The sequence below is a fragment of the Mytilus edulis genome, chromosome 8 (genome assembly GCF_963676685.1).
Source record: "Mytilus edulis chromosome 8, xbMytEdul2.2, whole genome shotgun sequence".
NCBI classification, from domain to species: Eukaryota; Metazoa; Mollusca; class Bivalvia; order Mytilida; family Mytilidae; genus Mytilus; species Mytilus edulis.
The window spans coordinates 40,960,659-41,104,837 of record NC_092351.1 but is presented as its reverse complement, the minus strand read 5'-3'; the positions used below and the strand labels follow the sequence as shown (position 1 = coordinate 41,104,837).

General features: G+C 31.5%; 3 protein-coding genes and 2 long non-coding RNA genes across 5 annotated transcripts; 2 read left to right on the top strand and 3 right to left on the bottom strand.

Annotated features, from left to right (window-relative positions):
• Positions 1-40,976: 40,976 nt before the first annotated feature.
• On the bottom strand, positions 40,977-42,782 carry LOC139487007 (uncharacterized). Its single transcript, XR_011655713.1, has 3 exons — positions 42,619-42,782; positions 41,435-41,473; positions 40,977-41,062 (listed from the first exon to the last, which is right to left on the bottom strand). It is a non-coding gene; the product is annotated as an uncharacterized lncRNA (long non-coding RNA).
• Positions 42,783-44,272: 1,490 nt separating this feature from the next.
• LOC139484088 (uromodulin-like) lies at positions 44,273-60,466 on the bottom strand. The gene is made up of 8 exons (XM_071267814.1): positions 60,324-60,466; positions 59,054-59,257; positions 56,404-56,568; positions 54,615-54,677; positions 50,752-50,952; positions 49,967-50,131; positions 49,460-49,522; positions 44,273-44,529 (listed from the first exon to the last, which is right to left on the bottom strand). The coding sequence occupies exons 1-8, from the start codon at positions 60,382-60,384 to the stop codon at positions 44,273-44,275; spliced, it is 1,179 nt and encodes a 392-aa protein (XP_071123915.1). The 5' UTR covers positions 60,385-60,466.
• A 7,729-nt stretch (positions 60,467-68,195) lies between these two features.
• LOC139485581 (von Willebrand factor D and EGF domain-containing protein-like) lies at positions 68,196-119,778 on the top strand. Its single transcript, XM_071270173.1, has 16 exons — positions 68,196-68,253; positions 69,959-70,156; positions 79,718-79,906; positions 86,380-86,442; positions 98,616-98,984; positions 103,238-103,344; positions 107,555-107,855; positions 108,813-108,898; positions 109,478-109,556; positions 110,957-111,160; positions 112,334-112,545; positions 113,499-113,838; positions 115,156-115,314; positions 117,042-117,237; positions 118,085-118,272; positions 119,288-119,778. The coding sequence occupies exons 5-16, from the start codon at positions 98,646-98,648 to the stop codon at positions 119,591-119,593; spliced, it is 2,517 nt and encodes an 838-aa protein (XP_071126274.1). The 5' UTR covers positions 68,196-68,253; positions 69,959-70,156; positions 79,718-79,906; positions 86,380-86,442; positions 98,616-98,645; the 3' UTR covers positions 119,594-119,778.
• Positions 93,830-95,772, bottom strand: LOC139484087 (jerky protein homolog-like). The gene is made up of 2 exons (XM_071267812.1): positions 95,766-95,772; positions 93,830-94,560 (listed from the first exon to the last, which is right to left on the bottom strand). The coding sequence occupies exons 1-2, from the start codon at positions 95,770-95,772 to the stop codon at positions 93,830-93,832; spliced, it is 738 nt and encodes a 245-aa protein (XP_071123913.1).
• A 2,495-nt stretch (positions 119,779-122,273) lies between the features above and the next one.
• Positions 122,274-124,472, top strand: LOC139485580 (uncharacterized). The gene is made up of 2 exons (XR_011655344.1): positions 122,274-122,780; positions 123,713-124,472. It is a non-coding gene; the product is annotated as an uncharacterized lncRNA (long non-coding RNA).
• The last annotated feature ends 19,707 nt before the right edge of the window (positions 124,473-144,179 follow it).

Genomic DNA, 144,179 nt, shown 5'->3' with positions numbered 1-144,179 from the left:
ATAAATAAATCAATCAATCAATCAATCTATGTATTTCATACTAGTATCAATTAGCATTTTTGTAAATTTTATATAATGAAGTGCAGGATGTTTATCAAACGTCTTAGACTGGGTTCCTGTTATGTATGTGTACCTTGTTGATATATGAAAATATATCTAGACAGGAAACGTCTAAGCTACTTTTATCATTGCATCTAATTCTTTGACTTGAGTTTTTAAGTTTATGTCAGTTTTTCAGCAGTAAACGATGTTCGTGTGAAAATGATATCATAATTTACTTGATTATGTAAAACAATTTCCCGGCGAAATTGTACATATTTACACTTGAATTGTGACAGTAAAAATAAAGTGATATCAACAGTATTATATACTTAAATAAACTTCTAATATCCGTTTATAGATTAAGAAATAATTAAGTAAGTATAGTTCCGACTTTCTCTAGCAAAGTTGACATACTATGCATTTGGCGATTCTTTTTATGTCATACATCTCATCACGTAATCAAGTATACATACACTATTGGCTTTAGTATGTTTGAGTTTGGTCGTTCCTGATGAGGGTTTATCAAGATAAGCGCGACCGACGAGCGAAAAAAAATGAAAACAGTACGTTATATAAATTTCATGCGTCCGAGGCGCTTTTTTTTTTTTTAATTAACATCAATCAGGAACGATATAATTGAAAGCGAAGTATTTGTAGGAACCGAAATAATTAAAGAGCTATATTACCAAAAATAATATTAATTTACCAAATCCTTCAAAAACCTTAGTTTCTTTATAATGAAATTTGACAAATTAGACGATCTGTTTTTGATTAAAATTGTTTGATTTCTGAATTTCTGAATTACACATCTATGTCACAAAAAACTTTCTAAGACAGTTTTAACTACAATTCTGTTCTCAATTCCTAGAATGTAACGCCACCAGATAAGACGAATCAACTAATGTGAACTTACATGGGCAACAGCAAGGGCGCCATGCATATGCAGAGCTGCAGGGTCTGGTGATCCTTTTGGCTGAGATCAACCACGGTTTTGGTAAGGGTTTGTGTTTCTCGTCTTTAGTTTGTTATGTGGTGGTTAGTAGATTGTTGCTTGACTCTTGTTTTTCACCATGTCGTTGTCAGTGATCTGTCTTTGATCTATGAGTCTGAATATCCCTTTGTAATTGTTCACCTCTTTTTCATAAAGATTACCATTACAATTCCTCGCTTCGTGTAAAAGTCTCTTGGAAAGTTGCATCATACAGGTAAAACACCGTCGACAATGGAGTGAAACAGTACATAAATTATATAAAGAACATCTCCATAAATATTGTGTAGGGCTTTTACGGAACAGTTTGCAGACCGTGCAAGGCTGTATTGCCAGTCAAGGTCGTTAAAAAATTCGATTTGTTAAAGGAACAGTTTTGATAGTGTAAGTAAACGCTTTTGCGAAAAAAATCGTTCAAAGGAATTAAGTATAAACATTGATAAATGAGTAACGTTATTTTACTTATTATCATTATACTCTTTTCCTAGTGTTAAACATGGTATCTGTATTTTTTTCTGTTTTGTTTTTGTTTATCTATTCCGTCTTGGCACTTCTGGTAACAAATCTAGAATGATTATAAAAATCCAAATAAGGATAATGACAATACTTCCAATACATCCCAAGCTTACGGATGATACCCTAGAATCATCAGCACAATTCTGTCTCCTTTTATATGCAGATAGCACTGTCTTGTCTTGGATACGAATGTCATGTTTCAATTGTTGAATAGTAGTTGTTACATTTGATGGTAAATGTTGTCGACGGTTATCACATTGTGTCATCTTTTCTAAATCCTGTCACACATGACAATTTGAAATTAATATAGCAAAACAAACATTTATTAAATGACCAATATATATAACTTTTAAGAAGGTGTTAATTCAGGTTTTTTTCTAAATGCAACACCTTAAACTTTTAGTAGGTACTAGTATGCACAGAAGAAGTACCTTGAGAAGGACACTTTATCTGTTAATTGCATGTTGAGAGTTTTATCTATCTGTTGTGAGAGTACATTTGAATTGCATTAATATGACAGTTATTTTTCATTCGTTCAGTGTGTTAGAGCATTTGATATTGTCATTTAATACTGGACTTTTCGATATGTATTTTCATTGGAGTACGGTATGTTTTGTTGTTTTACTTTTTAAAATAACTAGAAAATACTAACTCTGACCACCAATGAATATCCATTCCCCATCACAACCATTCCTAGTCATTATCCGAATTTCTCTAGTTGTCAACGTTATTTTTGGGAAATGTGAGTTTAAAGCGCTGAATAATATATAATATTTTTTAGACGAAACGACCGTGTGGTATATTAGATTACATTCCTGGTATATCGTACAAGAATAATTTAGTCTGTTAAGTGAAATCTAAAATAACAAATAATAATTGAATAACAGTTGTATTTCTTTGCTTTCTGTGACTTTATTGTGTTTTCTTTGTTTACTGTTATCATTGTCATTATATATTATGTTATTTTGATATTGCACTATGTTAGCTTCAAATATTCATTCATTCCTTCGATCGTTAAATTCGTCGCTCAATGATGGCTATGATTTGTTTTATATTCAGTTCTCCTGAACTCCTCATTTGATTTCACCTTCCACCTTCTCTTCTTGGCTTATGGTTTCTGTTTCAAGAATCGACGATTCTTCATTGGATCTATACTACTTATTTATCGTTAACAACACATCAGTACCATACTGTCTTTAAATTTACTCTTTCATAGCGAAACCAAATTACTTTTTTTTCTTTCCGAAGAGAACTTTGATGTAAAAGTGACATTTGACATCTTTTATAAATCAATGGTCTTTGACTAAAAAAATAATTTGTTAGTAATACAAAATATATTTCAGATAATCAGACATGGAAATTATTTTAATTACCAAAGACAAACAAATCCTTTAACTAGAGTAAGTTTAGGAAACACTTTAACAAATTATTTACCAACTGTGCCATTTTGTAATTTAAAAAAAAAAATTCATTTGCGGACAACAGTTTTGTTCATTAATGAATTGAATGTTAGTGCTCTTTGGTGATGGATTCATCATGCATTGTGATATATTCTCGCATACTTGAATTTGAGGATGATAATGTGCATGAAAGCACTTTTCTATGTAAAAGACCGAAACATTATATCGGATTTAATGTGTTTTCTCAAATGGAAACATCTAAATAGGAACTTTTAAATGTGTGCTATTGCGCAATATTGTGCAATTAAAGATTTCTTGCTATTGTACAAAAGAAGACATTTGTTGTTTACATCTATGTAACTTTGGGAAACAAGCTTGCTTAATGCGGTCATACGATAACTTAAAATATTATTGCTCTCATTTGTAAATGCTGCTTGCTTGATAAAAAATAACAACATCATTACTAGCTTTAAAATCCTTGTTCTGCCTTGGACAGAGATACAAATAAAAAAATACTTCTTTCAAGGCGAATCCATAAGACCACCGAATTGGTTCATTATTAGGTTTTTAATTTTGATAGAATGATACAAATACTGACGGACTTTAAAAAACGCAATACACTTTTTGCGATTTTCAAACCATAAGTGATCATCATACAAGTACTATGCATGCTTTCCATACATTTACTTTGTTTTGAAAAATTCGATACCTAACTAACCTGAGGTAATTAAACGTACCGGATTTTTTAAGTCGCACGTATTTCTCAAAGCGATATTTTAAACCAATGTAAGATACCAGGCTTACAATTTAATACGCCCGACGCGCGTTTCGTCTACATAAGACTTATCAGTGACGTTATAATGCCGGCGTCACACATTGGCGTATAGACCGACGTGCACCAAACGTACATAGCAAATTGACAAAGTCGGTATACGTTAGTTGCACGCTAGAGGAACTCTAAGCAATCGTTAAACGCGCGTTGCATAAGTTTGAAGTACGTCGAAATACAAAGGTATACGCTTGGTGAACGCTATAACTCGAGGAAATTTTTATGCAGCTTAAAATTTTTCATCAAGCTCAAGCGTGTGTCTAGCGTATACCTGCACTCTACACGCACGTAATACATACACTACAAGCGCGTTTAACAAGCTAGAGATAAGTTTGAGACACGTTTAGGGCACGTTGCATACGCTTCAAGATCGTTCGACTTTTACTAAAACGTATGCGGGTGTGTTTGTAACAAACACCCCATAATAGAACGTCCAAGATACGACCGGGACGCGTCTCAAATACGTTCAAGAAACTTTTTTCCTTCGTAGCGTGCGTTTCATCTACGTTAGACAAACGCCAGGCATACGCCAACATACGTTTCTTGAACGCCCGATAAACGCTTAGGTACGCTTCTCGTACGCCCAATACACGCTTAAAGCTCGTTGTGCACACGTTACAGATATGATTGACAGGTTGAATGCATCCAAAATTACTTGCGTATTGGCTGCGTATATGATTTTTTTAACACGCCCGGTGTACGTCGGAGCTGTATGCTGATGTGTGACGCCGGTATTAGATCAAAATGAGTATAAAGCCAAACAATTTTTAATGGGTTTTTTTGTGAAATAATTTCTTTCACTTCATATCCTCACTTACATCAGTTAAAAATGTTGTCTTTCCATATTGCCGAGACTGATCAATGAATATCTGAATCATTCCATTACAATATTGTAGGCAGGAATACGTAAACGTATTATTGCAAGAAAATGACCTATTACTGTCCTTACAACAACGGTTCAGGCAGATGGAATTGTTGATGACCACATAAATAGGTCGTGACAACACACTATCAATTTGATAATTCAACATCATTTGCGAGATATGTTTACGCCACCACAATATGAACTTGTTATCACGTCATCAAATATAATAGCAGACAGATTCAAGCCACACATGTACATATTTAATGCTTCAAATGTACTAAAAATGCCAAAAATATCAAAAGTAAATTTTCGAAAACATTCGTAAATAAAACCCTTCTTTACCGATGGAATACTGTTAAAACTTTGATAATATGACATAATGCATTAAAACGATACTTATCTGATGCATCTTATTCGTTTACCTGATATTTGAACAATAGTGCCATAAACATGATACAAGGCGACTTTGATTGTCTGCAACTGCCATAAAACCATCACCGTTGTATACGTTGTTTAGTCGTATTCTCATAACAATGATTATTTCATACTCGAATTGTATTTATTACATGTATTTAAAATACTAAGAACCAACTGTAATTGAAAAATACATTTCAACGTAGATACATTTCTATCAAAAATCAGAAAGACGGAATGAATGAATGATTTTATTCTCATAAACTAGTACATAGCTACAGAGAAAATAGCAGTTCATATATAATACATATTTTGTTGCGCATGTGTGAAAATAAATAACAATATAATAGTATTACAGTTCCTTTAACCAGGAGGACAGACTTTCAATAATATGTATCGTATAAATCTACACAATTTTTCTAGTTCTACAACATTTTCAGATGAGAATACATTTTTAAATTTAATAATGTTAGCATTTTTTTTACACTAATGTGGTAAATATTTTTCTCTTTCTATGAAATTGCTGCTGATAAAACTCATTTCATAGTAACATTAGCAATGGTGTCAAGAATGTAATTATTTCATAATTAAGATATTGTTGTAGTAAGTTTAATTATTTACATTGTATTAGTGATATTGCATATATAGTATTTAAAATGCCATAAATTTAGTTTTATAATTGTGACGAAAATTAATTAAAAATTTGATATTATTCCATAAATACATTAGAGAAATCGTTTACTTGATAAGAACAGTTGGCCATATACCCCAATAAGTTCTTTGTAAGGTTATGTCAGTTTTTTCAGATTGAAAAAAATATCACACCTGTTTTGTTTTGCAAATTGTTTTGCATGTTTAAGGTACAGTCCCCAAATATATACAACATTAACAAAAATTGATTGCAAAGAGTTTGGAAACTATAATATTACATTTTCGCGCCTTATTTAATCACACTTTCGAGAAAGCGGGAAATTTTTTAAAGAAAAATACATTATAATGAGTTAACTATATTCGTGGACAAGAATATTGTCATTAAATATTATCATTGGCCAGTAGACGTATATAATTCCAATTTCATGACTATTAAAATGAATAAGATGTCTCTGCAGCTTTTCAGATGACAAATTACTTCTCTTACTTCCATTTAGCAATACAAAAAATTTAAGTTATGAAAGTTTTCATTTTAAAGGCCAGGGCTGACCTAGATGGAAATCCGGTTGGAAAGCAATTAAGCCAATAAGGAAATGGGAGGGGCCTAAATATCTTATCAATTATTTATAGAAGTCAGCATGGTTAAAGAAAACAAACACATGTGGAATTTACCTTTGTGTAGAAATTTATAATCCAGACTAAAATTAATAACTAAGAAATACCAAGATTATGATGATCAAAAATATTTGCATGATAATAGTTAACACTTGTAAATTTAATGCATTAGTGTAAGTATTCTGTTTTTAATAGAAACTAGAAATGTAGCGGTTCCAAATGTTTATCCTGTAATTATATGTTAGTTTTTTGTAAATTTTCTTTCCTTTCTGTGAAGCTGGTGCATTAAGATTCCTTGATTTCCACACTGATGTAAAGCCTCTGTCCACATTCTCATTCCAATGACATACTGCCAAATGTGATCTCAATTTATATTGATCATCACCAAAGCAAATTCTTTTGTCTTGAAATATGTTCACAACATTATTGAAACTTTCAACATAAAATGTGTCTTTAGCAAGAATGTAATCTTGAGGATATTTATAAATAGTTGAACTTTTTATAGCAATCTCTAACATTTGTCTGGCTTTTAAATTTGTAAGTACAATCCTAGATGGCTCATAGTTCGAATCATACCTGCACCTTGATGAATGATGACAATTTTCATGGTTATCACAATAGTGGTTAACAATGTTATCCAAACTTTCCTTCAGTTTTAGAGAATTTTGCTCACAGTTACGGACAGCCCAGTTAATGTGTGTTGCTATGGGTTCAACTTAATCTCCTAGCTGTACACTCCAACTTATACCCTCTGAACGTTTGGTACCTTTGGAAATCTTGGTGACAGCTTTTTTACAGCCTTGACAGCATGCCATAAGTCATTCTGATTGACAGGAAATTGAGTGTCCCTCACATATTTATTTACAGCCAAATTTCTATCATGTGCATGAATTTTTATGGACACATTTTTATTCTCCAAATTTTCATAAATTATTTGTGTTCCAAGTCTTTCATGTCGTTGGGCAACTTTATCCTGTGACTTTCTAATATGTTCACAGTGCATTACTTTGTAAGTTTTTTCTCCTAATGCTACAACTGTAGTATCTTTCGGATTTTTTCCCCAACCGTGTCTAGCATCTGTCATGATGTTGATGCCATCTAGGTCGTCATATGAAGAAATTTCATCATTTACGGCATTGTCAACTGATTAAACACTTTCATTTTCAGCATGTTCTTTATATGTTCTAAAGAATTTTGATCTTCTCTCTTTAGTGATGCATGACAAATCCAAAAGTCTAAAAGTTCCTCTATAATTAAACTATTGTTAACTGGCTTATTCAAAGTTGAAGTCAAATTACCCTTTACTTTTTGAAGTTTTTCCAAAATTCGACTTTTGACAGTTTCGTCACCAGGAATTTCTATTCTAAAATTGGGTGGACGTTTTCGTGAAGAATCTTGTTTTTCAGTAGCCATGACTGACCATGAAAGAAACTGAAGGAATGAGCAGAAATTGGATATGAAATAATCAGGAGATTATGTTTCATGATATTCAGTTTCAACATAGAAAAAAGTGTCTCAAGGTTTCATGATAGTTGATTTTAATATAAAATTAAAGTGATCTATGCAAATTTCTTTGATCATTACATGGCTTTTTCAATAAATTAATTTTTTATTTTTTTTAAATTTTTTTCTGTGATTTGTTGTAAAAAAATAGTATTTCATTTCTTGCTAAATGAATAACTACATGTAATCCTCTAATTGCCTCTGGAATTGACATGCAACCCTCTAATTGTCTCTGGACCTGTTTACATCTATTGAACAAATTTATGAGGTCACCTGCAGAGTCAGCAACTTTCTGTACACATAACCTGGTGATAAAATCCAGACCAGATTATTCTTGAAGTCAGTATAAATATTTTGTTTGTGTGCTTTCTAAATAATCCTAAAAATGAGTGATAAGAAAGTTACTATGGAATTAAGTGATCTTCAATTAGAAACTATAAAACATTTGTTTGGGCATAATGATTGGGAAATTAAAATTCTTGATGACTCTGCTGTTGCTATTGAAAATGGCGGGAATGCACAAAATCTACAGATGACTACAGAACAGAGTACTCAAACAGACGATAATGAAGAAGATGAAGACGAGGATCAGCCTGGATTTGTTATACAGCAAGACCCGTCAAAAGAAGAATGCAGATATTGCTTTTGTAAGCCATGCATTACTGATGATCAAAACAGACAAATGTGGTGGCATGGTCAGTCAAAAGTAGCTCATCAAAGAAACTCAAGTTTCAGAAAGGAACACTACAAAAGATTTTGGACTATGCGTCTCCATCGTGGTGCCTGGAATGATGATAGATATATGCTTATGAAAGTAGATGCCATGACCAGGGACCACAGAACCCAAAGATTTGACTGGCACAAGAGAGACATTATGCCAAAATGTGTTGTGACACTTGTGTGTTGTTGGTTTCCCAATCCTGGTGGGTTTCCATATATGGGACACATGTGGGAATAGTTTTTTGTATTCTCCTGCAGGATTTTTATTTATTATATTGAAATCCTTTGTTTTGTATATAACACAGTTTTGGAGGGAAAATGAAATTGACTTGATAAAATTCAATATTATGACTGTAATTACATTTTTGGGCAAATTAGCTGCATATTTATTTAGTTCTTTGAATTATGAAAGAAATATAAAATGGATATGAGGATTAAATAGGAATGGAATGATTTTATCACAACAGGTAAGGTGTTTGTTGATATTTTACATGGAAGCATGGCTGCATGCATGGCAACATCTACTTCCTGTGTAAACAAAAACAATGTATATATCCGCCCATCTATCAATCAAAATATATTTCAAATGAAAAGTACCCCTGCTTCATGATTTGTTTTAGGAATATAACAAAATAAAATTAGTTAATAATTTTTATTTTTCTTGCAACAGATTATATAGTTCAGTTCTAGGTTCTGTGACAATTGTTTTTTTTTTTAAATCACTCTTTGAACAAGGTTATTCTAAAAAATATGTCCCTGATATGAATGTGGCAAAGAAATTTGAATTTACCACTATTTCATTCATTGGCTGCTATTTATACTCTTTCCCTGGCCTTTAAATAGCCTGTGTAGAAGTGTTACTTTTCCCTCTGTACACATTTGGCTAAAATTATTTTAAGCTCATATTAAAGTAAGAAGACTATGTCACAGATTTTTAGCTATAGTTCAGCGAGCCACTTTTCTAAATCTTAGCACAATATTTGACATAGGCATTTACTGTTTCGTGACCTTAAATTTTATAACTGGTTAATATTTAGATGAACAACACAACGAGTGCCACACGTAGAGCAGGGTCTGCATATCCTTCCAGAGCACATGAGACCACACAGGGTTAAGGTGTGATTCCTGTTGCTCAGCCTTGTGTGTTTTTATGTAGTGTCTTGTTTACTTCTGCTTGTCTTTTTGACTTTGTTCAATTCCTTATTTTTGATAATTGGGTATGACTGGCGGATTTTTGATTGATCATATCTAAGTTATTTACTTTTATAGACCTTGTATGTTTTAGAACTTGATATTGAAAAAAAATCAGTTGTTGAAGACTGTTATTTACCCTCTAAATATCATTTATTTAATAGTGTCGTTAGGTTGCTGTTTCATCTACATACATCTAACCCAACCCATTATTAAAAATCAGATATATCAATGTTTCATCAACACTAAAATTTTGAAGTTGATACCCTAAATGTAATGTACTGCCACTGGTAATATTACACTTGTGGATAGATTGTTTTGCATGAAAACATTAGAAAAAAATTCTGGTAAATTAAGTGTTGCTGTACATAATTACACGCATCATATACATTACGAAATCTCCGAATTTTGTCGACCGAACAGTCATACATCCAGAATAATACATTGTGTTTTTTTAGGCTTTTCTATGTTGATTTTCTCTATAATTTGGGTACCAAAATTATGCAACATCATTAGATAATATTGGAAAATATGTAATGGATATATACAGTTAACTCTCGTTGTCTCGAACTCGGTTGACTCGAAATTTCGGATGAGTCGAAGTTTTCACGTGGTCCCGAACTTTGTTCCATATAAATGTATGTTATTCGACTCCTGATGAGTCAAAAGTTCGGTTGAGTCGAACTAAATTTACGATCCCAAGGTTAACAAAAGCATTACAAATTCATTATGTATCTCGAACTAATACACATATGTCAAAATATGACCTCCGGCATTTAAATGGATTGAAGAGTTAATCTGACAATACACGTGTAATTAAATTTCCAGTCACTGACCATTGTATTGATTTATGACATGCTATTTCCACGAGTGTTTACCTAAGATTATCTTTAACAGAATTTTTATAAATAATTAGTGATACATTGTTAATGTTCATGAAAAGTATTTTTAAAAAATGTTTACAAAACAATTAACTGTGATTTACACTAATGAGCTTGGGTGTGTATACAGTAAGGATTATCACTTCCGTTGATGATCACCTAAAAACTACTCAATCGGCGTTTTTAATCTTGTTGTATTTTCTTTTGAAAAGAAAAAGCGAGATAAAACAAAAAGAAGAGAAATCAAAATTTTCTAAAATCTCTTGTATCCGAGAATTACTAATTTTGTCAACTATAAACGACCTGAATAACGAAACTATCGATTGGAAATTACTCTCTCGGATAAAAGCCATAGGAAAATTTGTAACTGAAACAATTGAATAAGTAAAAATAATGTTATTATAATAATGAAAGACCATGACACACAAATACATCGATCTGATACCAGAATATCGATCCCCTTCCCATATTCACTCGGATTTATTTTAGCTTTACCAAGCTAAGCAAGAGTTGTGTCCCTTGTTCTGTCAAACTTCCGGTTTTCGTATGAGTCCAACTACGTGTATCTCGAAATATTTCTCTGGTCCGGCTGACTTCGAGATAACGAGAGTCGACTGTATATTAAGTTTTGGTTCGCCTATTGTGAAAAAAGATGTCAACTAGTGTGATTAGTTTTCTGCTTCCTTTAAAAAAAAATTAAAAAAAAAAAAAATACAACAACAACAAACAAGCAAACGGACAGTGCTAAATAAAACAAATCATTCAAATCAAAAATAAAGAAACCCCCACCCCCAATTTTGTTTAACAAACACAATATCAAAATGTGTTCCTTTATTCCAGAGGTTTCTCTAACACAAAAATATATGTAATTTCTTATGTTTAACAATATCGTGCAGTAATGAGATACCATATATTATTTAATAGATAATCTTAAGTATCAAAATCAACTTTTTCTAATTTACATGCTTTTTTTCTCATTTCTCGATCGATTTGAGAAAAAAATCTCATCTCTAGTTATAACTTGTTTTCGGCAAATGATTGGTCGAAATGCAATAATGACGTCAAATTTTTTTGATTTCTTCTGAATTTCTAATGTGACGTCATGCAAAACAATTTTCTGAAAACATCTTTGAAAAGAGAAGATAATCTTTGTTAAGATATCGTCTAAAATTCATTAGATATAAAGATTTCATCCTTATATCTCGTGTAACGCGAAATTTCCTAACTCTCAACAGTTTAAATTTTAAATATCCAAAAATGTTGTCACGCCTCGCGAATTTAATTTTAAAATGTGAATGTCTTGAGTGGACATATACCGTAACCCACTTGCCATGCTTGATGCAGTGATGAAATCTATATTTCTTATTTTCTCCGTAACTATAAACAGTCAAGACCACAAACGAAAATTACTATCAATGTTAGAACAATTGCTCCTATGTAACCCATGTGTTTTGATGGATCACGGAAATCGTCTGCACATATATTTCTTCTTTCAAATTTAGATAGACTCTCTTTGTTTACCATTAGTTCTTTTTTCAATCGTTTCGCTTTTGTACTTGCATCTTCAGAACTAATATTAGTCTGTGTGTGTTCCCTTCAAGAACAACTGCAGCATTTAGCTTCTTCAACTTAAAATATAAATTTTTGATGTGCTACTTATTTAAAACAACAATTCATTTCGGATCCAAAACAATGTTTATATCTATATATAATTTTTTTATAGCAACACAGCTTCATATGTGTTTTATAGATGATTCCAAGGTTACATGGATTAAAGATAATTTTAGGATGACATGTTTATTTGGTACCATTTAAACGTTTAAACCCGCTGCGATTGTTTGCACCTGTCATAAGTCAGGAATATGATGTTTAGTAGTTGTTTTTAGTTGATGTGGTTTTTAAGTGTTTCTCGTTTCTTGCTTTTATATAGATAGAACCTTTGGTTTTCACGTTTGAATGATTTATCACTCAGTCTAGAATTTTTTTGGGGCCCTTTTTAGCTTGCTTTCGGTGTTAGCCAATGCTCTGTGTTAAATACCGTGAGGAGGAACGAAAGATACCAGAGGGACAGTCAAACTCAACGATCGAAAATAAATTGTGACTTGGATGGAGAGTTGTCTCATTGGCACTCATACCATATCGTCTTGTACCTACATAATACCATAATTGGATCAAAGTTTCACCAGGAATTATCTTTTGTCAATTTACCAACCAAAAAAAAAAAAAGAAGTAAAACACCGTCTTGAATATCAGAGTTTCTGTCGAAAATGACTTCCATTTTGGTCAATGTTGTTGTTGATTGTTTGTGATCACGATTTGCACAAAATAATATAATGTAATGCGAGAACGATGCTTCCGGCGCCATTTTAATGACACCACTGATATAAATGATAAAACATAACAATGTATAATTCAAGGTTCTTTAGTGAAGATGTATTCTGCAGTTAGGTCCTTAATAATAGCAAAACTGCGTTGTAAGTTTCTTAAACATATTTGTTAACCAACCGTCTTAACTTACCTGTATAAGGATAGATTATCCAATCCCCATCCTGTCCCCATCCTGTCATTATTCCTGCATAAGGAATATTCAATGGATTTGGGTCTGACCAGCTTTTTCTTGTGTCGTTGTTAAGTTCCGATGAGGTTCCAATTTCTATAACTCCCTTTTCCCAACTTATCCAGAAAGGCATGAATTGCGTATCGCTCATCTATTTATCATTCACAAAATGATCTAAATATATAGAATTCTTATTTCAACGAAGTGCAATGGCAGTGTGTCCAGCTCCCAATGCTATTTCATAAAACATAGCGTTTGAAATATTAGCAGAGGTCCATAGGGCCACAAATGCTGACTCTTTCGCTTTCACAAGAAACAGTATGTATGTCCTGCTTGATACATCAATCCCGTACAGCGACAATGGTGTATAGTAGCTTAGTGTCTTCGGTTTACTGTCATCTATATTTCCCGTGTTATTTGTGTAAATTATATTTATCACTGTACCTTCAAAACAATAATAATAAAATTAAACTAGCGATGTGATTTTCTTATCACATATTACACGGCCACTGTAACTGAGAGATGTTGATGTTGTCTGTAATTGGTTTAAAATATTCCATTTATATTTAAACAAATTTCAAAAAAGATATCTTGATTAATCGCCCCAAAACACAACATTTTGAGTATTTCAATCAATCAAGTAACACAACTTTGGAATGATCAAAATGATAACAACAAAATACCAACTTATCTTCACGAAACTCCATATACCAAATGAGAGCCGCGAATCTTGATTTCTTCAATAAAAAAATCAAATATCATCATCCTAGACAGGTTAAATGGAAAACAACTAAAATTGAACCTTTGCTGTCTTAACCGGCCCAAGACATTCCATTTAAATCTGAATTAATTTTAAAACACAGTTGTCAAAATATGTATCTGGAAACCAAAGTGTAACATACGTTCGAACATTCTTATAAACATGTAGTATTGCCACTGTCGAGCGAGATTATAAACGTCAAAGATCAAAATAAAAAGTATGATCACAAAAATACTGAACTCTGAGGAAAATTCAAAACGGAAAGTCCCAAATCAAATGACAAAATTAAAAGATAAAACACACCAAACAAACAACTGTCATATTCCTGACTTGGTACAGGCATTTTCAAATGTAGAAAATGGTGGATTGAACCTGGTTTTATAGCGCTTAACCTGTCACTTGTACGACAGTCGCATCAAATTTAAGAATATTGATATCCCGCGCTTAAATTTTTTGAATATTTCCAACATTTAAGAACTTTAACTCTTAGACAATAAAACTGATCTCGACAGCAATCGACTTTAACATGTCTTTATTGGTCCAAATAAACATTTGTAAACGAACGAAAACAAAAGATCTGTGTTCGACACCAAATAATATAAAGGAAACAATATCAAGTTATAACTGAGGACAATTACTGGGAATCTAATTAATATGTATCTAGTCAAATGTTTTAGCTTTTTCAACTTAAACTATTAGCCCGAAAGAAGGGATAAGTTTAGAGAAACATAATCATTTAATATGTTAAATAGCATCACATATCCATTTGTTTTGTAGCATTTTCTTTTCATTATTTCAAATGTAAAACACATATGTGTCATAATTTTAAATAAAACGATAAATAAACAACCTTTATAAAAATAAAAATAATAACAGATGAACACAAAAACCTAACAAGTTACTATGGTTTGAGATACACAATCAGTCGTTCTAAAACAGTATTTATTGCATTATGATAAGGTTAAATAAAAATGAAAACTATATAAATATTCGTCTTCATGAACCAATTCCAGCAAAAGTTACTTATACCATTGTTATGGTTGGGTTTATTTCTTGTCCGTATATAATTTCTATAAATAATTTCCAAGTCTAGATGTGTATACGTTATATGCATTAAAATATTTGCCTTCAATTACATCTTTCATTGTTGTGTTAATGCACGATTTTTTTTTATCCATATATGTAGCTTGTTTCGCTTAAGTATGTATATTCTCTTACATATACCTACTTCAACTGTTGATATATCAACTCAAATACTTAACAACCACCTCGGTGGTTTTTGGGAATAATGGACAACACCAGTACGGGGAGTAATGTTTTCGATTCAATCAAGCCAAGTTAAAGATACAAAAAAATGTTTTTGTCGCTTCTTCTTCCAAGAATGTTGAATTGAATAGAATGCATCTTAGAATCCGGGCTGATTCACATGTCTTTTTTTGAACTATTACCAATAGTATATCAATATCACAATTCTCGCCCGCAATGTTATACTAATGATGTTGGACACAGGACATAAAACACGTATACTCCTTTCTTTGGAACACATTGTAATGTATGAATAAACTCATCATAGTAACAAAATCGTGTACGCCAGACACACATTTTGTCTACAAAAGACTCATCAGTAACACTCGATTTAAAATGCAAAAAAGGATACGAAGTTAAAGAGCACTGAGGACCAAATATTCCGAAAAGTATTGTCAAATACAGGTAACAAGATAAGAAATATATCCCACCTTACCTTTAGCTAATTTTAAGAATATTGCACAATACAGAATAAAATACATTTTCCACATTTAAATTGAAACACAGTGAGATTATTTCTGGTCGACTTCTTTTTTATTACAATATTTTGAAAATGATAAAAAGTAAAACAATTTATCATAGCTTACAATGTAGTTTTGAAGAATATTTTAATATGAAAACAATTAATATTGCTTTTTATAAACCAATAAATCCGACTGTTACTATTTAAATTACAAAGTGGCAATTTCCGGATACAGATGATACTGTAAAGTGGTCGATGTAACACTTATCAATTCTAAATTTAAAGAATGTGTCCAAAGTACACGGATGACCACTATCATTTTCCATGTTCAATGGACCGTTCAAGTTGATTGGACTGCAGCTTCATCAAAAACTACCTTGACCAAAAACTTTAACCTGAAACTGGCACTTCCACTTTCTATTTTCAGTGGACCGCGGAATTGGGGTCAACAGTCTAATTTGGCTTTTGAAATATCATATCATAAGGAACATGTGTACTAAATTTCAAGTTGATTGTAATGCAGCTTCATCAAAAACTACCTTGATCAAACATTTTAACCTGAAGCGGGACAGACGAACGAACGAACGGATGGACGATAGAACGAACGGACAGACGAACGAACGAACCAGAAAACATAATGCCCCTCTACTATCGTAGTCGGGGCAAAAAAAACAATTTTGAAATTTTAGATTTTTGGCATTTTTATCAAAGTTTTAAAATATCATTATTCCAAATTTTGGAAAAGTTTTTCAATTTTTCAATTTTGACTTAACAATTATTTTTTTAAAGTCTTAATATCGTTTTAAATTTGATAGTTTAAAAGATATTTGATCAAACTTTGAAAGTACTAAAATTAAAGTGCAGTTTTGAAATGGAATGAAAGAGTAATGTTGTAATGAATTTGTGTTTGTTTTATTTAATTTGATTTCAGATCTTTAAGGAAGCAGTATTAAACGAAAAATGCACTTATTCAACAAACAAAACTCAGCTAACTAATTATCAAAAAGGAACTTATAGATTCTTCATTCAAGCATTTAGTTTGTAGAAAAGTGTCTGCTATTATATTTGTCAAAACTTAGTTACAGAGAAGTTTGGAGTAGTTCAAGTTCATCAAAAAGCATTCGACACATTCAAATTTTTATGACTTATAATTGAAAACAAATTGATTTGATTTAATGGATCTAAAAGATTAGAGTTGTCATTCTTAGTATGTGTTTTGTCATATAACATGTTTTGTTCTATATGTGGTAGATTACCATTCACAAACATTGGAAAACTACAGATGGCTTAAACTGGTGAGTCTACAATAACATCTGTATTTAGTGTAAACAGTTGTTTACTAATGCGTTGATCAAATTTAAACAATTTAAGAGAGCATCAACTTTTACATTCTTTGCCTTGTCAACTTACTCCATTAAAATGTGAATTGTACTATTTCATCCTTTCTCCTGATTGTACAATCGTTGCCCAGTATTATTCTCCAAACATTTTGCAAAATTTGTACGAACAATGTAGATGTCCGAACATATCATTGTTTGAAAAAGTGACACTCGTGGTCATAAAGGCAAGTTATTTTAATAACTTATTTTATGCAAACGACGAAAACCATTAATTCATTTCTTTTTGATTATTTTCATAATCCTTTGGGGAACCCCTGCATTACGCTCTTTTGACTGGATGCCCATTGGTTAGTTTCTTCACTATGTATCTTATTACACTTTCTTGCTTATCTACAGATCGATAGTTTTGTAAACAAGATTTTTATTTTGAGATTTTATAAACTTTTTATTTAGAGTCTGACCATGTATTTGGCACATATCATACTTGTTCATACATGTACATGTTTGTATGTACATGTACACAAAAGAACATCTGAACCATGCATAGATAAATTTATTCCATGTATTTGGTAAATGTTATTTACATTTAAAATACAATGTAGATCATGTATTTGGACAAAAAAAAGGTACAATTTAACTATACAAAATGTATATACATGTACATGTATTGTCATACAATATATTTGGTTAAAAGAATGAATAAAACTACAGGGACACTTACTGTATATTTTGGTTATTTTATTGAAGAAGCATCAATGGTTCATACATATGTTTTTATGTTAAACATGTTAAATGTATTTGTTTAATAAGGTTTATATATTTGAATTTAAAAAAAAAAAAAAAAAAAAAACTAAAAAAACATATTTTTTTAAAAAACAAGATATTTAGTTAATCAGTTGATGTTTAATTAAACACTGTATCTATTTAGACCATGTTCATCATGTTCATATATTCCTTATAGAACATAAATTGGCATATATATTTAATTTAGTTAAACATTGTATATTAATTAAAGCTCATGTACATGCACTTGTTCAATATTTGTTGGTTAAATATTATATACTCATGATACTTGTTCCATAGACATAATAGATTTATATAGCGTATGTACACTGTATTTGTAAATTGATGTTCATAAAAGATTGATTGATAGGTGTTTCATCCCACTGTTGGTAATATACATGTACATGTACATATCGCTAGATGGAATAGAATTTTTAGATATAATCATTTTATATTTACATGTACTACAATGTCAATAGAATATTCTAGTTTTGCATGTTAGATGTATATCATGTATATACATTGTAGATTAGGTTGAACATGTTTATTTTCAATAGAATGTGATTTTTATATTTATACATTTTATTCAACTTAATTTAATGTATTTATTCTCAAAAACATCTTTTATAGATACAATATGTATATACTTTTTATTTAGATCATTTATTCATTCAATAGAATATGAATTTTATTTATTATTAGAGATATATATATTTGATGTACACATTATACATGTATTTGTTCATTAAAATTTGATTTTTAGATACATACAATTTATGTAAACTAAATACAATGTTGCATGTTGGTAAAAGACCAATTTATATTACTTTTAAACCATGTATTTGGTCAATAGATGTTAGTAACAGACCACGGTTTTGGTCAATACATGTATATGTATATTATAATATATTAACCATGTATTAGGTCCATGAGGTTGGTAACCAACTATGTTTTGTTTAATAGAATAAGATTGTTATGTATGATATGTATTTGTTCAAAAGAATATGAATTGATTTATAAAGATATATGTACTTTTTATGAACAGAATCTATTTTTATTAAATAGAATTAAATTTTTTATTTTTTTTTTATACATACATTTTTGGTCAATAGATATTAGTAAACGACCATAGTTTTTATCATTATATGTTACATAGACATAGTTTTGGTCGTTTGATATTATTATAGTAACAGACCATGTAATTGGTCATTATATGTTTACGTAGAGACCATGGTTTTGGTCGTTTGATATTATACATGTATATTATAGTAACAGACCATGTATTTGGTCATTATATGTTACGTGAGACCATGGTTTTTGGTCGTTTGATATTATATTATAGAAACAGACCATGTATTTGGTCATTATATATTACGTAGACCATGGTTTTGGTCAATAGATATTAGTAACAGACCATGTATTTAGTCATTATATGTGACGTAGACCATGGTTTTGGTCGTTTGGTATTATATATTATAGTAACAGACCATGCATGTATTTGGTCATTATATGTTACGTAGACCATGGTTTTGGTCATTTGATATTATTATAGTAACAGACCATGTATTTGGTCATTATATGTTATGTAGAGACCATGGTTTTGGTCGTTTGATATTATATATTATTGTAACAGACCATGTATTTGGTCATTATATGTTACGTAGAGACCATGGTTTTTGGTCGTTTGATATTATTATAGTAACAGACCATGTTTTTTTGGTCATTATATGTTACGTAGACCATGGTTTTGGTCGTTTGGTATTATATATAGTAACAGACCATGTATTTGGTCATTATATGTTACGTAGACCATGGTTTTGGTCATTTGATATTATTATAGTAACAGACCATGTATTTGGTCATTATATGTTACGTAGGCCATGGTTTTGGTCATTTGATATTATTGTAGTAACAGACCATGTATTTGGTCATTATATGTTACGTAGAGACCATGGTTTTGGTCGTTTGATATTATTATAGTAACAGACCATGTATTTGGTCATTATATGTTACGTAGACCATGGTTTTGGTCAATAGATATTACTTTTAGACCATGTATTTGGTCAATAGACATTACTTTTAGACCATGTATTTGGTCAATAAATATTAGTAACAGACCATGGTTTTGGTCATTAATTGTTTAGTTTAGACCATGGTTTTTGGTCGTTTTATATAATATATTATAGAAACAGACAATGGTTTTGGTCATTATATGTTAAGTAGAACATGGTTTTGGTCAATAAATTTTAGTAACAGACAATGTATTTGGTCATTATACTGTTTTGGTCATTATATGTTATGTATAGACCATGCTTTTGGTCATTTGAATGATGTAACAAACCATGATTTAGGTCATTATATGTCACATACGACCATGGTTTTGGTCATAAGATATTTGTAACAGACCATGTATTTGGTCTTTAAGTATGTGTTACAGAGATCATGTATTTGGTTAATAGATGTTGACAACAGATCATGTATTTGGTTTATATATTATTTACAGACCATGTATTTGGTCAAAAGTTGTTGGTAACAAACCATGATTTTGGTCAATATATATCATGTATATTACTTTAAGACCATGTATTTGGTCAATAGATGTTAATAACAGACCCTTAATTTGGTCAATATATATAACTTTTAGACCTTATTTTGGTCAATAGAATATAATTTTAAGTTATATAACTTCTGTGTATGTATTTTTTGTTCAATAAAATATGATTAAATGTATATTAAGTTTATGTAGACCTAACATTTGTGTATAGAATATGATTTTTAAAATCAAACATGACCAGTTTACTTTAACCTGGTATTTGTTCATTAGAATATGATTTTTAGATATATACATTTTAGATAGACATTGCATTTGTTCAATATATTATGATGTTTACATGTAGATACAAGCATGACCTTTTTATGTGAATCATGTTTTGTTTAATAGAAAATGAATTTAAGATATCTATACATTTTATGTAAACCATATTTTTATTTAGAGAGTGTACAATTTATGTAGACAATGTATTTGTTAAATAGTATTTATATTTTATATGTAAACATCAATACAATATGATTTTTAGATATATAGTAATAATATACATTGTACATATACATTTGATGTAAACCATGTATTTGTTGATTTTGTTCAATAGATGTTGCTTTTAGACCATGTATTTAGTTAATATAGATGAACTACAATAAAATACCATATATTTATTGATAGACTTTACTTTTCATAGAACATGTATTTGGTCAAATAAAGTTGATGCTCAGTTATGCATTCAATATAAACCCTGTATTTGGTCAACAGAATTTGATGTTTGCATACATTTTTTAAAATGAACCTTTTCTTATAAACCATATTTTTGGTTAGTAGAATTTCATTATCAGATATACATAACACATAGAAACATATATTTGATCTTAAATGTTTCATATGGACAATTGATCAAAATATAAGGAATATAGCTTTAAAAATTTGTACAGCTGAGGGATGCTAGTCTGAGTTACAGTTATGCTGCAATGATAAAATGCTTTAAAAGAGACCCCAATAGACAATGTTTTGACATTTCTAATATAATTACCTGCATGGGCCGGTAGTTAGTTTTAGAACCTTTTTGTTTTTGTTTTCAAAAGTTCTACATAAAGTAAGCCTTTCATAAAAATTATTTTTATGCACAAAATATGAATGTGTCATAGCAGTAGGATATCATGCTAGTTTAACTAAACTTAACTGCTTGGGTCGTTAAGTCATTATTACAAAATGAATGCTTGATTTAATCTCTCATTCAGATATTTGCTTATATGTCTTGCTCGTTTAGTTGTTTTGTTTAGGTGTAAACAGTCTTTTATTGAAGTTTGATATTGTAATATATATATAATCACTGAAAAGATTGTTGACAAGGACATTGTCTCATTGTTATTTTGCAGAATTTGCTTGGGCTGGTACTGTATTGCAACTTATTTATAGGTTTTTCAAATATTCTTAATCACATTCAGTATTTTCACTGTTAGTTACAAACATAGATTGAGCTTGAACTAATATAGCTAATATGAGAAATTGAACATCTTGTGAAGGCATAAATAACTTGTTAAACATCAAATATGACGAACAGTTCTGAATTTTGCCAAGTGCTTGGCCTTTGTGGGGTAGGAAAGATTTATTTTATTGCATCTTTCCTGGTGGCTTAGTTGACCCCTTTCTAGGCCAAGCTATTGTATTCTGTATTATTTTATTATCGTTTTATGTTTTGCATTCATTATTATCAGAGACATATAATACATTATATGTCTCTGTTATTATCTTGTTGGAAAATGTATATGTATATATTATATATTGTTTATTTTTGTATGAGAAACATTTTTACTCTGAATAAGTAAAAATATTGCAATCCAACTTCTTGTTTCTCTTTTCATTTATGCATTGCCCAAATGGTCCAATAAATGTTAAATACATGAGATACTCGCCGATTCATTCAAGTGAAAGGTAAACCTCTCGTTGTTTGTTTGGGTTGAAGGAGGTGGTCATAAAAGAATAAAACTGTGCTGTTGTTTAAGTAAAGATTAAAAAGAGGTGTTTCAAAAGCATTAACAGTAGCATTTTGTTCTGATCTCACATGCATTTCGCATTTCGACATTCAATGTCTCTTCATTGATAGTTATATTCTAAGGATTGAGTGCAACCTGAGAAAACATATACATTCACTAGGCCACTCGCTTTGTTTTATTTTCGACTGGCCTAGTGAATGAACATATTTCTTTAGAATGCGTTTTTATAAATCATTAATTAAATCATGAATGGAACCGTATTAATTTGACAAGACTTTAATACTTTATTTTGTTATTATTAGAAAAATATATTCTAACTCTAACAAGAAATCATCAGTTAAATTGAAAGTATTTTTTGTATAATAAAAAAAAAAGAAAATGATGTTCGAACCAAAAATATTGGTTTTCCAAACATCACAGTTCTACGTTTTACTTAAGAATTGAATGCTCTTTTTTGTAAATTTATTGGGGTGTAAAAGCGTTGACCGAATTACATTTTGTATGAAGCGCGGAATACTAAAAATGTGCGCACGGTCAACGCTTTTACAACCCTATAAAGTTACAAAAAAAAGCATTCAATACTTATAATTACATTTTTACCTATAGCATCATGAAAACACGTCTTTTAACAAGTTTTTATTTCATTTACCTGTGCACTTTATTGTGGGACCTCGTGTCATCATGAATGAAAAGTTTTATTGTGTGATACAACTGCTTAAGGAATAACACGTGATGTACAGTTAGCCAATCAGAATAACGTATTATAGTGAAACATACATTTAATGTAATTATTTGAAGCTATGGCCGATTGAATGTTGGAAAATTTTAAGCGCATCTCGTTTCTTTATTCACAAGCGTCAGTGTCTCCCACTAATAGATTGAGTAGTGTACCTCTATAAACGTATTGCATTCCTTTTAAACGCAATTTTTAGTCTCGACCTAGTTTATAAGAGAATATATAAATATTTTTCGTTTTACTTGATTCTATGTCCTACTGATAGAATAATTTTGAGTGCATCTTTTCTAAAGTCGCAAACGAGTATTACCCACAAAACAATTGTGATGGAGTTGTGCCGCTTCGTTCACATGTATTGCATTCCGTCAGATTATCATAGCTATGATTTAAAGCTTTAATCTCGACCTATTACGCGTAAGTTGTATGCATTAGAAACATGGAATGTTTATCTCAAATAGTATTTTAAATGGTGAAATTATCAACAGCGTCCTAGATTCATAAACAAAATCTAGAACTGCACCTTTATAAATTTGACGCGTCCGTGGCGCTTTCCTAGGTCAACATTCACTAGGAACGCTGAAAGACGAATATTGGAAAGCCAATGATGTATGAACCGTGACAGTTGAAGAAGTATATGATCAAAGAGACCTTAAACCAATAGCCAAACACATCTAAGGTCCTTTTTGGCTGAGGTAGTGGAGGCAACTTAATATATATAGTTATAAACGGACAATTTAAACAAATTTGTTATGAATAATCTCTGTACCGAAATACAGACTACTAAAGCCGATGATACTATAAGGTACTGATAGTCCATCAGTAGCACTATTGACACAGTGCTCTGAACAATTAAAACAACAATGTATATATATAGATATAAATTGCATACGTCCGAAGTCTCTGGATTAACCATTTCAGTAACTCTCAAAGCCGAATATTTGAACACATGAGGTCATAAAAGACACTATTTTAATAATTCAAGTCACCCACTCAATAAGCCTGCTACCTCCAGAGTTTTATACAGAAATTACTAATTGTGTGTCAATGATAGAAAGACAAATTTCCAGTGAAATTTAAACGCATCATGAATAAATCTTTGGGTGAATGGTTTCTGTAGTTACTGAACAGAAAATAAATTTGATGAGTTTTCTAGTCAAACTTAAGACGACATTTTTTCAGAAGCGACTTTTAAATTGATATTTATCCACAGGACATTATAATGTAAAATAATCACAAGAATCAATCTGTTTATTGGCCATGAAGAGGATTTATATGGACAATGATGCTTTAACACCACAGTTATAATGACTTTTAATCTTGTCAACAATTCCTTGACTACATTATTTTTTCAATATGATTAACAACATAATCAGGTACATTTATATGATACACATTTTGACTGTTTTATTTTGTCATTGTGTTCAAAATACAAATGAGCAAAAAAAAAAAAAAGGACCGCCACGAAGTTAATTAAAGAAAACTAATTATATTCAACCCACTGATATGATATGAAAGCTTGTCGTCACACACTGTGCTAACGGTGTTTGTGATTGACTGGTTATATTTGTAATGTCTCGTTACATTGACTGCGGGCAAATATGAAAACAAAAATACCATTAATATTGGAAACTCAATTCGAAAACAAAATGCATGACAGTCAACATAAATGTTCAAAGTCACAACCATTAAAAGTGTAATTAATAAATAATATAAAGATGTGGATGATGATATAAACAATTATACGGCATAAACTATGAAAAACAACTGATACCGTAAATTAAGCTTTAAGAGGACCTACCATGACAAAATTCAAAAATTGAAAAACCAAGGGCTTATTTGTTCTAAAAACTAAAACAAAATTTGTTGACACATTTAACGTGAAACATTTTATTGTGTTTGCTTAGGTATAATTAAATCTGATAAAGGACCGCAGGACGCTAAGACATATATTCATATATCATATATGTGTACTTTGAAGATTAAAATCAGTTTCTCCTTATTTTATTAATTTCATTTGACAAGTTAAGTTTATGTTGAATACAAACATGTCGTGAACAACATCACACGACTTAATAAAGCATAAATTAAGACCCAAATGTTTATCTTTTAACATGATAATTGCAAGCTTTGTTATACATCATGCTGATAAAAGTTTTCAGTCGTCACGTTGCGAAGTTTTTGATCAATTTGTAGCAGGTTTGTGTAAACAAAATGTATAATATTGCTATGCAAACGTTATGTTCAGTATCAGGTATACTTATATTTCGACTTCAATGCTGCATATGTCATAGAACATCATTAATACTCTTTATAAGTAAACAGCTATATCAGAGAAATTCGGGAAATACTGTAGAAACTGATATGCAACACAGACATTTAGTCAAAAATATAATCAAATGAACTTAATTTGAATAGTGAAAAAAAAAGCTTTCTGTAGAGCCCCTGAAAGAGTTTGATAAACTCATTATAGATACAAGACTGAACAGTGATGTCCAAATAAAACAAAAAATAAGCAAATAAAGTACGAAATTGAAGAGTATTGAGGACCTAACATTTCGAGAGGATTTGCTAAATAAGCAAAGATTATCTTTTCCTGGGGAAAAAAGTATTTCGACAAAAAGTAAAGAAACTAAACTGTTTTATGACTTACTGTACAAAATCATGACATCATCACTGCATATACTAAACACTCTGCTATATGGAGACGTTACTGTAGACAATGGATAATGAAATATATTACTTGGAGAAGATGAAATCAAAATCAGGATTTTTCATAAATGTACCAATGCAAAAACAAAAGGATTTTAATTCTATGTAAGACATTTTTGTCAAAATATGCATTCGTAATAGCCAAACTAGGCTTGCAGAGGTACAATACTTTGCATTTTGGCATTTTGATTCAATTCACTTTGTATCATATTATAATGTAGGGCTTTTCTTAAAATATTATTTACTTTTTCTTTGAGTTTTTGTTTTATTCAAAGAGACAAGGAATTGATAAATTTCCCTTTTTATTATTTATCTAATATAAATTGGCATGCTTGTTTGCTTTTCTGTGCATGCCTCTGTAGTATATCATCTATAGATTAAATGTTTTGATCCAAATGTCTCCTACTGATAATTCTCCGAAAAATACACAATTGGAATATTTAAAAGATATTTTAACACACACGTGTCACTGCGATGACTAATCACGGATACTTCATCTGAAATGTATTTATAATAAGTAACAGGAATTTTATTGAAATCTTTCTCAGAATGATCCGCAGGAAAATGTCTCCTACTGATAATTCTCCGAAAAATACGCAATTGGAATATTTAAAAGATATTTTAACACACACGTGTCACTGCGATGACTAATCATGGGAACTTCATCAGAAATATATTTATAATATGTAACAGGAATTTTATTGAAATCTTTCTCAGACTGATCCGCAGGAAGTAGCTGTTCTCTTTTAGAACAAAACGGTTTTATACCGATAAGATACCGAAGAGGCATACATGGAAAACCCATAAACGCTATATGAAGGTCATCCCAAGATGTAAAAGTTTTGAGGGGGAATTTGTCAAAATGTAACAGGTTTTTTTCTAACACCAAGGAAAGTTAATAAGAATACATCATTAAAGATCATAACCACTTTTATTAAAAAAAAGTAAATTAGATTTAATACACAATTCCAAGGAAAATAAAAAATGGAAAGTCCTTTATAAAATGGCAAAATCATAAGCTCAAACGCATCTATCGAAAGCAAAGCAACAGCAATATTCCTGACTTTGTACAGGTATATCCACATGTAGAAAAAGGTATATATTAAACCTTGTTTATGGGTAAACTTGTCATATGTATTACAGTCGTATCAAAATCCAATTCTATTGACAACAATGGGTGAGCAAAACACAGATATAAAAGGTAAGAAGAATGTGTCCACGAATACCTTACTATCATTTTCTATGTTCAGTGGACCGTGAAATCTGGGTCAAAACTCTAATTTGGCATTAAAATTATAAAGATCATATCACAAAAAACATGCGTTCTACATTTTTTTTAAGTGCCAAGTTGAAAAACAACAGAAAAAGTAGGATGTACAGATTTGTTTTATCCCAACCAATACGATCATTTCATTCCATTTAGTATTTTGATCTTCGTCGTGCAAGTCTTCATATAAACAACGTTACTAATTTTCTTTGTTGCTTTCAAAGAAATTCTTTAATGACCGAACAGCTCAATTTATAAGGGTCGAGAATGGTGAGGCTATCCTGTTTACAAAACTTTAAATTTTTCAAAAAAACTAAGGAGTTTCTTGTTCCATGAATAGACTACCTTAGCCGTATTTAGCACAACTTTTTGGAATTTTGGATCCTCAATGCTCTTCAACTTTGTACTTGTTTGGCTTTATAACTATTTTGCTAACTCAATAAACGAATTTTATTTTTATTTAATTAAATTCTATTAAAGCTCTCTACCGGATTGCGTGAAACAATTGATTAAATATATGACCACTGAATATATCGAAATAGGGAATTAATTTTTTAAAAGCAATTGAAGGGACGCATACAATAATGTTTTTTTTATGAGATGACAGGATAAAAATCATAGATAATATATTCTACCAAAATGACTACCTTCGTTATTCAACAACTCAAATTAGAGAAAGACATACATATTATATTAGAGTCTCAAAATTTAAACTACCTATAGTTGTTATAGTTTTGTAAACAAAAAATATGTGTTTGCATCAAATTTTAAATGGTAAATTTTCTTTGACCGGTCATGTTGCTGATATTTATAAGATATGGCTCAGTAAACTAAACACTAGCATGAGGATATGACACTTATTTCCTATCTAATGCATTGAAAAGTAATATAAATCAGTTGTTTGTTCATTGCTAGACTTTGCAGATGTCATCTATGAAAACTGCTCTAGCGTTGATTGTTCAAACATTTAATATGTACAGAGACGTGCCTGCAATATATTTACTAGGGTAATCAGAGTAACTTTATTGAAAGAGGTTGGCCTTGAGCTTCTTAAAACACGCCATAAGGTTCATAGTCCATTATCACTGAACTAGTATACATTTTTGTTTAGGGACCAGATGAAGTACGCCTCCGGGTGCGGGATTTTCTTGCTGCATTGAAGACCAATTAATGGCTTTCGGCTGTTTCCTGCTCTTTGGTCATGTTGCTGTCTCTTTGACACATTCCCCATTTCCATTCTCAGTTTTACACATATGTATTAAATGAAAAATCATCTTGTCCCAGGTCATTTCTGTAATTTCATCAATTATTCCATTATAATACTGAAAACTATAACTTGAAACGACATGCCAACTTGATACCTATCAGGTCAAGCACTGTTGCATACTATAATTCTTTTCTTCTAGCTTCGATTAGAGACTGGAGTAGCTTGTCATCTGAAATAATTTCAGTAACATCTTTCAGTTTCATAGGATTATTAAAGAAGAATCTCAATTTGTGTAGTTATTCACGAGGGCATGTTTATGAGAAAAAGATTTGTACTGGACTACGCTTAGGGCTTCTGTCCTTAATTACCACTTATATAAATATAATCTGTCATCAAATAGGTTTTGCGATTTCTGCCCAGGTAACCGTTTTGAATGCATTAAGCATTATTTAATTCATTGTGTCTGTTACACAAACTATCGGATTACTCTTCTACTTGGTATTAAGAAGCTGATTTGTCAATATTTAAATATAGGAATGTTTTGGGATCTATGTCCCAACTATCTGAGCAAAATTTTAATAGAAGGAAGTGACGAATTCTCTTATGATACTAATTTAGATCTGTTTGAGTGTGTTTTTCGATGTATTAAATCTTCAAAAAGATTTTCTCAATACTAGTCGCTCAAAATCTTATTTGTATACTTTCTTTTTCCTTGTAATAAACCATGTTAGGGGTGAAACACATACATACACTTATGATATTATTTTATATTTATTCATAATTCTTTTTTTTTTCTTTCTTCCATTTGACCTGATTGAACTCAACATCGTCTTTTCACAATTATTATTATATAATTTAATTTTGGATGTAACGCGACTTCTGATTGGCTGACGTTATTTTGTTATGAGCCCATAGACATAATTTAGTCATGTGACCGTGACGTCATCAACGTTTTTCGTGGTTTTCTACGGTTTAAAATGGAATTTAGAATTAAATTATAAGAAATGACTGTAATATTTGTTCTGTCTATTCGAAATAACATAAAAAATGTGGTGCACACTGTTAAATAACCCGCTACGCGCGTTATTCAGTGTGCACCAAATTTCCCCGACCATCATCCCAGATGGCCTCTATTATTTCAAGACCTACCTATAGTATTTATTGTGAACTTGTTCTCGTCCTGAATATGCATGAAATATTTGCCACTGGACGTTAAGCAACCAACAATCAAACAATCAATCTGTCTATTCGAAATAACATAAAAAATGTGGTGCACACTGTTAAATAACCCGCTACGCGCGTTATTCAGTGTGCACCAAATTTTTTATGTTATTTCTTCATAGACAGAAAAAATATTACAGTCATTCCTTAAATATATCTGAATCATGCATGTTTGTAAAGTCGGGTGGATGTGAGTAAGAAAGAGCGAGTGATTGAATATGTGTGTAGTCAAATTACATTCGTATGTCCTGTTTTGTACATATTGTGTTGTCTTCTGTTAAACATGTTTGTGAACTAAAAAAACAAACTTTGTTGAATGTGAATCTGTATGTTTCTATGTTGAGGAGACCCACACGTAGCCTTAGGCTTTTGGCAATCCTCTTAAAATAAATAAAGAATAAAAAAAAAAAATTAAAAAAAAAACAGGATTAAAGACACTTTGCTTTTCTTTTCTTTTTATCTTTAAAGAACTGAATCAAGATAAAGCGCACCAAGAGTGTCAAAGTTTGAAAAGAGCTGTAACCAGCAAGTTTTTTTTTTATTACATATAAAAAATCGAACAGGAAAAAGAAGTCCAAAGATAACTAAATTTGTTTTGTCGATATTGACAATTAATCCTTGAACAAAGAAATAATCAATAGTTTCTCACCGGGTTTTTGTTTGTTTTCACCTTATGTAAAGATAATTCTGAAATTTGATATCATATTTGACGGTGTTGAAATGCATTTATTAAATATCTACGTGATAAGAAATTAAATTTAAATATTAAATACCTTTTCTGTCTTTCAATATTGCAACTTCATTATCTTATATTATTTCATCAATGATTGTACAATTGATTTTTTTTAAATATACCGAAAAGTATTGTTTTACGAAGGACAAATATACTGATTTTAATTTTATTAGTTTATTGTTCATTATTGGCAAACGTTAAAAGTACACGTCCTTTTTGTTCTCTGGTGATACCCATTACGTAATGATCGACATGGGAAACATTTCGTTCGTATTGAGTCATGCGTGCTATCGTGCTAGGCAGCCGTCATCTGTTGACCTTTAAAAAAATGTCTTCTGAATGTATTGGGCGAACTGGCCCACAAAGTTACAAAGCAAACACGATTTGGCTAAAAGGTTAAAAGGTTAAAAACAGATCTGATGATCGTGTCCACTACACATCATGGTCGACATGGCTAAAATTGAACATATGATAGGTTTATAGTTTAGTTTTGTCTGTTATCTTGAAAATCGCTATAAATCGAGAGAAAATCTTGTCCATCTTCTTATTATAATGCATAATATGCTACAGTTCGGATGATGTATTTTTTCTAACACGTCCGACACGAGTCTTATCAACCTATTGATAGTATAAAAAAGGCACAGACATTACCAATGTTGCATCCAACGTCCAAGAGGTGTTATCTTTTAAATGTTTCTAATGTTTCATTAATAAATTACATTATATATATATATATATATGATTCATTAAAAACTTTGGTTTACTTCTGTATTAAGCGAGATCCAAATCAGTAGTCTTAATCGCTTTTTGTACCTAACGTAGTCAGGAGCATCTGGCCTTAGTTAGTCTTGTTTTTTTTTTGTAGGACGTTCATTTTTCTGAGCTAGTACATATGTTAAGATTCAGCTGAAGCCCGACCCCAGGTTCGGAATTTTTCTCGCTATGTTGAAGACTCATTGGTGGTTTTTTGCTGTTTTCTACTATTGTGTCGGGTTGTTGTCGCTTTGACACATTCCCAATTTCCAATTTTATTTAATTGTAATCGACAAATATCGTATCATCAGTTAAAGCGAACACAAGAAAAGAATAAATTGAATAAGAAAGACAAACAAAAAATCCCTGGAAAACCGAATTCCCTAATGTTGAAAACATCATTTGATGTAATGGACAATAACAATCAAAACAAAGGAGTAAACAAAGACTCAAAAAACCAAAGGACATTTACATCAACAGTTATAATATTTTACTGTATATAGTTATCAAAAGTACCAGGATTGTAATTTTATACGCCAGACGCGCGTTTCGTCTACATAAGACTCATCAGTGACGCTCAGATTAAAATAGTTCAGAAAGCCAAATAAATACAAAGTTGAAGAGCATTGAGGACCCAAAATTCCAAAAAGTTGTGCCAAATACGGCTAAGGTAATCTACTCCTGGGGTAAGAAAATCCTTAGTTTATATTATTGACGGTGTGTGGAAAATGATTTTCTTTGGCAGGTATTAATTATAAATATAAGAAAATATTTTTATGTCGTGCATGAACGATTAACACCAACTAATTATTAGTATTAATCCAAAATGTACCTTCATTTCGTACCAGTAAGTAATGTGTATGTTAAAGACCAGTCTGTACCAATCATTTCTTATACCTATACCACACCTATTGCAACTAAAATTTTCAATTACAAACACGTTTTGCAAGATCTCGATATTGACGACTTCAAGCCTAAACCTCCTGATTGCACTTGCGCTAGTTCCCAATTCACATACAATCCGGCTGGCAACGTTATTACCGGTGACCTCAACATTGTTAATATCACTTCTCTACGAAATGTGTTATCGAAAGGCCCGAAATATCGTGAGCCTAAATCCGTCAATTGGAAATACTACTTTGAGATTTTGATGGATTCAGTCGAGGATTATGCCAGGCAATGGGCTAAGCGCGAGAAGGAAGATATAGACACTCTTTCCGAATGGATTAAGGCAGTGAGGTCGTTGATACAAATCAGAATTAAGAAACTGAATGGGTCTATCAATGCCCATGCTACGTCAATCTTTAAAAACCCAAATGTTGCAAAACATTTATCCTACCTCCATGACAAATATGTTGCTGTCCCCGCAGATAAACCCCCAAACAACATCGTTTTTGTGTGTAAAACTCATTACATTAACAATGGAATTTCAACCAAAGACGAAGAACTGGATCTTCCTTCACTGTATTGGATACCTAAACTACATAAGTGTCCTTACAAACAACGGTATATTGCTGGGTCTTCCAAGTGCTCCATAAAACCTCTTTCTAAATTATTAACATCTATTTTATCAGCAATCAAAGACGGGCTTCAAAGTTATTGTGAAACTGCTTATTCTACATGTTCTAGAGGTGGCGTGAATCAGATGTGGATACTTAAAAATTCCAAAGATCTTTTAGAGTACATACAACTCTCTTTCATCTTGTAATAGTATTAAAACATTTGACTTTTCTACTCTTTACACAAGTATTCCACATTCCAAACTAAAAGACAAATTGAAAGGTATTGCTTTGCTTCATAAAAAAGAATGGCCAACGAAGATACAAGTATCTTGTCTTGGTGAGGGATAAATCCTACTTTGTAAAGGATCATTCTGATTCAAACAAAAAATTCTCTGAAACTGATATTATCAAGATGCTTGATTGACAACATATTTGTTACGTTCGGAGGACGTGTTTTTCAGCAGACTGTCGGCATTCCAATGGGAACAAATTGTGCCCCTCTACTTGCTGACTTGTTTCTTTATTATTATGAGGCTGGCTTCATACAGGAACTTCTTAGGATAAAAAATAAGAAGTTAGCGATATCCTTTAAATCTACTTTCAGCTATATAGATGATGTTCTTTCACTAAATAATTCAAAATTTGGTGACTATGTGAAACGCATCTATCCCATCGAACTGGAGATAAAGGATACTACAGATACAGTTAAGTCGGCCTCATATCTTGACTTACATCTAGAAATTGACAATGAGGGTCGGTTGAAAACAAAACTTTACGACAAAAAGGATGATTTCAGCTTTCCAATTGTGAACTTTCCATTTCTGAGTAGCAACATTCCAGCAGCACCTGCATACGGGGTATATATCTCCCAATTGATATGATATTCCCATGCTTGCATTTCCTATCATGATTTTCTTGATAGAGGGTTGCTGCTCACAAGGAAGCTATTAAACCAAGAGTTCTAAATGGTGAAGTTGAAATAATCCCTTCGTAAATTTTACGGACGCCATCACGAGTTGGTTGACCGTTATGGAATAACCGTTTCACAAATGATATCGGATATGTTCCTTATGTCGTAACTAAAATCCCATTCCCTTTCATGAATGTGACCTACCGAATTAGACAATTTACCGGATTTGTTATCACATAAGCAACACGACAGGTGCCACATGTGGAGCAGGATCTGCTTACCCTTCCGGAGCACCTGAGATCACCCCTAGTTTTTGGTGGGGTTCGTGTTATTTATTCTTTAGTTTTCTATGTTGTGTCATGTGTACTATTGTTTGTCTGTTTGTCTTTTTCATTTTTAGCCATGGCGTTGTCAGTTTATTTTCGATTTGTGAGTTTGACTGTCCTTTTGGTATCTTTCGTCCCTCTTTTAAAAACATTTTACAAGAACTTTTATTATATGTGTATGAACGATTAACACCAATATATGGATTTTACATCTCTCAGCTTAAAACAATTGTATAATATATTGGTTAAATAATCCGGGTTTTCAAAAAAGTTCTCTTGTGATGATAGTACTTGGCAAATGCAATTTAATTAAGTAGAATGCATTTATCATTTATACTTTGACATTTAATGATCTCAATTTTCACTCTCGCGATAACAACGTGTTATGATCTTGTTTTTCCTGTTGATAAACGATTGATTTTCCCACTGTGGGTAAATAGTAAAACAAGAACTCAATCGTGATCGCCATATCTTTTAAATGATTAACAGCATGATATTGAAATAGACTTGAAAGTTTAATTGTTCGTAAAATTAATTGTTTGAAGTTTTTGGAAACTTTCATTTTGATTTTTTGCGATGTGCATTAAGGTGATTAAGAACGGAGGTACCACTTTAATTTAGAATTTTAAATATATTTAAGCTGTATTAGGACTTGAGGTATGTGTATATGCAAATTTATTTTTTGATGAATCATCCATGTAAAGATTTAAAGAAGCCACTTTCGAAGTACCAGGCATAACTAGCATAGAATAATTTCCTTGTACTTTTTGAAGCTAAAATCATTTGCTATATTAGAAAACTTTACAAATGCTCGAACACAGTCAGCAACATTGAAGTTTTTTTTTTAAACAACGTCTGTAACAGACTCTTACGAAGTTAAGTAATAAAACCAAAAATAAATAAATTATAATATCAATTAACAAATGTTATGAAATCAACTGAATTATATTATTAATACTGGATACACATATGAATATTATATTCAAATAAATATTTTATTTCTGAATGATACACGAAATCATAAACACTTTGGGGTTGAGCTAGTTATAATTGTTATCGCAATTTTGTGAAGCAAAGTGCAACAATATAGCCCAAACAGGTTTTTCTGTCTTATAGCAACACCAATTTGATGTGTTTGATTTTTGATTTCGTCATTTGTTTAAGGATTTTCCGATTTGAATTTTTCTTGGAGTTTGGTGTTTTTGTTATTCTACTTTCCATATCAATGTCAACTTTTTTTTTTATAGTTGTGTACTACCTAAGTTTAAATGTATATGTATATGTATATGTCAAGAATTAGATGAAGAACCCGCTCTTTTAACTGAGGAGTATATTATAAGTATTGTTTATATCAATAAGCAACGGCTTCACAATATATATGATATCTCAAAAACAATGTATTCATATTCAAAAACAGTTATTTTAAATGTCTACCTGAATACCTTGAAATTCATAAAAGTTGAAATCCCTAATATGTCCTGATCTTCCTCACAACAAGAGATACTTGAGAACAGATTAGACTAAAGTCGTTTTGTATGCCATAATTCTAAATAGGTAAAAAATGGCCTTCATACATATTATGAACAGGGAAATTCTAGGATTGTTGTCCTTTTGATGTTGTTTTTAAAACCTTCAAAGATCTTAAAAATATCGTCAATTACATTTCATATAAGGGATTACAACATTTAGGATTTCTCTGCGCTTGAAATTATGTTTCCAACACGCAATTAGAAGTCCTATTACATCGCCACATTGAACGAAGCCTAGTCTACACAATAGATATAAATGCATCGTTTAAGACCAATGCTGATTCCAACAATTAATGCAGCAAAGCTTATATCATCAAAACTGTATACTCATATAAAGCTGAAGTCGAATAGATAGTCAAAATGGAGAAAAAAAGTGTAACACTAAAATTTAATTTCAATTTCAGACTACTTACTCTTATAGTTGTTGTGTTCCCCTGGGTTTTTAGTTTGTAACCCGGATTTGTTTTCTCTCAATCGATTGATGACTTTTGAACAGTGTTCTACTATTGTTGGCTTTATTTTTCTTAATGATGCCAATTCACTAAATAGCCGATATTTTCAGCTAGTGGTGTATGACATTGCCCAATGAACTCAGAAAAGGTTCTGCGTATCTTGATTTTTTAACATAGGTGGACGACTATAAACTATATGACAGACGTGATGATTTCAAATTTGAAACTGTTAACACGTGCACCAAGTTCTAAACAGCAATTTTTCATTTTCCCATCTTATAATGTATACATGTCTCGTGTGATACGTAACGTTTGTGTATGTTACCCCAAAACGGCATAGCAAGGTTGTGCTCTTGACACAAAACTGCGCCTTCTGAGCTATGTCGAATAACAACTGAAGCCAAACTTACATAAGTTTATGTTCATTCATCACAATTTGGCTGTACATACCAAGTGTCTGTGTGACTGTCTAAATTTATTATGGGCATGTCGTCTGTTGTCTTAAGATGCGAGAATAGTGGTCTGAATTGTTAATTTACGTATCGAATTGAAATGTGAATACGAATGAATGTTTCGCATCCCCTTTAATAACATATTAGCTGATAGGAAATTTGTATGGTGAATGATGCATATATAATAGGATACGCTGATTCTGTTTACACACCCAGTCACACTCATTTGTGTAGTACATGCAATTCCAGAAGGTTGGTTTGTTTGCATTGATTGTACAGCATGTTTTCTTGACAATTGTTCATACTGTTAGATAAACTGCTTATTAAAAGTATATATAATTGTCAATACAAAACCTCTTTTCCCAAAGCATAATTAACCTATTTTGGCTCATTGTTTTTAAGAAGGTTTGATTTTTGATGCTCTGTATCAGTTTTATTTAATTGACTTTTAAACTGATTTATTTCGAGCACCCGGAATAGCTCTTCTTTAAATAAAATGCGAGTTAAGCAGACCAATGTTTATCATGGTATATTTGATGAGGCGTTGAAACATCTAGTTCGATGCAACTGGTGTTTCAATAGTCCATACATGAGCTCTTCTGTGTTGACATTAAATATTAATGATACGATCATATTTGTAAAATAACTGGTTAAACAATGTGCAGCATTCGAAACAATTAAGAATGTTTTAACCACAGGAATTAAATTAAATGAAATTATCCGGATAAAGCATAATATTTTGTAAGCTTGGTCTTTCAATGCTTTTAATTAAGGTCAAAATTGGCCTTTTTATTATTTTTATTCAGAGATGAGCTTGAAAGAGTAAAAAAAAGCGTGTAGTGTACATAATTTAAGGTCTGGTATCTTTTAGAAAATAAAATCTGTTACGGTTTTTGGTGATTGTTCATCCGTTTTTTTTTATTTTCGTCGTTTATCATTTTCGGTGATAGTGTTGTCCGTATGACTTTTAAGTTCTCCTTTCGTATCTTCTTCCTCGCTAATATCTAAAAGCCATCACGAAAATATGAATTCATGTATATATAAAATAAAACAAGTAAAACTAGCAACAACAAAACAGTTATGACAAACCATACTTTTATTCAAAAAATTTTGCGAAAATATTATCAATATATAAATTACAATAATTTGTTCAGAGATCAATTAAAGGTTTTCCCATCCTATTCAAATTCATATCAGATACGCAAAAATGATGGAAATGGGTAGCTATGGTGACAGTGTGTATTTTATCTCACACTGATTCCAAAAAATGACACGTTTTAGGATATTTTTAGTGAAAAAAAGAGAATAAGCTACTCCCTAAAATCAAAAAACACTGTTACCTTTATATGACATCTTTCTAAAGCACAAATACGAGATATATATACTTTTTGCAAATATGATTATTTCCAGTTTTCAATACGTCACTTTCGGCTGACGTATTTGACAGTCATAATGCTGCAATTTAACGCAAAAGACCATATGAATGTATCTTGTACCAGAATTTAGTTACAGCAACGTCCGAATTCTAGAACATCAAATTTTACGTTGACATTGAACTTAAATTTCAAGTTCAATACAAGGGCCTCAAATCAAAATATCCTAGGTATTTATAGAATGAAATTCAAAACAGTGTGGCTGTGGCCATTGATTGACACATTAAATTCATCCATTGACTGGGACAATTTAGGTGAACGTTTGTATGTAACGACCACTGCTCACTATGTACTTTTAAAAGACACTTAAACTATGGGGTCACCAAAGGTTCTCAACACCTTAATAAAGTAATTCGAAAAATTAATCAGAAATAACACGATGTTTTGATTTATATTAATTATATAAATCAAAACATAAAGGTTATTCCTGATTAATTTTTCGAATTATTTTATAATTAAAGGCGTTAAGAAACCTTTGGTGACCCTACAGTTTAAATGTCTATCGTAGGTACGTCGTGAACAGTGGTCGTTACAGACAAACGTTCACGTAAATTGTGCCACAGCCACACTGTTTTGAATTTCATTCTATTATATGGCTGAAACTTAATTAGGAGAAACATGTTTTAAATTTCAACGTACTATTCTAATCCAAATGTATTTTGTACATACACGGTAGTAGTGAGTAGATTTAGTAGAACAAGATATTGAACTTTGACCTTGACCCCACTTTCCTTTTAAGTGACCAATGATCTTAAGAGTTAAGACCCTTAGTCTCGACGACTTACACTTCACGTGTTACGATCACAAGGGGTCTCCAGTTCGAATAGGTCAAAATTGTTGTTGCGACTAGCAGTTAGCATAATAATTTTGACGGTTTAGATAGGGTTGTAAAGGACATAAACACTCTGTCAAGGAAGGTGTGTTCTGTTAAACAGTATCAGTTACAAACGTGTATAAAATTTTGGATATCATAAATCAAATATCTAAGTTACATCTTGTGAAACAAAAGCAAGCCATAAAAACATTAAATATGAAAGAAGAAACAAAAACAAAATTATAACAAAATTATGTGAAATTTTTTTAACAGTGAGGTCGACACATTGAGATTAGACTGTAAATGATAACATGTTCAGTTAAATATAAAAAATAAATAAAAATCGATGGAAAAACATTTGAAAGAAATAGAACATAGCTATGCAAAACAATGTTTGTCATGACTGGCACTTGTTTCTTTATATATTGGCTTCAATCATAGTTTGACTAAAAAGATGTTCCAATACAAAAAAATGTTTTGTTTTTAATGTTTTGCTGCACTGGATATCACAATAACTATCAGGTTAGAATCAACCTGCAATTAATGATTTGCATAAAACTAATTAATAGATACATGGGACGCAACAAAGTACGTTCAAATAATTTACATAGATGTATAACTAACTGTTTGACCCTCAGAACACTGATACAAAATGTAGACGAACGTGGTGGGTTCCATCTGCACTCCTTTCTCGAGTGGTATATATAAAAAAGAAGATGTGGTATGATTACCAATGAGAGAACTGTCCACAAGAGACCAAAATGACACAGACATTAACAACTGTAGGTCACCGTACGGCCTTCAACAATGAGCAAAGCCCATACCGCATAGTCATCTATAAAAGGCCCCGATATGACAATGTGAAACAATTCAAACGAGAAAACTAACGGACTTATTTGTATAAAAAAATGAACGAAAAACAAATATGTAACACATAAACAAACGACAACCACTGAATTACAGGCTCCTGACTTGGGACAGGCACATACATAAATAATGTGGCGGGGTTAAACATGTTATATACATATGTTTTTTACTCAGGTTTAATACATTTGATGAATAACTTAAGCCTTAAGGAAAAGTACAAATTGATAGTAATCTCTTAAACGACAGGACATATGATTCAACAAGTTGAAGTTTACAAAAGGCAGGCAAAACAAGACTACGAACTGATAAAACACTCACACTATTTCATTATATTGAAGATAGGTAAAATACACTATTTTTAAAAGCATGCTGAAAATGAACTTCAGCAATAAAACGTTTAAGTAGACGTTAACAATAATTTCGATAATCTTCGAAAATTATGAACATACGACATTCAATACATCTGTCAATTTTTTTCATTAATATATCATATATATCACCACACATATGTATAATAAGATACACTGGTGATATATGATTAATGACTAAAATGAAACTTACAGCATCTTAAGTTTATGAGATTGAAGAGTTATTTGGGATTAATCATCAAAGGGAACATTCCCCGCAGTATTTAAAGCCAGAAATGTAAAATGGCGATGTGACAAAAACGATATAAAAGACTTATAACAAATATAAGTTTAGAAATAATACAGTTTCAAATCTTTGAGCTACTTCAAGCAGAAAGAAGTTCGAAACTCGAAAATGAACTTGAAACATGTAACAAGTTTTATTCTTATAGCAAATTTGAACAAGATAGTTTATTCAGTTAGACAGGTTAATTTCGTCTTACAGAATAAAGTAGTCTTGTAAAATGTATCTTACCTGCCAACTAAATTTAAACATTTTTTTTCATTAAAAAAAAAAACTTCTATTCAGTATATTCGTTAGATTAATAAGATATAAACTATATAGAAAATGAACAAAATTGGTTAAGGTTCTGTTTTAAAATCCATAGGTTACGTTTATTTGTTTTTGACAGCTGAGCTTTTAATCTCCTTATTTTTCATGGCTTCATCGTAGGTTGGAGGTTCTGTGTGTACTGATGAACAAATCTTTGACCCCTTAATTGGTGTACATTTCCAAAATCTGCAAAAACAAATTATAAAGCATAAAAGCCGTTTTTAATGTTTCAAACTAAAACACGTTATAAAAGATAAAACAACAGTATTGTATTGTCTTTACTGGCATATGTTTGATTCAGAAAACTGTACGGTCATCAAATGTAAATACCTTATTTTCTGTTATACTAATTTCAACATGGAGATGTTTTTCATGAACTATTTTTTTGTAATATCTTTTAGATACTTGTCTTTGTAACAAAATGTGTTTATTATTATGTGTTTTTTAAAAGTTGGTGTCAATGGGTTAAATGCTTGTACCATTTATTCCGTTGACTTTTATAGTCTATCGTTTGATTGAGACGGTTTTTGTGGACTTATATATATATTTTGTAATTTTTAAAACAACACTGTATGAATTTCATGCGTCCATATCTGTTCTGGATTTATAAGTAGTAAAACGGTTGCAAACATGTTAGTTTAAATATGTTATTCAGTAGTGTTAACATGATTTTACAGGCAAAAAAAAAATCAGCAATTAAGCTGTCATATTCAAATTAAATACAAAAATGAGTATACAAACCTTCTAATTAAAATAACTCCAATCAAAATCAAAATAACCGATGACAAACCAATTATTATCCATATGTAGAACTCAATCGTTTCTGAAATTATATAAAAAGAGACTTTATTGTCTTTTCAAAAAGGGGAGCAATATGTATGTACAATCGTATTATGATTATATTATCTTTGTTGTTGATTTAAGTCGAGTCTGTTGTTAAGTTATTATTTTTTTTAAATGAAATAGTTAGTGTTACATTGTTTACCAGACAATTCAAACATTATATAGAATAGAAAATAAAATAATCAAGTTGTTTTCTGTGCATTTGTTATTGTCGTGATTCTTCACGCAGATTAAGTTTAAATGGGAATCAAAAGGTAATTAATGTTGAGGAAAACAAGACCATGTGTTTTTGCATTTTATTCATAGATAACTTATGGATTTTGAGACTTACATCTGGGGAATACGGCCTTACCTTGTACGGGATTCAATGAAGTTGGAACAGCTAATGTACCTGAAAAATGTAAAATACTACCATTTTAATATATACACATTTAATTAAAAGCAAATTCATAGATAAATCAGACATGAATAACATAAACACATTTCATGGATAAGGTCTGGATTGATTGATGAATTGCAGGTGCTTAATGCCACTTGGTGTTGGTGTCATTTTGTTTTGGTGTATGAACCGGAGTGCCCGGAGAGAAACATCGACCTGCCTCAGAAAAACTGATAGTCCTAGTCAATAAGGATTAGAATTGAACGCACACGTTATGTGCGAAGTTCAAACCCTTTTTACTCTATTCATCATTTTTTTTTTTTTATTTAGTTTTTCATTTATTGAGTCACAGTAAACATGAAGTAATGTTCTTGTGTTGTGCAATTACACCACTGTTCCAGGTTGAGGAATGGATGGTTGACTGCAATTATGTTTACATCACGATATCCTATATGTGCATGTCCAAGACAGGAGCCCGTAATTCAGTTGTTGTCGTTTGTTGCTACATACCATATTTGTTTTTGTCTATTGTTTTGTACATAGATCAGGCCGTTTATTTTTTTTCGTTTCAATTGATTCACATCTATCAATTCCCTGTCTTTTATATTTAGCTATACGGTATTTGTTTTGCTCATTGTTGAAGGTCTTACACTGACCTATTTCATTTGTTTTCTTTTGGGGTTATGTCTAATTTACTATATTTTTATTAATTTATATGAATTACATGTTCTAATTAGTCACTAAATCGTAGGTTACGTAATAACTACTCCCTTAAAATGACATATATAGAGAATCAGATACCTAAGAATATAAACAATCCCCCATCATAATCGTCCGATTGGTTATATATGCCAAGCCATTTCACCATATATAAGGCGTATAGCTAATACAGCATAAACGATAAACCAGATAATTATCAGTAATAAAATTATAAGCATAACATATCATAATCATTTGAAAAGTGCAGTTTTAAGAAAAACAATAACTAGCCCTTTGTTTCTTTCGGTACATCCATATATAGCCTTCAAGTATGTGGCTTTGAGCAATCCCAAATGAAAGTAAATCTTGAAATGTGATTGGGATGTTTACAAATTAGTAATCATTATTCCTATTCGCTAAAAAAAGAAACGAGCATAAGATTGTTTACTTATTCTTACCAAAACAATAAGCAGATTTAGATAGTCTAACTTGAGGTAAAAAGTATGTCCTGAAAGCACCGCAATTTCGAACTTTGATGTCATATTCTTCGACACATGTATTACCATTTAGTCCAGATCTACAAACTTTCCTGTCAATGGTTTTATCACTTACGACAGGAAGATTTCCTGAGATAACAATAAAAAAAAACAGAGAAAAACAATAGCATATTTCAATTATAGCTAGTATGTTTCAGCAGAAGAAAGAACTATGAAAAAACTGAATAAATTGGTTTGTCTAATTTCTTTTCATTAAAATTAAAAAAAAACCGCTTGTTGTGACACAAATGTGATATCATTACACGAAATCTAATGTTATTCATAAAATCTCATTATCTGACGAATCTTAATTCTTATGAGCAAATTTAAATATAGATATTAGAAACTTCATTCTCTTGAACATAAACGAAATTTCTCCTTTTCTCCTCTATTGTCTTCTTCAGTTTTGGGTCAAGAGTGTTCACTTTTTGGAAATTGTTTTATTGTGTCAAATTTTCAATTTTGGCGTACCTCGACTACGAGTTTGGTTTGGTTTGTATGGGAGGTGATGCATACATATCAACTGCACTCACCATGTTTTTTTTTTTAATTTCATGCGTTTATTTGAAGTTGTTGTTTTTGACAACAATCGTATATGCTCAACGCACGTCGGAAAACTACTGTTGCCTTATTATCCTGTTGCACTTGAGATTGAGGATTTGAACGAAACTGAAAGCTCTGATTTAAATTTTTGTTTTTGTGTACACAGTTGCAGTTGCACGACTTCAGACAAAAAAGAAAGAGAAAAACGTGATGATATAAAAAATCTTATTGGTACTTCATGTTTTAAAGGTTATTTTCACTATACAGGTTTCATCATAATTTATAGTTGAAAGTCTAGTTTTGTGCAGGAATATGGTAGCGTTAATGTTTTCTCTTTTTTTTTTTTTTGAGTGTAAATTCACATTGCGATAAGACGTGTCACGGTACTTGTCTATCCCAAATTCATGTATTTGTTTTTGATGTTATATTTGTTATTCTCGTGGGATTTTGTCTGATGCTTGGTCCGTTTCTGTGTGTGTTACATTGTAGTGTTGTGTCGTTGTTCTCCTCTTATATTTAATGCGTTTCCCTCAGTTTTAGTTTGTTACCCCGATTTTGTTTTTTGTCCATGGATTTATGAGTTTGAACAGCGGTATACTACTGTTTCCTTTATTTAACTACTATTAGGACGATACATCTGCTGGTTGATTGTTAGTTACCAAGGGTTTCACCAGCCTAACAGCCATTATTATGGTTACTGTCTGCAAATATGGACGATGTGTTAATAAATTTTGCTGTCAAATTATTTGGAAAATTATTTTAGGTTAAGAAATATAATATCTCTCACTCAAAGATCTAATTCCTTGCCTGGCTTTGGTAATATAATGCCGTGGTTTTAAATTTATACATACCACACATGGCGACTGTTTATCAATTATAATTTTGACGTTTCGACTGTTTCAAGTGTGCACGGCTTTAAGCATTTATAGCAGGGGACCCTCACCCTGTCAACACATTAAGTTCATTTCTTTTTTGGGTTTAATCAATTCCCCCAGATTGTTTGTTTCAACTTAATTTATATTTTGTTCTTTGATTAGAGCATGTTACCATCCAGAAACTCCTTGTTTTTTTTTAATTTACCTTTCATCCATAGCGGATATATTGTCCCACACTGATACATTGTTACCATTTCTGTAACTATGTCGTTTCCTGAGCTACTGTCGATTCTGTACCAACCGGATGCAAGTGTGCTGTCATCTATTGGTTCATCTCCTGCCAGTAATGTGTAATTTGAGGATCTCTTAACTTCATCTTCTAACGTAGCATAGTTATACTCCAGACATGGATCAACTATAAGAAAGGTAGCAACCGTTTATTTTGAAGATGGAAAATAACATATATTACTTGTTCTATGAAGAAGACGTTCTATGTTGCAAAATAAGTTGGACAATAATTTTTTTTTACACTAAACTATGTGTAGATACACATAACGACGTTTTAATGCGGCATCAATAATGAAAAAAAACATACAGTTTTACATGTATGTCGCTTAACAGACTTTAATCAAAGACAAGGGGATTGTCACCGGTTATTCATACGTTTGGTGGATCCGTAATTTAAAGATAATTGATCATGATTAACTACTTAATCATACTCACTTTATTCTCTCTTCTTTTAAAATCATATTTGATATTGTCTCTCATAATTTTATTTGTTAATTTATTATGGAACGCCACGACTGCCTTATGTTAATAATCGGCATTATACGCAGTGTTCACAGCATTATATGAAGTGATCACAGCATTATATGTAGTGCTCACAACATTATATGAAGTGATCACAGCATTATATGCAGTGCTCACAGCATTATATGCAGTGTTCACAACATTATATGAAGTGCTCACAACATTATATTAAGTGCTCACAACATTATATTAAGTGCTCACAACATTATATTAAGTGCTCACAACATTATATTAAGTGTTCACAACATTATACGTTTTTTGTTGTATGATGAGATTGATGTATGATGAGATTTATGAATGATGAGATCATTCGGTAAACTTCGTTTTTTAGCGGAAATTACCGAATCCATAATTGGTAAATTACGGTAAATTAATGCCCAGCAAACAAATTTAAAAAGTTATTAAAATCATGTTATCATAAGGTAGCATACAATATTTAAAACTGATTGAAATAAGTAAGGAAAAGATGAAACTGAGAGGTGAATGATTGAAGTAGTTCTGTTCGTCGTAAGAAATACGAATGGCAAAATGTAAGTTAAATAATAAAAAGTTTATTTAATGAAATATCGTAGGAAAATTTGTATGATATATTCTCGAGTTCATTTCCTACTGAAGAAATTTAGCAAGGTGCCACTTTATAGTCCGTACTCAGTTTTAAAAAGCTTAATTACCTTTTAAATAAAACAGTCAGCTTTCTATAACACATAGGTGCCATATTACGCTAGCTTATATATGTCATGATAGAGTCATTTTTGGCATCGATTTTCAGAATTTGGCATTTTTACATGAACTAGAGCACACCCGTGATATCGTGGGTCCGTGACTGAATTAAAGTATATAACTATGCGCAAGCCTTATTTTAGTATTAGTATTGTCATCTGATCAAGTCATGCCGATTTTAGGATACACTGTTTTCTCTGCTTTCAAATCTTTCTGTTTGAACCCGTCGAACTGGAACTTATCAATTATTGGTAATACTAATTATTTGGAAACGTGACAAAAGGTCCTGGAATGGGGTATTTTTTAATCAACAGATTTGTCCTATATTAGTTATAATTAAATAAAGTTGAATTCCTTGATACGCTGTTTAACGTCATACCCGCTGAAAAATTGAAAACTGTACCTATAAGCCTTATTTTTAGTCCAGATTTTTAGCATTTGTATTGTTTACCTCTTAGAAAATAGTTACTGATTAAAATACTACAATAGGTAACAATTTGACAATTTAGTAGTGTGATTATGACCCGTGTATATAGCATATTAATCCTGAATACACCGTTTGGTGGTGCGCCTGTCAGATGCGGAACGTACAGTTAAGGTAATAGGTAACAGGTGAATATACTATTGGTATCGGTATCGGACTCGACCCGGAACTTTTAATTATTGGCAATATTAATTACGTGGAAAACAAAAGGGCCTGGTGTGATGTAATTTTTAATCTACACCTTTGTACTATATTAGTTGTATATAAAGTTGAATTCTTTGATTCGTCGATTTTACGTGATGACGGCTGACAAATTGCACCTCGTCTTTTTAGTATTATAGATAAGTATCTAACAGATATGGAAAATGCAGTTAAAAGCATTTCACTGTAGGTGTTAAACATAACTTTACATCAATTATTCCATTTTTTTACAAGCTTTTTAGCACGGCAAGTACTAAGATTGTCTTCTAAATATGATCAGCAGTCTTATATAGAAATTTAAACTTTCATAGAAAAATTTACCCTTTCAAGACCCTGTTTAACATTTTCATTTAAAGTTATCAGCTCTTATGAAAATTGAGTTTGTGGGGATGAATAAAACATTTACTACGTTTGTTCGTCAGTTTGCACGGTACATACATGTATATATATAAAAGTGGTATGCTTGCCAATGAAACAACTTTCCACAAGAGACAAAATGACATCACAGAAATTTTAAACAGCTAAACGGCCACAGTACGACCTTCAACAATGAGGAAAGCCCATACCGGATAGTCAGCTATAGAAGGCCCCGAAATGATAAACGAAAAATATTCCTAATTTATGTACAAACAAACGATCGAAAAACTAACATGTATATAACACATTAATTAACAAACGACAACCACTGAAATAAAGGCTCCTCCTGACTTGGGACGGCCACATATATGCAAAATGTGGCGGGTTTTAACATGTTAGCGGAATGTTGGTATCCTCCCTCTAACCTGGGACAGTGGCGTAACAGAGAAACATAAGAACGAACTATGAAAATCAGTTGTAAAAGGCTTGTTAGTTTTCTCGTTTGAATTGTTTTACATGGTCGTATCGGGGCCTTTTATAGCTGACTATGCGGTATGGGCTTTGCTCATTGTTGAAGGCCGTACAGTGACCTATAGTTGTTAATGTTTGTGTCATTTTTGGTATTTTGTGGATAGTTGTCTCATTGGCAATCATACCACATCTTCTTTTTTATATTAACTCATTAGATGGGTACAAATATAAATACATATGATCTAACAAGAAAATAGAGTGAACGTGCATGTGGGCGGGTACTTGTATATCCCAACAATAAAAAGACACTATAAGTACTGATCTGAGAGTATATATAACTAATATAGTACCATGCTGTTGATTAAAAATAACATCACTCCAGACCCTTTTGTTTTCCACATAATTAATATTGCCAATAATTAAGAAGTTCCGGGTCGAATCGATACCAATAATATATTCACCTGTTTAACTATTACATTATCTGTACGTTCCGCATCTGACAGGAGTACCACGAAACGCTGTATTTAAGATTTTGCTATATACACGGGTCGTAATCACAGGGTTGAAACTACTTAATTCAATCATTGTCACATTGTTCCCGATTGTAGTACTTTAATCAGTATGACTTTCTAAGGTGACAATACGAATAATAAAAATCTGGACTTAAAATAAGGCGTATAGGTACAGCATGTACAGTTTTCAATTTGTTAGACGTAAAACAGCGAATCAAAGATTCAATTTTATTCATAACTCATAAAGGACAAAACTGTTGATTAAAAAATACTCCTTTCCAGAGACTTTTGTTTTCCAAACAAAATCAATAATACCAATATTAAATTGACAAGTTCCAGGTCGACGGGTTCAAACAGAAAGATGTTAAAAGCAGAGAAAACTTCATCTTATAATCGGCATGACTTTATCAGATGACAATACCAATACTAAAATAAGGCTTACGCATAGTTATATTCTTTAATTCGGTCACAGACCCGCGATATCACGGATGTGCTCTAGTAAATAAATATACATATTAAGTTGTGAATATGGTGAAACTAATCCTCAAAATAAGTTTAAAATGCCCTGGTGTTGAATAAACTTGGGTTAAATTGATCATACTTCTTAATTTACTTATTTCAATCCGTTTTAAATATTGTATACTGCCTTAATGATCACATATATAATAATAACTGTTTAAATTTGTTTGCTGGGCATTAATTTACCGTAATTTACCAATTATGGATTCGGTAATTTCCGCTAAAAAACGAAGTTTACCGAATGATCTCATCATTCATAAATCTCATCATACATCAATCTCATCATACAACAAAAAACGTATAATGTTGTGAACACTTAATATAATGTTGTGAGCACTTAATATAATGTTGTGAGCACTTAATATAATGTTGTGAGCACTTAATATAATGTTGTGAGCACTTCATATAATGTTGTGAACACTGCATATAATGCTGTGAGCACTGCATATAATGCTGTGATCACTTCATATAATGTTGTGAGCACTACATATAATGCTGTGATCACTTCATATAATGCTGTGAACACTGCGTATAATGCTGATTATTAACATAAGGCAGTCGTGGCGTTCCATAATTTATCCCATTTCCAAATTAAAACTTGTAACCCAACTCTTTAAAACTGTCATTTTATCATTATTGTATTTAATCCGTAAAACAAGTAGTATTTAAGGAATGACTGTCTATGTAGAAATAACATAAAAAATGTGGTGCACACTGAATATATTAAAGTGTGCACCACATTTTTTATGTTATTTCAAATAGACAGAAAAAATATTACAGTCTTTTTTTCAAATCTAATTATAAATTCTATTTTAAACTAGAGTAAACTATAAATAAACGTTGATGACGACAAGGTCATGTGGCTAAATTATGTCTTAAATATTTCTATGAGCTACGTCAGTCAATCAGAAGACGCGTTACATCCAAAATCATATTATATACAAATAAATTCAAATAAGGGAGCTACCATTTGATTTTTATGGGGGGGCTAGGATGAAAAATTTTGTCCTGCATTTTTTTTTAGCTATAATCTCTGTCCTGCCTTTTTATTTTTCACTCTGTTCGGTCCTGCCCTTTTTTTTTTAGTTTATCCTGACTTTTTTTTTACCTAAATTGTCGTCCTGACTTTTTTTTTTTGCAAGTGTCTCATCCTGCCTTTTTTTTTTACTCAAAACTCCTGTCCTGCCTATTTTTTTCAAATTTCATCCTAGCCCCCCCCCCCCCCCCCCCCCATAAAAATCAAATGGTAGCTCCCTAAACTATTTACTTACATTTACAGCCAGGTGTGAATCCATTATCAGAAGATTGTCCGAGGGGACAAGGTATCTTAGTTCCTACGTATAAGATTGTCATTATAATGCAGTTTCTGTGCAAAATTTAACTCATCTGAACATAAACAATTATATGCTGTTAAAATTGATTTTACTACAAGGGGTAAAGATTAGGCAAACCATCCAGCTGTTTGATAATTATCCAATAGTTTTGATTCAAGTGTCATTTATTTGTTTGAAGTAGAATCAATGCATCTTTGGGGCAACAAATTATAAGACTTTTTTTTATAAATTTGTTTCATAGCAATTCGAGGTAATTTGATATCACTAAATTAGTTTGTGGCAATTTCTTTTTTGATATTTTATCTATATGATGTATTTCTATCTATAACTTTATATACTATTGAACAATATGTTATTTTAAAGAAAAACTATGTATAATAAAACTACAAAACGTCTTCGCAGTAAAGCAAATAAAAGTTTCTTAAAATTCATTACACAACATACCAAAGCAATATGCCTGAGAACAACTATCAGTGTGTTTCAAGTTATATATGTAGAAATCTCCACAGTTTTTGACCTGAATGTTGTATGAACTGGTACAACATCCACCATTGTAATTCGATACACATGCCGTGACGTTTGAAATCTTGTTTGCTGCAGGATGAGTTCCTAGGTAAAGAAAATATATTCTGATGTGCATGACATATTATGTCCAATCACTATTAAATGTTTAAGGACAAACTAAGTAGGCATATGTAAATAATAATGAATAACGAATTGATGATATCAACAAAGAACCAAACGTATAGCCTTCCATTACAAAGAAACTGAACTATACACAAGGTGACAATTTTTTAATGATAAACTTTTTTGTATTATGAACTTTATTTTCTTGTGCGGGATGAAGTGAATCTTTGAAGTAAGACTAAAACCTTTTTTTATTCAGACGATACGAGACATATTAATTGTTAATTAGAGATAAAACATAAAGTATACAGACTTGCACAATCTGTTAATTTAGTCTGATAGCAGAACAGCTGATTAATAACATTTCTTTTCCCTGAAATTATTTTTCTGAGTTAATTTAGTTAGATTAACCTAATAGACCTAATCACATTGTTAAAGATTGAAGCCATTATATTTCCAAAACCTTTTTTTTTTTTTTTTTTTTTTTGCTTTCATGATTTATCTTGATCACGTTGATATAATTTCGATTAAAACGTTTTAAGATTCAGCTAATGTCACAAAAGAAAAAAGACAAGAACAGAAAAAAAGACAACAATATTTACCATTCATCCATATAGGAAACATAGTACCGCATTTGAGTCCATTTTTTTGACAATCTGTTGGCATTGCATTTCCAGCTAAACTTACAGGACGGTACCATCCAGGTTTTAAAATATTGTCACATATTTGCCCACCTTTTAGATTACCAACCGATCTTTCCCACTGATTTATAGTCTTATAGTTAGCTGGTAAACAAGGCTCATCTATAAAAATAGAGATCATATAATTCAAATGAAAAGACTATAGTGTTCGACTAAAGGTATAATTTAATTTCATTGAATTCTTTTATATTTTAACATTTGCAAATAACGGCTGACTGATAAACTTATAGTTGGGATTTTTAATATTTTTTATTGAAATGACTACTTTGCTAGAAAGGAAATACGCTACAGTTTCAGGGAAGGTAACAGTTGCTGATGTAATATGTTATTTTCGCGACTTTTATTTCAAATGGCATTAGGTTAAATAACGTATTAAGTTTATTTGTACCAATTTTCAAGATAAAGTTACCAATGAAATTTTTATATGAATTAGATAAATGAATGAAGTCTAAAACTGAAATTTTGATAAAAATAATAATTTCCAAAGTATTATTAAACAAGTTTAGAGGAAAACTATGTAAAGGAGATTTTTCAAATGGGATACCGAAAATCAGCTGGTGCTTATCTTTTGAACCCAAAAAATACAAAACATCTAGGTACATGGCTAAACAATCTCAACTGAAATGAAATGAACCAATGCTAGTACAACTACATACCAAATACCATTGACTTATCATAGGTCGTTCCCTTTGAACACATCATAACACTAACATTAACTTGTAGATTATGTAAAAGTCAATGAACCATAGTGAGCGGATGGTACTATATAATCTTTAAGGAAACGAAATTTACAAATACCAATAAATTTGCATAAATGTAAACTAAGCAAAATGTTCAAAGTCAATAGACCATGACTGAGGAGGCGCGGCCAAATATTCTTTAATGTGATAATGTTTATACAACTTCATATCAATTAAATGGTTTAACACTAATGGTTCCCTTTGAACTCTTCTAATCGCAATATAATACATGGAAACTAAGCAAAAGTTTTAAAGACGATAGATCATAACTGATAGAGTGGGGCCGTACACCTTCAATGAAAATGAGACGAGATGAGATGTGCTAAATTAATGCTAATTCAACTGCATACATGTACTTACAGCAGATTCCAACGAGTATGAAGCTACATGTAGATTCTTTGGTCAGTTTAAAAATAAGATTTCAATCTAAATTTAAAATTTATTGATAATTATAAGCAAATTCACATTGAAGTTGTAGGTGTCTTCAAATTGCCAATTTTTCAATCAATTACTCTGTTCATTTATAAATCCAGTTATGTGTATGTACTTTACAATGGTAGAATCACGGCGTAAATATAAGGTTTATGACCCCTTCTGTTGGCTTTGAATTACGAATTTTTTAAACTGCAATAGTATAAAAACAGCAAAGATGATGAATAATAGAGATGAACCATTTTATACATATACAAAGGAGAAACTTCGAGCAAACATTATTATTTATAGTTTTATTGCATTTAAAAGTTAAACAGGATTTTGTAGAAAATCCACAAATATTTTTGTTATAAAATTTTAAGCATAGGTTACTCACTGGATTTTCTATGATGTGCTAGCGTTTATTGTTTACAAAAAGTCCTAAACAACCTATAACAGATTAAAAAAAAAAAATAGCGCCAACGTCAAGAAAGTTGAGCGGACTCTAGAAGGTGTACTTGAATTGGTCTATATTTATATTTGTTTAAACCAATATCTAAATTTATAAACTTGTTTTAAGGAAATCATTGCTAGCACTGCTTGCAATAATCTTCCATCTATCAAGCACAAAATTGCCAACTATAAGAGTACAAGGGGAAATGCTGTGGAATTTCTATAAAATTTCCATTTGTTTAGCATTGAATCAACACTAACTATTATCATCCTTGAACAAAACACCTCCGCTTCTAATTTATTGTAATATAAAGAATGTTTTAATTCAATCAAAGACTATAAGAAATAAAATTTAATTTGCAAAGTTGTTTAGGTAAACCTGTTTGGATGAAACATACGTATTATAAACAGGCCATTGATATGAGTGTTTTCATTGGATGATGAATTGGTGCTATCCTCCTCCCAATTTTAAGGTATTTACCATTTCATGGTTGAGCTACCAATTAAGCTAACCAAAGAATCTACCTGTAGCTTTATACTCGTTGGAATCTGCTGTAATATCGACCTAACAATAGTCACGGTAGGTATAGTGTCCGGCTATGATCGTTGTTTTTCGAGTGATTTGATCGGGCTTTTTCGAGTGTGACCACTTTTTTTCGAGTGAGTATGAACAAAAACGTAAACAAACAGACTTCATCTCTAACAAGACGTGATATAGACGCTTGTGTTTATTATACAAAGTTATATTATGTATTTTTTTTTTTTTTTTGTATTTGATATAGAAAGATATTACTAACCCGACATTATTTTTCGTTAAAAAAAAGGTTAAAATAAGCCTTAAAATGCTTTAATTCCAAAATACAGAATAAAGCCATTTTTATACACATAACACTGATAATGTTGAAGGAAATGTATACATGGAATCTATATATCCTTGGAAATACAGACACTTTACAAAAATTCTTGTTTTTGCATTGAAAACGACATTTTGAGACTAAATTCATTTTTTTATGTTCGGGTTTTTTTTGAGAGCAGTCCGGGCTTTTTCGAGTGTGTCCAATTTTTCGAGTGATTATACAAATTGCCTATAGTTTAAAATGCTATTTGTCAGTGTATTTACGATTAAAAATAATAAACAAAGTTTCAAATTAAGTACTTTTCCAGGCATGAACCAATGCATTTGTCAGTTTGATAATGGTGTTCTAACACTTACATGTTATAAACATTCGTAATTTCGATATCTATTCTCACTCGTTATGACACCTATAAATAATTTCTCAATGTCAAAACTTAACTTTTACAAAAATCTTCTCGTCTGAAACTACTTGACGAAGTTCATTATAGATAGAGATAACTGTAAACAGCAAGAATAAAGTAAAATAAAATCTACAAACAAGTCACCACCACCAACAGAAAATTTTGCCATTAATTCTATTCTTGTCTTTAATGTCGAAGAGTGCCCTTTGTTTGATATGCACTGCAGCGAATAGACTAAGGTGAGTGATACAGGCTCTGAAAAAACTCTATAATGTTAATAAAACCCCATAACTCGGAAACGCATAAAATCAATAACTTCTAAAAATTCGAAAGGGATGATACCTCAATAGACAATTAACCGAAGTTTAAAGAAAATTGGTTACAGCGTTATTGAGTTTTTGTCCGACATGCTGACGATGGATGTATGGACAACGGGGTACCATAATACGTCCCGTATAAAAACTCCATGGTTCACCACGAATTTTTTATTTACTTTGACAACAAAAGTTACAAAATAGCAGTTAATTGAACTTATCGCATGTGTTATCATTCGAAAAAGTCCGAACTACACTCGAAAAAAATGGACCGAAGCACTCAAAAAACCTCGATCCTAGCCGGACACTATACCTACCGTGCTAGTGGTTGACCATAAATAGACCTAATTCCATTGTTAACTCTGCTGAAGACGACACCAACGCTGGATAAAGCATATATATGTCTCGCTTTTGGACCCCGTCAAGGCGAGACAAAAATACGAAAGTTTGAGTAAATGTTGAAAACTTTGATCCTATATACCGGTATCTCTTAAAGTAGTTACAAAAGGTATACTTTTTATTACCTATTTGAATTGTCGAGGTGAAAAATAAGCAATGTGAAAAATGTTGAAATACTTAAATAACTTACATTTACAACCAGGTGAGAATCCATTCGCCGACGTTTCACCTTCAGGACAAGGCATTTCTGATCCTAAACATAGATGGAAAAATGCATATATTAACAATAACTTTCAGTGGCACAAAGTCATAAACTAAAATATCCAAATTTGCATGACCTGCGTGCCTTAAATTAATACATTATTTAGTAAGTAAACAAAATTATTCATAACAACGATTATAATCGATTTGGCTTCTCACTATGCAAAGCTTGGAAGTGTCTATGGACCTTGTCATTGTGCATTTTTTTTTTTTTTTTTTTTTGTCTTGTTGATGTCTGTTAATCGATAAACTGTTTCAATTCGAATGCTCCGAACAGTCTTATGTCGTCAAAAAGCGTGTTTTGTATACCAGACAATCAACTGGTATTTACTCACACAGGGAAAACAATACTCCCTCATTTGATAACACAGAATCACAGATTATTTCGTACACAATACCCAACAGAAGTTTAATTTTTAATTATACGTCGGTTAATTCAGACGTTAATGTGGAAAAAAATACTCCTTAACTTTGAAAGTGTGAATCGTCAAAGTTTGAATAATATCCCTATGGCCATGTTATTACAGGGTACCTCAATATCGTCCAGGACAGAGAGATCCAAAATATCGTCCTTCATCTTAAATAAAATGGAAACAGTGTCGTCATGTCATCAAATGAGATCTTTCCTCGATTTGTAAAAATTGGTGTAAACGGTAAAAATCTTATAAAAAATCTCTTGATTCTTATTTCAATAGATTTATGAATGTTGAAGATAATAGAATATCACATTTTTAGAAATAATTCAGAATAAATAAAAGAGTACATAATACGTCTCCAGAATAAGAAATAAACTTTAAGAAATTTCAAAATGGTTTGTGTTTGTACCGGAAAACACACCAGCCATCAAAGTGGTGTAGGCATGCTGTAAATACTACACGGACGTTCTTAAGAATGAAGTCCGTGCGCTCCACAAACAGTCATATAGTAAACAAACATATCATAAACACATCACAGCTTAGGTCTTCTTCTGAACCTTTCAAGGTCCGTACTATGTATTGGTTAATTAAAGTAAATAAAAACCTGTAAAATATCGTTTCATCGCGGCCTCTAGTAAATGTTCTACAACTAGTCTTTCAGTGCTTTTGGCAAGTCCCTTAACTACTATAAATACACATATCATAAACTTTTGTTATAAAACGTAAACGATTCATTTTATCTAGTCTTTCAGTCTTTAATTTCTTTCCCCACATTCAAATTTTTCTTGATTACATCAAACATGACTGATAAAAACTTCATAGTAAACAAATAACTAAAATAATGATTTGGGTAAATGTTGCCTATCATTGTCTTTCTTTATTCTGCATTTTGTTTATAAAGAATCTTGTCTTTGGTTCATCGTTTACATTACCAATATATCATTTGTTTATACAAATGTGTACAGTATTATAAATGTGCAACTTACGAAGGTGTCTCACAAACAATATAACAAGGCCCAACAAAACCAACAATAAACAAATGTTTGATAAACAAAGCGATACATGATGTTGATTACAAAGATTTGAGTGTGTAAATAATGATTTTAAAGTAAAAAATGTAGTGGCTAAATCCATCAGGATTACTCATATGTATATATGATGTCCAATTACTTGAATTTTCAAACGTTTGAAGACCGCGTTCTTAAAATTAGAAGTTTTCTATGTTTCCCATTTTATTTTGAAACTATACTTGATACATAGTGTTCTATATATTTTTTAAAATGTCTGATAATGTTTACATACCGAAGCAGTATCGTTGTGGACATGATGTCACTGCAACCAGTTTGTAAACTAGATAACTTGAACAATTCTTTATCTGTATGTTCATTGAGTTCAAGCAACAGTCTCCATCATAATTTGAAGTACATGCTGTCACATTTGTTACCTTTCCCGTTACTGGAAACGTTCCTGAAGAAAAGTATTTTTTTATTTATGAAAAAGATGAATATTTCTAGTTACTATACAAAACATTTGCAGATTACTTACAACAATTATAACTGTTCTCATCCATTCTAATAACTAACAGTAAAAGACATCACGAAATGAAATATACATTTACTCTATATCAGTTCTTTATTATTCTCTACAAATGCTTTGAAAATTGTGGATTTAACCTTGTATCATAGCTAGCCAAACCTCATTCTTGTATAACAGTCGCATAAAGTTTTGTTAGATAGACAACGATGTGTGAACTTAACAAACAGACATAATAGGTAAACATGTCAAACTTAGGGGTACAGTAGTCAACATTGTTATAATTTTGATATCACCGCAAAAACGGTGTATAAAGCTATGAAGAAGAAAAACAATTTTCGGTTTTAAAATTAGATTCTCGTTCAAAACAAAACATCATATTTTAAAATTTTAGAACATATCCAGCAATGCATATGAGCTGCACTTCAATTTTCTATACACTTAAAGTATATTAACACTATTACGTTTACTATCAAACCTACTAAACAGTTAATCTTTTCTTTACTGAAATGTTTGTGCTCAAGCATGAAGTCGAAAATGTTGTTGCAATTTGTGATATTTTCCCCTTGTGATACAATATGTAATGTATTATAAGCTCTACATGTTCAACTCGGAAGTACGACAGTAGATGAATATGCGTTATATAATGGGCGTTCATAGTTCAAGGGGTTTAATCAAAAAGAATACTTAAATACAATTTTTAAAGTTATATACTGCATTTAACAGGTAAAAAAACAAATGTTGGAAGTACCCAATTTAAAGAATCTGAATCTACATACGAGATACATGTGTATATATATATATATATATATATATATATATATACATACTGAACGACTTTAGAAACGCAACACTCATTTTGTTGATTTGTTTTACCAAATCTTGTTTGATTCTCTTACAACTACTTTTCATGCTTGTGCTTCTTTCTCCTTACAAAAAATCAAAATCTGACTTTCCGGTGGTTATTGAACATACCGAATTTTTGAAGTCGCACGAATTTCTTAAAGCGAAATTTTGGACCCATGAAAGATTGTTTCAGTTTTATTTGGTTTGTGAAACAGTTCTTTCAATCCTTTGCCTCACTTAAATCAGTTTAAAAATGTTGCATCTCCATTTTGCCAAGACTAAGAAAAAAAACTGAATTAGCCCTTAAGAATACTGCAAACATAAAAACATAAACGTGCTGCAATTATACTGTATGACTTCAGAAACTCGCCTTACTGTCCTTCCGACAACGATACAAGTAGACAAGATTTGTTGCTGGCCATCAATAAACAGATCAACGTGTAGTGACAATGAAACGTCAACAGAATTTGATTATGCAACGTCATTTGCCAGACATGTTTACGGCCGCAACGTCAATTGCTAATCAAATTGCCGAGTGCCATTGAGTACAGATTCATGCCAGAAATGTTTCGCATCAACTGAACTGCCAAAGAATCGACTGAAATAAAACCTTTAAAGCCCTTAAGTTCCAACCGCATAATTCCCAAAACCAATTAATGGGTTGAACAAATGCAAAATCAGAAGGTGTAAAACAGAACCCAAAACATGTCAGACCGAATTTGTTGACCTTTCTGACAATCGTTTTGGCGTTGTAACAGGCAGTCATCGCTTTTGACGGTGACACATTCTTCTTCTTCTTCTTTTAGTTTCCGCACTCCATCATAATATTGATGACTATGTGCCGTGCATGTGTGGGTAAAATTTACAATTTTATATTTACATAAAAAAAAAAATAATAAAGAAATAATAACTTGTTTTTGATTTTCACTGTACATATAAGATAAAACTATTTACAAGGTGTTACAATTACATGGTGTAGTATTGGTTGAGAACAGATATAAGAATCTGTTCTCTGAATGCTTCAACCGTGGTGCATTGGACAGCAGTAACTGGAAAACGGTTCAATTGGATGATTGTCCTAGGATAGAATGAAAATTTATATGAGTCTTTTTTTGCCTGTATGTGCCTGAATGAGTGACTGTGAGTGTAGTGTCTTGTTCGACTGTCTGATGGTATTAACAAGTTCGTGGGGTATATTGCTACTTGGTGGTGTATAATTTTAAAGAAATTCAAAAATAACACAAAAATAATCTAGTGTTGCGTTTCTAAAGTCGGTCAGTATATCTGATATAGTAAGCGAATGTATATCTAATGTTTAAACTCTGCTCTTACATTTTTACATAATCAGTTGGTTGCTAGTTGCTTCTTGTTACTGACATCAATGTGTTAAATTAATAATAAAAATATTGCATACAAAAACTCAAACTGGTATAAAAAGTAAAAACACAAAAATACTGAACTCCGAGGAAAATTCGAAAAGGAAAATCAAAAATCAAAAGGCAAAATCAAAAGTCCAAGCACATCCAACGAATGGATAACAACTGTCATATTCCTGACTTGGTACAGGCCTTACCGTTCATCCACACTGAACGTAGTGCACCACAACGTCCCCCATCTTGTACACATTCCGTCGGCATTTTCTCCCCAGATTTACTTGTAATGCGATACCAGTCTGGCTCCAACGCGTTATCACACAAATTATCGTTGTTTGCATTTCCTGTTGATCTTTTAAAATCGTCCGCGGTGTCTAAATTCTTGTAGTCGTGACATGGATCACCTTATGAATAAAAATATAGTTAGGATATATTGACATTCGTTACAGAATTATTATGGTATAATTTGTCGTCCTGAAGTTTGCAATTTCATTTTAATATACAAAAAAGACATCATACACTTCGTGTTGATGAACTACAAACTAAAAATCAAGATACCTTGTGAAATTGAAATTGAACAGTATATTGTGTCAACAAATTAATAGTAACGAAAACCAACGATAGTCTTAATTTTTCTGTGAAGGATTCAGAGAATTAAAACAACTGACAATGATTGTTTTTGGCAAACATTTAAACAGGTGAATGTTCCCGAACGTTGTTATAAGTTTGTTTGCAACAAAATTCATAGTATTTATTATATGCAGTAAGACTTTCATAAGAACTAATCAGGCAAGTTTCTTTTCTGTAATATTAAAGGTTTTGTATACGTTCTGAACATTTTGGTCCGTGACGCTATATATAATGTACATCTTTATTTTAATCTTTAGAAATAAAATACTTTTTTCACATCACCATATTTGCAGCACTGATACACGCTTTTTAAACCATCGAATTTTTCATAAATGATAGTCGAAATGACTTACAACAGCAGCCAACAGATACTGATTAAACCAACCCAATGTGCATGTGCCTACTATGAATAGATACCGCATCAGTAGATGTCATCAACAGCAACTTTTTGTTTCTCAATTAAAAATTGTATGTTGATTTAAAATATTTCGTTTTCTCTGCTATTTTTCGTATAACAAAATTATCTACACTCGAATCTATCGTACATGTAGATCGTAACATAATCGATATATGTATTTTTTTTTGTGTTGGTCGGTTACCATGACATATATTCAAAATCTCATTTTTTGACATATTTTGTATTTTGTAAATGTTTGAATGTGTTTTATACTTGGCAGACCTTTTCAATGCATTGTTCGTCCATAACCAATCTCAACTGATCGTTTTCCAAAAACACACATAAATTATAAACAATTGTGTGTTTTTATTACATGGCTGTCATAAAGAATAAATAAGAACGGAAAGTTAGATAAACATTTATAATTCTGCTTCTTTACTTACATTTCAGCTTGTCTAAAATGTCCAAAAAGGCCAATAATGATAAAATCAACGAAACATTCATTTTATGTTTTTTGAAGTAAACATTTCCATTGTGTAACAAGGATTATTTTCACATGAAGAAGATCAATACTTCTGTTTTGTTATCAGTACACGTAACTGGATTGGACAAATATCAAGGATTTGATTTGATAAGATATTTGAAAATAGGTACATGTAGAAAAATAACAAAAATTACGACTAAGGAAAAAATTAAGATTATTTTTTACACAAAATGGGACACATAAATATTCGACCTGAGATTCTATTTTTCTGTCCGACTGATTTTAGGTTTTCTATAAAAGAAAGTTTATCAAATGTTTATTTCAGATGCATTGTTAGTTCTATTCAAAATGCCACGTTATCAAGGTAAAACCTTTCATAATAGATCTTATTAGCAGTAAAAGATTTATAACGTTCTGGGTATTTTTGCGTTTGGTTCGTTCGGACAGTGTGTTTTCATTAAAGGTTGGGACAGCAGTGAATATCGATAAGACAGCATGAGATCACCGACAGAAAGACCAAACCAGCTGAATTGAACGATTCAACATAGTCTTGTTACTTTATTTCACCATTTTGTCCTGTATTATCCTCAGGAATATAAACAGCCACTTGAAAACAAAAACGTGAAAACAAATTATACAAAACCAGTACCAATAAAGTGTCTATATTGGTACAAAATATTCTGTCATGTCCTTTATTACTCAAGCGAATGTATCTTTCTATATTCCAGATATTCTAAAGATTGCCTTTGTCGTACAGCTTCTCCTATATAGCTACTCCTCAATTAGTAAGAGATTTATCAATTCACTTACACTTGTAACATGTGTAATCAGAGATCATTCATAAAGCGAAAAAAATAATAATTCCTGCAAACATTTCTATGATGGAATAAAGATTTCAAATCCAAATAACCTATTTCAAAAAAACATTTTGAAGAACGATTATTTATATCAGAACATAGACCAAATCAAATTTTCAGAACAAAGCCATGCGTTTGTTAGAACTGTTATAGTGTCTTTACAATTAATCAGTTGGATGTGAAATGATTGACACTTTCGACCTGGTGATTGGCTTTGAACAAGCAATCAGTAACTGCGAGTACTGTTATTTCAGTGCTATTCAATTTGTTGCCTTGAAACGATCTCTTGAGTAAAACATTTTGCAACTGCTTCTTACAGTTGGTTGTCATGTTGTGTTGTGACATGATTGTTAAGGTTAGGTATATGTTCAAACTTTGACAGTTAAAAGAAGGGCAGAAGATACTAGAAGGACATTCAAACTCATAAATCGAAAATAAACTGACATCGCCTAGTTTTATAAATTGACCATAAACCCACTTATTCATGGTATGGTATCAATATTTCTGACCTGACACTACGTACTTTTTATTGCTTAATCCTTAAGAATTTAATATGCAATGTTTCGGGTTCTTTCGGGAGTATTCCCAGGTAAACCCTCATCAGAGGCCGACCTTCGGTATTTATTTCGTATCTAGTATCATAGATAGATGTGTGTCTGTTTCATAACAGTTTTTTATTTATTAACTACACGTGCATATAGGTCTACGTTGTAGCTAATCTTTTTACAGACTGTTAGTTTTATAAATTGACCATAAACCCACTTATTCATGGTATGGTATCAATATTTCTGACCTTAGTTTTATAAAACAAACAAAGAAAAAACACACAGACAAACAAAAGTACACAAAATAGAACATAGAAAAATAAAGACTAAGCAACACGAACCCCATCAAAAACTAGGGTTGATGTCAGGTGCTCCGTAAGGATAAAACGCTCTACATGTGGCACCAGTCGTGTTGCTCATGTAAGTACAAACTCGTTAATAATTCTAATTCGGTAAGTCACATTCTTAAAAAGGGAAAAGGGTTTTAGCTACAACATAACGAACATATCCGATACCATCTCTGAAACGGATATTCCATCACGGTCAACCAACTCATGATGGTGTCTGTAACATTTACGAGTGGATGATTTCAACTTTACCAATTGGAACTCTTGGTTTAAATCTTTCTAATGAGAAGCAAATCTCTATCAATGAAATCATGATAGTTAATACAAGACAGGGAATATCGTATCAGTTGGGAGTTATATACATTTTGTACTCCGTATGGAGGAATCTGCTGAAATGTTGCTACATAGAAATAGAAAGTTCACAATTAGAAAGCTGTACTCATCTTTTTTGTCGAAAATTTTTGTTTTCAACCGACCCGCATTGTCAATTTCTAGATGTAAGTCAAAATATGTAGCAGACCTAATTGTTTTCGCTATCACCAAATAGAAGAGAAGAATTTTTAGTATATATTAAAAAAGAACAGCATACGTTAACCAACATCATTTACAACTAGAACAAACATATGAGGTTGTTAGGCATTTAAACACTTTTCAATATCTATAGATGGAGAGCTGTCTAATTGGCACGCAAACCATATCTTCTCACATCTATATAAATTGCAGTAAACTGTGAACTTAGTACACATGTTACTCGTTCAATGCAAGTCAACGTTCACAAATACCACAATTCACAATGAAATATAAACATTTTTTGTTGGTGTCTTTGAACATTTATAATCAATTACAACTTTATGTTTGCGACTTATTCTATTTGTTTGATGGCACCTTTTATCCAGTTTTGTTGTATGTCTTTGAAAAGTAAAATAACAAAAATAACTAACACCGAGGAAAATACGGAAAGTCCCTGACAAACGACAAAATTAAAACCTCAAACACATTTAACGAATGGATAACAACTGACATATTCCTGAATTGGTACAGGCATTTTCTAATGATGAAAAATGTTGGATTGAACCTGGTTATATAGCTAGCTTAACCTATTACTTGTACGGCATCTCCCTATATCTATGTAGACAGAGCACATGCACAAAAACGAAAGTCAAGAATACAAACATTACCTAGGCATAATAACACAATGACAGGATTTACAAGTACCGAGCCATGTCGAATGGCCATTATGTGATGAATGTTTACACAGTTGTAGCAGCATGTGTCAAGTATTGTCATACCTGTTATGTCTTTTTTGGTTGCTAACCTATTACATCAATGAAACTGATCTATTAAAAAACTCTCATACAAGTGGGAGGATTATCTTGCTGTAAAGAAAAGTTTACCAACCATTTTCTTTCACAAATGCCTATTCTAAGTCAGGAATATGACAGTTGTTTTTCATTCGTTTCATATGATCAAGTTTGGTGCTGTCCATTTTTAAATACATCCCCCGGTTTGAGTTTTCTTTGTTCGGTATTCATGTTTTACTTTTTTTAAAACTAGATAAACCTCCTGTGTAGATTTAATTAAGGCATTTGATGTAACTTGCTTGATAATAGTCCACACTTCAAGTTTCCGTTTTGGAATTTTATTTTGAATGTCTCTACAAAATCGCCCAAAAATATTGTTGTTTCCATGTATGCCATACCGCTGCATATAGGATCGGCAATCAATATATATTGAGCTAGTTCTAAAGAACAGAACAACCTTTCAGTAATTAACAGAACTCTAAAATATATAACTCGTGTCTTTTGAGTTTTTGTTAGGTGTATTTTTGATGTGTATCGATCTGGTAAAAAGTAAAATCACAAAAATACTGAACTCAGAGCAAATCCAATCACAAGTCCATACTCACATGGCAAAATCAAATGACAAAACACATCAAAAACGAAAGGACAAGAACTGTCATGAAAAGGGAATATCAAAAATATATAACGAAAAAGTAAGTAAAGCTCTTTTTAACATAATTAGGTAGTTTGTTCTTATGTTGTACTGTTACAAAACTGTAACAGGCTAGGAAGCCATTTTGAACTGGCAAAATTCTGTATGTATAAAAAAAGAAAAGATGTGGTATGATTGCCAATAAGACAAATTTCCACAAGAGACCAAAATGACACGGAAGTTAACAACTATAGGTGAGCGTACGGCCTTCAACAATGAGCAAAGCCTATACCGCAAAGGTAGCTAATGAAGGCCCGAAATAACAATGTAAAACAATTCAAACGAGAAAACTAACGGCCTTATTTATGTACAAACAAATGAACGAAAATCAAATATTTAACACATAAACAAACGACAACCACTAAATTACAGGCTCCTGACTTGCAACAGGCATGTATGTGCCTGTCCCATGGCAGGTGCTTTTAATTCAATCGTTGTCGTTTGTTGCCGTGTATAAGTTTTTTTTCGTTTTTTTTTTTTCGTTATATATTTTTGATATTCCCTTTTCACAAATGTGACCTACCGAATGAGACTATTTACCTGATTTGTAATAACATAAGCAACACGACGGAACACCCGAGATTACCCCTAGTTTTTGTTGGGGTTCGAGTTGTTTTGTCTATAGTTTTCTATGCTGTGTTGTCTGTACTTATTTGTCTGTTTGTCTTTTTATTTTAGCCATGGCGTTGTCAGTTTATTTTCAATCTATGAGTTTGACTGTCACTCTGTTATCTTTCCTCCCTCTTTTGTACATTAATTAGGACGTCTCAACTTTTTTACGTGTGTCGTTGATTCGTTCTGTTTTGAATATTCCTCGGAGTTCAGTATTTTTGGGATTTTATTTTTTCATGCATTTTATATCAATGTTTGCGGTATTGGATTTGCTTATTGTTGAATGTAGTTTGTCATAGTGTTTCTGGTGGAGAGATGACACATTGGTAATCTAACTTTATATCCTTGTCATTATATCAAATGTGTAAGATACCATCATGTCAACAGCGAACAAAGAAGCCAGATAATCACTGCTGTCAATTTCAATCATGAATGCTCTGACAAAATAGATTTGTACTTCTAATTGTGTTGATAATGATTAAAATGAACTGCAAAAAATGCAAAACCTTACAGCAACAATTAACTTGCAAATATTGATTTAGACTTGTACACCATGCATTTTTCTTATTAATTCACAAGTTTTAATGCAGCGGCATACACTGATGGCATCAATATTCTAGCTATCAATAAATAGAAGAGAAGAATTTTGAGTATATATTAAAAAAGAACAGCATACGTTAACCAACATCATTTACAACTAGAACAAACATATGAGGTTGTTAAGCCTTTAAACACTTTTCAATATCTACTAGAGCAATAAATAAACTAAGAAGTCCTCGTTGAACCCCACACATTTTGAATGTGTTATTTCATTATTTAACTGGATAACATATCAGATAAACTGTTGGTCACGTGATAAAAATTTCCAATTTACGTCATTTGTCAAACACTTTTTTTTAATTCTCAGATCTTATTCTGTTCCTCACTATTTAAGAGATAATATTGTTGATGTAATACTGCTTAATATTACTCACACTTCCAAGTACGGAAGATATTTCGGGTTCTTATCATTAACCAATAGATGTAAAATGAAAAAGGTGCATGTCAAATGCAAACCAAGACAGTCAGAAATAGCAAAGCAGTCAAATATGTAATCTTGTTGTGAGAAAAAATTATAAAACATATGTTTATAGTAAGATTTAGATCGGCATGCTGTTTGAACGTATTGAAGATCTGTCACTATTACAGTCTATAGTAAATAGAAATATGATTTATTAGTTTTTTATTGTTTGTTCAATTGCTTTGAATTGTGCATGTTCATAACTCATAATTAGTTGTGATAACATTAGAATATTTTCGAAAAAAAAAATTACTTATTTTCTTCTTGTTTTTTTTTTTTTTTTTTTTTTTATAAATATTACAAAGAAATTAAAGTAAAAATAAAGTGAAACTCTTAATTTGTATAATCTTTTATAATATTTGTATGTTTTCCAGAGGCTACTGCTCAGTAACGATGACTTGTGCGTATGATGTGAACAGAAATCAATTAGTGATAGGTGTGAAACTGTATAGAATCGAACTTTAAAATATAATAATTTAATTTTGGATGTAACCCGTCTTCTAATTGGCTGACGTTGTTTTGTTTATCAGCTCATAGACATAATTTTGTGACGTGACCGTGACGTTATCAACATTTGTTAATGGTTTACTCCGGTTTAAAATGTACTTTATAATTTAATTAGAAGAAATTACTGAAATATTTTTCTGTCCATTCGAAAAAACATTAAAAATGTGGTGCACATTTTACAATAACCCGCTTTCAAAGATTTACAGAAACTTGTGTTATTTATATATGACGTCATCAGTCTTTTTCCTGACGTAACAATAAGAAATTCAGAAGAGACTGATAACTTCTCCTGTCCCACTAATTGATTACGTTTTTGTACACAAATGAAGTAACATGCATACAAAACCAATCAAAGACAAAAATACAAACATCTTTCAGTGTTCTTTAACTACACATTCAGATATAATAATGATATTCTGTCACTCAATAATCAACGTAAGTGATCGTATCTCATATATCCAACTAAAAACTTGAGATAAATATTACTTCTGAAAATAAGAGGTCTTTTTTTATATATTGATATTTTCATTAATATAAGAATGGACGTACGTACAAACAGGATAACTTCAACTTGCAATTGTCAAATTCAATTTTCCGCAGTAGTAAACTTTCGTCCGTATAATATGGCGTGAACATATCTCGATTTTTTCTACGTACCAGCATATTAACACTTTAAAAAATGTTGGAAATTACATTTATAAAACATGCATTTAAAAAAAACGGACTGCACACATACTTTCTCATCAATTAACAGCTAAGACTAGGTGGTTGTACTGTAATATCACTGTCCCAGGTAAGGGGAAGGGTTTGGATCCCGCTTACATGTTAACCCCACCACATTCTGTATATATGTGCCTGTCCAAAGCATGGAGTCGGTAAATCAGTATTACTCGTATGTTGCTGTTTTACATATTTGTTTTTAGTTCACTTTTGAGTTCTTCCGTTTTAATTGTTTTACGGGGCCTTTTATAGCTGGCTATGCGGTATTGCTTTGCTCATATGGCGTACGGTGACCTGTAGTTAATAATTTCTGTGTTATTATTTCTTGTGAATAGCTGTCTCATTGAAAATCACACCACATCTTCTTCTTTATGTATACATAAAAAGAAACTGGCCGTGCATATATGTATCACCAATTAATATTTCTGTCCATTAAAGTATCACTGGTACAAAATTACTTTTGGTTTTGCCATATAAGATAAATTTTGAAATATTACAACAGTTCTATTCTGTTCGTTTTTAGAAGATAAAAACGTCAAACAATAAACCTCTTACATACTTATAGTGAATGTATCTGACAATCTAAATTAAAACAAGTGTAATTGCCATCTGAATTGTATGAATTGTTTGTAAATGATGTCAATGATGACAATTTAGATGAAAAATTTGGTATTTTGATAGTAGTTAAATACTTAACAATTTTTAATTTGTTTTGTTAACTTGACATGAACAATATAATAGAATCGAATACGTGTTGATCAATGGATCACATGTAAATCAGGGTAACAGGTTTTACCATAAAATTAAAAAAAAAAAAAAAAACATTTCTTTAGTAAAAATAAATTTACTTATAAAAAAACTTAACAGACATGACATCAGCAAATAAAAACAAGATATGTTCATGATATTTGATGTTTATTTTTAATCAAGTATTGTCAAAATACAACGTTTATGAAAGTTGTTCTTTCAGTAGAAATTTTGTTACTTGTTCTTTCATAGCTTATCACTTTCAATCTACTGTATAAAGTGTATGTTTAGTATATACAGAACTAAATAAACTAAGCTTGATAAGAGAATTATCTTTACATAACTCACCTGTGTAATACTTTAAAAAGTATGTTTATAAGAATTCGATAGCATAATAATGTTATCGTCCGGATATGAATGATGGCTTGCAAACATATTTTCGAAATTTTGAAAGGGTTGGCAATTTTTAAAAGTTTGCTAATCGTGACATATGCAGTAAAAGGTAAGTTTATTTTCAAGACAAGCAAATACAATCATTCTCGAAAAAAAACTAAATACAATAGCGGTAAACCTAATAACGTAATTTTGTTTTTATATCTTATTTGGAAACATTTGAACACATCAATTTTATATAGTGTTAATCTAACTTTCGACTTTTTATTTATAAATTTTTATGGTTTATACTTTGTATTATTCTAGTTTAAAGCAACTATGTGCACAGAATTTATTTATTTTAAACAGTTTGATTTTGGAAGAAAGACCGACAAAGTTAGATAGTGCAGTTAGTTGCACAGTTACTAACACAATTTTATATTAATATTCTTGTAATTATTATAAATTACATCAAAATAACATAATTACAAACCTTATCTCCATTTATGTCCAATTTTTAGAAATTCACCTGTGACGTTACTTTTTGTGGCGTTGATACATACATGTGGCAGACAGTTAGTAATTCTATTATGATGTTTTGTGTAAGGTCCTTAATTAGTTTTAGATATTCGTTATTATTCTTTGGTTAACATTTCGAAACGTACTATTATATTACTTATATATTTATTGCTCTGTCTTATGTATTCTCGCATTTATTTGTATTGTATTCCATTCATGTAATTTTGTCATTTAGCAGTATTTTTAACAATGCCATAAAGCGCGATGTTTGGCTAGCCCTAAAATGGGTTCAATCCATCATTTGTTTCTTAAAATGTCCTGAACCAAGTCAGAAATATGGCAGTTGTTATCTTATGGTTTGCTTCAATGTATGTTGAATTGTCTTTTGTTTTGTTGTTGCAGGTCAGTGTTTCTGTTGTTTCAGTTTTTCTCTTATTGTTGTGTTTACCTCGATTTTAGTTTGGAACGCGCATTTGGGTTTTTTTGACAATCAATCGATTTATGATATTTGATCAGCGGTATACTTATGTTGCCTTTATTTATATCTTTAAAAATCATCTCTTTTGTTGATTGTCTTTCAAAATATCTTCATGAAAAGTTAGGAACCAAACTATTTTATTTGGCAGCATTTTGTTCAAGGTTTACATCGTTATATCATGTACATGGTGGTATTATTTTTTTTTAGAATATGGTTGGTTTTCTAAAATTGTTTATTATCTCACCCTTTATTTTACGGATTTGTATTAAAATCGTGTTACAGATCAAATTTATTCGTTCACTGTTTATTCATTAGTTTGTTATCATATGTCTTTTGATGGAGTTAATTCATTTTAATTGTTATTTTATAGTGTGTCTTTCTATGTTATGATGTTACACTATTGTTCTGGTAAGGGTGAAGGTTACCTATTTAAACGTTTAAAACCGCTGCATTCATTTGCACGTACCCTAAATCAGGAACCTGATGTTCAGTGGTTGTCGTTTTTTGATGTGTTTCATAAATGTTTCTCGTTTCTCGTTTTTTATATAGATTAGACCCGTTTGAATGGTTTTACACTAGTCATTTGTTGGGGCCTGTATAGCTTGCTGTTCACTGTGATCCAAGGCATCGTGTAGAAGATAGTACTTTGACCTTTTTTGATTTACTTTTACAAATTATGACTTGGTTGGAGAGTTGTCTTATTAGCACTCTTATCACATCTTCTTATTTCAATATACAAAAAAAACTTTTAATCTTCCATTTTCAAAATATTTCGGGCACCAGTGTTATTGCTTCGTCATTAAAAATATAAAATTTCATAGTTGCAAATATTTTAAAGATCCATGTCAGCAAGGGAACCACAAAATCATTGATGACTGGAGACGTTCTGTTGCCATAATGTCTGGAAGTCTTTGCGACAATTTACTAGAAGAGGCTTGGTATCGTATTGCAAGTGAATCTGGTGAGAAAATGCCGACAGAGTGTGTTGTCAATGGTGGACGATGCAGTACACAATATCCTATTTGGCTGTCTAAAGGTAATTATTGTGTATCATAACATAAGCATGCCTAATTGTTTCGGATCATATAAACACAAGTGCTGATTATTGATAATTTAAATCATTGACACACAAATGTTTTTTTTTTCACTCTGGCAGATAATGATTTTAAATGTTGCATTAAGGAGGAGTTAACAAAAAATATATAACATTTTTGGTTGTATTAAATAGCTAACAGAACGGAGATTGAGACTATATGGCAAAAGTGTAGATCGATTGATTGAGTATTAGTGTTGTATGCTTCTTTCTGCACTATTGACCAAATTATTAATCATTAAGCCTTCTATTTCTACTTAAAATAACTGCATTCTGAATATAATTTCGTAAATTAGTAAAGAACAAATCATGGAAGAAATAAAACAATCTTATCTTGCGTTTTTTTAATGTTCTTAAACGTGAAGATTTATTAGGTCCACTTCTGTTGTTATTCGAGTGTCACTAATATAAACAGAACACTTATCTTAAGTACTTCGTTTTGTGTTAAGCCGAGTATCTCTAATGTCTTTAAACACGAAGTAGCCGTAAAAGTATTTAAATATGGATCCAAAAACTACTTAAAACAAAAATGATGATTATCGAAATATATATGATTATAAATGTAACACAACACAAGTGATAAAGACGATTTAAAAAAAAAACACCAGTAACCATCAGTCGAACTAAATGAACAAATCCCGTTTGTTTAAAAACACAGATTAATCAATATACAAAATATTATATACTGTAATCAAACACAGATGATCCCGATGAGTAAGTAAAACTCTCTCCTCTATTCGCAATGTAGCTTATTGAACACAAGTAAATGAAAAGAGGGATGTAAATTGTGTGTAGAATCTAACACTACTGTGAATTCAACGCAAAGAAAAATTTGAGACTTCATATTCCTATTCCTTTTTGAAAATTTCAAATATCAAGACACTAAAAAAATCACAGTTAGTTGATTTTTAGATATATAAGTCATTTGACAGATATTTTAAGGTTGAATATAACATTACAGACAGATAGATAAGTGAAAATCAGCTGAACGTTCGAATCACATTCTATTGTTAAGGAAGTATAAACTTTAAGCTTCTCAATGAACTTAACATAACTGTTAGTCAAACTGTTATATACCCAATTAAATTAATAAAGTGTACTGTTTAAGGTTTTTGTTTTTGTTAGTTTTATTTTCGTCAAAGGTCAAAGTACACATTTTGTAATAATTTTATGAAAACTAAACGAGCGAAATCAATATTAGAAATGGTGTTTGGAACCACCTTAAGAGATGAAATTCGACCTAACATTGACGTCAAAGTGCCTTTTATGGTAATAATTGTAAATACTCCATCACATTACCAATTGCAAATTAGTAGAACTTAGCCGATGTATATTTTTGAAATGAGGTTTTTAATTATTTACTTAATTAAAACTCTGATATACCATCTTTTATTTTTACATCAATATATTGATGTATTTTGTTTAATTTCTTGCCTTGAGAGTGACATTGCTGTAAAAGAAATACGAGTCTTTCTCTTTGTGATATCTGCAGTGAATCCCGCTTGAGGGTTCCAATTGTCAAAGAAGACCAATTGGTGGCCTTAGTCTGTTTTCTGCTCTTTGGTCGGTTTGTTGTCTCTTTGACATATTTCCTATTTCCATAATCAATTATAGTTTACAAAGTTTGTCTTTAGTGTCGCGTGGAGACAGTAGAGTGCCACCACGTGTTTCAGATTTATGATCATTTCATATAAAAGATCCAGGAGTTTGCGTCTAAGAGGGAACTTCTGTATGTTCATTACTTTACGAAAATTTATCTAAAACTGTAATTTTAAAGTTCAGTCAAATTCTACTATTTAGTCAGTCATAATGCGCTACCCTGATATTTTGTTGTCTTCTTGTTTTGTAATTTACGTATTTTGTTGGGTACTTAATGTCAAATAGCGTTTGGCGTCTGGTTGGTGTGTGCTGGTTTATATTCCGGACGTCATTCTTTGCTCCTTTCAATTGGAAATACAGATAACAAAATGATACTTAGAGATGGAAAAAAAATGAATACCAAACTCAACTTCACGTCTCAAACTTCAAAATCGTTTATCATAAGACGGTTTAATTAAAAAAAAAAAAAGCATGAGTGTCATGCCAAACAAATGGCTAACATGTCCCTGTCTTTTCATCAACAATACGGTAAGGTCCACGTTTAATGATCTCAAATTTCCTTAAACTTTTAAACTCATCTAAATTAGCTATTTCCTCACATGTAACAAACCAGAATGCGGTATTCAGTGCGTAGATTGAACTGGACGCTATTCATCTAATCGAACGCAAGGACAGTTTTCTATTTTTTAGAAGATCCCAAAATTTTTTAAAGTATCATTTATCAACACATTAAGGATGCACACCTCTAAGGAGCCAAAAATTTCTAGAATTAAACTTTTTTCTTAACCTGATTTTTGGGTTTATAAGACTGTAACAAAATATTTAGTGAAGAAAAAATCATATGGTGGTGCACTTTTTTTTTTTTTTTGCTACTGTCCTTTGAAAATGTCCACTTTGATGAGTTTCCCATTTTTCATCAATTTTTTAACATGGCTATAAAAGGGGAGGTTTGGCATGCCACAAAACCAGGTTCAACCCACCATTTTTTCCTTTAAAAATGTCCTGTACCAAGTCAGGAATATGGCCATTGTTATATTATAGTTCGTTTCTCTGTGTGTTACAATTTAACGTTGTGTCGTTTGTTTTCTCTTATTTTTGAGTGTAAATTGACATTGCGATAAGACGTGTCACGGTACTTGTCTATCCCAAATTCATGTATTTGGTTTTGATGTTATATTTGTTATTCTCGTGGGATTTTGTCTGATGCTTGGTCCGTTTCTGTGTGTGTTACACTGTAGTGTTGTGTCGTTGTTCTCCTCTTATATTTAATGCGTTTCCCTCAGTTTTAGTTTGTTACCCCGATTTTGTTTTTGTCCATGGATTTATGAGTTTGAACAGCGGTATACTACTGTTGCCTTTATTTACCTATTTTTGGGCTATCATCGTAAAAAAAATCGCAGTTCCACAATTAATCTTTTTTCATACTTTCTATAAAGATGAAGTGGACCAATATGAATAAATTTTACTTAAAAGACCTATAGGTAGTTGTTAATATAAGAAAGTTTTATCATATTTTGATGTTTTTTTTTTTGTATAAAATTACCATGCTGTCAATTTTGTAAATCTGTGATTCTTCTCAGTTTTAAGAACACAATGCATATCATTTCAATTTTTTTGTTATAAATGATTGAAAAAATACATATTTAAGAAATTTGAAAAGACCAAAATGAAATTGGATGTACATGATTCTTGTAAAATAATTTTGTGTATCCCTCACCCATTTTCTCAAAATTTTGGCTAAAAATACTGACTTGATTGGTCGTAAAATTTGAAAACTGGATTACTTAAAAACAATTCATTGTAAATACACATTTTTTTCACAGAGTTATGTTTAATTATAATATTTATTAAATTCATATATATTTTCCACTTGTATCACATGTTTTGGAAATAATTCAAGAACGAGATTTCAACGAGACTGAAAGGTCAAAAGAATACATCCTTAAGAGGCACAATCAAACTATCAAACATTTAACAGTTCAACCTTTTGAATTAGTGAATAAGTAATCTAGAAAACTAATGTGAAAATATATAATTATGATCATGGAAAAATAATTGAATTAAATTGGATTATCATATCAGTCTGATTGAAAATATAAAAGTCATTGGTTATATATCTAGAGCCGATTATGTTAACATTCTGATGTTTCTAAAACAATCTGAAAACCCGTTTTCATTGGCGTAGAAAAAGAATCCTTACCAACATTACTTATATTTCTGACCTAATTGCTATTTAAAAAAACGCGTACATTATCTGTGGATCAAGCTTTTCGTTTAATAACTTAGTAAAGATTATTCTAAATTTTAGAGAATTGCAGCACAATATCATACTGCAGTCCTACATGTAGCAGTATGAAATCGTCCAAATTTTAACCATTTCCCCAAACTGATCGCCCTTAACATCATCTATTATTTTTATAGTAAATCATATATGTGTAAATAAGATTTGATTTTGTAAATATTGACGATAATTTAATGACGTTTCCGTAAATGAACACATCCCTGATTATTTCAATAGTGACGCAACGTCAGATATTGCTACCTTTCAGTGTAACAGAAAAATGACGTTAAATTGTAAACGTACACTATCTAATTCTTCCTGCTTTCCTTTTTTGGTAAATGCAATGTATAACACACAAGTGTAAATGCCGTGAGAATCCAATCCAATATGATTTTATAATTAACATAGGAAATGCAATTTTACTGCTAGTAATTATGTGTTTTTGGAGGAATATTGCTGCATTATATATATTCAACCCGAGTATGATTTTATTCAAGCAGCAACATACAATAGCTTATAGTTATGATACTGATGTTTTCTTACTTTTTGATCGTCTTATAGATGTGTATTTTTGTAATGTGTGCATCATTTCGTTTTGTTGAAAGCAGGACATTTGTATTTAGCTTAGTGGAGGAAGGAACAAGCGAATGCAGTTTATGTCGTCCCTATAGCTAGCATAATGCTTCTGGCGACGTCAAATTATGATAACGGATAAACTTGCAAGACATTTTCATTAATCCGTATTTTTGATAGATAACCATATAATGTTAATGCTATTTGGTGTACCAACTTCAACTTTAAAAGTACTTTTTATTGGTATGGTTATCAAAGCCGAAAAATAATCTTCACGAAATCAAATCTCTGTTTTTTTTTTTTGGCCGTAAAAGTTTTGTGAAGGCATGAAAGTTTAACTCGGACATTTCCGCAAGACATTGCAAATCTATTGTTTTGAATTGAATATGTAGCTCAATTTATTTTTCAATTCGAATTTTGGAAGTTTACACTTAGTACAAAACGATCGTGCTTACAATTTAATGAATTTTCTGTAAAACATTTTTTTATAAACTGAAATGTTTGAAGTTTCCAAATTAAATTTCCGATGGGACATTTCCGTACATCATATTCTTTTGAAAATATGTATTCAAATTTTAAATGGAGACAGCCATGTTAACCAATACTGAAATATATCACGTCATAGAATGTTCATGCAAAATTTCGAAGAGTCACGTGAACATTTGCGAATTGTGCGAGTTTTATGTCCCGAGTTTGTTACATGGGACAACGCTAAGTAAACGTTTTTCGGATAATCTATGTCTTCCTAAGCCTATGCATATTATATTTTTATTCTTTCTCTATCATAATGTGAAAATGTAAGAATCAATCATTATTTTCATGTATAATTTGAAATATTTATTTCAGCATTTCTATAAAAAATTTCCGGTCAAATATTTACTTAACGCTATTTTTCGTGGTAGTACCAATATCTAACGTTGCGTCATAGCTGAGTTCCCTCGTATTGTTATGTTTACCAACAAAATCTTCTCGTCAGTGTGTAAAGATATTATTAATATTATATAAATAACACATAGCTGAGAGGGTGATAGAGCAGATTGTTACTCCGAGAAAACATTGTCAACCGGTGTTAGAAAAAAAAACCCACAAAATTAAGCAAGATGTTTTAATTTGTTTTCATTTTGACAGTCAAATAATAAAATCTGAGCCAAAACGTAAAACTTTAGCATTTGTATTTAATTACTTGATGTAAATCCAATTCATTGTCCTTTAAACTATCGATTTTTGATTGGTCTAGACGCGAGGGTAACATTCAAAAAAATTGTCACCCTCTCAGCCACGTGATAGGGTAAATTAACACCCTCGTATCAGTCAATCAAAATATGGCATTTTAACGTGAAGTATAATAATATCAGTGATGATACACATACGTCATGAAATTGCAATAAATTCGAATACATTGATGGCCCGAGTTTAATTACGTATCATTTGTTGTCAATCTTTAAAAAAACGTTCGATACCAGAAGGTTTTTTTTCTCACTAAAACATTGTTAAAATGCAGATATATCGCTATGAACTTGTCATATTTTTCGTAGCAAAAACCAATTTTGTCCGGGTAGAATGAGTCCTCGATAGAGCAAGAGAAGCAATTTGTTTAAAGATTATGTTATAACCGAATCAAATCTGTAATGCGGCGTTCACACATTACCGATTATTGCTCCCGTTTGAGATCAGACAGCGATAAGACACGAAAAGTGAAAAAGTCGGATTACTATCCTCAATTATCTGGAATGTCCTATTATTGTCTGAACGCAGTCTTTTAAGTTCGTAACAGATTCCTATGGGTCGGGAATGGTCCGGATGGTTCAGCGAAGCTACCCGACAGTTATGTGCGTCCAGTAACATTCAGGGAAACTCAGCCGATTTTGTCTAGTCGGATTACAAGCGTGACTATGTCGTGACAGATTCTGCTGTATCGGATCAAAATCCTAACAATGTCCGGGTTTTCTGGACGGTGTCTTGTGGAACGGGAATGATCTGGAGAAAAAAAAAACTTTTATAATTTGTATTATACATTTTGAAGAATATTATAATCCTCACAACAACCATAATATCCCTATTTCTCGTAACAAACATGAGCTAAGAAAACTCTCCAAGAAAGTTCTTAATGTCCCGACTTATGAGTCTGTCAGTAGTACTATAATTAATGTTTGACGTAAATTTAAGACTGAAGTTATTACAAATTCACCAAAAGTAGTGTAAATTTTAAATTCTCGAATTTTAGAATTTCAACCTAGTACATCCTTAATACTTATTCACTCATTGGGGTTTTCCTTTATTAATAAACTCATTTATTCTAAAACCAGTTTTTTGCAGGATACGGGTTATGTTCCTCTCATATATGTTATGATTGTATCATACTAAACCCCTTACGGGAATGTGAATGTGCTTGATTTTCAATTGTTGGCGACATAATCTTTTAGTTAGTCTATTCGATATCATGAGCTGATATGTCAGGAACTACTAGAAGTCCTTAGTATCTCTGTTTGTTTTGTTCACACATAGTTGTCAATATAATGGAATTGAATGCGACTGTCACACAAGTGAGAGGTTTGGTTAACGATAAAGCCAGATTTAATCCATCGTTTTCTACGTGAGAAAATGTCTGTTCCAAGTCAGGAATATGACACTTGCTATCCATTTGTTTGAGGAGTTTAAGCTTTTGTTTTTACCATATAAGTAGGAATTTTCCGCTTTGAACTTCCTCGGAGTTCATATAAAAAAGAAGATGTGGTATGATTGCCAATGAGGTAACTATCCACAAAAGACCAAAATGACACAGACATTAACAACTATAGGTCACCGTACGGCCTTCAACAATGAGCAAAGCCCATACCATAGTCAGCTATAATAGGCCCCGATAAGACAATGTAAAACAATTCAAACGAGAAAACTAACGGCCTTATTTATGTAAAAAAAAATGAACGAAAAACAAATATGTAACACATAAACAAACGACAACACTGAATTACAGGCTCCTGACTTGGGACAGGCACATAAAAAATAATGTGGCGGGGTTAAACATGTTAGCGGGATCCCAACCCTCCCTTAACCTTGGACAGTGGTATAACAGTACAACATAAGAATGAACTATAAAAATCAGTTGAAAAAGGCTTAACTCATCAGATGGACAAAAATACAAGTGGACGTGGCCGGGTAATTATACATCCCGACACAAAAAGAAGAGTATTGTTATTTTATTTGTTGCTAATCCATGTATCATTGTAATGATGCTTAGTTTCATAAGTTGCTATTTCTGATATCGGACTCGGATATCTATTAAACTGGACGTATCACTGTTTGTTTTTTATTCTATATTAGCTAGATGTATAGGGGAGGGTTGAAATATCACAAACATGTTTAAACCCGCCGCATTTTTGTAAGTCTACGGTAGTGTATTTTTTTTAATTTAGTGCATTCATATGTCCTTTGTGTGCGTTAGTTTCTATATTGAAGTAAAAGAATGAGACAACTATTAACAAGAATACGTTAATGAACATTTCAATCTTGATACTTTAGCGTACGATTGCCGTTAACGATGAGCAAAAGAAAACTTAAAACAAAAGCAAGATCGTATAGTAAGTCTTTGGAGGCCATGTTATGAAAAGATCTAAAACATATATATTTATGTTGTGTACAAGTTATCATTTTGTACAAATTATGATTTGTACTAAGAAATTGTACAAATTATAATTCGTATTTTGACTTTGTACAAATTGTAATTTGTACAAGAAGTGTTTGTTCAAATTACAATTTGTACAAAATTTGACTAAAAATCACTTATAACTTGTACAACAATTTATAATATATATCTTAATATAAAAAAGGCATGAATATATATACTAATGATTTTTTTTCAATGACCACATAGTAAACCTTATTTTGCAAAATACAAAAATAGTTCTGTTTCATTTGTTTGAGCACGTGAGTGAATTATGCCTTCGGTAATTGCACAATATATTTAGATTTTTACATTTAGAAGTGTTTATGTATACATGAGGGAAAAATGAATTGTCACTGGAACCAATTTCTATTATGCAATCAGAATTTTAAATCTTTTTTTATTCGAGCGTCACTGATGAGTCTTTTATAAACGAAATGCGCATCTGGTGCAAATACAAAATTTCAATCATTGTATCTTTGGTGAATTTATTCATAATTATGTTTTATTTATTTTTTGAATACCGGTAACTAAAAGTATTTGAAAAACAATATTTAAAAAAAAAATCTTACTACAATGTATAATCATATAACGAAAAAAAGTAATATATATAGGTTGACATCATCTTCGATCTTATCTACAATTTTATGCACATTTCTGCGTTATATTTAAATGATTTTCTAACGGTTTAAAAATGTACAGTAATGTATGGTATCAACATTGTTGACTTTACCATTTATCAATTAAACATAGAAAATATTTGTTTTTTTAAATCATCAACGTCCCCACAGACACGGAAATAGCTTACAAGTTGTGATATTAAGGGATGACATCAAAAGATCGATGTAGCATAAAAAACTTAAATCAAATAGTTTAGGGGTTGGGGGGTTGGGGGGGGGGGGGGTAAAATTCTGCATTTGTATATCTAAAATCGATTTTTACATATATTCCTTTTGGTAAATCAATTTTTCTCAAATTAAGTTAAGAGGGGGTGGGGTGTCAGTGAAAAAACTATGTGAATTAAGTTTTTTTATCCTACATTGAACTTTTGATGTCGTCCCTAACACATTGTAGGAAGGAGTTGATTTTTGTTTGACGATCAGATGATGTATGCATTCCTGTTTGTGAAGATTCAAATAACGAAAATATATTTTAATCGTAATACAAACCTGCAAACTAAATCTAAATGTACAATACAAAGACCTAGCAAAACCTTCACCAAGGATAATTAAGTAACAAAAATTTAAAATCTCGTTCTGCATAACTTTTGAAAAATAAATCCTATCTTGGATTAAAGATTTATGTTACAATGTAATGGATTGGATGCAAAGTATATAAACATTTTCAAAAACTGTACATTTTTTTTTTTTTTATATTTACATATAAATAGATGGACTCAAACCAAAAGAAGATGTTTATCCTACAGAAGGTAACCCGCCAGTAACCAGAACAGCATATTCGTCACAAAATGACGGAAATTGTAAAGCTACACCGATACAAATACAAATAAAAGGATGTACTGGTTTCTACGTTTATTACTTGAAGCCAACAAGCAGATGTTCGTCAGCTTATTGTTTCGGTAATACGAATTTAAGCTATAGCTTAAATATCTATACATCTTAGTTGTAAAAAGAACCACACAATTATGCTTTTCCAATATAATTTCGTGCTTGTTATTTTCATTCTTTCATGTAAAATGACTCCTAATATCATTACTGTGTTGCATGACTATGGTTGGGAAAATGTAACAAAAGGCAGGTGTTACCTATGATGGAGTACAAAGTATGTGTAATTTTCTTCCTTAAATTGGATTTTTTACAATATTTAAACTACTGCAACAGTAAAATTGAGAATGGAAAAGGGGAATGTGTCAAAGAGAAAACAACCCGACCATAGAGCAGACAGCAGCCGAAGGTCACCAATTAATGTGTCTTCAAAACACAGTAAGAAAATCCCGCACCCAGAGGAGTCCTTCAGCTGGCCCATAAACTAATATGTATACTAGTTCAGTGATAATGGACGTCACACTAAACTCCGAATTGTATACAAGAAACTAAAATCAAAAATCATACAAGACATACAAATACCATAGCCTCCTGACTTGGGACAGGCGCAAAAATGCGGCGGGGTTAAACGTGTTTTTGTAGATATCATCCCTCCCCTATACCTCAATTCAGTGTAGAAAAAACAAACAATCAACAATACGCACAGTAAAACCCAGTTTCAGAGAAGTCCGAGTCCGATGTCAGTATAGGTAAATAATAAACTAAACAAAATGACAATAATACATAAATTAACAAACGACTACTAGCAGCAGTTACTGACATGCCAGCTCCAGACCTCAATAAAACTGATCGAAAGATTATGTCTTCTTCATATGAATACCAAGCACAGAATGCTTTAATTTTATATTTTAAAAATATTTGACATTCAAAAACATAAAATAAAGAATTACGATCAATTATTTTTTTAACATTGGCTTCATCAAGGACTGAACTTTACTTTACCAAATTGCAAACACTAAATTCCCAGCATACTATAAATTGCCGTTGACAAAGTAACGAAGAAACGATGTTGGTCCGCCTGTAAGGTTTGACATCTTTTCCAATGTAAAAAAAAATCTACTGATAACGTTATTAATATCAAAATTTTAATTCGATAAAAATTAAATAATCTTTACTTAAACACTTGAAAACGACGAAGATACAATGTAAGCTAAGTACCTATAGAAGGTCGGCTAGGGAGTATCCGCCATAATTACACATTTCGGAATATGTAAACTGCAATTCTGAATTTATAAAATGCAATTTCTTAATTTGTAAGATGCAGTTTTCTCAATTTTTAGAATGTTTTTCTTTATTTGTAACACATTTATTTTCATGTGTCACATGAATTTCTACATTTCCTGATTTGTGAAATGCAACTCCTTCATGTTTCAGTACAGTTTTCTTAATTGGTAAACATATTTTCTTCGTTCGTTATCTAAATTTCTTCATTTTGATTATTTGTGAAAATATTTTATTGATGCTTTTCTTTTTTTGATCTTTTTTGTTCAACATAGTTTCTTCATTTGAAATCGTTACCAGAAAATTATAACTTTTTTGATTTGTAAAATGAAATTTTTATGTTTGTTTATAGGAACGTGTATTTTTTTGGCAATCAAAATGTTAACATTCTCTATCTGTAAAACATAAATACTTGCTTTTGTGTCATTGGCGTTCCCGCTGACAGTCTATGAAAAGATCCGTTTCACAAGAAACACTAAAAATTGAAAATCAAGAAATTCCAAATAATTCATAAAATTGTTCCATATCTTCCGAATGAGGTCGCTAACATCTAACTCGTACTTAAGGGCAAACGATACAGTTTCGATCCCATGATTTTTTTTTACACATCTAACAAAACACAAAGTGGACGTGGCCGGGTACTTGTATATCCCAACAACAAAAGGACACTAAGTACTTATCGCATTGGATGTGTATTTTTTTTATCAGGACCTTCTCTAAAAGTAAGAACATCATAATATTCAGTATTCCCCAAAACATGTGTTATAAATGGAGGGACGTTAAATATCTTAACATATTTTGTAAAGTTTTGTCCATCGACGAAGTCCGTCTGTTGCTAATTTTATCCAAATATATACTGAAGAGGTATTTGTATCGTTAGGCTGCAGTCCTATTGACTTATGTGCGATATCTTCAATAATTTTAATCCCCTGGATCATAGTGGATGCCATGTTGCCTGTTAAGGTTTCCAAAACGTGCTTTAATTTAATTGTATATATAAATGAGAAGATAAGGCATGAGTGCCAAGTGGGACATCTCTCTATCCAGGACACAGTCTAGTAAAGTAAGCAATCATAGGTTCAACGCTGAAAATTAAGCTATAAAGGGATCTAAAATTACTAGTGTAAAACAATTAAAGGCTTTATATGGTTTTACATTAGTAATGGTTTTACATTAGTAATGGTTTTACATTAGTAATGGTTTTACATTAGTAATGGTTTTACATAAGTAATGGTTTTACATTAGTAATGGTTTTTACATTAGTAATTTGGGGCCCTTTATAGCTTGTTGTTCGGTGTGAGCCAAGGCTCCGTGTTGAAGGCCGTAAATTGATCTATAATGGTTTACTGTTATTAATTGTTATTTGGATGGAGAGTTGTCTCATTGGCACTCACACAAGATCTTCCTATATCTATTTATACATGTTCTGTACCTGTCAAATTTTAAATACAAAAATATTTCACAGTATTCTACAGTAAATATCTCATAATGAGGAACCTATCTTTTTGAAAGGTATAAAGGTACAAAGTATACAAAATAAGGAGATGTGGTATGAGGCAACTATCCACTTAAGATCAAACTAGAACACACCCGCGAAATCGCGGGCATTCAGAGCGGAGTTAAAAGTATGTAAAGTGTTGTTAGAAGTTTTATACCTCCTCCTTCATTTCCAAAATTCCCAATTTTTGGTTTTCTATCAATTTCAATATGAACATACATTTAGTATGTTATGAACATTTAAGTAAGGAGCCTGTAGTTCAGTGGTTGTCGTTTGTTTGTGTGTTACATATTTGTTTTTCGTTTCTTTTTTGTACATAAATAAGGCCGCTAGTTTTCTCGTTTGAATTTTTTTACATCGTCATTTCGGGGCCTTTTAAAGCTGAGTATGCGGTATGGGCTTTGCTCGTTGTTGAAGGCCGTACGGTGACCTATAGTCGTAAATTTCTGTGTCATTTTGGTCTCTTGTGGAGAGTTGTCTCAACATGGCAATCATACCACATCTTTTTTTTTGTAATCAATGAATTTTGTAAAATATTTAATGAATGGAGAATTTCAGAAAAGGTATCAAAAGTTCACATGAATAATTTTAGCGCTTATCTGTATATTACTATATAAATAAAGTGTATTTACTTTCAATTCTTAGTTTAGTAATCGATCCATGGTGGTCAATTGACATAGTATACAGACCCTCTCCATTTAATAAACTCTGAACAGAATTAAAGTACTATTTGTTTGTTCAAAGTATACAGAAAAACGCAAACCGGAAGTATAATCTGACTTAAAATTTCGTCCAATGACGGGACAATATCCGGATGCCTTTTTTCTCGTTTTTCTCCCAAAATAACTCAATCTGAATAATCATATGAATGGATGACAAATGCGACTATGCACTGTACATATAGGACACAGAGTCGTGTTGATTAATTTATTGTGGAAAGAAGAGAAGCGACACCAAAAATGAGGTCTTCTCGTTTAATAGTATAGATACAGTGGATGTACATGCAAGTTATTAAAGGCAACCATCATGCCTTCAACAGGAAAAAAACCATACTGTATACTCGGCTATAAATAGCACCAATTGATGATTACACGTGTTTGTTCCTAATTGTTTTTTTCTTAATAAATACATAATTTTCCTCGATTTAATTGCGTTTTTAATTATAAAAGAAGGTTTAATATCGTAAAAACATTTTTTTTTTACACTGTGAAATATAAGTGACCCCAACAGATATTTGACACCCTCTAAGTCGTCCACTTTTTTACGAAGACAAAATCCAAGGATCTCTTATTTTTTTACTATCTTTATGAAAGTTTCTGGTGAAAAGATGGTGGAATTTCATATAACACGTGTTTCCAGTTGATTGTAAACACGATGTAGTGTATCATGTATTGTTACTCATTTTGTGGACTGGTCAAAAACCAAGATACAAAATATTGCGTCATACGTAAATAAACAATAACATGTGCGAAGACATAAGTATGCTAATTCATGCATATCCATATAAGCTAGTCAGTGTTCCCGACCTGTAAAAGTGTTTATTGTACACATATCTTTTGAATGAGGCACGTCCGTGCTTCATACACAATGTGCTTGGGTTATAACTTTTACACCCCAATAAAATTACAAACAGAAGCATTAATTTCTGAAATGAATGCACAGATAATAAACCAATAAGGAAACAAATCAATTCATCATAAATATCAATAATTTGGTGGATGACTTGTATTCTTTAATAATTACATTAGATGTGTGTTTCATTATAATATTTTATTCTGATTGGCTAACTGCACATCACGTGTTATTCCGTAAGCAGTTGTATTGCTCAATACAACTTTTCATTCATGATAACACGTGCTCCAACAATAAAGTGCACAGGTGAATTAAATAATAAAATATATAAAATTCGTGTTTTCATGATCATAGCTACAAAATGTAATTATAAGTATTGAATGCTTCTTTTTGTAACTTTAAAGGGTTGTAAAAGCGTTGACCGTGCGTACATTTTTAGAATGAAGCGCTTCCGCGCTTCATACAAAATGTACTTCGGTCAACGCTTTTACACCCCAATAAATTTACAAAAAGAAGCATTCAATTCTTAAACAAATTCTAGGATTCACTTTAATTTGATATATCTTTTCCTAGTTTTAATAGAAATCGCAAAACATGATTGCTCAGTCTTTAGCTTTCTATGTTTTCAAAAAGATATGCATGAATTAACATACGTATGTCCTCGTTCCGTGCTCATGTTTACTAATGTTTTTCTGTTGCTCTTTTTTTTTTTTAATTTTTAGCCATGGCGATGTCATTTTATTTTGCTGGATAATAGGTTTAGATTTATACTAGTAAAAAAAAAAAAACTGCTAACGAAACTTTGCCCTCAGGACATTCGACCAGTGCTGATTGATTATCTTAAATGGTATCAAAAGCTTTATGCAAAATTATCATACAATAACGACATAAGATCTATTAGTGTTCTGGAAATAGAAATGTGAATATATTACGCAAATGACTACGCTGCAACCTTTCATACTTGGATGTTGATTAGCAAATGAAGAGTAAATGAGCACGGAAATGTCTTTAAAAAAAGAAAACATTGAAAATATATAAACCCCACCATATAATCATAAAAATACAATCCATAAATAAAACAAAAGTAATCCAAAATTTTGACAAACCATTGGTATTAACCAGGAAGAGTTAAGATAAAAGTATTGTGAAATTTGTATTCGGCATGGAGTTTTCCTTTGGAGGCCATTTTCATCAAAATCTTTAAATTTTAGAGAAAGCTTTTTGGTACTGGTTTACTTTGTTATGTAATGGCAATGTTCTTAGAATATATCTTTATAAATCGTATGTGGAACTGGTTGAGTCTTAAGAAATTATGTGCTTGTCAAACATCAGACAATCTGTACTAAATACTGTTGTTGTCTTCGTCTATATCCCGGTTACACCGAGGAGTGGATGTTTATCAATAGCATATCAATTAATGTATAACTTATAAACAGTCAATAATTATATTTATCATATACTTAGCATTGATACGATAGCTTTTGCATATGTGTAATGAACGAAAGTACACAAGCCATAATTTCCCACCCGGGCTGATAACCCATATCAGGGGCATCTCGTGCACAAAACCCATAACAGTGCCTCTCGTGCAAATTACTTCCAGTATTTCCGGTATCGTTTGTTTACTTTTCCATTGTGGCGTCAGATGTTTTTTTCTCAGTTTTATGACGTCAAAATTTTACGGGAACTTTTATGATGTCCATTACTAGCGGACAAAAAGCGATAAGGTGTATTGGATCCAATGGTAAATATGCTTGTACAGAACCAGCTGTTATTAAAACCAGATGTAAACATGACTAAATCCAATGATATACATTTTCTCAATGATGATAGTTTATCATGGATTGACAGGATCTGCTATTGTTGGACAAATATAGTGTATTTTATGCTGGCTGCATAATTTAACTTCTTTGTAAAGTTTTCGACTGCTCTAGTTATTTCATTTATTTATTTGCCTTACATAAAACAATTGTCGGAAGTATATGATAAAGAGATTCATACATGTCCTTTTCCATATCGGCCCGGGTATCATCCCTCAACCCATATCAGCACCTCGACTTCGTCTCGGGATGATACCCGGGCCGATATGGAAAAGGCCATGTATAAATCTCTATGTATTGTAAAGCTTTTTGATATTAAAATGTAAAAACGTAGCATTAAAAAAGACATTGTGCAATTTGTTTTCTACTTATGTAGGTGATCAAAAGAGATGTATAAATGGCACATCTTCCAAGACAGGGTTTGGTCCAAATTGTTTTAGTAAGTATATAGTTATAAAAACTAAGAATACCCATGCTACATCAAGCTTCAAAGACCAAAGTGTTGAAAAACACTTGTCATACTTCCGTAACAAAATATGTTGTTGTCCGGTTGTCCCCGCAGGTGAAGCATCAAACAGCATCGTTTTGTGTTTTAATCACATTACATTAACTGCTTAACAAATGAATCAGGTATTACAATTCACTTAGAAACTCAACATGTTCCCTCACGACCCTTACCATAGACGAAATCCTGAATAAACATAGGTCTGATCTATGATCCGTCAAAGACCAAGAACTGGCTCTTCCAACACTGTATACCCTAACTACATCAGTGTCATTTCAAACAATGTTATACTGCTGGGTATATCAAATGCTCAAAAAGTGCTGAAACAAATATATTATGTATAACAATTCACTTAGAAACTCAAAATATTCCCTCGCGACACTTATCATAGAGGGAATCCTGAATTATCATAGGTCTGTTCTATATTCCGCCAAATATAAAGAACTGGATATTCCATCACTGAATGCTTTAACAACATAAATGTCACTACAATTTTTTTATATTGCTTGGTCGTTCAAGTGTTCCACGAAACCTGTTCCTAATTCATTAACATCAATTTTATGAGCAATCAATACCGGGCTGTTAAGTTAACCCTCTTAGTGCGTAGCTAAATTTCAAAACATTGTCCAGAAACGGGTCAATTTCAGTAAAAAATACCAAAAACAGTAAATTGTTATTCAGTCTTGTATAACAGCATGTTAACTCAAATAATTGAAGAATTACCAAACATAAAGTATAGATGTTTATTTTTTTTCAAAAATAACATTATTTATATGACATGACGTAACGTCATAATGATGATCACGTCACGTCCTAAGGAAGTTTCGCGCTATTCAATTATTCAAGCACTTTGCAGTGTTTTAAGAAAACGTTCAGGTTTTGCAAAACAGCACTATACTTTACAAAATTTCAAGTCAGATTTACTTATCTTCGGTTGGTCATCTTAGATCAAATAAAATATTTTATTGGATAAAGCACCTATAAAAAAGATGGCATTGCGTATTCCAAGTGTACTTCAACAAACATGACATATATACAACATGACAAATAATGTAAATAAAACATGATGCAAAATAAGAGAAAATTCATTATATGCTGTATCTATAACTACAAGTCTATTTTTTGTATATATTTCTTCCATTATTTATGGTAGACTAACTGACACTAAGCATTGTTTTGAACTTTAAATTGTGGTTTTCTCATTGTTAATGACCGTTCGGTTGCCTGTAATTACAATGTACTTACATCCACTTCATTTAAACTTTGGTGGATAGTTGTCTTATTGCCAATCATACCACATCTGACATCTCCTTTTTTTTATATTCAAATGCTTATCTCATATATTTACAAATTTGGTTGGCATCAGCAATATTATTTTGATTAATTAAATATGATACTGATTTGATAACATTAACTTTAACCAATTTTTGAAAACTTAAACGTAAATTCTCCCAAAAGTTTTTATATTGGGGACATTATAAAAGGAAATGCGCACAATATTCTGCGTTATCTCCGCAAAATTTACAGAAACTTTCAGTTGCTAGTGCTTTATGTAAACTGTGTATCACCCCGTTTCAATAGCAAGTGATTGTGCACTTTTTTTTGATTCGTAAGAAGTAAGCTCTCATACTTTGGTATAACAAAGCATAGGTAAGCTTTTTTTAAAGTCAAACGATTAGCAAGTTATACAAAACAATCTGAGTTAAATAGTGCTGTGTTATTATTTTAACTATGCTCAAGTTGATATAATGTTATAAAGGATGTATGTAATATTTTGATATGAGCGTCACTGATGAGTCTTATGTAGACGAAACGCGCGTCTGGCGTACTAGCTAAATTATAATCCTGGTACCTTTGATAACTATACTATGACGCAATTAATTTTCAGCCTTAATTTTTTAAGAAAGACACATGATTAATGGTGTTTACACATGCACACTTTATATCCTTTTTTTTAATAGAAATGTTTAAAAATGCCAAAAATATGTCAATGCTGTGAAATGTTTTGCTATGTATACTGTAAAATGTATCTGTCTCCGTAAAAATCCTCCATCAGTGATACACTGTAATCGTCTTGTTCCCTTTTCTGTGTAGATGATGGTTGCACCGAAGCTACTGTCATCACTTGAAATATTTCTTGTGTTTACTACTGTTATTTTTTTCTATGATATGCTGATTTTCAGTAGTTGTCGTGTGTTGGTGTGGTTCATAAGTGTTTCTCGTTTTTTACATAGTTTATACCGTTGTTTTTTCCGTTTTTTTTTTTTTTTTTTACACTAGAATTGTTTGGGGCCCTTTATAGCTTGCTGTTCGGTGTCAGCCAAGGCTCCGTGTTGAAGCATGTACTTTGACCTATCGTGGTTTACTTTTATATAAATTGTGACTCGGATGGAGAGTTGTCTCATTGGCACTCATACCACATCTTCTTATATCTATTCATATCATATTTTATTTGTCATATTCATTATCATAACACATTGATGCTTAACGAATGACAAATCCAAATCAAACACACATTTTTACCTGGTGCATGCTTACTAATTACCACCATAAAATTCCTTCTTAACTGTAATATATCTTTGCATACCTGTATTTTTCATTCAGGTGTTGTAATCTGTGGATGGTGTGCGCTATTAGCTATATTTTTACATGTTTGTTTTTTGTGTTTCTTATTTTTTAGGTTCGGTTCTAACATTTTCGTTAATACCTGTTTAAGTTCTGTGATTACTATTGTTCAATAGTATATTTATACTATTTGTAAACATCAATATGTATATATTTATAGAATAAATAATTAGAGGGCCCTTCCGAATTTATATGCGTACTTCAATCTAATATTTACACATATTTAGAAAAGATATTTTATCATATATATTTACCCCCCCCCCCCCTCCCCACCCACCCAACTTATATAGCACGTGAAGCATACTAAGGAAAACATAGATTTTTGTTTAAAGCCGTGATAGATCATTATATGAGTTTTGAAAATGTTTACTGGTCTCAAATTTAAACATCGTAAGGTTTACTTCATTGAATAAATGTAAAGGGATTTAAAAATGTGTCGTTAAAAATGTGAAACTCTGATCTTTTATTGGTATAAATACAGTTCCAATGTGGTGTAACTTCGAGTCATCACAATCCACGCGTTATAAAATTATATATATAAATAATAAGAATACTTGTTCTGAAAGGTTGAAAGGCAGGATACAAAAAACTATAACACAAAATAGATTAAGTTACACATAAGTTTTCAGCAGCAAATATTTCAAAAGGTAACAACACTCGTCAAACAAAAAATGACCGGAAAAATAAAGATAACACAACACTTTTGTTTACGTCCCAAGTCACGAGTCTGTAATTCAGTGGTTGTAGTTGGATCATGTCTGTCACATATGTTTTTGATAAATTAAATTTTTATAAATTAAGCCGTTAGTTTTCATGTTAGTTTTACATTTTTTCATGTCGGGGCCTTCTTTAGCTGACTTTACGCTAAAGGCTTTTCTCATTATTTGGCTGATTCCTGCTCCTAACGGGTTCTCAATAACTCCATAGTATCTATACATTTTTGCACATAAACTAAAACTAAAGTTTATAATAGCTAATAGTGCATAAAAAAATACATTAAAATGCAGAATGCTATTTTATGCCAATTTTACAATTCGTGTCAGTAAATCAATTGTAGACTTATTTATTTATTAAATACCAACGTAGACTTTTTCGTTGTTTAATTAATTTGTTTTTGAAGAAGTAAGAAAACCAAGACATGCATCAAGTACAAGACTAAGTATAATGTGTGTCTCTCCAAATCTAAAAGAGCTACGGACATTTGTTTAAAATATTTATTTATTGTTGGGTTTTGTTTGTATTGCATTTTGTTGAGGTTGGGTTCTTTCTTCCTTCTGTTTCATACTATGATTCTTTTTTATCTTATCAATAACAGCATAAACATTGTTCATTCTAAAATGTGATAGCGTTATCATGCCGTCAAATCAATTACGACGTCGAATTACGTCAAATAATATATGACGTAATAATGACGTTTTATGAAACAGATAGGAAGAAAAAACAACAAAAATAATAATCACATGATGAATAAAATATATAAAATGTATTCAATAACTGAAGGAAAGGTGTTTTTTTTTCAGAAATATTACGAAAGGGAAAAAAATAATCATTTTTTTTTTTTACACAAAGGACATATACAGTATGTCTTTCCCGCAGTAAGCCAGGGGAGGACACATATGTCCTTCCCGCAGTAAGAAACTGCATATTCAAGAGACAGCATGAATCAGATTTCGATACTAAAATATTCAAAAGATCTTTTAGAGCAGATACAATCTAATACTCTTTCGTCGAACAATAATATTAAAACATTTGACTTTTTCTATACTTTACACAGGTATTCCCCAAATGAGAGAGTTGTTTTATCTTTTTTCCATAAAATAAGATTGCTAACGTAGATTCTAATATCATGTCTAAGGGAGGGATCACTCTGATTCAAATATAAAAATCTTCGAAACTGACATTATCAAGATGCTTTGTTTCTAGATTGACACATAATTGTTTTGATTTGAGGTTGTGTTTTTCAACAAACAATTGGCAATCCCATGGGAACTAACTCTTCTTGTCGATTAGCTACATTATTCAGAATTACAGCCATTTCATACTCTAACAATTTCGTATCTAATGGAACCTTCGAAACTTTTTTTTTCAAACCTAATAAAATGTTTGTATGTATACCATTTCGTACATCATGGAAGGTTTACATGGATGCCATTTCGAACTTCACAGAAGATTTCCATGTATGCCATTTCATACCTCTTGGAAGATTGATATGTGCATGCTTCATTGGTGTGCGAATTTGTACTCCATAGAAGATTTATATGTATGTCACTTCGTTCCTCATGTAAGATTTATCAGTACACCATTTCGTACCTAATGGAAGGTGTGTATGTGCTGCTTAATCAAACCAAGCATCGGTGTTTATAAAATTTCTACGGATAGATGCATAACCTTATCTATGTTATATTTTATAAAACCCATTAAACCATGAAAAACTTAATGAAAAATGTAATACATTTAGTTAACATGCATTAAGTCCAAGGTACAAAACGGTAGATGCATTTGGCCCATAGGGTACGAAATGGATATTATGGTGGGTACGAAATGGATATTATTGTGGGTACGAAATGGTAAATGTCGGGTACGAAATTGCAAATTTCCATACGAAATGGCAGAGGTACGAAATGGTCAAGGTACGAAATTACTTGCTTCCCATTATTCATATGGACTGATTTTATACATGAACCTCTTTTGAAGAAACATTGAAGTTAGCAGTATTATTTAACTTTACTTTCCGCTATATAGATGATGTTTTCTCGCAGAATATTTCCAAATTTATTAAACGCATTTATTTAACCGAACTTGCCAGATAGAGTTAAGTCTGCCTCAAATCTTGACTTGCATCTAAAATTACAATTAAGGTATATTGAAAACAAAACTTTACGACGAAAGAGACGAGTTCAACTTCTCAATTGTGAATTTTCAATTTCTGTGTAGCAACATTCTAGCAGCGCTTGGATACGGAGTATTATATCTTCAAGTTGATGCGATTTTTTAAGGTTTGTATTTCCAATCATGATTTCTTTTATAGAAGGTTGCTTCTTATAAGGAAGCAATTAGTTCAATAGTTTAAGTTACTAAAACCCCGTCTTAAATGTGACATACCAAATTAGACTTATAAGCGAATTTTTACTACCGTGATCAACATGCCAATTTTGAAGTAGGATCTGCTTACCCGTCCGGAGCACCTAGAATCCAAAAGTTTTTGTTGGGTTACTGTTGTCCAGTTTGACGTTTTCTTTGTTGTGTATTGTGTAATATTGTTTAAGTGTAAGTCCTTTTTTTATTAAGCCAAGTCGTTGTCAGTTAATTTTCAAATTATAAGTTTGAATGTCACTGTAGTAGGAGAGAATGGGGTAAGTGGACACATTAAGCGTATTCACACGTTTCAGCTCGCTGGGACATGGATGATATTTTCCACCTCCGTTCCAATAAATTATGTGTAGACCTTTCTTCATAATTTTAGGCATTTTTTTCAGTTCCTATCACGGGCTTGTTGGGAATCAAGGACTAGATCAAACAGCGGAAAAAGCACCACTTACCCCATGTATTGGGGTAACTGGTCATATACGAGTAAATGTAAAAGAAGTGTTCTAAGTCCATTTTCTTGGGTTAATCGCCTCGATTCCACCTTTTATTCCTACCTCCGAACTCTGTCAGATTGATTGATTATAAAACAAAATTATGTATTTCCGACTGCCGGCAACTGCAGGATGCTAATATTAACCAATATATTAGCTTTTCATACAGCATGTAACATTTTTATCAATTCAGTGTCTATCTCTCCCTTTCAGAAATGGTCTGAAAATTTAGCAAGAAGAAATTCAGAAATTTTGCTTTCATATTTCAGTCCTTGTCGGTTTTTTTGGAAGGGTATGTGTGGGATGATTTTCGAATATTGTAAATTTTGATTGGTTTGGGAATATTTTTTTTTTTGTGTGTTTTGGATGGAAATTTAAATCATGGTTATTTTTTTTTTTTTTTTTTTTTTTTTTTTTTTTTGTGACTTCTTCAAATATCCCGATGGAAACAAAGGTTCTAGTCATGATTGCTGCGTTCTAAAATCGACCCAAACTCTTCCCTTTTAATGGTATGCCATTCTGTTCTGTTTAATTTGTGTTTTCGTCCTGATTATGCATGACACGTTTGTAATTATATGTCAATCAATCATTCTTCCAAATACATGTATTTATAGTTACAAGGGAAAATTCAAAGCCCTTCTGGAGCACCTGAAGTCGCCTATTAAAGTGTTTTTTTCGGGTCCGTGTTTCTCATTTGTTTTTAGTTTCGATGTTATATGTTGTTATTTGTCCTTGTGTGTCTTGTCTTATTTGTTCCCGGGTTTGTCTGTTTAGTGTTATCCACTTTTTTTGGATAGTGCTTCAGCACTTCTTTTTTTTTTTTTAATGTTTTGATTTGGTAAATCTTTAAATTAATATCCAATGATATTAAGAGGATATAACATATTTAATGATCATGATAAATATTGACAACACAATCCACTATAATAATTGGTCAAAATTTGAAACATGTCAATGTTTGTTACACACGAAGTGTAAAAGTTTATGCCCACACTTTCCAGTATACGACACTCATGATACCAATCGCTACATCTCGAACATTTACCCCAGTCTTCATCGTCAGAGTTGTCATCCATGTAGTTCCCGTTACAATAAGTACAGGTAACAATAAATGAACTCTAAATGCATGCAAATAATGTTTTTGCTGGTGCATTGCCCATCAATGTTTGGCTTACTCTTTGTCCCTTAAAGATGAGCATTGGTGGTAGAACTCTTGCCTCTGCATTCACACAGCATAACGCAGTTACATTTTCGCCTCGTTCTCCGCTTGTTTTGGAATGCACACTCTTTTGGCCTCTTTTACCGACAGCCTTTGATGGATCATGTACGGTACTCACGCCAGTCTCATCCGCATTAAAAATTTGCTGGGGCTTATCCTTAATGTTCAGTTTATCCATGAAACTTCCAAGCTTTTGAAAGTAAGCTGAAATGACATTTGGATTCAGCATTGAACTTCGTGCTGCGCTAAGACCCTCTTGTATGCGTACAGATGAACATGGATGCCGATCTCTAAAACATTGCCACCAATCATAACCGGCACTTTTCTTATCATTGTTAAAACAATGCTTTCTCCCCGACCTCACGGCTATCTCGTAGGCTAGCTTTCGGACATCTGTGATAGTTAAACCAAACCCTCTTTCCTCCATTCTTAGTATATGCCCGACCAGAGCTTCTTCATCCTTTATGGCAAGTACTGTGGCTTTTGTTGCTGGTGAATCCAGATCCATAGTTTTCAGTCTCCGAAGTAGTGTTGTTCTTGGTATATTATATAACTTTGATGCTTTCAATTTAGACATGCCCCCACTTTCCTTGCTTTGGAGTCCATCCTTTTTTGTTTCTAGCCTTTTTGCTGAAATAAAAAAGATGTTGGTTGTATTGCTTTATATGAGTGTTTTATACACTATATATATATATATACATATTTAACAACTGAGACTGCCGTCGATATACAAGATTGCGGGAGAACACATATTATTTACAAACATTGGCTAATATTTGTAACTGTTTATCAGATTCTCGAGCTCTTTGAGATGTAGCAAATTAAACATGCTTTTACCCCCCCCCCCCCCCCTTTTTTTCTTTTGGATTTGTTCATATGTACCTAAAAATCCTTTGGAAAGCCTTTTATAACCTTTTGCAAGTTTTCATAAATTTTGATGCACAACACAAAACAATAGAAAAGTAAAGACACATACCAAGTATGTTTATTTTTTTTATGGTAATGGGGTAAGTGGACACCTCGGTTGTTATCGTGTTTTTCAAGAAACGGAAACAAATTTATTCCTTGTCGACCATTTAAAGTGATACATTTTATTATGATGCATTTGTTGTGGCTATTGAATTATAACTAAGCATAAAGGGGGTTTGTGTGCACTGATCTGCTTTAGGATATGTTTTATGCAAATTTCTGTTTTTTTAATGAATGATATGACGTCATATTGAAAGCTACTTGCAACACGGCACCGCTTCTTCTGTTTTACTCAAAGCAGCAATTTTCCGCACAGATAAACAAGTCTTTGGGTTTGAATCGTAATCCTTGATATCCAAGTTCGATCAAGTCAAGTTATTTTCAACGGAATCCCACATACATTTATTGTAAAAGACAATTTTGAGAACGTACATATTCGGCGGGTATACGACATGTATGCCGCCGTATTGCAGAAGCAGGATGTTTTTATTTAGCTAGTTGTGTAATTTTATGCCATTGTACTATCAAAAGAATCATTGAAAGTCTCATTTTAAGGCCATATTTGTCGTTTTAAGAATCTCAAGTATGCATTCACGAACGTTTGTCGCCGAACGGGACAGATTTCTGTGTGTTATGTTATTAAAACAAACGTATGATTCATTATAACTACTAATTATCTCTCCTTCCATTATCGCAACCAGCAAAAAAAATCATATGCCTGAATATTTACTACTAAGGTGCATTGACCTTCAATTTACCTTTTAACTTTTCTTTGACTGTTCGTTGTGTTGATCAGCTACGTGTCTGACGGGAGACAACTTGCATTAAGACAGCTACCGGAAATAACTAACGCAGTGACCACTTACCCCACATGTCCACTTACCCCAATCTCCCCTATAACGTATCTTTCGCCTATCTTTTACATTTATTGTTTTTTAATCATCAAAAGTAGCAATACTCATGAATAAAACACTACGTGTGTTTATTTTAACATTGAAACATTAAATTAATATCGGATTGATGTAAAGCAATTGCAAGTCTAGTAAAACTAGCATCATGTGATCAATATTTTGTAATATAATTACAATAAAATACATATAGTATGTATACGGAATCTTCCGAATAAGATTGTTTGCTATCGGAATTCGGATTGATGTTGGAATACGTGGATGTTAGGTGTCTCTTTTATACAAAACAATAGGAGCCGTGATAGGAGCAGTGCCAAGCCCGGAAATCTGTGATATACTTATGTATAAAATTATGAAAGAAATTCTTTCTAAGTTTGAAAATAGAAAAAATATATTTTTCTATGGAAGGTATCGTGATGATATTATATTAATATATCACGGCGATTCGAAGGAAATAAAGGATTTGCTAGAGTTAGCAAATAATCATCATCCGTTCCTGAAATTCACACAAGAATTCTCATCTAAAGAAATAATATTTCTTGATGTTAATATTTTCAAAGGAACTAGATTTTCTAATGAAAATATTTTGGATGTGAAAACACACTTTAAACCGACAAATGGCTTCCTTTATCTAGATCGTAAAAGCTGTCACAGTAGACATGCGTTTGCAGGGTTTATCAAGGGCGAAGTAATCAGATACATTAGAACAACAAATAATGATGTTGATTTACAATATATTTTGTTACAGTTCAGATTGAAGTTATTAAAGAGAGGATACAAGGAGATTGAAATCGAAAAGTACATAACTGAGGCATTATCATGTAATAGATCTGATTTAATAAGAAAAAAGGCCAAACAAAACACAAAGGAAATTCCTTTAATATTGGCAACGAAATTTAATCCATGCATTCATAAATTAAAACCATGCATGAGTAAACATTGGGACCTACTAAAACAGGATGCAGTTTGCAACGAAATATTTTCAAGCAAACCAATAATAGCTTTTATCAACCAACTAAGTACACTATTGCCAAAAATGACTATTTATTAAAAATTACATATTTTCTGTAATGGTCCTGTTTTTTTTCTGTAATGGCCCTGTTTTTCTGTAATGGCCCTGTTTTTTCTGTAATGGCCCTGTTTTTTTTCTGTAATGGCCCTGTATTAATGCCTAGTTTGTCTGTATTAAGCCCAGTTAGGGTTTTTAATAAAGTTAATAAGATAAGTTGTAAAGAGTATAATACCTTTTTGTATTTTGTTTTATTTAGTAACCAACAACAAACATTAAAGAGGATCACTGTTCATCCTGTTTTTCAACACATAACTTCTTTCAACTTTATTTGGATATTTGGTATATTTAAAGCTTTATCATGGTGAAGTACAAATTATTTTTTTCAAACTAAACTGTCATTAAAAGAGTAAGACAGTACATCAAGTTGGTAGCAACACATTTACTTTTGTTCAGTTGGTTAATAAATGTATTAAGAAATGGGTGTTTTTATAATGGCCCTGTTACAAATGTATATGTCCTCGGTCAGTAATAATGGCCTCGGCGTTGCCTCGGGCCATTACAGACTTCCTCGACCATTATTACAGACCTTGGAAATATAACAGGGCCATTATAAAAACACCCATTCATTAATACTATAATAAAAAGCATAAAAATATTGCAGATCTATTGACAACGACAAAATTAAAATAAATTGATATAGGTAAATCCCTGATGATGGCGGGCCTACAATGCTTAAACCCTTTCATAAATGTTATACATTTATCATTAGCATATAATACAAAAACCGCCGAAACATTAAATTAATGTCGGATTGATGTAAAGCAATTGCAAGTCTAGAAATACTAGCATCAGGTGATCAATATTTTGTAATATAATTACAATAAAGTACTTATAGTATGTATACGGAGTCTTCCGAATAAGATTGTTTGCTATCGGGATTCGGATTGATGTTGGAATACGTGGATGTTAGGTGTCACTTTTATACAATGTTTATTTGTATACTTACCTGTGCGATCATATATTTGCGTGGGGCAGTAATTCTATTTGACTCAAACTTTCTTATAAAAATTACACAAAAAAGGCGAAAAAAGGACATTCAAACATATAAGTCGGAAATAAACTTACAACGTCATTAATAAAAATGGAAATTTCAGCAGACAACAACACAAAACACAAAACACAAATTAGAAACCCCATCAAAAACTGATACACCTTTGAAATATTAAAAAAAAATAATAGTGTATTTTATTTATCAATACATTACCAATTAATTTGACGACACCTTTGCTATATCAGCTGTTAATGGTTGAAGCCGGTCCTCTATTTTCAATAAGCAAAAATGTTCTAAAAGTATTTTACAAATCTGAAAAAATCTGTCTTATCATATCCCTTTTATGAAATCACAGACAAATTGTGTGATGAGTAAGCACTATTTTGTTCAGGTGTATAGAAGTGTATTAGTAGTGGAATGCAATATTTTATTCTTTCGTGAAAAAGCAATTTCGAACTTAATTTTAAATATTAAACAAAACTTTATATATTTCCGAAATATAAAATTTTAATTTCTCAAAAAGGGGTTTTGTTCTGCTCTAATTATGTTTAAAATTCCAAACTTAATCAAATAAATATAGAATTATGAAAATAATACTTTCTCCATACTTTATATCCGCATTTGATATAGTTTGTATTCTTCATTCACAGGTTTGTTTATTTCACATAACATTTTTAAGTACTATAAAAAGTTTTAGAATCTACAAATGAAGGTTAAATTGTGAAAGGTTTCGTTTTTTTTCCAGAATACCCAGATATAAAGCTTCGAAAGCCATATGTTGTTTCAGTTCTTCATGAAACAGAAGGAATTAACAGATTTAAAAAAACATATGGTTTATAGCAGAGCAGTTTTCGATTGTAAATGCGACGGTTTGGATGCTAAATATACCTATGACATTACATGGTATATAAATGATGACAAAATTGAAGATGTAAAGGCAAAATCACTAACCATGGATGATTTACTTCATGGAAAAGGTTTTCTACAAGAAAAACACTGGACAAATAAATATCGTCCCAATATGTTAGTTAAGTGTGGAATACAGGCATGGGAAAATGGTTTGAAAGCTCCCACTCCAATACAAATGTCAGATAATTTCATGGCGGGTATAAAAGTAAGTTTAAGAATACATTGCTTGGAATATCAAATAGATAATTATGTTTTATATATTTGATAGATTTTCGAATTGAAAGACAAGCAAAATAATTGTACCGTCAAGTATTTATGTAATCACTTTGGTTAGGCCGTTTCTGAAATTACTGGTAGTTCCATCTCTGGTTATACGTAAACAATCACCATAACGATTGTTTGACGACAATTGTCTTACTTCACTCTAACGAACCGGCTTTGGAACAGACACAATTATAAATTCAAAGCTTTGGTCTAAAGAAGTTATCGATCAAAGTAAGCCTGTCGCTTTGAAAAACAAAAGCTTTATAGCATTTTTAATAGAGTCAGGTAAAGGATAAAATCAGCTAGCTTTATACCTCCAAATGTGTTGAATATCTTTCATATAGTTAAAATGTCTGTTTAAGTTTTACTTTTAGCAGAGATCATGAATGTATCAGTAGTATGCCAAATTTCGGATCTTTCTATTTAAAATCTTTGACCTGCATTAAAAAGTGCCATATTGTTAGGAAACTTTAGAAATAAGAGTATGAAGACTTTTAATAGTTTAGTCTGTTGTTTACCATACTACAATGGTATGAAGACGCAAGAAGTCTGATGCTTATTGGGAATAATGTACGGTCATGGAGATAATTGTAAAGTGTATAAATTAAGTTGGTTTCGTAAGAGAAGTATCAAAACTTGCAAGTCCTTCAAACATGTGACCTTTTGGATTTTATGATTTCTCGCTGCTTTGAAGACCAATTGGTGTCCTTTTGCTGTTTGTGTTCTATGGTCGGGCTTTTATCTCTTTGGAATATTTCCCGTTTTGATTCTCTAACCTGTTAAGCATGCTTTTGATTCATCTTAAACTTTGTTTCATTAATTGATACTAATAGATTAGTATCAGATTGATGTTTTACTTTTTTCTTTTTTATGTGCAAGATTTGTTTCATTTACCGACATATTATTCTGTTTGCCATCGTAATAAATATTATTTTACCGAAACAAATGAAACTGGTATTAAAACAATTGAGGAGGATATTTGTTTTTAAGTGGTAATATTGGTTGGTTTTTTTAGCTTCTCATTTGACAGGTTAATGAATCGTTAAGTATTTATACAATCTTAATATCGATATGCCCTAGGTATTTTTGTTTGATGCTGTAAAACAATTTGCAATAATTTAAATCACGATGACCGTCCATAACATCATCTTTTGTATAACCCGAGATGTATAACTGCGCTTCTAATCACCAGACCATGATAGATAGTATAACATTTCCTCTATCATTTGGAACTGAAATTTATAGTTTGCTTTGATATTTCAGATGTTAGTTCTTAAACAATGTGTAAAAGTTCAGGGTCTTTTTGCTACTCCTGTAACATGAGAGACTTTTTATTAATTCTAGTTTATAAATGTTAGGTTCCATAAGTTTGTTTTATAATTGATTATAATGAAATACGTCAACTGCAATATTGTTGTTGCTTATTTCTGTATCAATTTTACCTGTTTCACTATAATTGCCATACTAAGAGGGGGCACTAATCTTGGTTAGAAATCGACACACGTATTTTCTGTTTGTGAAATAAATAAATTTTGCAATTATAAGTCGAAATTCCTGATGCCAACATGAACATTCTGTTATTATAAACTTGTCTTTTTGACAACTTTTTAAAAGCTTTAGGTGAATTTTAGTAAAAACTTTTCAGTATTTTTCATTTTTTACATCGCTGCGTTTTACATTTTCTATACAGTTGTCACTGGTAAAATAATATTAATTTTATGTTTTATTTATATCTGAATATGTTTGAGGTGTTTAACTAATTTTTATGACGCAAAAGCTTCCTGACAAATTATACTTTGCTAATTCGTTGTTAGCTCAGCGATTGGTTCAGCTGTTGTTGTTTTTTTTTTTTATCAATTTGAAGGAAATATTCCATAAAAACGGTCACTCCCATAAAACGCCTAATTACTTTAACAGTTGAAAGTGACCTTGAAGATTTAATTGCATTCCGTTGGCCTAATCTGTTCTTTTTACGTTTTCATAAATAACATAACCTATGTAATTTGTTTTCTTTTTGAAGAAAGACCTATTTCTTTAATTTTCCTTTTAAATTATACTGTCTTATCAAATCCAATTTGAGCATGTTCCGAATGTTGGTTGTTTAGTATAACAGAAAATACCAAAATCTTTTAAATACTGACTTTTGGAAAATTCTTCAAGCCTTTTGATACTCTAACTAGTAAAAACCTCTGGCGCATTATTAAACAAATAGGCATTTTTATTATATCCCTTAAGTCTTTTATGACTCGTAAATGCAGTGTCTCCCGTCTTTTGAATTCATGGATTCATCAACCTGGTAATCAGCCATATTTCGAGTAAGAGATCCCCATGCCTATTGGCTATATGGCAAGTATGTCTTGCTTAGTCCATTAAATGCATTTATTTATTTTCCAAAACAGCTGCTTTGGCGGCAGTTTGCAAATGACGGAATTCACTTCCATTTTAAGTAAGTCATGAGATGACCAATCAATGAAAACCCTCATAAGTTGAGCTAGAACCACCGGATTGATAAATTTCTGCCTTTTTTTTTCTAACGCACGCGTTTGGCAAATGCTTGCACGTTTTCTTCACGTTTTCCTCTTTCTGGGCAACTTGAAAGCATGTTGACTAAATGATTTCTGCAAATTGTGAAGACGATTCTACTTTTATTTCCGGCCGCGTATTTTTATGATCATTCAAAAACTATTGAAAAAAAAAGCTTACGCAACCATCTATAGTTTTGTTTGCACTTGTTTTACTGTGTCTTGCAAAATATGAGTCCCAATCGCTTTAGAAAACCTATCATATGGGTATCAAAATTATAAAAAGAACCTTTATATCTGAGTGTTCAGTTTTAAATAATAAAAATGAAATAACAATATAAAAAAGAAGATGTGGTATGGTTGCAAATAAGCCTCCATTCCACGATCGCAAGGGACCAAATGACACAGAAATTAACAATTAAAGTGGGTTCAGATGAATATTTAAGATTGTTTTTTAAATGTTCTATGGGCAAATTTTCATTTCACAGTCCAATTTTATTATTCAGGCTGGACAAAGATTCAAATAAGTGAACATGTACCATAACAAACACTTTTTTCACACATGAACTTTTTAAAGTAATTTTAACAAAACAATTAGACGAAAAATATATAATGATTATTTGATCTCTTGTTTCATGTACATAATTTTAGAAGTATCAGTCAGGTGGATTGAAATTTAGGAAACTATGTAAAATGTTCACATTCTTTTTTGAAATTTCTATAGGAAATAAATTGTTGCGGTACATATTTTTATAAGACATTTTATTAAGATATTTTTTTACTAGTATACTTTAAATCAAATCAATGAAAGATACTAATTGCATACGTATGCACATAATGATACAAACGATTAAATTTAAAGGAAAGCAAGGCAATGGGGATGGTTAAATTTCTGAGAAAGTAAAATGAATAAAAAAAAACGAGGAAATTCATAACGTAAAGTCCCTACACAAATGGCAAAATCAAAAGCTCAAACATATCAAACGAATGGATAACAACTGTCATTTCCTGACTTGGTAAATGCATTTTTTTTTTATGTAGATGGAGTAAAATTGTATTTATAGGTAGCTATACCTCTCACCCTATGACAGTCACATAAAATTCAATCATATTGACAACGACAAAACAAACAGACATAAAAGGTAAAAATGTCAAAAAAGGGATCAGAGTCAATACTGTTTTATAATCGTAATCACTATAAAAACATAAAATAATAATTAAGCCTTTTCAAGTTTGTCCAGTTTTTAATCTATATTTCGTATAAGCATAACAATTTCATAGACACAATATTCTAATGGAAGTATATATAAAGCCATTCTCATAAATGCAATTTTACGTATGGGAATAATATTTGTTTTAAATTTGAAGCCTTGTTCCAGGAATAGATTACCTTAGCCATATTTGGTACAACTTTTTGGAATATTTGGGTCCTCAATGCTCTTCAACTTTGTACTTGTTTGGCTTTATAACTATTTTGATCTGAGCGTCACTGATGAGTCGTATGTAGACGAAACGCGCGTCTGGCGTATTAAATTATAATCCTGGTACCTTATAACAATTATCATTGCAAAACGATCCAATATAACAGCTATATCGCTTTCTATTATTTTATAGTCAGGGAAGATGCATGTCATTGCCTTCAAACATAATGCTTAACATTTTTCTCTTTAAGATTGAGCAAAAAGATGACAAGGACTTTGTAGTCAAAGAAAAAGAAAACCTGAAAATTCCAGTTATAATGACGATGCCTATTTCATGCAATTGGCCAAAAGACGACCCGTATGTAACACTTTTTTTGTAGCAAAATAATCATTCAATGATTTGTTACTTGACAAGAGCAAAAACAAAGGGTGTCACTAAGGAAAAGAAACTACTTTATTGTCAGAACATTAGGGGCTGGCTCCGTTTTTTGTGGGGAAAATTGGAACCGCGGTTATAGAATGTTTTGAGACAGTAAGTACACAGTAGGCAATTGAAAATTAAAGGAAATTTGTTTAAGGACGTAAATACAACACACACATTTAGAACATATTGAATGAAGGAAAGGAAAGTTAGAATTATTATTAAAATAGTGACTTTAAAGAGCATGTGTCGAAAATGTCTATGTGCATCTTCAACAATGGATATTCTACAACATTGTACAATTCGATATAATTCATGACAAAAACAGTTTATCTCTATCATCCTTACTGTTTTTTCCAAAACACTTAAGAGTAAACAATTGTTAGTAAACACACCTAAAAGGTCTAATATTTTGGCCAAATAAAACTTGTTTGTATTTCTTTGTCTTGCACATGAATTTTTTTTATTAAAATTTCTATCTGTATTTCATGAGTTTCAACCAAATTGGCAACCACGCCAAATTGGTACAAAATCGTCAGCACATCTCATTCGAGTTTTTTTTAAGTCCCTGCGATTGTCAATAGTTGCTTTCATTCAGGTCGTATGAACTCTCATAAAATGTTAAACTATAAAATTATACATATATATACTTTTTCACTTTTTTGGTCTTTTGGAAAATGTTGTTTGTGCTGTATTTAGACCCTTCTACAACGAAATTTGTTTTACATGCACACGTATAAAACTTGCGGTTTTTATCCAACGCAATTATAGGTTTGAACGTAGTTTTCAATCTAGACGGGTATATATTTTTTCGGTTGGGCTTGTATCATATTTTCCTTCCGGTTTATATGATCCGTTCATCCTATATTGACTCTTAAAATTCATGAGTCTATCTTAAAATGAGGGTTCTTTTTCTAAAAGTGAGGGTACTTTTTATATGGCCTTCCAAATACCGTTTCGATCCCTAACATTACTGAAGAGACATTTATTGTCGAAATCCGGATCTGGTGTACAAAAACAAATATTGACACCTTATGTTTGTGGCATAACATCGTGGCCACAAGTTAATTGTTTTCTATTTAGTAATAAATTTATATTAAGATCCATTTTGTTACATCTTGTGATCAATTTTATTTGTTAATCGCCAATGGCAGTCAGCAGGGTTAAAGAACATCAGTTGTTCGACCTGTTAGTCAAATGCGTTTTGTTTAAATATACCTTTTCACTTTTTTTGTCTTTTGGAAAATGTTGTTTGTGCTGTATTTAGACCCTTCTACAACGAAATTTGCTTTAAATGCACACGTATAAAAATTGTGGTTTTTATCCAACGCAATCATAGGTTTGAACGTAGTTTTCAATTTAGACGCGTATATATTTTTTTGTTTGGGCTTGTATCATATTTTCCCTCCGTTTAATATGATCCGTTCATCCTATATTGACTCTTAAATTCAAGAGTCTATCTAAAAATGAGAGTACTTTTTTCTAAAAATGAGGGTACTTTTTATATGGCCTTCCAAATACCGTTTCGATCCCTAACATCACTGAAGAGACATTAATTGTCGAAATCCGGATCTGGTGTACAAAAAATATATTGACACCTTATGTTTGTGGCATAACATCGTGGCCACAAGTTAATTGTTTTCTATTTAGTAATAAATTTATATTAAGATCCATTTTGTTACATCTTGTGATCAATTTTATTTGTTAATCGCCAATGGCAGTCAGCAGGGTTAAAGAACATCAGTTGTTCGACCTGTTAGTCAAATGCGTTTTGTTTAAATATACCTTTTCACTTTTTTTGTCTTTTGGAAAATGTTGTTTGTGCTGTATTTAGACCCTTCTTCAACGAAATTTGCTTTAAATGCACACGTATAAAAATTGTGGTTTTTATCCAACGCAATCATAGGTTTGAACGTAGTTTTCAATTTAGACGCGTATATATTTTTTTGTTTGGGCTTGTATCATATTTTCCCTCCGTTTAATATGATCCGTTCATCCTATATTGACTCTTAAATTCAAGAGTCTATCTAAAAATGAGAGTACTTTTTTCTAAAAATGAGGGTACTTTTTATATGGCCTTCCAAATACCGTTTCGATCCCTAACATCACTGAAGAGACATTAATTGTCGAAATCCGGATCTGGTGTACAAAAAATATATTGACACCTTATGTTTGTGGCATAACATCGTGGCCACAAGTTAATTGTTTTCTGTTTAGTAATAAATTTATATTAAGATCCATTTTGTTACATCTTGTGATCAATTTTATTTGTCAATCGCCAATGGCAGTCAGCAGGGTTTAAGAACATCAGTTGTTCGACCTGTTAGTCAAATGAAATGCGTTTTGTTTAAATATACCTTTTCACTTTTTTGGTCTTTTGGAAAATGTTGTTTGTGCTGTATTTAGACCCTTCTACAACGAAATTTGTTTTACATGCACACGTATAAAAATTGCGGTTTTTATCCAACGCAATTATAGGTTTGAACGTAGTTTTCAATTTAGACGCGTATATATTTTTTCGTTTGGGCTTGTATCATATTTTCCCTCCGGTTTATATGATCCGTTTATTCTATATTGACTCTTAAAATTCAAGAGTCTATCTAAAAATGAGGGTTCTTTTTCGAGTTGTATATATATATATACAACTCGTCTAAACATCAACCCATCAATGTTAGATCTGTAAATATATATATATAAGTACGTCTGAGTCAGTGACAACTCTACAACAGATTTATCCGTCGGATCACCAGCAATGATGATGATACATGGCTGTGTACATTATGTATATACAACTCGTCTAAACATCAACCCAGCAATGTCAGATCTGTAACAATAACATATCCATGCCTTATATATCATGTACTGTAGTACGACGCTAGATTAAAACTGACGAGGAAAGGTAACACGCGGCCACCTAAAGCTTTATTATTGTGAAGCCCAGGTGGTAGTGTGGTCTAGCGGGACGGCTACAGTGCAGGCGATTTGGTGTCACGATATCTCAGTAGCATGGGTTCGAATCCCGGTGAGGGAAGAACAAAAAAATTACGAAAGCAAATTTACAGATCTAACATTGTTGGGTTGATGTTTAGACGAGTGGTATATATATATATATATATATAACTCGTCTAAACATCAACCTTATATATCATGTACTGTAGTACGCCGCTAGATTAAAACTGACGTGGAAAGGTAACACATGCCCACCGAAAGCTCTTTTTTTGAGAGCCCAGGTGGTCGTGTGGTCTAGCGGGACGGCTGCAGTGCAGGCGATTTGGTGTCACGATATCACAGTAGCATGGGTTCGAATCCCGGCGAGGGAAGAACCAAAAATTTGCGAAAGCAAATTTACAGATCTAACATTGTTGGGTTGATGTTTAGACGAGTTGTATATACATTATGTACACAGCCATGTATCACCATCATTGATGGCGATCCGATGGATACATCTGTTGTAGGGTTGTCACTGACTCAGACGTACTTATGAATATAATTATTTTCTGTGACTGTATCTTACATTAATTTGTAGGATCCTTTACTATAGATAATTTAGCTGATCTGTAACAATAACATCTTCATGCCTTATATATCATGTACTGTAGTACGCCGCTAGATTAAAACTGACGTGGAAAGGTAACACATGCCCACCGAAAGCTCTTTTTTTGAGAGCCCAGGTGGTCGTGTGGTCTAGCGGGACGGCTGCAGTGCAGGCGATTTGGTGTCACGATATCACAGTAGCATGGGTTCGAATCCCGGCGAGGGAAGAACCAAAAATTTGCGAAAGCAAATTTACAGATCTAACATTGTTGGGTTGATGTTTAGACGAGTTGTATATACATTATGTACACAGCCATGTATCACCATCATTGATGGCGATCCGATGGATACATCTGTTGTAGGGTTGTCACTGACTCAGACGTACTTATATATATATATATATATATATACAACTCGTCTAAACATCAACCCAACAATGTTAGATCTGTAAATTTGCTTTCGCAAATTTTTGGTTCTTCCCTCGCCGGGATTCGAACCCATGCTACTGTGATATCGTGACACCAAATCGCCTGCACTGCAGCCGTCCCGCTAGACCACACGACCACCTGGGCTTTATATATATATATAAACAAATTTTGTTATTTATGTTTAGTTCAAACGCAATAAAGAGTGGTTGTATCATCAATCTTTTAAATGGTGTCCCACAATATCAGACAGATAAATGTACAAAGGACATAAAAGACGACGGCGTAAAGTTTACAAAAGATTACTGTGGTATTCACTTCAACCATTTAGATTGGAAAACAAAGAAATATATCGAAGTATGGGGAGAATCTGACGGTATAATAAATGATGGATTTCGTTTATCCTTTATCCGACTGTACAATCCTGACAATTTAAAGCCGGCAGAAGATATAGCATATTGGGAAAATATACATCTTCCTGATGTTAAGGTAATTGTAAGATATATATATTACAGAAAGTTTTTATAATCAGGAATTGTGTAAAATCTCTATTTTTTTTTCGGAATAATGATAAATCACCTAAATCACTAATGATTATATAGAAGTCCTAAAAATTACTATTGATTTTATAGTATCAATGAACATGGTACTAATTAATTTACAAATTCCCGAATATGATTTCTGGGAATTTCCATATTATAAAAGTATCAAATATAGACAAATTATTATTCGTTTTCTTTCATTCATTGAAATTTTAAGTGAACAGTGTTAAACCACATTATTTCACAAATAAATAAGTATGATATGACAATGGCACTTATGTGACTTGTTTTGCAGCAAACGTATGCTCAATAGTTACTGAAAATTTCTAAGAAAAAAAGGAAAAGAACAAATACAATAACATCTTTTTTTATGACAAAAAAATCAGTTATTAAGAAGACAAAACTCCTGCTTATTACTTCTCAAGGCAAATCATAAATGATTATTTTTAACATTGTACATAACATTTTATAATATTGTTTGTCATTTGAATACCTTTTTACTAGTATTGAAATATAATGTGTTTATCATTTTAATATATTGTGCTTATCATTTTAACATTTTTGTAAACACATATATTGTGCTTTTTGCAATTTATGTTTATAATGATGTTTTAATATGATTTTATGGAATAACATAATAAATTTAATTCCTTTCCTTCATAAACAAAACGGTTTCTTCGTTTCAGTTACTATGTGATATCACCCTGACGTTTTTTCTAGCAATTATACATAATCTCTGAAAAGTGCTTATATATAATCGCTTATTATATAAATTCACAGTACATATAACATCTTCTTATATATACTAAGTATAGTATCATGCTTATAATTTGAATATGTTCTGTAAATTACCCTTTATCAAGATGTTTGTTTAATAACCATTACATAAAAATTTGTTTAAAAGGTATTAGTAACAGATGGTGATGTTGCAACTAGAGGAGCTGCTTGCTACTCGTACAATGATCCTCATATGAGAACATTTGATTCAAAGTATGTTGTACACGTACGTTAATGAATTAGTTTGAATTTAACTATTGTAAGGTGGTGGTTTTAAAGCGTTAAATTGTATATGCTGTAAACACCATATTATTGTTAATCTTTACAAAAAAAAACTTGGTTTGAAGTTACAGCTATTATAATGTACATGCAATACAGATAATTTGTTTACATGTTAACTTGTTCACATCAACTAATCAAATCAGACTGATAATAAAATAACTACCTTTTTCATTTATTGATAACAGCAATCATGATGCAGTAAAAGGCTTAAAGAAGTTTTTAGTATGCAATTCTTTTAAAAAATAGCACTTTTTGTGTGTGTTATTTTGACAACTGAGTAACGTCTTCGCGCAAATGAAGGTTTAAAATTGAAGTAACAAATAATTAACGACTGCAAGACATCACTCAAGTCACACAAACTAGAAAATACCACAAGGTGCCACCAATAGGTTTATTTTATCAGCTTGCCAACCTTCATATAAACATAAAACACAGAATACACTGTTTGTCGTTATTTATAATATCAATGTGTTCTGTTGTTATTTGATATCATATATATGTTTATTTTAGATCTTATGAGTTACAGATTCGTAATGGACTTACGGAAGGAGAATACATTTTATATATGCACGATAGACTACCCTTACAGGTATAATCAATATTTTGTTTCCATGTTCATTACCGATTTATGGTGCGTCAAAATCATTACTAGTTGTTTTGTGTTAAATCTTTTAACATTGTCCTTGCAATATAATATGAACAATAAATGAAAATAAAGCATTGTAATAATGCTGGCTCTGGTGTTTATGGAAATCCTATAAATTATCAGTGTTTTTATATACCTAATAACAGGATATTTATAAACGTAAAACAGGCAACAGTAGTACTGCTGTTCGAAAGTCATTAATCGATTGAGAGAAAACAAACCCGGGTTACAAACTAAAACTGAGAAAAACACATCAAATATAAGAGGAAAAAACGAAACAACAGATACTCTAAAGTGCAACGAAACCAAAAGGCAATGCAACACACACAGACACAAACTATAAGATAAACTATTGTGGCGAAATCGTAATTTATTTTCTGTCAAAGTGCATCTCTACAATTAGTTCTACACGACATATACTTGCCAAGTTTCATAACCGTCTACAATTTACTTGTTGTATGCTGAAAATTAGGTTGAAAAATACATGTATATTAACAATTTAACTGAACTGTATGCAGATAACAAACCTGAACTGATTAAAAAAAGACAGCATTCCAACTTTGGAATACAGACACATAAACATACTATGTAATGGAATTAAATACACATCATTAATTTGAGTACGTATACATATATGCACAGCTGTGAAATGAAGCAATCGTTTTATTATCATTCTAAGTGAAACATCATACCAAAACCAGCACTGAAAATGATCTAACGTAATTGGACCTATAATGGTTTACTTTTACAAATTGTGACCTGGATGGAGATTTGTCTCATTGGCACTCATACCAAATCTTCTTAAATCTTCAAACATTAAACTTTCTAATCTTGTTTATATAAGAATGTAACTATTTTGTATGGTATATGTCGGTGAAACGAAAGACAAACTCCATTAACAAACTTTTTAAGTTCAATGTGGATAGATACTAGACATAATGCAGATAAAAATTTGTGAACATTTCAATATTCATGAGTATGTAATCTTTTCAAAGCAAGTTTGAATGATGAAACACAACAATATAACAGAACTAACAAGTTTGACATCCACAGACAAAATAATGACCTCGTGAATGGTATTGACTCGCGAAATAAGAAACGCAATACCTTATTGTTTAAATTGCAAATTTTATAGAAAAAGTATTCTTGTTAAGTTCCTTGTAGGGATTAAAAACCTATTTTGCAGTAATCATGCATTAAATATATTTGTCAAAAAAGTCAAAAAGAGCTATGTGTTATTTCCAAAAATATAACATTGATACAACAAATCAGCTTACTTAATGTCCTGCTTTAAATGTCTAGATACCTTCCATTCACTTAAAGTCTGCAATAATAAATTTCAGATAAATGCATATTACAAAAAATGTTCCAGTACCGTACTTTGCAATTGTGGAGTCGCTGCAAGAAGTGGAAACAGTTTATTTGTGGCAAATTTTTGTTCCACTAAAGCACCCTCTGACAGTCGACGAAGAGTAAACCGTTATGTAATAAATAGATTGTGTGATGACCAAAATTTAATAGTTACAGATATTGGTAATACGTACAAGGTAATATAAATGAATATTTACAGGTAATGTAAAATATCAAGACTGATGAAATTCATTCAGTAGAAGGATTTGAACGAAAGGTTTTTTAACAGCCAAAAATGAAGATAGAAATTTGTAATTCGGGATTGTATTTTTTATTTGCAGTAAAGGCATTTTCTTTTTTTGGGATAACTTTTTAATTTTTTCTGATTATTATTTTGTTTGTTTCTTGTTTTGCCACATATAGAACAGTTGCTTTGCAAATGATCGTACAGTGATGTTGTATATTCAATATTTTCATAGGCCATCTCTTTAGCTTACGATAGACAAATATTGGTATTTATTTAATTTATGTACCTTACATTTGAGGGAATTATTTTCTTTTTCTTTCAAAACAACACAATGCCAGACCGTTGATATATAAAGCAAAGGATTGTTTTCGGAGAAACACAATACATTTAAATTTATCAATAAAAAGTAAGCATTTAATGTTGAATGGTCTGAATTCAAATATTCATACAGAGAGTTTCATATTTATAAAAAAAAAATTAAACAAATTTTCATTGTGTTGCTTTTTAAGATAAAAAAAAATCTAAAGATTTATAAGTATTAAATTTTACCTGAAGCAGAAGAAAAACAATTTATCCTTCACAAACTATGTCAGTGCTTTTTCATTTCATCCATTGAAACTATCTTTACCTATGTTTTATATTTAGTTCAGTATAAAATGTGAACTCTTATTTAGGTTTGAATATTACAATGGGAATGGATAGTTTTGTAAGGTCACACGAAAGTGTGAATATGTTCTAAATTGGTCAGACAATACTTGGTCATGTTTTATGAAATTTTAAGCCCTCGGCTTTGCCTTGGGCTTAAATCTTCTAAAACATGACCAAGTATTGTCTAACCTATAAATAATATCTAGTAAAGCCTTTTTCCAAATGGTAACAATGAATATTGTTTTTAACATTTTTTCTTCTATAATTCCATCATAATCTATGGTGATTATTGTGTTAAATTTCGCAATAGATTTATAAAAGAAGACTGTAAATAGATTGATAAAATTTTAAGGAAAGGTTTGTTTGGATAAACACATTATTTTTTGCAAAATTACGATTCCTTTCTTTTAATTTTTTTTAAGAATACTGTACTATTTAATGTCGTTAAAAAAGATAAGCAGTATTTTTTTGGCAGATAATTCTCCCGACAGGAACAACGATAACCTTTACACATGGAAAAATTTCTAACAGCTACTGGATTCAGGGAATAAACATTATTCCATCAGTCCTAGACAAAGGGTTTACTTCTGGACTTTGTGGAAAATATAATGGAGATGTTAAAGATGATTTGACGCCACGCAATACAGCATTTCCAGCCGATGTGAAGACATTTGCAGAATCATGGAAGTGTGTATTAAACTGATTTATAATGACATAATTTTGCATAAGATTAAAATGCAAAGTATATAACGAGCGACATTACTAGCAGATTCGATGGTGTATAATTGGCATATTTTAGCACCAATGATTTACAAAATAACTAACTATTTTTAATTACATGGAAGTTTGAAAGTGTGAACAGACTATTAGTGTTAAAACGAACAATATACGATATAGTTTAGAGATTTTGCATTAAATATTTGCTCTGCTTTCATATTATATACATTGCAACATATACGTAACAATCATCAGACACTCTTGTCATAAAAAGCTGAAATATATATAAAAAGAAGAGCACTTTATGCACCTATGTATCAAACGACTATGTATCAACTCTAAATCCCGTTCTAGATCTTTGATATTTGAAATATAAATTACTGTAAATTCATATATTAAGAAACCATTGTAATTTTTGTTGTTGCGCATAATTCTGCTTGGTGAGTATCACAATAATAAGAACTTGCATGCGGATATCTTATGCATATATCTGTGTGCAGTTATTCCTGAATTCTCAATAATTAATATCGGATTTTTGTTGGTCGTGTCAATATCGCAAAAAATAAATTTTCTGTACACTGTATACATGTATATGTATAAAAAAATGAACAATATAATAACAGGTTTTATTGTTTCAAGTTGACCTTTAAAATCAATTCAAAATCAACCGAACACATTTATGAATGTTTGTCAATAAAAACTCTCATAATTAGAAGATAACTTTAATTATAGGTATTTTCACAATATGAGGCAAAGTTGAAAATGTTCCAGATTTAACAAATATTCGAAATATTGCACTCCTATTTTTTTTTTTTTTAATCAAAATGTCAAAATTATAAAACCATGTTTTTGAAATGTTTAACTCTTCATCACTAACCAGTTGAGAATTGGCTTTAGCAATATAGTTATTATAAATATTTTAGAGCATCACAGGAGGAAACCCTTTTCAATCCAGACGGAAAATTGAAAGATCCTGTATATCACGGACAACAGTACTGTACCTGTAAGGTTCCAACTAAAACTTTTCCCCATGGTGAAGCTATTTTTAAATGTGACTGGACTAAGGCAACGGAAAAATGTAGACAGTCAACCACAACATCTAGTGTGTATACTGCGTCATGCACAAATAAAATCTTACGAAATAAGAGAGGAGCATTTTTAAACGACCAACTGAAAAGGGAAGAAAGAGAAATAGAAATGGAAGATGATGATGAAAAACCTCCAATTTATATTATGACTGAAGAACAAGAAAACCCCAAAATAGTAAGGCAAATTACAGCATGACTTATTTTGAACACTATTGTGTACGACAATTATATTTTTCCATGTACATGTAATAATTCCCGATGTTTTTAATATGAATTTGTTAAAATCAGTTTCTTGAAATGTATCCAAATCTGTTGAAAATGCACTCTATTTCCATTACGAAAAACTGACCGTTAAGATATGATTTAAAATTGTTATACAGCAAAAAATGTTTATTATTCTGATTCTCTAATATTTTTACCTCGATTCAATAGTTTATATTCCTATTTATCTATTACATACATATATATAGTATTTAATGTATACTTTATATTTATATTGGTGTAAAAAAACAATGAACAACCACAAAAAAAGATAACTATCAAAACGGCAATAAACACCCAAACAAAAGCACATTTCTTCAATTACATAAAAGAAAAAAACAATAACAAAACAAATTATAAACAAACAAACAGAGAGACAAAAAGCCTAAGACAAGTACTGAACCAACTAAAACTCCACTGCAGATGTCAACAAATAGCACAACGCAGATGTCAAACTAATTACACAATCCCGAAATGAGGATACAACCCTTTTCTAGTTAATCAACATTTATAAAACAACATTCAAGTCCTTTCAATATTAAAATTAAAAATAGTGAAATCTTATCTACCAACAATAAATTTTCATTTAAAAGCTCAAATTACATATATATGTCATATTGATTCACAAACGATACCGTTGGTGGATTGACAAATGTATGATACAGATGAAAAAAAACAAATGTTAAGACTCAATCTGTGTGTGAAATTGAATGGCATGCCCGAACTCAAAGACTAATTTTAACTTTCAATCTAAGATCAGATTGATATAAAAAGCAATTGACAAAATTTGCCTTGTAATATTGATCTTTATGATAGAATAATAGGATTTTAAGAATGTGTCCTTTTTCATGTTCTTTAAAAAAAGTTATAGAGGAAATAAAGAACAGTTAAATTATTACTGGATACAGCCCAGGAGTTCCTGTCATGAAACTTTTTCAATGAGAGGAAAGCTATGTTAACTTTTGCAGATGGTCATTTATAGCTATATACATAACGACTGCTTTTTTTTAAATTGAGGGGGAGGGAATTGGATTTGGTACCTTCTGATAAATTTTACCTCTCTTCAAGTTAAAGCAGTTAGGTATAGCAATTATCCTGCAATTATTATGTAAATAACGATTTAGCATTAATCAAGCATTTTGAAAGTGGTAATAAAGACTGTATGGGTTTTATGAATATTTGTATAAGTTTCAGCTTCAGCTTCAGATATAAAACTGTTTATAAATTTTAGTTACCGATAGAAGAATGGCAGAATGGATGGACTGAGAATACTGCCAGGAATCATTGCACTGACAAATTTCGAAGTGCACCAGCCTTTGGACCTTGTTCAGAGCATGTTCCATCAGTAGAAAGCAGCTCCTATATTGAGTCATGTATTCTGGATATAAAAGTAAGCATTCTTTTATTTAGAAACAAGTACAAAGTTAGCAATATTTAGTATTTTAAAGATATAAATAGGTAAAACTTAATCTAAACTTTGTTAGACCAAACATTAGAATGATTTTTTGTAATAGATTTGAAGGGAAAAAAAAGGATATCCATCCATGACACAACTTCAGTACATTCACAGCAAAACCACACATAAAACAAAGGAACAGCAATTTTATTGCTGTTTTTCATCTCAAAATAACGGTGATGGTATACAAGTATTGATCCTCAAAAGACTATTTAAAAGTGATAATTCAAAATTAAATGTGATATGGAATTAGGACCAATAATAGGTGACGTGAGAACGCGTTTTATTTTATTTCATAAACTGGAAAAATATTGAAAAAATGATGTGACAAACATAGAAATAAATCCATCACAACTTTAAAATACAGAAGTTCCCTTTTCATTGATTGTGGCATCGTCGAATTTGTACTTACCAGCCCAGTAGTCAGAACTTCGGTGTTTTCTGTACCTTATTGACTTCCCATTGTCGGTCGTTTTTTTTGCCGAGGCGTTGACATTTCCTTTTTCTATTGATACGTTTCGAACATTATTTTGTTTACTAGTATATATTTTAACTAATTTTGGTGTATTTACATGTTTCGGAGTTTAGCGTGACGTCAATTTTTGCTGAACTAGTACTCATTTTTGTTTATGGTCCAGCTGATTACCGCCTCCAGTTGCGAGATTGTCTCACTGTATTGAAATCCCTTTGATGTCCTTGGGCTATTTCTGCTTTTTGGACTAATATAAAATTATCATAGATTACAGAAACAATGTATATTTACTCTAGACGAGCGTTTCGTCTACAAAAGACTCAGCAGTGACGCTCGAATTAATTATTTTAAAAGCCCAAATAACGTACGGAGGTAAATAGCATTGAGGACCAAAGTTCCTAAATTTTTTGCCAAATACAGCTAAGGTGATCTCTTCCAGAGGCAGAAAAGCCTTAGTATTACACAAATTCAAAGTTTTGTTAACAGTTAATTTATAATTATGCACATAATCAATGATAACTCATGTTAACACAGAAGAGCTGAATGTTATCTCTATGACACATTATCCGTCTCCAGTCGCAAATTAATGTACACTCTATATAAAAATTGGTACAAGTAATGAATGAACTAATTTGTGAAAAGGTATGTATGTTCACCTTCGATTTGCTCATCCGAAACATAAAACTTTTCTGATTACTTAACAAAAACCTGAAGACAAGTATGAATCAAGAGACGTTTTTAGGCAGGTTTGATTAATATATATGGGTTGGCGTGTAATGTACTACACCATAAAGTCTATAAAAAATTATTTATAAGTCTAAAACATCAGCGCAATCCTTGAATCACAATCTACATCGAAAATAACAAGAAGTAAGACAACAACAACTTGAGTACGAAGGCATCAGAAACTTGGACAAATGTATTACTGAACAACTCATCAATTTAAGAGACGAAACAACCAAGCAGTTATGCAAAGCACAGGGTTGTGCTTAGAGTCTACATCTCCCAATCCAGGACATCATTGGGGTAAACAATCCATTAACAATGTATTGCTGTTTGAATCGGTGGTAACATTACATCCATACTTGTCAGCGATCCTTATGACCTTGTTGAGCTTTTTCAGCATTTTTTAGCAGCTTTTAAGAAATCAGTAATATTGAATAGGAATAAAAATGTAATTACATTTTAGGCTTCAGGAAGTGCCATCTGGCTAAGGGCAACTATTGATAACTTTGCAAATGCATGTAAACAAGAAGCAGTAAGGACTGAAATTTTTAGTAAAACAAACAGTACAAACTCGACTGGTAGTGAAAAATCGATCTTATCGATCATTGAAGAGGCAACTTGTCCCGGTAACTGTTCTGGTCACGGAATATGTTCAGAAGGTAAAACAGTTTAATTCGACGACTAAGAAACATTTTGTATTTTCATTTTCATAAATGTATTTGTATTTGGTCTGGTTTAATATTTCTTAACAAATTTAACATATGCGTAAATTGTAAATATTGTTTATCGATTCACTTGTGAAGATGTTGTATTGATATCCATTGATATATCCATATGGAATCTTCCGCCTCTCTTTAAACTACAACCTACAAAAAGCTTTATACTAATTATAAACATTGTTGTAACATTCCGTCTATCAATGTGACTTTTTACGAAAACATCACAATGCAAAGGAATATGACCAAAACAATAGAAAAAACATGTACTGTAGCCAGTGAAGGGTGAAATATTTAGTGTAATAATCAGAACAATTTCGAGATATTTAAACTTAAGGACAGTATATAATTTTCGGTTTTGGTTTTTTTCAGCATTTTTATTTCTGAATTGTGTAATTTCAATACACAATATCAAGGATAAATACCGTAAGATTAAACACAAATGTAGACAAAGCTAACCTTAAGAAATTATAAATTAGATGATATCTGGATTAAACTTTGTCATAAAGATCTCCAACTGATGAGGTCAATACCTCCATGCATTATTTTGGTTTGAGCACTTCCGATGAATATAACTACAGGAAACGTTTTTGACCCATGAACTAATTAAAATGATGTTTTTTATCTTTTGGTACAACGTAATTGTATGATGTATTGTGAACGAACGAAATCAACGAAATAAAAATAAGTTGACAGTCAAGCTAAGACTCACCAGTTGACTTATAGTTTAAGTATATGAGCCCTTATGTATATGATGCATGATCACATGATAGTTTGGTGTTTATTGTAGGCGAATGTCAATGTGCTGCAAGTTTTTCTGGTGCTGATTGTTCTACCAACAAAAACAAGCCCCCACTTTTGGAAAAAGAAGCATTTGAAGGTGCATGCGACAGTTCCAAAAAATCTTGTAGAAAGTTTATCATACCAGGATATGATTTCGTCAGAAATAGTCTGTCCTGTAAATTTGTTCCTTTTACTGTAAGTATATAATAAAATGAAAAATTGTTTGCATAATTTCAAAAAATTTCAGTTTGAACCCTTTTTTGGTATTTTTTATTGAATTAAGTTCTTTCTGTGATCAATTCATTACTATCTTACATCACAGTTAATGGGGGTTTGATGTGAATTACAATTTGAAAGCACCGCTGTTTGAAAAAAAAAAGAATACAAGTTATTTGTTGTCAGCTTTGAATTTTCACGAAAATTAATTCAGTTGTGTTGTTTAAACATCAAACATACAAAAATAAACTATTAAGGAGTCAATCAGAATCAAAAGTCCGGCAGTAAATCCTATAAAATAGAAGTGAAAACCAAAACTATAATTAATTACCAATTAGCAGAAAAAAAAGACATTAAAACAAAGGCAAAGACAATCGGAACCTAGTTACGTAAGCTTTGTAGTGATACTTACAGCGAAGATACTAAGATAATCATTTTGATTTTCCTTATTAAATTAACTTCTCATTATCAAAACTAGAAAATAATATTGAAATTTCATTTATCCCAGTAACCGCTATGAATGAGTCAATTTTATAGCTAGGTGCCGGGAGAAGAAATAGCTTCTTTAATTGCAACGAAACCAAGAATAGTAAATAATATTAAGCGTCACAACATTAAACATTTGATGCTCGAGACTAGATGTACGATTTTTTAAAAAGATATCAAACATACATTTAAAAACAACAAAGGCCACAACAGGCTAAACACCAGACAAAACTAAAGTCGAAAACCGAGAGAGACAAGCTAGAATCTAATAAACACTACACAGAAAAAAAGAGATGAAAGCAAGGTAAAGTTGAAGCCACTACCAAAATAATCAACATCTAAGACATATAAAATGCTTTTAAATGGTAATTGTTTAGTAATACGTCAATCATAGTAAAATCAACGAAGTCGTCTGTGATGTGTTTGAAAACATCAACATAAAGTAGAGACAGTGGATTTATTCAATTGATGTGTTTAGGTATTTAAAATCACTTTCATTCTTTGTCAGGTAAAGAAGAATAAAAATACTACAGTAATCACCGAAACCGAAGGCTTCATTAATTCGGGAATTTATAAGAGTTCTTTTTTTATGTTATGTGAATTACCAGCTGCCAGAAGTAAGCGCTCCATCGACATTGCAAATGTGGCAACAGGTTTCCACATTTCAATATCAAACAATGGTAAAGACTTTACAGATCAACTCAGCATGCTTGTTTACGACTCTTTATGTTACAGTTGTAATAGCACAACATTTGAATGTGAAGAACTTGTAAGTTTTAATATCATTATGTTACAATCTTTCAATTTAAGATGACGCATCAATAATTGAGTATCAATTAAAACTATACCAAGCAATCCATACAAGACACAATAGAGAGGTTGAAGCATCTTCAAATTTTCTTTTAGTTTCCAATCCCGAATATTGTAGTATCATCATTCCTTTATTGAATGTACACGCAAAATAATAATAAACCAAACTCCAAGGAAAATTTAGAAAGAAAGTTCATTTCAAATGGCAAAATCAAAAGCTCAAACACTAAACAAAATGAAAAACAACTGTCATATTCTAGACTTATTCTAGGCATTTCCTTATTTAAAAAATAGTGGATTTCACCTCGTTTTATAGCTACATGTAGCTTAACCTTTCAATCGCCTTACGGTAGATTATAGCATTGCTATTTCTATTCTATAGACCACAATGAGTGAGCAAAACATACAGAAGTAATTTGTTAAAACGTCAAAAATAAAACCCTAAACTTTGTTTTGTTTTAACAAAGCAAACAAATGCATTTATATACTCTATAGAGAAAGTCACAAGCAAAACCTAAAGACAAGAAAACAACAATGACCATGGAACTAAAACACTATTGTGGGATGAATAAATACCGGTCCATGCTTGAAGTATATAACCAAAAATAGAACAAACAGTAAAGATGAAATATAAACGACCACACAAAAAATAGACACTTACTAAAATGATTTACATGCAAGTACCTAGAGTCTATACTTAAAACCAAGTATTATTTGTGAACTATGGACACTTATGGATCTTCAAAACGCTGGCATTGTTGTACCATTATATTCTGCTATACTTCACAACCGTTGTATTTTTAAAATTGTACGTTTTTCACACTTCTAGATAAAATTTCAGCCTGCTTCAAAATTGGACATGAATGGTTGGTTGGCCCAAAGTTCATCTATTCTATATTGTTTAAAGCTTTTGCAGATAATACTTGTCTGGCTGTTACATATGTCTAAAACTATATTGGTGAAAAAATACTTCCTCAGATCCAGACTTCGTTGTTTCATCAGTTTAATTGAGTGGCCTCTTGTTGATTTAGTTCTATTGTGCATCTCTAGTAAACCTCTTGTTACTCTATAGTCGTATAATTCTGTCAATAACTTGTTCACTTCTATCATGTCACCTCGTAAACGTCGGATTTAGAGGGCCGGAAGCTTGAGTTTTCGTAGACGGTCTCCATATGTCAAGTATTTCATTGTAAGATCTGATTAGCTTATCAAATTGATTTTAAGTATGATTTGAAAATAAGATTCATGTTAATAGTTATTCCAACATCTTTTTTTGTTTCAACATTTTCAAGGGTAGTGCGGCCGCCCTCATACTTTTCATCTTGTAGTTTGGAGGTTCGGGTGAAGTATTCCATCCGCTAATTAGTTAAAATTAACACTTGTCTGTAAAAAAAATATATAAATCAAATAGGATATCAAGGTCTTCCAGAAAAAATTTCTGATCGCTCTGGTTGACTATTTCTTTTACTAATTTGGTATCATCTGCGAACATGAACACATCTGATATGAAATTGTTTGGCAAGTAGTTGATGAATAGAACGAATAAAATTGGTCCCAATACAGAGCCTTGTGGAATTCAATTGGTTATGTTCCTCCGACTTGATCATGACCCATTGACATGTACGCATTGTTGTCTAAGTTACTAAGGAAACTTCTTATCCAGTTTATAGTTTGCTCGTTGATACCATAGTGTTGAATCTTGTGAATCAGTCTCATATTTGGCAGATTGTCAAATGTTTATAAGAATATATGTTATTTTTATTGCTTATCAATCTTTCAGTTAAGTAATAATATATACAAAAGAAATTCATTTCTATTGATATTTATTTTTTTCAGACCACTTGTCCTGAAAAACCGAGTACGTATACTGTAAAATAGTTTTATTCGAAGAGAACATATGACATAGTGAATTAATAAGTAATATAGGTACCCGTAAGATAATAGCCAAGTGTTATTTCTCTATAACACGAGTTTTGTACCATGTGTTAACAAGAAATTTATTCACATGCAATGTCCAGTTTTAATGGATTAAGAAAAAAATCCATTTTACTGAAACAGAAATTGAAGCCATTTGCATATACATCAGAGTCCTTCTAAGTTCAGATGGAGAGTTAACAAAGCACAAAACAAAATTATCATAGATACCAGGATTAAAAGTGTGTATGGCAGTTGCAGGTTAAGTAATAAAAAAAAAAGAGTCATCAGTGACGCTCAAATATGAAACGTTAAAACGTATAATAAAGAGCTTCGGAGACCCAAAATTCAGAAAGTTAATTCCTTATATAACTTCTGTGATATTCTCAAAGTAGAATAGTATTTCGAAACGTTCCAATTTTTGTAAGCAGTTCATTTATTATTATAATTTAACTTATTTCAAAAAACGTCATCATTGACTAGAAATTCTAATTTAAAAAGATGAAGGGCTCTGTTACAACTTCCTCTACTTTGTCCGGCGTGTAGCATTAGACAAGAAGCCAAAACTTAGGTACTACCAATAACACATTGTTTTCATTTTTATCAAAGAATCCACCTTCCTCATGTAAAACTGAAAACCAATTGTCCAATTTTGCCTTTGAATTTAACCCTTTTTGGTATCATCGGCTATTGATAGTTTATATTATCTTTGGATCTTTTCTAATATTCTGCAAAACACAAAATAAAACAAAAATTGTCGATATGCTCATTTGGTGCAGTGATAATAGTACCATGATTGTTATAACAATCACTGGGTCAATATTCTGCTGGTAGACAGTTAGTCCTCTATGGTATCGAAAGCCCATTAGTCAGTATATCTAGATCTGTATTTTGCATTCACAACAGATGTTCTTCTAATTAATAAATCTGACATAAAAAAATGAAACTATTTTAGATTACGGAATGCAGTAACATTACCGGTACAAATTATACTGCCGTAGAAGCACATGAATGTTTCTATTCCTGTTCTTGCTTGGTTTGAGTTTTGGACCAACTTGGTTTAACCAGTTCTTCAACGTTTGTATAAGAGTTCAAATAGGTGTATTATCTTCAATGTAACTTGTTTTACTATGCCATATTTGTCCACTACATATTACAGGAGTTGTGGAAGAGAAGAACAACGTTGCCCTATATATAGGCATAGCAATTGGAGGCGTTGCTGGAGGAGTTATTCTAACCATAGTAATCATAAAAGTGATAAAACATTTGACAAAAAGGTATAAGATGATCTTAATGAACAATTAAATATCTTTTAAATATATATACTAACACTGTCATTTATTCAGATAAGTAATATTATTAAGACATGAAAATAATAAAAGCGGTGACAATGCTTCCCATAAAGATCAAGATTAAAATTCCGAGTTTTATTGTTCAATTACGTCAAAGTCAAACATGTGGAGCCAGATTAAACAAAAAATAACGCCAAACTCAGCTGGAAAATTGCTGATCCAAATTATAATTGCAATCATATATCTGATCAAATGTTTTGCAAGTAGCGTTGAAGTTGAACCGAAAAAAAATCTCCAGCAACAACAAAAGACAAAGCATACTTATCCGTTGGTTAAAGTTACGTTTACTTTAAACATATTTATTAGTGGATAGTAGTGAATAATAGTGGATTGAGAAACAAGCTATTGCAACTGATAGTAATCCCTTTCTACTAGGTGTGAGTGTTGCCTTGTAGCGGTATTAGACTCTTAAAGTGTGCCTTTTATGTGCAAGAGATAAGGCTTTCTGTTTTCACGGGTCAGCCATTTATCGTCCCCTTCTGGCGGACTATCATCGTTTCTCGCATACTCGCAAGTGGTGTCAAGGGAGAGCCGAAAAAGCAGTCCCTGGAGTTGGAATCGAATCAGTAGTCTGATGCGCAAACCACTACACCACGGCTCTTCTGATGAATTTAGAAGGATCTATTTATAAATCACTTAACATTTTTATAGTAATACAATTTGCTTGTAGGAAGTTAGTTTCCAATTGGGTTTTATAAAAGGGGGGGGGGGGGGGGTAAACATACTTAAATTCAGAAACGTTTTAAGTGTAAATTTTTTACCAGCGATATTGTTAATCCAGGAGAAAATTTGTATTTTATGATTAATTTTAAGCGTAAAATATTCGTTTGATAATATTTCGTTTGTTTTAATTATAGGAAATCTAACATTGGAGATTCAACCATGATGTTGAACAATCCAGTTTCCAAAGAAATGCCAAATGCTGTATCTGGATATGTCAGTAACTTCGTGTATATACCAGGGAAAAAATAGGACGCAAGGATCAATTATTGACATATTGATGATTTTTTAATGCTGTGTCTTAAATGGGAAATGTTAAATATAACAGTACAGTTATGCATGATTTGTAATAAATGCTTCAATCCAAGATTTGAGATTTATTATAATTATTATTTGTGGTAAATGAAAGTCATTACATGTGATTAGTGTTACTTATATATAATGATTTATGATAATTGACATCAAACATGATTTGTTAGGATATGTTTACAGCATTATATGTGAAAAAGATATCAATCATTACTTGTGATACAGATAGCAAACCTAATTTGCGATTTAAGAGACAAAACTTTATATTACCTGTAATTTTAACTATAAAAAATAATATGTGATTTAGGATATCAAACATAATCTGTGTTAACTGATTTCTGCAACAAAAATTGATATACACAAAGAGAGTTATGTAGATCTATTCTTATATACAATCGACAAGACAATTGAAGTTCACAAATATAAACTGTATAACGTTTTTATTCGTCGACAATGTTCTGTTTAACAACAATGTTTATCCTTTGATAATTGTGAAGTGACTAAATAATCCGAAGGAACATATATCATTTTCAGTTTTGTATGACGCCATCTTTATATATCAGCATAATAAAACGAATTTATTTTCCATAGGAATGCTATATAATTTATTGATATGTGTGAATACTTCGTTGTCATATAACAGTCTACGTTAGAATCTCTATCTTTAAGTTTAACGATGATCGATATGTTAGAAAACATGACGATATTGTGGAACAAAACAGGAAGATACCTAAAGGTTATTGACACTCAAATATTACACTTTTGTTTCATTTTGGTGATGACTGTTGTTGAAGGTATACATTGACTAAAATATTTTTGAATCCATGCTATTTTAGTATCACAAATCATTTTCCCTTGGAATTTTAACCAAAGATGAAGAACTGGATCTTCCATCACTGTATTGGAAACTTACAAACAACCGTATATTGCTGGGTCTTCCAAGTGCTCCGCGAAACCATTTTCTAAATTATTAAAATCTATTTTATCTTCAATCAAAGCCGGGCTTTAGAGTTATTGTGAAACTGCCTATTCTAGAGGTGGCGTGAATCAGATATGGATACTAAAATATTCTAAAAATCTGTTAGAGTACATACAATCTAAGACTCTTTCATCTTGCATAGCATAAAAACATTTTACTTTTCTAGTAGTATTCCCCATTCCAAACTAAAAGACAAATCGAAAGAGTTGGTATTGTTTTGAGAATGGCAAACGAAGATACAAGAATCTTGTCTTAAGGAGATATAAATCCTACTTTGTAAAGGATCACACTGAGTCAAACAAAACATTCTCTGAAACTGACATTATCAAGATGTTTGATTTCTTCAACACATTTGTAACGTTTGGAGAACGTGTTTTTCAACAGAGTGTCGGCATTCAATTGGAACCAATTGTTCCCCTTTTCTTATCGACTTGTTTTTTTATCATTATGAGACTGACTTCATACAGGAACTTCTCAGGATAAAGAAGTCAGCATTATTCTTTAACTTACCTTCCGCTATATAGATGATGTTCTCTCACTGAATAATTCAAAATTTGATGACTATGTTAAACGCATCTATCCCATCGAACTAGAGATAAAGGATACAACAGATACTGTTAATAGATATAAGAAGATGTGGTATGAGTGCCAATGAGACAACTCTACATCCAAGTAAAAATTTATAAACGTAAACCATTATAGGTCACACTGTACAGCAAGCTATAAAGAGCTCCAAAAATTACTAGTGTAGAACCATTCAAACAGGGAAACCAACGGTCGAATCTATGTAAAAATGAAAAATGAGAAACACTTATGAACCACAGAAACGTACCACAAACATTGGACATCCGATTCCTGACTTAGGACGTGCAAACAATTGCAGCGGGATTAAACGTTTTAATATTACCAAACCTTCTACCTTTTCTGGAACAATAGTCTAACATCACAACATAGAAAGATACAAGTCTCCCTCATATCTTGACCTACATCAAGAAATTAACAATTAAGGTCGGTTGAAAACTTTACGAAACCGAGATGATTTCAGCTCCCAAATTGTGAAATTTCCATTTCTATGTAGCAACATTCCATGGCCAGCAGGGCCTGCATACGGAGTACATATCTCCCAGTTGACACAATATTCCCGCGCTTGTATTTCCTATCATGATTTCCCTTATGGAGGGTTACTGCTCACAAGAGAGCTATTAAACCAACCGTTCAAAATGGAAAAGTTGAACTCATTCCTTCGTGAATTTTACGGACACCATCACATGCTGGTTGTCCGTTATGGAATAACCATTTCACAGATGATATCAGATATGTTTCTTAAGTCGTTAATACAATCCCCTTCCCGTTTCATGAATGTGACATCCGAATTAGACTATTTAACGGGTTTGTAATAACACGAGCAACACGGCCGGTGCCACATACGAAACAGGATCTACTTACCCTTCCGGAGCACCTGAGATCACCACTTAGTTATGGTGGGGTTCGTGTTTCACAGTATTTCATTTTCTATGTTGTTTCTTGTGTACTATCATTTGTTTGTTTGTCTTTTTCATTTTAAGCCATGTCGTTGTAAGTTTGTTTTCGATTTATGAGTTTGACTGGTCCTCTTGTATATTTCGCCCCTCTTTTGCAATCACACCTTGTAATCTTAATTCATATATAAAATGAAGATGAAAACCATATGGAAAACGACGAAAGCACAACCAAAATTGTAAAAAACACAACATAGAATACTTATTCCAAATCCACTCAAAATCGTAGATGACATCGGTTATTCTGGAATAGTAAGCCGATTCTGCTCCACCAGTGACACCTGTCGTGTTATTACCCGCTGAGAATCTTTCACGTAATACGCCTTCATGAAAAATATGATTACTTATTGATTGGAAACGGTTTGATTTAGCAGTATAAAACTTTCGACTCTATCCTCTCTATTATGGCCATATACTGCATAAAATTTTCCCACACTTTCGTGTCATTATAGGGAAAAAGTACATGGGGTATCCATCCATGACACAAAATTAGTACATTCACAGAAAAAACGTATAAGAGCAAAGAAGCTTCGCTTGTATTGCTTTTTTTGTCATTTCAAATCACAGTGAGGCCCTAATCCAGAGCAAATAAAACCTCACACCTCACTGAAAGTTTAAGAGGACCACTTGCACTGGATTGAGTGGAATTCTTTGCAATAATGATTTAGATGGACTTTGTAGGATTTAACACCACAAAATCAGGTACGGTAAAATAGAACATACTGAAATAAGTATATAAACAAAATGGTTCCTGTGCATAGGTATAAATATAAAACTATGTAGAACATATTTAAGTAATTAAGGCACTATATGAAAAGGACAGAACTGGTCATCCTCGTAGAACAAATATTGACTGATATTTTTGATAAATGAATGAGTTCTAACATTGAGGCATGTATTGCCTCTAACTCAGATCAAAATAAAGGTTTTGTGCATAAATGGAAAAACAAATGTGTTGCTAAATTTGGAAATAAACCTCAAGTTCATGTCATCTTACCACATATTAATCAATATTTCTAAGTAGGCAAAAGAATTAAACCTGTTAATCTCAGCTTATGTGATAAAGTCAGTTAGTACTGTTTAAATGTTTGGATTTTTTCTCTTTCTTTTAGAAACAATTTGGAACAATTTTCATACTTATATTTTATTACTGTACCAAGTCAGGAATATGACAGTTGTTATCCATTCTTTTGATGTGTTTGAGCTTTTGATTTTGCCATTTTATTAGGGAGTTTCCGTTTTGAGTTTTCTTCGGACTTTTATATAGTATATTTGTGATTTTACTTCTTGTTAAGTGGAAAAAACAAAACTGTCGAAATCATAATTTGTAAGTATTGCTCTCTGGCCAAAACAAGCCATATTAATCAATCGTTCAATTTCATTTTTCAGTTCTTTGTCGTGCTATCATAAAGTTTCAACTTCACCATTTTCTTTTATCGTTTTGCAAGTCTTGAGTTATTTCTCTGATCGCTTAACCAAATAGGTATTTTTTTATGGAACTCTACTAAACATTTGAAATAGTAAATAGTGTTCATAAAAATAGATTACATATTCGATAATAAAATTGAAAATGGGAATGGGGAATGTGTCAAAGAGACAACAACCCGACCATAGAACAGACAACAGCAGAAGGTCAATATCAAGGGTCTTCAATGCAGCGAGAAACTCTCGCACCTGGAAGTTTGTATAGAGTTTAAAAGTTTACGTTTGATTAACAGTTGCTAGTGCTTTTCTAGCGAAAAACGCAAATTTCTACCAAGCGGTAAAGATTTATGACAATAATTGTAAATTTCTTACACACTAAATAACATGTGGAATATTGGATCAGCTCATAATTTGTGTTTTACAAACCAAAAAGTGATGGACACAAATTACATTACTTATTAACGTAATATAAGGTAATTGATGATGCTATATCGTCTACAACCTCAAAATTCCAATTGTTTTTATCTTATATCCGTGTTAATGTGAATTCTAGTCTACACCTATCATCAGCTTTGGCATGTGTGCCAATGAATTCAATGTCAAACGTGGCTTATTCTTTAAACCACCGCGCTTATAGTTGTTCAACATGTTTAAACATTATCAATCACACCACACTTGTGTGAGTGTCATGATATAAAAATGTATGCAACATCTGCATGCATTTTGAAAGATGTTTTTTCCATTACTTAATGAATGGATGAATGGTTGATGTTCAACAACAAGTAAAATATAACTATAAGTTATTTGAGTTATTTGTGCTTGATCACAGTATATTTAACAAGTCAATCACTATTCAATTTGATTTTGTACAGTTAATATTGAGTTTATTGATATTGAGAGAGAGAGAGAGAGAGAGAGAGAGAGAGAGAGAGAGAGAGAGAGAGAGAGAGAGAGAGAGAGAGAGAGAGAGAGAGAGAGAGAGAGAGAGAGAGAGAGATTATAAGATTATAATTTGGTATACCAGACGCACGTTTCACGTTTCGTTTACATAAGACTCATCAGTGACGCTCAAATCGAAATAGTTATAAAGCCAAACAAGTACAAAGTTGAAGAGCATTGAGGACCCAAAATTCCAAAACGTTTTGCTAAATACGGCTAAGGTTATCTTTTCCTGGGATAAGAAAATCCTTAGGTTTTCGAAAAATTCATAGTGTTGAAACTTTATAAAAATGACAATACGTATACTGAATTACTGTAAAACTAGTTTGGGTGCTTTGTATAGACCGACACTAATCCTTATTTGACTCTACTAAGACACAAGGTAAATTGTTGTTTGCATACAGGTTTCTCTGTAAGAGAAGTTTAGTATCTGACTCACAGCCGTCAAGTTATAACTCTTATTCAAACTTTTAAATGTAGGATTTAGCGGATAGAGGAGATATTTGATGATCTGTCACCAAAAGAAAGAATGTTGCAAATTATTTACTAACTTTTTTTACTGATCAGAATTGATATAAAGATGTCCGTGTAAAATCAATAGAGTTTCATATTGTTGAATATTTAGTCTTCTAAGTATGGATATAACTACAGGAAGAACATATTTGTTATCTGTAAAATGATAAGGTTATTCGTTGAATAAAAACTTATTAGTATAGAAGCAACATGAGCATTTACAATATTCACTGAAGACATTCAGAGCGATTTCAATGATAATGATCAAAATGCTTTTCAGAGGAACATTGTATATTGTTATATCAATCGGCTTTATTATAGTTAAAGCATCGACCTATTCAGGTAAGTCGGTATACTATTGTTTTCTCTAAAAAATTGAAATCTAGAAAAATGGACACTGAGCTCGGGAATTCAACAATACGCTCTTTCTTTGAAAAGATATGGCAAGCTCTATGTTCGACAAGTAAAGGAAAATTGAAGAATTCGATAACAAAATAAGCTATTTTTTAAGCTAAACAAAATAAGAAGTTTGGCATTGTATGAACTATTTCGAAATCCAGAAAGGTGTGTCGGAAGAAATACGAATACATCATTCACATTGAAGCCATTGTAAGGGTGTCAATTTTAAGGCATCAAATGTGTATTATTACGTTTTCTCGAAGCCAATAAAGTTAAGTCCAAACAAATACAACCTCTAGAATCCTAAAAATCAATTAGAACCAACATTAAAGTCTAGTCGAGTATACCAAAGGATACGAACAGAAGGTGATAACTCCTTGGCCAAAAAAAAACAAAACAAAAAAGACTAAAGAATTAGAGCTATAACAATATGCACTAGGCAGATACATTCTTACATAATATCAAATGTTTGTTAAAGCAACTTTAAATTAATCAATGTAAGGTTTGTTATGCTATTACGAATACTGAAGTACATGTTATTAAGTGAATATATCTAATGCTGCTCAAAATAACAAGATTTGATAATACAGGCCTTTTCAATAATATAACACATGTAAACACAGTTACAATTGGCTTATACATTAACCATTTGTGCGTTTTGTAATCGGAACTATGGAATAAAGGTACGAATTATAAAATGTATTACCCCCCTTTTTATTTGAAGCGATATCACATAAGCGTCTTACTTAACTTAGTTTTCTACATAAGGAAGTGTCAAAGTGTACCAAGCCAGGAATATGACAGTTGGTTTCCCTTCGTTTAATGTGTATGTGCTTTTGATTTGGCCATTGTATATAGGACTTTCTGATTTGAATTTTTCTCAGAGTTTTTTTTTTCTCTGTTCTTTGACTTTTTTGTGCATATTGACCCTACATTCAGGGATAATGTTGAAGAGTAATAATATGGAGGGTAAGTCCAACTGTATAGATATTGAAAACCCGGAATAGTCATTCTGTTTGGAATATTGTGCTGGTCGTAGCTTATCGATAGTGTCTTTTAATTTTTTCCACGGATTTTAAACATGGGCCGATAAAAATCATAATCTTATGTATAGCCAATTTTATAAAAATACGATTTATTTACCAAGAGCATGTCTCTTAATTAGAAGGATTGATATGTATCCTCTGTATCAATAAAGGATAACATGACTATTTATTTTGCTTCCAAGAGAATTCTTTAATTAGATATTAAATGAATTGTCTTAGAAGACAATAAAAATCAAAACCAAGGAGTAAACAAAGACTAACAAAACCAAATGACATTTACATCAACAGTTATAAATAATAAATAAGAAACAACACGAAATCCACTAAAAACCGGGAGTGAAATAAGTATGCCCTTATTAAAAAATTGTGTACACTTCACAATATCACTTCAGGAACAAACGTCGAGGATGAAAAATAAAAAAATCAACGTTTAAAACGGAAGTTGTTGTTTTGTTGTTTCTCTTCTAACAATCTGTTTTTATATAACCAGAGATAGCAGTTGAATTCCTTCCGCCTTTATAATAACGGATAAACTCATCATATTAATAAGTATTAAATGATAAGCAATGCCTGACGGATGAGAAGTTAAAATAACAGTGTACCCTCTTACTGTTTAACTATTTACATCAATTTATAAAATGGCTACATTATTGAGAGTTTTAATAATATAAATTAGGTAGAATTGCCGTATGAGACGAATCTCCACAATATACCACATGACACAGAAATTAACGACTATAGTTCATCGTGCGGCCTTCAACAATGAGTTAAACACATACAGCATAGTCAGTTATATAAAGTCCCGAAACGAAAAACGTAAAAACAATGAGAGGAAAAATTATGGCCTAATTTATGTTCAAAATAATGACCGAAAAACAACTATGATATAGAGCAACATTGATATAAGTTTTGATTTTTATCATTTAGATCCATGTGTAACGGACAAGTTTTTGAGTAACGAAAATCGATCGGTGTCTTATAATGACAGTTCTGATCTGTGCGATTCGAATTTGAATGAAGGTTGGTATAGGATCACTTCATGTGCAGGGGAAAAGATGCCTACACAGTGTACATCAGATGGCTATCAGTGTGGCACCGCATCACCTTTATGGCTTTCAAATAGTTAGTATATTTAATATGTTTATTGAAAATTAGTATTTACCGATTTCATTGATACTTTGAGTCTCAGAACAGTACATAGGATAGTTATACACCTATTTGATTAAAATACTAATTCATGTAACATTTTTCGTTCATATTTCAAAAGTATGATAATAATATAGGAAACGTTTTTCCTCGAAAAGAAGATTTGATTCACTTGTTCTTTGTGTTTTAAAGACTGTTTTTTTTAATATTTTTTTATCAACACATTACGCAAACGCATGTTTCAGATATTTCGACATGAAAATTTAATCAAAACTTTGAGGCAAAAATTATTTCGGAATGTACGGCATCATATCATTACACACTTTCACTTTTCCTGTTAATTTTTGTCTGATTTTAATATCTGTTTATTTTACAATTTATTTAAAAGAAGGCATTGCTTTAACAAATACATATAACGATTAGCGTTTCCGACAACTGCTTTATGAAAAGGAAGAAGTAAAAATTCTGAGAAGAGTTTTTATATTGTGATAATATCTTATTCAATATAAACGTCAAGAGTCGTGGTATGATTCCTATAAAGACAACTTGCCATGAAGTAAAGAAGTATAGATGATGAGAAATATCATATCGAATGTACTAAATTTAGGGTCCGACGTCCGTGAAATTTTCACTCTATAAACTTTTATTTGGAAACCACGGAAAAGGATCAATATATGAATCTGTTATTTTTCTCCATTCTTGAAGCATATGATAAAAAGATCATAAAATGTCATTTTTCATATCGCATGTATTATCAGCCCTCGAGCCATGCGGCTCTTGTGCTGATATTGAACGTAGGGCTGGTAATACATGCGATAGGAAAAATACCATGCAATAATCTGATTATACCACTACTTAGCTTTTATATCATATGTTGCCCGGTAGTAACATTAAATCGTTCACAAGTGGGTTATTCTATTTGTTTACTTATCCTAGAACTAAACGTTGTTTTGGTGTATTAATTATTCACTAAATTCATTAGGAAATCATCGAAATCTCATATAATGTTTAATTACATATCATTGTTTAACTCATGTAGTTCGTTTTCTATGATATAAATGTACTAAAAAAAATAGTATGTAGCATATATTGTCATTTTTTCTTTTTATTTAAACTTGAAAAGAAAACACTAATGGTGAACCAATTTATCCAGCTAATAATCAAATTGTAAACAGAACATGCTGTATGGCAAGTTACAATGGAGATTGTTGCATTCACGAAATACAAATAATGATAAAGAATTGTGGATGCTACTTTGTATACTATCTCCGACCAACATTAAGATGTACATCTGCTTACTGTTTTGGTAATATATTGAGTTTACACTGTAGTTACACGTAAATGAAGAACAAATTTTTACTAAAACAAACATATGTAGGTACATAAGTTAATTAATTAAAAGTAAGGCGATAAAAAAAAAAAAAAAAAACCTCAAATTATACGTCACAGTAAATTGAATATGACAGTACTGTAAATGTATAGAAACTCGTTGCAAAATATTTGATTAGAAAAATGCATTTTGTTCAAAACGGAGTTAACATATAACATGTTGATATTATTTTAAAAATTATCAGCTTAGATATAAAAATGAGCTCGTTATTGATGTTCCTAATGAGAACAAAAGTGGAGTAAGCATATGTAAAGACATAAGATGCATTTCATATTCAAAAATATAACAATAACCAAACTACTAAATGTATATGTACAGAGCCACGTCATACGTATCAAAGAAACACAATAAAAAGCATGTAGAAAAAATGAAAAACAAGAATATAAACACTATTTAGGTAGCATTCGTCTAATATTTCAATTCTCATTAAGGCATTGGCTTCGTTTAAAACCAGTGAGAACATTCTGTTAGTTAACGCGATCATTAAAATACGATAATAATAAAAGCGATTTCAAGTGTTTGCATATGCATATTTTGTTTTCATTTATTATATATGCATGATGTCGTGAAGAATTTTAATATTATGTAGGTGACAACCACCTTTGTACAGATGAAGTGAATATAAAACGTAAGTTATGTCTAGTTTGTCGTTTTGAATTTCCTCACAGTTCGGTATTTATATTATTTTACTTTTGATTACTCATATTCATTGTGAAAAGTAGTTTTCATATTTTAAATATAAAATATTTGAATACTGTTCCCTATATATATATATACATACCTTTATTCTAGTAAATTTTAACAAATAAATTGAATTATAATCTAAGAAAGATATGACTGTCGATTTAAATTATTGAAGACTTTTTATATTAAAGTTAACTAAAATCACGAGCTCACAAATTAATACACAAGATATCAAAAATTACTATAAGTCACATAGTTTCAATTTAATAGAATTATGAATTGGAACATGGTTTTTTTGCTGATTCTTTTATGAGAACATTACATATAGGCTTTTACTGCTTAATGCTTTGACAAGATGTTTATAGCATCAACTGCTTTGTGTGTGTGCTTTTATATTAAGTAAATATCCTAATTACAAGTCTATATGAATCGGTAGGGATCAAACGTGTTATATTTTTAGTTCCATGAGTATTTTGATAACATTTAATGCATCAAGATTCACATATATATACTATTATTTCATTTTATTTTCATTCTGTTTCTGTTTCAGTTTTTTAATATCTTATTATATATTTTTATTTAACAGTAGCCATTTTCAAAATTTAAATTAGTAAACGTAAAAATCGCTGTATACAATGCATCTAAATAAACCTTTGACTAAATAGCAGCATATCAAACCACCTGTATTCAAAGAGAGGTAAGTGATATTAATCTCAAAAAACAAATCCAGTGCGCAAATAATAATAAGTAGACAGGAATATATGTGACAAACGGCTGGTAATGGCACGTAGTAGCAGTGTGTTCTAAATTGTACCAAGAAGACAATGAAAACACAAGAATATACATCGCCATTATAATGATAATTCTTCACTGCAAGTAAAACTCTATACTTTGATATATTTCTTAGATTTATCACATATCTAGAAACATACAGTTGCACATTTCCCTGCTCTACAAACTTTATAGTTGAACTGGTTTGATATTAACGGTCACGTTCGGTTAGATTAGGGGTTGTTATCATCAATGTTGGTACACTGATTTACTTTTTCATGCAATATCTGGTCTTAATATCTGATGCATGAAATAGGATAAACATGCAAAGCTAAAATGTGATGAAACATGTTCATGCTGATCAAATCAATGACAAGTGTCGTCTTGCAGGATTACTTTGAAACTTATGATGGAAAAAGAAGATAAATCGTAGTGAATTAAGTTCTTGTTAAATAACTAATGAATTGTTTTGTAATTGATATCGTGTTAATTACTTGTGATCAACTACATAATATGTATCTGATATCCAATATTGAATTATTATTTTTAAATTGTAATATTTTTTTAATTCATTTTTCATATTTGTTTGTTCTATTTGTATTTGTATTACAGTAAGTTTTATCCAGATGCCTCAGTTAATTGTCAGTGTCAAAATATATAAGTATTTGAGGTAATTATAAAATAATAGATGACCTGTCTTTTCTGTTTTTGATTCGTTTCTTGTATAATATAACTTCATTTTATTTTAAATCTACAAATTTGTAAAACATCATAAACGTGCATCTTATATAAGTAGCTTGGATAAACAATGCTATCAATGAACCAAGATTGTCAGTTTTGCTGCCAAATGTCGGCAGTTCTCTCCGTGCACTCCGTGTTTCTACAAACTGACCACTGCAATATATCCAATAGTACTAAAGGTACATGTATTATTAAACACGATCAATGCATTAATCATACTATGCTTTAAAGAAACCACAAACATGTCAATTTCCATTAAGGCGGTTCATTCAAAATGGAATCATCAATTTGACTCTTGTACTGTAAAAACGATCTTAGATATAGAAAGATGTGGTATGAGTTTCAATGAGACAACTCTCGGTCTAAGTCACAATCTATAAAAGTAAACCACTATATGTCAAGGTACGGTCTTCAGCATAGAGCCTTGACTCAAACCGAACATCAAGCTATAAAGGGCCTCAAAAATTACTAGTTTCAAACCATTTGAACGGGAAAACCAACGGTCTAATTTTTATAAAAAACGAGAAACGAAAAACACTTATAACCACTTAAACAAACAACAACTACTAAACATGTCCATTACAAACAAACTAAAGTATAAGATTGAACAACTATTAATTATAAGGCAGTTATATTATTCCCATCATTTTATGTTCATTAATAATGCAAACATTGGCATGCATTCTTTCACTTAATAGTTTGACTTCTTGACGAGGAAGTATATATGAACAGACAGAACAGACATAAAGCGTAAAGATAAAGAATACATAAAGATTTAACGCAAGGAACATTGCAGTTTTACAATAAGTCGTATTAACAAATTAAGACTTGCTATATGTTTTGCCAGGTGATGGACAATTATTGGATTGATATGTTTTCTCAGCTGTAGTTGGTTTGTCACTTTCTCTGTTCCTGGACACACAGGTGTGCCAAGAATTACTTTTAAACATGTAAGGGTCTATGATGGTGTGTTAGTAAATATCACTAAGATATGCTTTGTTTTTCAAATGTCAAGCATTATATGATAAATTTAAAAGTCCTGTGTTTAATATTCTAAACTCAACATTCCCGAATAGTTAAAGCGTTCAGGAAGTAGCAATACAAATATGAGATTATTTTTTTTTAAATTCCGTTATGCGTTTCCGTGCACAGTTTTATCTTTTGAAACCAATATTTTTCATGTTAAAGAAAAGAGTTTCTTCCTGTAAACGATTGTCAGTAGATTGCAACGTTTTAAACTTAACTAGTTAATGACATGTGAGAATTTGCAATTATTTTGCAACCATCGTCCTTCCGTTTCAGATTTTGATGTTACATTTGTTTCTGTGATCTCGTTCATGCAATTAGTTTTAATTTCTAGACGAATGGTGATATTAATGGACAAAGATGAGACCGAGGTCAAAGTTTACTTGTGTTGTCGTTGCTTCAATTTGTTTGACAGACGAAATCATGTCAAATAATGTTGCCTTAAATGATAGATATCAAAGGTTCCATGCTTTTAATTTAATACGCCAGACGCCATTTCGTCTACTTAAGAATCATCAGTGACGCTCAAATCAAAATAGTAATAAAGTCAAACAAGTACAAAGTTGAAGACCATTGAGGTGCCAAAATTCCCAAAAGTTGTGTCAAATGATCTACGTATTTTTTTCCCCAGATATATGAATAGTAAATTAATTAAGAATCTTTTCACTTTTTGACAAATATTTGTTTTATTCTTTTACAGTTATGCGATGTTGATTGAAAAAAAAAATCATTTTGAAATTTTAGATTTCACATTTGCCTTCGAACGCATAACTTGCTCATGAATAATATGTATGGTGTCTACCATTTTCATGTTTGCACTTGACACAACATGCACAAGTCAGTAGCATCTGGCATTTTATTGGTTTTTTTTATATAAATTTTATTCTAACATGACGTCCTTCAAACGCTTTGAGTACACACTCGTGGTAAAATATGAATATATTGTCTGAGCTGTTCCGATCGTACTCCCACGTCATATGTTTTTTTATGAATAAGATTCCCGACGTCATAGAACGATGACGTCAGAATATTAGCATTTAACGGGGAAATACACGCTTATGAAACCGAAAATCATCACAACAAGAAAACGTAAACAAACGATGCTAAAATGTGTTATAAGCCATATTCTTTTAAATATATGAGACATAAAAGTAAATTATCATTTAAAATCATCCAAAACTATCGAAATACTATATTATAAATAGTTTAAGGATGTCACTAATTAAGTTTATTCCGTTCTGTTACGCCAATTTAATAGTGCGTTTATTTATGGGAACGGCAAATATGTGTTTCCACCTAGAGCGCTTCGATCCCAAAGAATTGCCTTATTTGTTCTATTAGAATCAAAATAATTAATGGGGGCTTGACTATATCGCGATTTTACCACGGGTTGTCCCTTTATGCCGATATTTTACGCCTCGCTGTCGCTCAGGGGTAAAATATTTGTCAAAAAGGTCCAACCCGTGGTAAAATCACGATATATTCAAGCCCCACGAATTATTTCTTAATTTTATTCATATGTTTCGGAGTTTAATGTGGCGTTCTTTTTCACAGAACTGAAACACTATTTTGTTGACAGCTGAAAATTGCCTCATATATCATAAGCCTACGAAGATGAAGTAAACGTATGTTATATGCTTGAAGAAATATCTTATCAGGTATTGTTTCTAAAAATTGTTGAATTATCTCTCTTCAAGCGCACAATTGAGACATCATTATTTCTCTGCTTGTAACTATAAAATATTAAGATGACAGCTGCTGTTAAGGGAGCAGGAATGAATGAATATTTTATTGCAATAGCAAATATAATACTATAGCAAAATAACATAATCGCGTTAGGAAATTTACACAAATTTTTAGTTAAATTCTTTTAGATAGCCTTTAATGAAATACAAGCTTTCTTTAATTTGGCCATGAATAATAATAATTTAGTAGAAATTGTAGCCTCAATTATCTGAAGGTCAAACATTGCATACTAACTGGTTATCAAAGGTACACCAGGATTAAAAATTGATACACAAAACCCATAAGACTCACCAGTTTCTCTAAGATCAAAGTAGTTAGAAACTGAGGCGGACTCAAAGGTGCAGATGTCCGGTCCATTTTGAAATTTTAAAAATAGCCCAGTACCTGGACCTCGTTACAGCGTATAGTTATAAGCTAATACCTGGAACGTATAACCGGGAAACAGGATAGGATGGTACCAACCTTCAATAATAAGCATAAAGTATACAATACACCTTATCGCTATGTGTCCGCAATTGCTGGATATCACACAGGTTCCCGTAAAATTTTGACGTCATAAAACAAAATATCTGACACCACAATGAAAAAGTGGTTGTTGTATGCGTCAAAAGTTCAAGCGGCCGGGTCAGCTGGGATGAGCGATAAGGTGTATTTCAGATTGATAAATATTTGATAAACAATTATACAAAGGCTGACGTTGTAAAATCATTGCATCTGAGAGTTTGGTGGTTTAATATACTTATTTGTTTGTTTTGTACTTATTTAATTTTAGGTATAAGATTATGTTCTCCCACAAAGAAAAGATTCATGACGATATAGAAATCGAAAAATTGTAAAGACAGGTTTCAGTTGTTGATGGCAGTATGTGGTATTTGTTTGTTTGTGTTTTTGGCGTACAACATACAGTTCTATTGATAGTATATAATAATAAAGTGATTGATGGCTTCCATGTTTATGCATCTGAAAGTATCTTAAATACTATTGATTAACAATCCTGATCATGTATTTGTTATTTAATGGTTAATTCACAATTAAATGCACTGCAGAGGTGTTGTTTGAACTCCAAAATAAAGAAATTGAAAATTGAAAAAACAATGATGTAACTAATGTTATATATATCTTTGTTGTGTAACTCAGAGTAACAAATGCAATTTTTCATACTTCTTATGTAACCGGTAACTCGGAGTGCTTTCCAGCAGATCCGAACATGTGTAATGATATAATTTTACATTTCAAGCAGGTTCCATTTGCATAAAAATTATGAAATAAACATAATATACGATATATATATTTAACTGCTGTTAATTTATGAAATGTAATTTACTTTCAAAGGTTACAATTGCAAAGGAAAATCACATGCAAGATTATATTCAAATATTGCATGTCATTTTCTAATTTAATTAGAGTCTCGTCATCGTTGTGTTAATATTTTATCTTTAATATATATCTTCAACTTGTTGGTTCACATTTAATAACAGTCCACACAAGATAAGCGCTGTTTGTCATTTTCAAGCAAACTACACGTGGTAAAAACTGCGTCGAAAATAATGCTAAATATAAACAGTTTGAAATCGAGAGAAAAAATTCTCTTAGAGCATAAAACCAATTAGGAAGGTAACCTTTCCCGGAATTGAAATCTTAGTAACCCCATGATCCTAAAGTCTGAAAATGAACCCAAAATATATGAAATCAACAAGTAACTACAGACTATTTACAGTGACACACAAATATAATAAATTTAACTCTAAATTTTGTAATTTAGAAAACAAACAATATCTCTACGCCTGGGTTTTCTTCTTGTGTAATTCTTGTTCTTTTCCAACACAAATGCTTCTTTTTTGGCGTTATGCCTGCTTTTATCTGTTGTTGGATAAGCATTGCTAGTATAAGTAGGGGGGGAAATATATGAAATTTTCCAAAAGTACAAACGTTGATGGGTGCGATGAAAAAAGACATGTACCTGCTTCATACTTTACGCATATATACATTAAGATCTTTCAAAACCTGTATTACAAAAGAAATCCGTTTAATTTTTATACAGAAAAGATGAAAGATAAGTGTAAAAACATGCATTCAATAAATATTTTTGGAATATAATTCTAAAACGAAAATATCTGTCAGGAGTGAATTACAAGTATATGATAGAAAGTCATTGTTCGATTTTAATTTATAATGCTACAATACTAATTCAATGTTTAGCTATTGATATTCGTGACATGCATATAATTTTAAATGAAATAAAATGCATTCAAGTTGAAGTAATACTCATTTTCCATTTATTCCCTAGCATCCTACTTTTGATCCGAATATTACATCCCACTGGGTAGTTGAAGTTCATGTGATACGGCTAGTTAACTCACTATTCGTAAGCTGCATGCATTACTTATATTATTTTGTTGTATATTTAGAAACTATAATTTAATATATTTGAACCGAAATTACCAAGAAGAATTTGTATTATTAATCATTGCATGAGTACAAAACCTGATTCAAATTACGATTTCAAACCAAAAACCGTTCATGTGTACATTTAGATTAAAGTACCAAACGGAAATATCCCTAATCAAATGTCAAAATCAAAAGGTCAAACACACAGCTAATGGTTAACAACTGTCATATTCCTGACTTGATACGGGCATTTTCTTATGTATGAATGGTTAATAAAATCTGCCTTTATAGCTAGCTAACCTTTCACTTAGAATGATAGACGCATAATATTCTTACATATTTTAGTGTATGAATTTAGCAATTAAAGGGAAGTACGAAAATGTTCATGTTCGTAGTAATTTCCTTGTTAATCGATGCCATGCATGATTTTGTCGATATCTCTTTGACTTATGAATTTTGATTGTCCGTTTAGTATGGTCAGCCTTTTTTACTGATCACATAGATACAAATGATGACGCATATGTTCGTTATTATTATCTTGTCCTCCTTTCACAGAATGTGAAAATCAGGAAAATCAGGTTTGAATTTCCATGAGAATCCCAACAGGTGCCACAAGTGGAGCAGGATCTTTTAACTCTTCCGGATTACCTCTGATCATCCCACGTTTTCGTTGGAATTGTGTTCCGCAGATTTTAGTTTCCTGTGTTGTGAATAATTGATTATCTGAAACAGTTTATTTTTATTCTTACAAGAACACACCCGCGAAATCGCAGGCATATACAGCTTGTGAACTGTTGTAGGATGATTTTTTTATAAAATATATTATGCATGGAGAATTTCATAAAATGTATCAAAAGCCCTTTCCCTTTTTCCAAAGTCCGATATTTGTTTCCTTTCTGTTAAATTCAATTATTTTCGTGTTTCTGGCCTCAGACCACAATTATTCTTCTCCTTTGCTACAATGCATCTTTTGGTAAAAGTCAAATTAAATTTAAAATTTGCACCGCTTCAAACATGAAATAAATTTAACTACTTTTATAAAGACCATTGTTAGTCTAATAAGATATGCTTCTAGGACAATCCGTCTTCTTTTGAGAGCCTTATTAACATGCCAATGGTACGATATGAATCTAGTATAAATGATTTAGACCCACTATAGCTAATTTGAGGGGTGGTCGGAGGGGTTCTGATCCCGAAATCCCGGGCTTAAAAACATGAAACCCGAGACGCAGAATTTGAAGAAATTCATATCCCGAAATCCCGTAAGGATCAATCCCCAAATTCCGCTCTTGAAAAAATCGCTCTCGATGTACCGAAAAAGGTCCTGCCTCCCTTTAATCTCTACCCTACTTTCATTTTTGCCAAGTCACTACTTTCACTTTCAACAATAAATTTGTATGCCCCATTTATGGGCATTATGTTTTCTAGTCTTTGCATCCCTGCGTTCGTTCGTTCGTTCGTCCATCAGTCTGTCCCGCTTCAGGTTGAAGTTTTTGGTCGAGGTAGTTTTTGATGAAGTTGAAGTTCAATCAACTCGAAACTCAGTAAATATAGTGCCGATGTGGCATCCGTGTACTACGGACACATTCTTGTTTCCACATGTTTTACTTATTTCAATTATATGCAACTGGTATAACCCCTTTTAAATAGCAAACATTTCAAAGAAAACAGTAGACAGAATACAGAGAGTCTCTTTATATTAAAGTAGTATGATCGTAGTTTACGTGAAGATAAACGCGAAAAATAAATGTCTTTTCTAAGGAGGTATTATAGTTGTGGTTCTTGCGATCTAAACACCATGATATGGAGGACGCTCTGATTGGCCTATCTATTTTTCATTTTTGTTATCTATCATACGATTGGTTGTACTTGTGCATGTTTCAAACCGGAAATCTAAATATGACTAAAAGTCAGTCTGATGTCGGAATCAATATCCGGACTCATTTTTTGTTGTTTTCCTTCAAATATATCTCAATCTGAATAATCATAAGAATGGATGACAAATGCCACTATGCATGCTACCTATAGAACTCAGAGGCATAATGATTAATTAATCGTGGAAGGAAGAGAAGCGACACACAAAATGAGGTCTTCTCGTTTAATAGTATATAGAAGCCATGGCGTTGGTAAGTGTTCTTCGACTTGATTGTCCCCTTGCTATGTTTAACCTCTCTTTTTTCGAGTGCAACATTTCTTATCTCAATCTTCTCAAAACTTGATCAATTATTATTTGACTAAACATAGGAAATAAACTGACAAATTAAAAACAGGTTGTACACAATTGTTCATAAGGAGTATCTATATTGTGTTTCAAATTAGTAATATATTCTTTTTTCCCAATTGCTCATTTTCACGTGGGAAAAGAACACTCCTCTGAAATATGAACAGGCAATTTTACAATTCAAAATGAAGTTTTTAAAGAGAAAATATTTTAACAAAACTTTGGTTCCATCTTTAGTTTAACATATTTAAAGATAAGGAGATGTAATGATTGACAATGATAAAATTCTCCATCAGAGACCAGATGAAGCAGCAGTTACAAGGTCACCATATACGGCCTATCACAATAAGCAACACACATACCACATAGCAAGCTTGATATGTTACAGTAAAGTTGTATAATCAGGGATTCTACATAATCCCTGAAATTTTCAGGGATTATGCAGTATCACTGATTAGTTAGGGATTATATATATTCACTGAAATTGTCAGGGATTTTGTTTAATCACTAGAAAAAACCGTCAGGAATTATGCATAATAACTGAAATGAAGGACCAGTTTGTGTGTATAAAGAAAATGAATGAAAGTTAAATTATTTATGATATCAAGTCATATTAAAACTTCATTATAAACATAATTTGTAAAATGTAAAGCACAATACATGTGTTAATTAAAATGTAAGGCACATATATAAACCTTAATGCATAATTCAAATGTTAGCCTAATATTTTAAAATGTTACACACAATTAAAGTATGAAGGTACCAGTCTTGTATTACATCTCCAGTTTCCGGTGCATGTCAAAACACGGAGGGAAACAAAATAGTCCATTTTTTTCTGAATTTTTTTCTGGACTCATTTTTTTCTATTAATTTTGATTATAGGTTTATAATAAATTGAAAAATATATATAGATTAAAAAAAATCTTGCAATTTTTGGGGGATGTCAATCCAGGAAAGTGGAAGGATATCATGATAGGAAGTGATGCGGCCTAGTAAAAACAGCAAACAGAAAGTAGAAAAAAAATGTTTTGACTTTAGGGTTACATAACTTTTTATTCTTCGTGGCTTTATCCACTTGTTTTCGATCAAATCACAATTTCACATTAGTAAAATTGAGAAAGTAAATGGGGAATGTGTCAAAGCGACAACAACCTAACCATAGAGCAGACAACAGCCGAAGGTCAACAATGGGTCTTTAATGTAGCGAGAAACTCCAGCAACAGTAGGCATCCTTCAGCTGGCCTCTTAAAAAATATGTATACCGGTACAGTGATAATGGACGACATACTAAACTACGAATTATACACAAGAAACATAAATTAAAAATCATACAAGACTTACAA

Bases quoted from the DNA above. Each gene is read 5' to 3' on its own strand.
- LOC139485581 (XM_071270173.1), top strand. From the start codon at position 98,646: ATGTTGTTTCAGTTCTTCATGAAACAGAAGGAATTAACAGATTTAAAA. The intron at 98,985-103,237 runs GTAAGTTTAAGA...TTTCTCTTTAAG, and splicing joins ATTTCATGGCGGGTATAAAA to ATTGAGCAAAAAGATGACAA. The intron at 118,273-119,287 runs GTAAGTATATAA...ATTCTTTGTCAG, and splicing joins GTAAATTTGTTCCTTTTACT to GTAAAGAAGAATAAAAATAC.
- LOC139484088 (XM_071267814.1), bottom strand. From the start codon at position 60,384: ATGAATGTTTCGTTGATTTTATCATTATTGGCCTTTTTGGACATTTTA. The intron at 54,678-56,403 runs GTATGTAAACAT...ATCTATGTTTAG, and splicing joins TCCACAACGATACTGCTTCG to GATCAGAAATGCCTTGTCCT. The intron at 49,523-49,966 runs GTATGTTGTGTA...TCTTATACGTAG, and splicing joins TTCTCAGGCATATTGCTTTG to GAACTAAGATACCTTGTCCC.